We start from the raw sequence: 144,179 nt of genomic DNA on the forward strand, positions 1-144,179 counted from the left end.
GTCTCGAGAGTGTGTGGGGAAGCATGGCTTGATGTCAACTGTTGGTGTCTCGCTACAGGTGAAGACTTGGACGAAATTCCAAACTGCTGGTGATTCCGATCCGGCAGCTGGAAGATTGGCAACAAACATCAAGTGCGATTATTTTTCCACTAGCCTTTCAGAGAAGAAAGAATTTTGGCCCTGAGCGTACAGAGCACAGCAAGTTCACAGGGACAGAACACAGAGTGCTAGAGCTGAGGGTTTACTTAATCACTCCGGCCCACGACCCATTCACAGACAGGAAAAATGAGCACTGTTTCTCTCTCAGTCTATGTTATCTCATTATTTGAACATGTTTTCTCTATTTTGTGCTGTATTTATTATAATGGTGGCCCTCAGCATGTGGTCATGCCTGATACAATCGCCAACCTCATGGAACTATTATAACTGCTGCTGGGGGATAGTGCACGGTGATTTGTTTCTCCTGAGTCAGTTAGCACTGAGCTCCAATGATGGGTAACTGAATAGTTATTTTATAGATATAAAGTATTGGAGACATATTGAATTCTGATTATTTTCCTGCCTCCCTCCAGACTCGATAACCCGAGAGTTATATGTTGTGCTGTCAAGCAACATCGTGTTGTTTTGAGCTGCAATGAGAATGCAGCTCTCTGTGTACCCGGTATGTGGCAGTCTAGAGAGGAAGTACACTAAATGGATGTAAAACAGATATTCCATTTATTTCCCTGTTCTGATACTTCTGTTTAAGGCATTTGGGGAAAAAAACAAATCTTAGAAAATGGAGCTGAAATTAACTTGTAATGATAGTCATCGGTTCTTCAATTATCTTGATGCGTTGTATTGTCGATACAGCAGAGTGTGGTACAGTTTTATTATATACATGAAAATGCGCGAAAAATCCCGTTGTCCTACAATTCTGATTAGACAGTATTTATTCATACTTTTTAAGATAATTTATAGATTTAAGAAACGAATCTAGATGTCTCCACACAAGGTAACATTGTTTTTTTTTTCTCAAAACTTGTTTATGTTGGAAAGGTAAGCATCTTCGAGATGGATGTATTTTATTGAAAACTTAAGGGCGTTCCCTCAGATTTTACACAGCGAGTCACACGCCTGGGGCTTCGCATCCTCGATTTGTCGATGTATTTTACCTGAAAGATGGGTTAAAATAGTATTGCTTTAGAGAGAGTGTTGCAACTATGTCCACCATCATCGAAATGAAGTCCATGCATTCATTTTCTTCTTCAGAATATTTCCAAATCAACTAGATTATTTTTGTTGTTGTTGTTGTTTCTAGAGAAACAAAAAACAGCAAGTTCTCATTGATAATTTCAGCATCATTAAAAGCATCGGAACAACTCCATGTAATGACATGGTAAAAACCAGTGAGTGCTGCATACTCCCCAACTATGCGGAACAAGCTTGAAGCCGCTAATAAAGCATTGGCTTTACCAGTTTAATGTATATGTTGTAAAGTTTGAGCAACACCCTCACTGCTTTCTGGGGCCAGATTGAGCGGGCTTGTGAATGTTTCACAGAGGACATTGTCATTCATATCAGGAATTGGAGGAACCGATAAGGCGTGATCAAAAATAACCTGAGTGTTTTGCATTTAGGATGAACATGTTATTGATTAATAATGGGCTGAGAGCGGGTGCATTTCCGGTGTCTAGTCTGTGTGTGTGTGCGCGCGAGTGAGCATGTGTGTGGGTGTGTGACAGCAGCATGAAGAGGTTAGAATTAATTTATTTATGAATGAAAGAGAAATGGTGTTTATTTTTGCCCGGGCTGTGTTGTGCCGCTGTGAGGCAACAGACGACCTCCTGCAAAGTCCGATGTTTCACGTTGAGCACTCGACGTATTCCCGATTGGGGTCTGAACAAGTGAGAAAATCACAGCGAACAGCATTAATTTTATTAATGACTAAAGCCAACTCGAGCCCAATCAGTCTACTCTCCATCATCAGGAAAATCAGAAGCGTCTCATGCTTAGCAATCTCCTGCTCAGTGACGATCAGTATGGGTTTTATCGGGGTCATTGAGCTTCATTATTATTTTCGGCCTTGGACTAAACATGGACAACAAATCTGAACTGCCAAGGTGAAGGGGCAGTGACTGCCTTTGAAATCAAGGCGTTATGTGACCGAGCGTGGCTTCAAGTAGCCTGAGCAAAACTGGAGTCTTTGGGATCCAAGAGAATGAAAAAAAAATCTCGCCGTTGCTTGGAGTAATATATACCACACAGGAGGATGGCTGTGGTTTTTGGAGACCATGGATCTCAGTTATAGGACACCACTGCAGGAGTTCCTCGGAGTAGTGCCCTCGGCCGAGTCATCTCCAGCTGCTTCATAAATGACCTTCCTTTCATCAGAAGGTGAGAGGATGGGTTGTTCGCTGTAGATTGCACAATGATCATCACCATTCACAACAGCTCAGGTTCTGAAATTGTCCATGACTAAATGCAGCACAATTTAAACAATATCAACTCTTGAGCTGACATGTGACAAGTAGCATTCACTCCACCAAGGTGCCAGACAATTACCATCTCCCACAAGGGAGAATCTAACCAACACCCCTTGACATTTAATGGCATGGTCATCTCTGAATCCCTCGCTATCAAAATCTTGGGGCTTACAATTGACCATTCATTGAACTGGAATAGCCAGGTAAACACTTTGACTACAAGAGCATATCAGATGCTCGGAACGCTGAGGCGAGCAACTCAACTCCTGACTCCACAGAACCTGTACATAATCGACAAGGCACAAGTCAGGAGCCGAATGGAATACTCTCCACTTGACTGGACGAATGCACGACCAACAACACCCAAGAAGTTCGACAACGTACAGAACTAGGAACTCTGCTTGATTGATACCCCTTCCACAAACATTCCCTCCCATCACATCGAAGTTATGCTCCTCTTGAGGTAGCAACAATGTTCTCCACCTGTAGGAGACACTGCAGAATCTCACTAATGCCCCTGTGGCAGTACCTTGTTAGCGCCAGATCAGGGCCATTTAGTAGGATACGGGTATTGCACACATGAGATAACCAACATTTGGAATGTCCCTCCAAGCCACAAGCCTTTCTGACTTGGAATTTATCGCCTTTACTTAAGTGTCGCTGGCTCAGAATCCTGGAAACCTGTGATCAACAGCACTACGCGGGTCCCTACAATAGCGGGGCTACAAAGCTACAAGAATGCAGCTCACCACCACCTTCGAAAAGAGAATTGTGTTCGGGCAATAACTTCTGGCCAAGCCAGCGACGCCCATATCCAATAAATTAATGAAATAAATGGTATCACCTCAAGAGGAGCATACACCAAACAAAGCTTTGTTCCATCGCCAATATGAATGAACTTTAAAAAATATCCAGTTCATTCCGCAAATGTGAGCAGCTAAGGGAAGGAAGAATCAGAAGTAATCATCTACTCCGAAGTCAGTGGCGGGAGGTAGAGGAGGCCGGTTTCTCCCAAGAGGAGGAAAATCAATTTAGGGATGTTTCCAACGCATCCCTGAAGAGACTCAGCTAACTCCGTGACTTATCTGAGAACGCTGTTGGCCGTAATCCAACAAACACAAACGTGCATAAACTAAATCGAGATGATGGATGGAGCGCACAGCCCTTCGAACGACCTGTCTGCCCAACCATTCAAGCATCGCGTATCCCATTAGTCAGAGACTCCGCAGATCATCCAATGTAATATCAGGCATTTCAGAACCGATATCAGCAGAGAGCAAGAAAGTCACCAACAATACAGAGGAAAGGCGGAGAAGATAAATAAATCTATCTCACCCAGAATTCACATATCACCGCCGGCACTTTCCCGTGTGAACAAATCATCATGAACACGGTCCAGCAGCAATTGATCGCCCTTAAAATCATTGTCTGTAGTCTCAGCATCGTCGTAATCGCGGAGAGCTGGGAGGAACAAACGACTTACATTGAGATTAATTGCTAACAATGAACAGTTAGAATATCATTGAGACTTGTCAACAAAACAATCAGAAGAGAGGACAGTGGTTCTATTGCGCTAACAGGGGAGGGAGCGTAAAGTGTGGAGAATTTTTGGAACCATTCGCGTCACAGTATTTTTATTTTATGTTTTGATGTCACGTGTCTCACTGACCCAATGATCTCGACATCCTGCGTGCGTATTTCACATTTCACAGATTACTGGACCTTGTGATGAAACTAATAAAATGATATGTACTCTAAATGAAACTGTTTCACGCCTTTATATTATTGAGTACAATCACATGATCTTGATATGATATTGTATCAGCCTGAAAGTATTTTACAAACGTTTTTATCTAAAGTCACTGTAATAGCTGATATCATCGTCCGTGCAACTTAATGGTGTATTCGTTCTTTTTAATACTTCATATTCGATTGTAGATATTACTGAGTGTGAAGGATGAAAACCAGATGGTCGTAAGTAAAAGTTTACCCACCCTGAATACTGGAGGAGTTCTCGTCAGGATTTTGCGATCCAAGACTTTTGAAATCCAAAACATGGCTGGTGTAATATTCGATATGATTGAGCCAATCAATGGAAGCAGAAACTGTTAAAGAAAGGGAAAAAAATACTTTCGTGCTTGGATCAATTATTTATGTCATTATAGTGCCTTCACGGTACAGAATTATTCAGACCATTGAAGTAGAGGTTAAAATAAGTAACCCCCTCCCCAAAACTCCTCTTAAATTGCATTTTCAGAGACGTTAAATCCGTCCCATTTTACGGAGGAGAAAGGAGAAAGGCAATGGAACCAAAAAGAGACCAACAAGCATTTTTTGATCCTTATTTTCAGCATTTTTGGATTCCTTTTGCTCCTTACACGGTTTCCGTTCTTGTAAAGTGCTTTGAGCCTCATCAACTACTCCTCTATATCTTTAAAAATATGCTGACCAGAAGACTAAATAATAATCCAAATTCCCTCTAACTAATGTTCTATCGAGGTTCAACAGAATAATATTGTTATTTAAGCACATCTATCCAGAAATAAAATACAATGTTAGTTTTGTTTTTTTACAGCCTGATCATTCTCCATCGATTTACTTTCTTTATTCGTTTCCCTGAACTCCTGCATTCCAGGATTTTAATATTTAATTCCGATTCATTGTTATAGATCGAAAATTAATTCTTACTTTATATACTAGATTGAAATTCCCCATAATTGCTATGTAGAGATTCATTTGCTGATTGTATGTTCTTTGCCGCAAATTTAATAATGTCTGTTTTTAAAATGCTTTCACTACCCTCAGCCCACCACAATTTGGTCAATAGTTAAGTTTTGAAAAAAATATCATTTTTATCAAAAGTCTAAATCGTTCAGATTAAGTTAGAACAACAGTAATCCCAGCAGAGACGCGTTTTAAATACCCATTCCCACTTTCCTCCCCCAACATAACTACCTTGTATATCACACTATGTTTCTTGCCTTGCAGGCAGCAGGCTACCCATTCTCATGAGGTGTCACTTGAATCCATGTAAATGAAATGTATAAGAGCAAACAGTGCTTTTCATGATCATCAGATGTCCTAAGCTGTTTGCAGCTAATGGTTACTTGTGATGTATCGTCACTATTGAAATATGGGAAATGCAGCAGACAATTTGTAAACAAAAAAACTTTCCATGGGCAATCACAGCGATGTGCTAATTAGCAGATAATCTGACTTTGTGATTTTTCTCAAGAGATACATATTTGTCAGTATACAGAGAGCAAGTCTAAATTCTCCAGGAAAAGACATTTTGGTCACCACTTAAACAACGACTCTGAAAGAGAACACTGCGAAGACGGCATCAGCCACTCATTTCTGCACCACAGTGTCAGCCTTGATATTTCTGAACAAGTACTGGAGTGGAGCGGGATGCCGGAAGAGATTGCCTCAGAAGCAAGATTGACACCCAAAGAGCAATAGCTGAGATGTAAGCACTTGTCTTATCCATCGGTATATTAAGTGCACAGTTCCAAAAATTATTTATCAAATCCACAGAATGTATGTCCTCCCTGCTAACCTTATCTGTGCTGTTATCTTTTTGAACATTTTGCTGAGGTTGCCAATGTGAGAATTCCCATTATGGAGTATTTGCTGACTGCGCTTTTGGTTGTTTGATGCAAATTTGTACCCTTCTCCTCCTTAGTATCAGTTTAATTAATTTTTCTCCCACCAACGTTCAGACAACGGATATTTCGTCCCTGGACATTTTCCTTCTCCATATTTAATTGTACATTTAATGTTAGTTATCCGCCAGGATTGTGGCACTACCACCGCTTGCAATTAATTGGTTAATTACTGTAACTGTGCCTCTGCTATCTTATAATATTTTTCCATAATGAATGGATGCAAACTTTTCTGACCTGTGCTTTTTTTGGTAAGATTATTTTTAACTTTCTTTTTAAATTGATTTTAAATGTAATTTTCTCACTCCTAACCTAATTTTCCATAGTCATGTCCTCTTACCCCTGGTGAATAATAAAATAATGTTGTTGATTAATATTTCTGATATTTCATAAACGTTGCTTTAATTCTTTCAGTTCCTTTTTGGAACACGGTCATGCCATACTGACCTAGCCTTACTTTGTGCCGTTAAATATTGTACTAACTTGCGAGACGATCCACGATCATTTCATTGATTAATCGTTATTATCACCATAATTACATTGTTCATCTTTCTTCGCTTTCTCCCTTATCCTGCTTTGCCACCAAGCCACTTCCCATCATTGGTATTCTTCCCTATTATCGTTATTTCCTTTTTCCCTTGTGTTCTTTTTCCCAATGGTTTGCCCCAGTGTTTACCATATTCTTATTAGTTATTGAAATATGTTCCCCTGGATTCACTTTGAATGTGTATTTTTTTCATTATAGATATTCATAATGTTGCACAAAATAATTCCCGAATGTGATTCCCGGCCCCTGAGATCAGCGGCCCTGTAGACTATCATAGTTGGGGAGAGTGGATTGCATTTTCTGTTCAATAATCCTCTCTTTGTATAATTTAGTCAGTCAGATCCCTAATGGAGGCAGTGAGCAGTCCCTTGGGAAGTTGGAAACACCGATCTGCTCCCTATTTTCCGCCAAACTGCAAAACACCCTTTGAGCAACACAGAATTTTGGGAAATTTGTGAAGCTCATTACTCTTCTCACATAACAGTAGCACACGGAGATAGGAAACTTTCACATGAGTAAAGTGAGCGGAATGCCTGTCGGGCCCATTCATTGCCCTGACTTTTAAAGGGGGTAAACGGAAATGAAGTTCCCCAGTGCGGATTGGCTTTGCAATGGAAGTTACAAACCTGAACCACGGGTCAGAGCCGGATCCTTGACAGGCGGAATATCTTCAACTTCTTCATAAATTGCTTGGTACAAATCAATTGCTGAATCCCAACTGCCAGTGACATAACCTGATGGAGATAATGCGGAGGGATTAACATTTTGTTGCGTTTTACCTTTGTTTAATGATAAAATGTTTGCAAATAAAAACACAAAACAGACGGCGAACGTGAATGCAGAAAGTCAGTGAGCTGGCTATGTAGGATCTTTTGTTAAGTCTTTTTTTTAAAGAGAGAGTGCGTATCCATACGTGTGTGTGAGAGAGATAGAGAGAGATAGACGTTATGTGTGTGTGGCTGTGTCTGTGTGGGCGTGTGCGTGTGTGGGTAACCGCATGGACACGTGTTCAACTCCACCAGACTATGGAAAATGTAATTAAGGTCGGAAAAGACGAAACTAGGCGTTTTCGGGAGGAATGAATTCCAGCTGAAAACTCTGTTGTGAGACCCAAGGGGATTTTAGCTGAAGAGAAGCTGGGGAAAATGACTGAATTCTGCTGACAGCATCAGGTTGGAAAGACGAGTGAGGAGCTGACGTTTCTTTTATGTATCGCAACAGTATTAAAATTAATTTGCTGTGCGCATGGAACAGGAGTGTTATGGTTTTTCAGATCAGAGTAGTTAGTTATGTCAGGGTACACAATATTCATAAATTGGTGCCAAAAATCCCATCAAAGTCTCACGACTCAAAATTACGGATCGATTCTGGCTATGGAGCTCGAGATTGGTCATCTGGGCAGGGAAACGGAAGGACACTGATTGGATAGACTTCGATTGACGGAAACATCATGACTGGGCACTAAGTCAAAAATGCGTCAAATAACCTTCAGATCGATGGCTACAACAATTGATTGACCTTCAGACACAGTAGCAGTGGAACAATTAGGACTGTGAATGTGGACAGTCAAGTGACTCTTCCGTTCAAATGACACATTTAACTGTTTGACCGTGGACTTTGAACGAGAATACTCGCTAAATCGGTTAAAATTAATTTCCAACATGACAAGTGACATTCAATGGAAAAGGACAATAAAGTGAATTCTCGCCAGCGAATGAGGCATGAAGGCACCTGAAAAAGAAACTGGAGCCAATAGGATTCAGGGGGAAAATCTTCGCTGCTTGAATTCAGAGCGAGCACAAAACAAGGGAGTTGTGGTTGTTGGACCTCAATCATCTTGCAGTACTTGGACATTAATACAGGAGCTCCTCAGCATAGAGTGCTAGGACCAACGATCTTCACCTGTTTCATCAATGACCATCTCTTCATCTGAAGGTCATGAGTGGGGATGTCCGCTGATGATGGCACAATGTTTATTACCAGTCTTGAATCCTCAGCTACTGCAGCAGGCCATGTCCACATGAAGTCAGACATGGACCATATCCAGGCCTGACGTTCAGAGTGGTGAGTAAAATTCGCGCCTCACTAGTGCCAAGAAATTACCATCTACATCAAGGTGCAAATCCACTGTCAGCCTTTAACATTCTGTGGCATCGCCATCACTGATTCACCCGCAGACAACATCCCGGGGGTTTCCATTGACCGAAAACTGAACTGGGCTTGTGATTTGAATGATTTGGTGACAAAAGCAGGTCAGAGGCAAGGAACCCTTCTGAGGAACTCAACTCCAGTCTAGGCAAATCCTTTCAATCATCTACAAGGGACAATCAGGAGTGTTTTTGTATATTCTCCACTTGCCTGTTTGAGTGCAGCTACAACAAAACTCTAGAAGTTTGCCCCCATTCAGAATAATGCTTTTCGCTTTATTGGCACCACATCCACAACCAATTACTCCCTTCACCATCGACTTATAGTGGCAGAAGTGTGTACTGTTTACAAGATGCACTTGAAGAATCCAGCAAGTTTATTTAGACAAGACCATCCAAAACCACATAAACAACCAAGGATAATGACAAGGGAAGCAGAGACATGGGAAAACAACTTCCTGGAAGTCACCCTCCAAGCCTCTCACCATTCCTATTTGGATATTTGTCGGCATTCCGGCATGGTCGCTGGGTCAAATACTTAAACTCCCTCTGTAAAAGCATTGTGGATGTACCTACGCAACATGGACTGCAACGGTTCAAGAAGGCATCTCATCACCACTTTCTCGAGGAGAATTATGTATAGGCCATGAATGCAGGGCTGCCAGCGAGGCTCAAATATCATTCATGAATTGAAATAAAAAATAAAAATATCCGAGATTTAATGTGAAGTCAGTGGTAATATTTGTCCTCACCTTTCCTTGATGATTGTCTCCGCATTACCACAATTAGTGTGATGAACTCACAGATCAACAGGATCCCGATTGTTATACCGATCACAAGAGGGATGGAAGTGATATTGTCTTCATGTTCTTAATGAAATGTTAAAGAAAGATTCAACTGGGACACAGGATGCTATGTATTGTTAAATAGTCCAACATTCTGAAACACTAAGATTAACATCAGAATATTTTAATAAAAACAAGCAAATGTCAATCATATCACATCATTCTGGACATTAGCCTTGACAGGAATACTATTTATTCATAAGACCAACCTGCGGGTGTGGATTGAGAAGCAGCCAACGACAATTCGGGACCTATGGGTTATTATGCAAAAAAAAGATAGAACATTAATTTAGAAAGTCATCTGTTGTTCATCATTTATGAATTCATGGGACATATTGAACGAACAATCACCAACCGCCAATCTCCCGGCTCCAACCCGCCCCGTTCTCCACTACCCTTACCGGAACAAATCACACTGGCGTCTTCCTCGTGATCACAGTCAGGCTGAGCAGACGCTGAAGAAGGACAATCGGAGAGAATGGATTCGCTTCCGGTGCACCTCACCTCATCAAACCACATGTCACCTTCACCCTGGCCAAAAGCGGCCCCTCCTGCGGCAAGTAGAGCAGAGCCACAACCCAGCTGTCTGCAGACAACATTGGCATCGGCCATATCCCAGGAGTCATCACACACCGTGCCCGTGGTGTTTTTGCACTGTATCTCCACTCGTCCGGAGCATCTGCTGTTACCTCCAATCAGGCGCAAACCTACACCCGAATCTGTCAAAGATAATCAATCACTATTATTTCTGCACAAACATACAGGTATACAACTCAGATAATTGATATAATAAATCGGATAGATCACCTGATTGTCGACCACAATCCATTTCACTTTCGGGTTTATCCTTCGTTATCTTTCCTCTTGTTGGGGAAGGAAACGTGCTGACTCATTTGGACATCAATGAATGAAATAACAGTCTCCTATTAGAAGGTTTGTTTTGTTACCTGAACATAAAACCCCTGCATCTCGTCTGTGATCACAGTTGTGTTGTCCCCACGGGTCTGTCCGACACTGCCAAATGGTCGACTCGTGTGAAATACATTCTATCTCATCAAGCCAAATACGTCCTGATCCTTCTCCGAATGACCGAGTGCTATAGTCAACATAATCAAGAGGGTCGCACTGTAGCTGTTTACAAATCACCTCAGCATCATGACTAACCAGAGCGTCCCAGCACACTGTTCCCCAGGTCCCATTGTAGAACACTTCCGCCCTCCCCTGACAGCGATGCTTTCCATTCACCAGCCGCAGCTCCTTGTGTTCTATCAACGAAATAAGAAATCTCCAGATGTTTCGAGTGATAAATGGAATCAAGTCAACAGTGCCCCCAGAACACAAGTTGTGCCAGATGTGTTTACTGAATATAGATAATTATTCCAGAAATGTAACAGTGATGCATGTACAATCCAATTATACAATCAAGGATAATCAACTCAGATTTCAAAAGAGCGAACTATACATCTTCCAATTCATTGAATTACTTGAAGAACTTTCAGAAAGATTATGCAGAGATAATAATGTCTATGTAAATCCACATGGATTTTGAAAGCAATAACTTTCGAAAAGTTTTCAAACATCAGAATTAAGGTTGAGATCAGGGAAAATGAAATTATCAGCACAGTATTAAAAGAAGAGCCAACAAACAACAACGCAGGATTTCACTTAGAATAGCAGAAGATGGAGCGTGCTGTGCACATGGATAAATGCTGGGGGTCACATCTGTTTAAGATTAACATACTACACTTGGTATTTGGAATTGAAGTAAATGTTCAAAATGCACTAGGATTTGCAGTTAATACCAAGACAGACTCCACTAACTGCAGGAAGACGTTCAGAGACGGCAGGATAGGCGTGTCAATGCCGAAATTATTTCAGTGCTGATTAGAATAAAGTCGTGATTTTTTTTGGACGAAGAAATACAAGAGCCAAAAAAATTGCTGCGATTTCAGCTTTTTTTTTCACTCTCTATTACCCAGATGGAAGGAGAATGTGGAACATGGAACATGTACGTTTGGTAGGGCGAATTGTGGTGATGCCTTGAATTTGACGTTTGATAAAGACACGAGAGGAAAATGCAGAGTGGAATTCAGCTCATGCCAGATGAAATGATGTAAGATTATGAGCAGAATAAGCAGCTGTCAGACGCGTTGAGCAGAATAAACCGTTGATGTGCAGTTTCTGCGCTATTCAGTAAAATACCATCTGTGTGAATCTTCTTGTATAAAGGAAATGAGTTCATTTAGGTCACCCGTACCTGAGCACATAATCATCACATCTTCTTTATGAGAACAGTCGTTGGAACCCCAATATGCAGAGGGACATTGCCAGAGATACGATTCCTTCCCTGAGCACTCCAAGCCTTCCAGCCAAACTGGACCTGAGCCTGGTCCACAAGAGGCAGGAAGTGTCACGTCCAATGCCTTTCCGCAATGCAGCTGTTTGCAAACTACGTCAGCGTCTGTCAGATCCCAGGAATCATCACAAACTGAGCCCCAGGTCCCGTTGTAATTACTCTCCACTCGTCCTGCACATGGGCTTCCACCATCTGACAGCCTTAACTGTATGTGTTCTGAACCAAAAAATACAGTATTTATCAAGAGGATTCGATTACGCATTTATGTCATAACCCAATTGAAACTATTGAATATTATTCAGCAAAAGTAATTTAAAAAATATTTGACTTGACTATGACAGGTAACTGTTTCTATAGTTGAAACCATGTATCTCTAATTATTTGAAATTTGTAGTGTGGAATGCACAAATATTTCAAATATTCCCACACCTGACTCCTACGATATTTTGGATTTCAGTTCACATATTGTGTGCTCAATGCTGTGTGCCCTGTTTCAACCTCAATTAAACTTTTTTGTATTCATCGTTGCACCCAAACTACTTATAAACTTCAATTGTACACAGTTTATTTTTCCCTGCACGCATCTCGAACCCTTATTTCACTCGATTTCTGAATATCTCGCTATTTTGTATTGATTATATTGAAAAAAAATGCTGTAACTCCTCAGGAGCTCTGACAGCATCAGTGGAAAAAGAAACCAAATTGACTTTTAAGAAAGACATTTCACAGAAGCTCAGCCTTCTGCTGCTGAAAGGCCTGTAAGTACCTGGGTTTTTCAAGGATGGAATAATCCAGAAATCCCATGAGCGGCCTCTTGCCCTGACCAGTATGTGAACTGCAATTCTATGAAAACGTTGTTTAATTAACACAATTTCGCACCAAGCTGTAAGGCTCCTCCCGACACCACCTCACCTCCGCCTCACAACACCCCCCGACCCGCGCTAACAACACACTCTCCCAACCGTGCAGTCAGAATTACCTGTCTGAGAGATAATTGAGAATTCGGTCGTTAATAAATGCACAGCTAACATGCAAGCGCTGTTTGTTGATCAGTTCTGTCCGTGCCCACTCTCTCCACGTTAGCCCTCCAGTGTTAAGCAGTTAGGTTAAAAGAACTCGAGGAACAAGTGACGTATATTCACACCACACTCCTTATTAGATATTTCTATGTATGTTCCTGTAAAATTGAACTATTTATTCACCTGAACACAGAACTCCGACGCCGACACTCTCATTGAGAGAAGAATTCATTGCAAATGGGCTGCAGTTGCGGAGATGCAATTCGTTTCCTCCACACTGGACATCATTCACCCACACAGGCACTTCACTCTCTCCATAATTTGAAAAGATATAAGCGGCAATTGCGACACCACATCCAAGTTGCCTGCAGACCACGTTAGCATCATTTATTTCCCAGAGGCTGTCCTGTACTCTGCCCCAGCGACCGTTATGGTAAATTTCCACCTGACCATCACAGCGGCTTCCCCCATTTGTCAATTTCAGTGACCAACTTTCATCTACAAGAAGAAAGCCGTTGAGAGCAAGGGTTAACGTTCAAAAAAAAATGCACATTTGATTCAACATAACCGGGGCAATAATTATTCAAGTAAATGTTGTGACCGTGGTGCCAAGGTGAGGCAGATCACTGGGTACCTGCTGAGCCCTCTGATGCGGGAGGGTGAGCAGTGGCATTCGTGCTCCGTTAGTGGAACAATTTCAGAGGTAGGAAGAGGGGTGTAGTCCTGCAGATGATTTTTAAGGATATTGCAAACAATCTAGTAAATTGCCATCAACGGAATAATATCCTGGTAATATTAAAATATCCCAGCACAACGCACGAGCGATAGAACTGATGAACGTCGCCGGATAAACGGTGCATGAGAGCGCTAATCAAGCTCATGTGACTTTGTGATCTGTTCTCATGGACTCATAGACTCAGTTCTGTGAAGAAAGGACCAATGGATGTTTTCATGTGTTACAGATGAAAAAGTTCGAGGGCAATGTCCGTCTGGTTTTTTTGTTGGACAGTTCAGAACTAATTTGGCTGGGAGATGGGAACGGGCAGATAATGTTAGAGAGAAAAACCAAACTGCACAGAAAACTAGAAAAGAAAGATTGCAATAACGGAGGAAATAATGTGGTGTTATTCAGGATAAGCGCAACAGGGGTTGTATAAGGGCCTCAATTATATTTACCATTCAGGTGTGTGAACATACATTGTAATAACTGATTTTCGTGACGTACAGGCTCTTTTGCAGGTGCAAAAATGGATAATTGGCTTAGACACGTGCAGGACGATGCAAAAACTCCAAGGCTCCCTGGCTGATTAAAGAGGTGGGGATTAAGGTGAAGCAGAACAAAATATATGCATAGGATATTGAATTTGGATAATGCAAGTGAGATCCAAGATTAATGTACAATATCCAGACCGTATAAGAGAGTCCCACTAACATAAAACGTGATCTTACAGTCTTATATAGGCACAAAACCGACACCAGGAAGGACATCGGCATATAAAGGCTGATGTTTTGGCTCAGCTGCTGAGTGAGCATTTTGAGTATGTTTTTGCCAAGGAAGAAAACGCTGCTCAATGGTGGACAAAGAATAGGCAGAAGAAAAAAGAAATGCAATGGCTAGATATTTATAAAGATGACGAATTGGCTTAGGCAACGGATTTTGAATTTGACACGACACATGGATTGGATGAGATGTATTCGAGGGGCATGACCTGAACTGAAATCGCCAGATAATGGTCATAATGTTCCCATGCTTCTTCAATGCTGATAACTGATGTTTCCAAATATTATACCCTTGCTCAAGAAAGGGTTTAAGGATAAATGCAGTAAATTCAGACCAGTAAGTTTAATATTGTCTTTGGGAAAGCTTTCTTTCCTTGGAAAATATCCCTTGGGGCAGAAGTAACAGCAAGTTATGCTTGAAAAAATGTGGATTCATTAACAAACTAGGGCGGATTTGGTAAGAGACATCGCATTGCACAGACTTGCTAGAGTAAATAAATGAGGTTACAGAGAGTGTAAATGAGGGTCATGGGGTTGATGTGGTTTTGATGGACTTTCAAATGACCCTTGGAAAAGGGCCACGAATGATGCTTGGCAGAAATGTTAGCGCCTGTGGAATAAAAGGCTAAAATGGCTGCTTGGAGATGGAATTGCTCTTTGAAAGGGACAGGATGTCGTGTTCAAGATTTTTTCTTTTCCAGGCCAGAGGAAAAGAACATTCCACCCGGATAGCAACCCTAATTTTCCAGTAATATATATTATATATATTATTCCAGTAATATATATTATTGGTTGTAAGAGGAACAATTTATTGTTTTTTTTTTCACGGAATTTTTAAGTGTTGTAAAATGTTGAAAGGATAAAATTCAATCGAACACAGACAAGCTGTTAGAACGGGTCGGAAAGTTCCAGATGAAATTTAGCTGAGGGAAGCATTGGTTGGCTCACTTTTGTCGGAAATAAATAAATGTATATTTAAAGTTGATAAGTGTTTTTTTCAAAACTACCGGATGTCTCAACGCAAGTTACAGGCATTTATTTGCATTGTGTAATGTCGTCACTGTTGCAGTTTAAGGAACGCCGCAGCCATAATGGGCGCAGTAAAATCGCACAAACAGTCATGTGATAATGACCAGATGAGTTACATTGTTTGATGTTGATTAAGGGATAACTTTGGAAAGGACACCGGGGAAGACTCTCTCGTTTCCCTCAAAATAGAGCCATGGTTCACATTTTTATTAACGTCCACTGATGCAGAGATGGCATCGATTACCCCTCTTACCTGGAACACGAAATATTATAGAGGGCAGCATTCCCACAGCACTGCACTTCATTCACAGACTTGACTGCTCTGGTAAATAACTTGAGTCATTCTTGTACCTGGCCTTGTGCTTTAGAAGTGAGAGTGTTTTTAAGTGAAATAAGGCTGGCAGACGAAGGACGAGTAGACGGAACAATAAAGAACGGGATCATTTCTAAATGAGTTTCAGCAGCTGATGAATCTCGGGTGCATTTCTACAAACAATTGTACTTCACAGCGCAGGTTGCGAAAAGGCTACTAAAGTTTTGAGTTCTTTGGTGTATAACTAAGGCACTGAGTACACGGCAGGGAAGATGTGATGATTCATGTCGGCCTCATCTGGAGTAATCCTTCCATTTTTGGGCTACAAACTTTAGGGAGGGTCTGAAGGCATTAGAAAAGATGCAGAAATGCTTCATAAGATCATTATGGTGATGATAAACTTACTTTTTCTACATAGTTTTAGGGAGCTACGAATATTCTACTTGGAGAGGGAATGCTCAAAACCTCCGGGATCTGGACAATATGACACAGAAAAATTATTGCCAATGGCGGAAGGATCATGAATGATCAGTACAGATTTATGGTGATGGACAAATTGGAAATTGTGACGTAAGGATGCTAATTTTGCATGGTGCGATTGATCAGGTCCTCCAATGCACTGCCTGTGAATGTGGAGGACGAGGATCTGCAATGCACTGACTGAAATTGTAGTGAATGAGGAAATGCAATGGAATGTCTGAGAAAATGCTGGATTACGATCTGCAATGCACTGTCTTAGATTGTGATGGATGAGGATCTGCAATGCATTGACTGAGAATGTGGGTGATGAGGACCCGGGATGCAATGTACGAGAATGTGGTGGATGACAATCTGCAATACACTGTCTGAGATTGTAGTGGCTGAGGATCTGCAATGCACTGTCTGAGAATGTGGTGGATGATGGTCTACAATGCATTGGCTGAGAATGTGGTACGTGAGGATCTGCTTCACGCTATCTGACAAAGTGGTGGATTAGAATTTGAAATGCACTTTCCAAGAATGTGGGGGGTGAGGATATGAAATGCACGGTTTGAGATTGTGGCCTATGTGGATCTGCAATACATTGCCTGAGATTGTGGGGGAATGGAGATCTGCAATGCACTGTCTAAGAATGTGGGTGTTTGATGTTCTGCAATGTACTGTTCGAGTATGTGGATGATGAGGGTCTGCAATACACTGCCTGAGAAACCGAAGGATGAGGACCTGAAATGCACTCTCTGAAAATGATGATGATGAGGATCTGCAATTCATTGTCGGAAAATATGGTGCTTGAAGATATGAAAAGCACCGTCTAAGGATGTGGCGGCGAGGATCTGAAATGCACTGCCTGAAGATGTGGTGGATGAATATCAATCGGAGATTTTAAAATATATGTGGTCAGATAATTGCATGGAAAATAATACCGGATTATTGTAAATTGCATGGGTGTGTGAGTGGGTGAGATACTTTTGCAGAGAACCTGCACGTACAGAACATGCTGAAAGGCCTCTTTCAGTGCTGCAGGGAGATTTTTTTCAATCCATGATTACATCGACTGAGAGGATCACCCGAACAGATGACACTCGCGTCATTTCCATGTGAACAGTTAAAATTTTCCCCGGATGTAACCGGACAATCTGTCAATCGGGATTCATTCCCGCGGCACCTGTAATTTTCCTTCCACACGGGGCCAGTTCCCTGCCCAAAGTAAGAACCCCTCGGGATTGCCTTTACAGCCCCGCACTGAAGGTGCTCACACACCACACTCGCGTGTTGTAAACTAAAGTGAAAATCACACAGCGTCCCCCACTGCCCTCCGTGCAGCACTTCCACCCGGCCGGAGCACCTGTTCTCACCACCAACCAATCGGGGTCCATGCTTCCCTGTTTTTAATAAAAATGAGGACGAAAACATTTTGTAAATCCACATTTGAATATAGACATGGCGAAAGAAAAAAAGGAAAAGATGAAAATGGATAAGTGCGTGTTACACTGCACTGTTTACACATCTTATTGTTTGAAACTCACCAGACTGCGAAAGCCTTTAAACGAACGTGTCTATTTGCTCAAAGTAGAGAGTTCATCCAACAAAAAGCTAATGGAATTTTGGACTTTGTCACAACAGCTTTGAAATACCAAAGACAGGACGTGACGTTTCAGTCATACCCAGTATTGGCCAGAACCAACCTGTATAACATATGTCAGATTTGGACAGGGCACTCCGGAAGAAAATATTCGTCTTGGAGGTAATAAAACGTAGATATGAAAGATGTATAATGTAATTAAATATTGTATTATGATCCCAGTTTGAACAAAGATGACTTGAACCTATTTAATCTGGAAGAATTAGGGTTGATAAAACTATGTTAAAAATCTTATATTGATTTCAAAGATTTGATAAAGAGTGACGGGTGCAGTAACCCAGAACAAGGCCACTCAAAGGATGAATTTGCTGTTGCCGGGGATAGGAATATATTTGACAAGTTTGCATTTATTACTGGCTCCTACACTCCCCTGCAAAAGCGATTGAAATCCATTTCCTTGAACTGCTGACGTGGGCAGATTGAAAGTAGACTTGCAATGCTGCTACTGAGATAATCCCACTATTTTGAGCGAGAACCCAGAAAGGAAATTTTCTCCTAATTATTTACCTCATTTGGGTCAATTCATTGAAACGCCTCTCTAAAATAACGCAACCACCGTTAATTAATGATTCGCCTACGTTTGTAATTAATGAAGTTTGCCTCAGGTTTGGCAAACGGAACACGACTTGAGAGTTCTTTAGATAATCGGTGTTCCGGCAAATGTGAATGAAGAACCTATGCATGGTGCAAGCATTAATTTAGCAATAATAATGTGCTATTTTCAGATAACGTAGAAGTTACTGACTTACACATAATTGTGTTATTCCAGAATCATTAAAAAGCGACAGTGAATTATAATGAAGGGCTTGGGAATGATCATGAAAGAAGGAAATATCAATGGCTTTTTCTCAGTTTCTGAAAAGTTCACCAGAAAACTTTTTTTGTCATTCGGATTCGTTTTACTCACCGGAACAGCTCACACTGACATCGTTCATGTGGGTGCAGTCGTTTTCATTTACTGGAGAGTTAGGACAGTCTGTCAGGCTTGTCTCATTGCCTTCACATTCAAATTTATCGCTCCGTTGAAGTCCAGTGCCCTTTCCAAAATAAGCCCCTTTTGCCACGGACACAGCGACTCCACACTGAAGCTGATCACAAACCACACTGGCGTCATTCCAATCCCAGTGAAGATCACACACTGTTCCCCAGGTTTTGCCGAACTGTATTTCCAGTCTGCCCGAGCATTGGGAATCCCCGGAAACGAGTCTGGGAAACCTGTGATCTGAGGAAGAACAATTCATGATAGTCGCAATCATTTTCAATTTTGTGCATATCTGTTTAAGCAAATCCTGTCATGATGACTCCTGATAAAATTTTCATTCTGGCATAATCGCGATTAAGCTAAACCCTACATTGCTCCAGAAGTTATTGCTTGCAAAGTGGCCATATTCAACCTTTAACATACGTAGATTTATTGCTACCTCAGTACGGTGTTACAAACACGCACTATATCTACAGAGGGAACTTAGCTAAGCATCTATTGAAAGAGATGTGCACTTTGACGTCAAACAATGTCTACTGTACCCGCAGCCAACTTTCTTCATTCCCACATCGTTCTTATCCCGATTCCCGCCCTGAAACTATGGACCGAAATGCGGCCTATGAAGAACACTGAAATTCTGTCTACACTGAATGACAAAAAGATAATGCTACCCTTTCCCTCCAACCATAGCATCTTTCACCCCAACACACGTGCACACCTTCGAGGTGCAGTCGATAGATCTCATTAATGAAGACCACCCTGAATTCGACTTTTCACAGCTGGTATTACATTGGCACTAATTTGCAAATATAAAGTACATCAAATTGCATCCAGGCACCTCCCCTCCCCAGCCCCATCAATCCCTGCGGGAAAACATCTGATCACCAAAAAAAATCCCTTTCTCTTCCATTCCGTATTTTCTATCGGGTTGTATGTAATAATTTTATTACATATCTATTCTCAAAGTCCCAATTTATCTACTTTTACTACCTCTGGCCCCTCACGTTTCAATCCCTTCTCTTGAAATTATAAGACCGTCTCTTCACAACATCTACATATATGGAAGCGACAGCAGCTTTCTCTTCATAATACTTTCTGGGCGTAACTCTTCCCTGCCACCTATTGCACATACCGTGAAAGGCCAGAAAAGTAGTCGGATAAATCCAGGAACCCTGACTTGTCCTCGAGTGTTTAGAGTCTCCCATTTGATCTGCTGGCGTTTGTCATTTCGTCAATGGAGCACATTGACGAACACAGACACGAAATAACCTCAAACATTAACTGTTTGATTCCACACTACTTTCCTACTGAAAAGTTCCGAACACTGGAAGCGCAAAGCAATGTTAAGAGCCCTTTTGAATCTGTCAGTAAAATGTAACGGTCACATACAAGGGGAAATAAATGGCTCGTGCTATTTTAGCATTTTTAACATATTGACAGCTAGAATCAAAAGGAACCAACTACCGAATAATCATATACAGTTCTGGGAACCAAGCCTTGGTTTGAATACGCTGATCATGTAATGAGTGCATTTAGACCTCCCCAGAATGTTCCTCGTCTTTCCAGTGTAAACTTGAAAGGACAGCTTATGTCGATTGGTTCTTGTTCCCTTACATCACCTTTTGATTCCCGAAGCTTTAGGGAACCTCTTAAGGCTATGATCGACGAGCAAATAAATGGGGAGACAGTGATAGTCCAACAATATTCTCTCTCATCGTCACTCGGCCCTCACATCTAGTTTAATCAGGACAGTGAGAGGCGATGAAGAAGCAAACTCATTGCAACCGAATAGTCTTCACGGGCCTTGGCAATTAATGTCCAGTAACCTTCCATCACGTAGCCTAAATTACATCGTATAATGTAGGGCAGAAGAGATAAAAACAAAAATGACCCTCAATAATTAAGGGTCATTTGATCCAGGACAGCAACTGCACTGCCGGATGCATTCAAACGTTTGGATAACAGAGTATCAGATCGCTGCCTTCTATAATGGTTACCAAGGTTGTTTATGGATTGTTTGTCCATTAACGAATGTCGTCTCTGAATATCGTTTCCACAGTTTTAGTGCCAAAAGCCAACTGGTGTGAAACGTGAACATTGCCTCTCCACAGGAACCTCTTACTCAAATCATTGGGTTTGGCATCTTCTGTTTTTTTTTAATAGTTACATCGTTTCCTTTACATTTAACAGTAGATTTTCTGTACTGTCGTGCAATAGAGAGAAAAAAACAAGCTAATTCCGTGAGAGACGATGTGGAGCTAGCGGACAGCGAGCAGAATTAATTCCAAACTGCATAGCAAACAGAAATCAATGATTAGGGATTGAGGGTAGATATTCAGACCAGCACAAAGGTAGTACATTGTGTTCCAGCAGGACGGATGCCAGAAACAATATTGTTTACCGTTTACAGAAACAGATTATCCACAGGAAACAGTTCAAAATTAGTCTGTGAAGTCAAATTCGAAGCTCAGTTGAAACTCAGGAAATCTGTGAGGAGGTACTTACAGAGACAGAATAAACAGTAAATGCAATAAATTCACAAAATGTGCTCTTAATTTGCAAATGAATGTTATAATAGTTAAGGACAATGCAGTACTTTTGTTAGAATTAATTCAGAGCTCAAGTATTCATTGGAAAATGAAAGTGCAAATTAGGTTGATGCGCCATCGGATGGATCTCAGTCTCGGCCTTCATTTTTGGAGGGAAGAAATCAAAAATCTTGATAGTTTCATTATATTTCGGTCAGCCCACTCTTGCGCTCCCGGCATATTACAGTCCCGCCGAAGTCAATGCACATTTGAATAGCTCACCGCCATTTACACCCACGGCACCGCCGCAACGGGGCAGTCAAATTTCAAGAGACGCGAGAAAAGTTGAAAGTTATTTAATTGGATTTTGACAGTTCTACGAGGAAGGTCGGGGGAAATAAAATTAATTGCTTGTGTACATTTGTTTTCACTAGGGAAGGTAGCCCGAGCACTGAAATAACAAAGATCTTTATGACGATTGAACGAATTGACAGGATAGATGATCGTTAACTGTGGTCTATGGCCAAACCTGCAAACTTAAAAAAACTACTAAAATTCCCAAATGCATTCAAAAGAAATGTTTTTTTTACCAGACAGTTGTTAGAATGTGGAACTCGTGGCCACAGAAGATGAGGTGATTGACATGGATTTATTTATGACTGATGAACAGATGGGGGAGAATGGAACCTCACGTTATATTGATGGAGATAGAAGACGTGGTGTTGATTTGGCGGGAGGCTAAATTGGTTGGGGAGCGGGGGAGGCTCGATTAGATCATTAACCCTGAGATTGACCGGTTGTCCTATGGAGTAAGTTGCTTTATCGTCGAAAATATGCGATTCTGTGTAATGTTTCCAACAGAACTACAGATGTGAACTTCGCTAACACGACCTGTATTAAGTGTCCATCCAATTTTGCTTGAGAAGATTATTTTGTGTTTCATAAAAGAAGCTGCCTTGTGTGTGGTGAACGGGCTACCACATTGCTGTTCGATTGGGAGTTCATGGAATTTGAACCAGCGAGAAGGCTGTTTCTTTGAAAGATGGAGAAGAGAATGTTTTTAGAGGGGCTGCCGTTCCCCCTGCACATAATTAAGAAATCAGTCTTATTAACCCACTGAGGAAGATAATGGTGTTTGATGGCGATGATTAAACACCCAGTCAAAGATAAAACTTCGTCTGGGGATGGGAAGTCTCCTGAACAGTGCCTCAGCAGCGCCTATACAGGTCAAGTGCAGTTTCAACAATGAGCAATCATTCGGGAAATAAGAAACTCTGATGAGACAGTTGAAGACCGAAACTCACAAAACATTCAGCCTCTGTCCCGCTGAAGACGCCACGGCATTGGCATTCGGTATTGCAAATGAAAGTTCAGTCAACGGTGTTCCCGGAGTTTAAGATGGTGATGGACTGTTTGATTGTAAAGCAACTGAATGTTAAGTGGAATCTCTCATTCTTTGCTGTCGTTAGCCGTTTGCAGACACACGTGTGGTGCACTTATTACTTGTCTTTTATCATTTGAGGCATGGATGTTGTGTAGGATTTGCTCTGTGTGGTCCTGGGCTGCTTCCTAATTTGATGAATTGCGAATGGAGCCGAGCACTGAGCAGTCATGACCAAACAACTCGTCTTCAGAACATATAGCGTTAAGAATGACATGACTGAAGCAGTTGAATAAAGTTCGACATCGATCAGTAACTTAGAAAATGCAGTTTCCGTTTAATCTTCATTGAGTTTAGTTTTAAAAGACTGATTCAGTTTTATAATTGCTGCCTTTTGCAACAAAATCCTACAAAGTGTTAAATTGCTAATGAATCTGTTCTGAGGATGGCCAGGTTAGGTCCATGTGCCAGGATTTCTTGGGTGCGTTGATGTGGAACTTTCCCCTTTCTTCCAGCAATGTAACGCTGTTATCATTATTCACTGCAATTGTGCCGTGCACTGCACTTAACATATTTGTTTGAAATGCAGCACTTCTTCCGATCTCAATATCAATTAAATATTGAAACGAATGGACTGTGCAGTTAACATCGGGATTCTGTTTGCAGATTAGACCCGTGATGCCCCATGACTTAGACTCTCCCTACGCACAGAAACCTTCCTCCCCAATTCCCGTTTCACAACCTGTAAAATATCAGCCCAAATATTCCGTACTAGTGACTCTCGGAAACCTAAGGAATGGCAGAGATGAGCATGCGGCCCCTGCGGAAGTATTGGCGCCTTGAACTATGTGTGAACAGCCGGGAAGTTTCAACTTCATCTGGGGAATTCCCCTGCTCTCTGGGAGACTCCTCAATGGAACTGAATGAAAGACACGTGCGCCCTCCGATGTGCTCCCCAGGGTCGTTACACCAGGGAATTTATACAGGGAGGGAGAACATAAATCAATGATCTAACAGCCGGGCAAATGAACAACTGGACTCTGCAATCGCTCTCACTCATTCCCCCAAGAGCATCCCGAACCATCCGGGCGAATGGCGAGGGAGAGGGTAGAGTGCGTGCGGGATTTTCCGGACATTCTTCCCTATCCTCGGATGGTCCGCGTCACCTCACAGCAAGAAGCCAGCAGTGATATAAAGCGGGGTGCAACCTGCCATTCCGGTGTGAGCTTATTTTTTTTTAAATTAACACAATTATTGACATGAATTTATGACACACAATGAATCTGATTGAATATAACATTAACTCCAATTGAAATATCCTGCCCTAAGTCTCATTCTTCAGCAATCGGCTGTCCCAAAATAACATCTCCACCTTTATTCCTGGGGAAAAAATCAGACCCGGCGGGCGATGAGAAGCAGAAGAAATATTTGTACCTGAGCAGATCGCGCTGGCATCATTGTTGTGTAACCAGGAATAGTGATCCCAGGCAACTGATTTACAGTCTCGCAGGGCGGCCTCGTTCCCGCTGCACTCAACATCATACGTCACAATGGGTCCGGAGCCTTCCCCAAAGTGAGCCCCGCCCGGTGCAGAGACTGCGGTCCCGCAGCCCAGTTCCCGACACACAACAGCGGCGTCCTGCAGGTCCCACCTGTAACCATGCACAGTCCCCTACTGTCCCCTGTAGTGAATCTCCAATCTTCCTGCACACCGACTGCCCCCATTCGCCAGTCTCAGTTTCACCGCCTCTGTAAAATACAATAATAAGCGCAGAATTACAACCCATTAAATCCGCGAGACCCAGCTAACCGGTCTCCACTTTCTGCAGGTCAGAGCAGAAGAACCTGGAATATTGGCCTATGCCCAATCTCCCATTGAAACCCGATTTAAAAATAAAACCTGTCAAACACAAGGGTACAATTGTATTCAACCCTTTAAACGAGCCGGTTATAAATGGGAGAGATGCCCCTTCTGGGACAGTTGGTCGATACGTTCAGAATATATTCCAGTCCCCGGAGATCAGGAGATGGACGTGACTATAACAGCGAACTCACTGACTGGCGGAGACTGAGGTCCATTCAGAGTACCAGAGCACAAATGCAATCTCGTTCTCCCAGCCAGCCCTTCCCTCTCCCGCCCACCGGAACTGGAACGTCATGTAACCTCTATCTCTGTCTGGATGTAATTCGAGAATTGGCAGCCCATTTGGGATCGGCAGCAGTATCAGTGGTTATTGACATTCCCCTCTCCGGGACCCAAGTCATGGTCGCTCTGCATTAGGCAGCAATTGTCCCTCAACAGGGTTTAAATATGTTCATTGTCAGAGTGCAGGAAACATCCCATTCCTCCCTGACAGGCACATGGAGAGCGAGTTAATCAATGATCAAATCGGTACCGCAATTTTCTCCGACAGTTAGTTTTAATTCACGTAGATTGGACAGGAAAATATCAGATAATATGAAAATTCAGAGTTATTACCTGATGGATCAGCCTGACTGCTCCCAGTTCTGCCTGAAATGAAATGTTGAGAATTAAAGTTTCATGGGTTAAGAGGACGATGAAACGGCCAGAAACGTTATTTGTTCAAAGCAACTGCGAGAATATTTTGTCATTTTTTGAACATAATGTTTTCAGGAACTTTATGTTAAAAACATTCAACAAACACCCAAGTTTCCATCATTATCTGAAGGTAGATTTCCCGTCGCTTTTCGGAAGAAATAATCCAGCGGTTTGTGATTTCATCTGTTTTCCACTCCTAATGAAGCATCCAGTACAGGCTCAGGAGCAAGTTCATGTTATTAACTGGTCAACGTTTACCCAGGAGTTCCCGAGAATACCACATTGCACAGATCACCTTCTCACCATCTAAAGTCCCTCTAACATACTATCGATGGTATGTTTACCTCACTCACTCTCGGTGCTCGAAGACATGGTGGCCTGCATGTTTATTGGTCACTTTCCATTTGTTGGTTTCACACCATTGACTGTGAGTTAACATTTTCCAAATTTGGCTCGGGTTTTTATTTTAACCACGAGGATATTCTGGTATCCCTATATTCCCTGTTTAACGTGTTATAGAACATCTTACATAAATTCCCACCCTCAGTTGGATTTCTGCAACCCCTTACATGATTTCTGCCAGTCCTGCACAAAGCGTGCACCTACCTAGAAAATATAACTCAGGAGTTTGTTGGAATTGTCTGTGATTGCCTGGGTAATGGAAGTCGCAACAATACTCAACAAGCTGCGCACCAGCAAGTTCATAGCAACCCCCTTGAGCGTCAGCCCAAACATGTCCTCTTTAAGTACCTCATGTACAAGGTGCACAAGATATAAATACGACCTAAAGCCTGATACAAAGCGACATAAAGGAATGCAAGTTTGAGAGTTGAGATCTGATATCTCATTAGCTACAACATGATCTATTATAAAAACATATGAAGCATGTGGAACAGGCTGACAAACATTCAGGTTCACATAAGTAATATACATATAAATGTCTGCCTTAGGAAAGTGATTTAATTAAAACATATTTCAGGCCCCCAAAAAAGAAACACATAATCAAGCATGTTTACAGGTTAATTCCCGGTAAAATGTGAGATCTTATGCTCTCCTCACCTATCAGCGTGCAATTAATACTCATTTTTACCATAATTATCCTATCACAACCAACGTTGATCGATCGCAATTTACAATTTAAATTTGAAAAAAACACAGTCATTGTCCATCATTCCAAAGTTGAAATAGTATTTGAAACCTTTCAGCTCATGAAAGCACACAACAGTCACAAAGCTCTACCACTGATAAACATATGTTTGAAAAATATGTGCGCGGGTTCAGTTGGCAGTAACTGTAACTTTAACAGGGTTGGTACAGTCAGTCATTGACCTTACATCCCAGAATGTGATTCATGCTTCTCCAAGAGTAAATGCGCTCTGCTTCTAGCACTATCGCTTCTCGGCCTTTTGGCTAAGATCAAGTGTTGCAGGGGCGACACCATGGTCCTGCCAAGGCAAGGTCGGGATGGAAGGGCGATAACCAATCGCAATCCAAATCCATACCGTGGGTTACCTATCACCGTCCGAGTCACGGTGATCCACAGCGAAGGAGGATCACCTATGGATCGGGGCTTCTTCACCAGGAGGATCCTGTTGAAGGCGTGCGGCTTCCAAGCTACGGAGATCTTCACCCTGCATGACTCCCGCAAAGGCGGTTATTTTGACGTGACGTTCAAGCGGGTGGCAGACTGCGTCCGGCTCCTGAGGGTGTTCGAGGAGAAGAGAGACCTGCCGGAGATGAAGATCCTGACGGCGGAGCCGCACTTTTCTCTGCCATTGCAACGGGAACGTGAGGTGATGGTGCATGTGTACAACCCCTTCGTCCCTGTCGCCGACGTGGTCACCTTCCTCACCAGGTACTTCGATAAGGTGGGGAGCGGCACCGAGATTCGAGACGACTTGGGGATCTGGACAGGCAAACGCCTGTTTAAGGTCACGCTAAAGACCGATGGTAAGGGAGCCATTTTCCACCCTCCCTCCAGTTTCGCTATCGGGGGAAACCGGGGCTACCTGGTCTACGCTGGGCAACCCAAGCATTGTCGCTCATGCGGCAAGGCTGGTCATGTGGCGGCCAACTGCAGCGCCTCCCTCTGCAAGATCTGCAAACAGGAAGGGCACCAGACAAAAGACTGCAAACAGGCCAAGTGCTGCAACCTGTGTGGCGAGGCAAGTCACCTCTACAGGACCTGCCCCAAACGCTGCCGTACTTACGCACAGGCAGCCAAAGCCGACCAGGGGGAAGCAGAAGAAATGTTTCGTGTCACTCCAACCACCAAGGCCCCCAGGGAGCTCAACGGGACAAAGGAGGACACAGAGAGAGACAAGGTGGAGAAAGAGATTGAGGCAACAGAGAGCCAATCAACAGCACTACCCCCTGTACCTCCCAGTCCTCAGGACAGCGAATCAATGGAGGAGGAGGCAGCAGTGGAAAAGCAGCAGGGGGAGTGGCGGACGGTGAAGAACAAGAAAAGTAAGAGGGAGCGAAGAAGAAGCAAGGGCGTTTCCCAGAGAAGCGGCAAGAGGCGTCTCCCATCCGACACGGATGACAAGGGCAGCAGCTCTTCGGATGATGAAGTGCCAGAGCGGCACCGACAGAAGAGGCGGCAAAGCTCCAGGGCGTTGGAGGACGAGACACCCGAGCTCCAGAAAATTGGAGACAACAAGGAGACCAGCGCACCCCAACTTTGCCTGCAACCTGAGGAGGCCAGTGCACCACAGCCCCTGGAATCTGGGAGCAGTGAGGCAATCATCGCACCCCAGCTCCAGGAAGCCGGGAACAGCAACACCCCAGAGGGGGTGAGTTTTGGAGAAGCTTCTCCAGCAAAGGTCATCTCAAAACCCGCTCTCTACGTGAACCTCCAGATGCCACCGGAGCAGAACACGGCCAAGGAGATCTACCTCAGCCCATCCAAAGTGAAGGAATTTGAGCTCACTACGGGTATGAAGGAGCAGACTAAAGGTCTGGGACTCTCAGAGACAGTGGGTTTGGTAGGAGAATAAATGCTTTAAAATGGGTTTAAAGATTGTATCCATAAATGTGCGTAGCATTAAATCTACTACGCGATGTGTTGCGACCTTGGACTACCTAGCCAAGGTCAAAGCTGACCTGTTGTTTCTGCAGGAGTGTGCGATACCGCACCTCAGCTCCTACAGGCAATGGTCACGATGGTGGTCCCACGGGCCATCGATCTGGTCGGGCGGAAACGACTCTCGTTCCTCCGGCCTGGGTATTCTGCTGCGGGGAGGCAACTTCACCGTCTCCGAGGTCAAGGAGGTGGTGGGCGGGCGACTCCTGGTAGCAGACGTAATGTACAAGAACGCTCCACTCCGGTTAATTAACGTGTATGGCCCGGCACAAGGGGCTGAGCGGCTGGAGGTTTTTCAGCAGCTCCCACTGCTGCTGGCGACCTCCAGGCAGGTCATTCTGGGCGGGGACTTCAACTGCATCATCGATGCGGCTGGACGATCCGGCAGGGCCGGAAGCAGATTGGACGCTACGTCCAGATCCCTGATGGAAACAGTTAAGGATGCCAAGCTGCACGACGTCTTCAGCAACCCTGCAGACGGAGCGCAGCGTAGATACACCTGGTCGCGGCCAGACGGGTCCATTCGTTCCAGGATAGACTTCCTGTTTGTGTCCCGTGCATTCACAGTCAGATCCACCGAGGTCAAGCCGGTGTTCTTCTCTGACCACTGCCTCCTACTGGCGGACTGCCACTTGGAGAAGGACCTGAGGGTGGGCAGGGGGGCATGGAAGCTAAATGTGCAACTGCTGACCCCAGAGAACATTGAGGAGCTCAAGAGGGATTACAAAGGTTGGAGAACCGTGAAACCCCTCTTTGAGTCCCTGACACACTGGTGGGAAGTGATCAAGGGAAGCATCAAGAGGTTTTTCATCCGCAAAGGCACCCAGAAAGCTAGAAAGGAACAGAGGGAAATGTCCCGACTCCAGAAAAAGATGCAGAATCTGCTCCGGCTGCAGTCGATGGGGGTCGATGTCAAGGAGGAGCTCCAAGAGGTGAAGGGCCAGCAAGCCTCGCACTTTGCCTCGGAGGCCTCCAAGATAATCTTCCGTTCCAGGGTCCGCTCCGTGGAGCAGGATGAGACGTGCTCACGTTTCTTCTTCCAAAAGGTACACAGAGAGCGCTCTGTGATCAGCAGCCTGAAGGAAGAAGACGGCTCAGTAAAGTCATCACGGTCCGACATTCTGAGGATCAGCAAATCCTTTTATGCCGGACTGTATGACGTGAAGCCCACGGACAGCACGGCCTCCCAGTCCTTCCTGTCCTCTATCACGGAGGTCTTAGACCACAGTACGCGGGAGAGCCTAGACAAACCGCTAACTCCTGATGAACTGACTAAGGCCCTCGAGTCCTTCGAGAAGAGTAAAACTCCCGGAAGCGATGGCTTGCCGGCGGAGTTGTATTCGGCTCTGTGGGACTTGATCGGCCCAGACCTGCTAGGAGTGTACGAGAGTATGCTCCTGGCCGGTAGTATGTCAGAATCCATGAGGAAAGGCATCATCACCCTCATCTACAAGCACAAGGGGGAAAGGGAGGAAATTAGAAATTGGCGACCCATTTCACTGTTGAATGTGGACTATAAGATTCTGTCCAAGGTCATCGCCAACCGGGTCAAATCCGCTCTGGAATTGGTGATTCACCCTGACCAGACCTGCTCTGTGCCAGGCAGGAAGATCTCTGACAGCCTGGCGCTGCTCAGGGATACGATTGCCTATGTACAGGACAGGGGTGTGGATACCTGCCTCATCAGCTTGGATCAGGAGAAGGCCTTTGACAGAATATCGCACACCTACATGGGGGATGTGCTCTCCAAAATGGGGTTTGGGGAGGGAATTCGAAATTGGATCCAACTGCTCTACACTAACATCAGTAGCGCAGTCTCAATCAATGGGTGGGAAACAGATAGCTTCCCGATCAAATCTGGAGTCAGGCAGGGCTGTCCTCTCTCGCCTGTCCTTTTCGTGTGTTGCATAGAACCCTTTGCCGAGTCCATCAGGAAGGATCCGGGCATAAGAGGAGTGACGATCCCAGGCAGTGGAGGCACTCAGGTAAAAGCCTCCCTGTACATGGACGACGTCGCCGTCTTCTGCTCGGATCCGCTGTCGGTGCGCAGACTGATGCACATCTGCGACCAGTTCGAACTGGCCTCGGGAGCCAAGGTAAATCGTGGGAAGAGCGAGGCCATGTTCTTTGGGAACTGGGCTGACCGATCCTTTGTCCCCTTCACTGTCAGGGCTGACGGCCTGAAGGTGCTGGGGATATGGTTCGGAGGGACCGGGGCATGCGTTAGAAACTGGAAGGAGCGAGTGGCTATGGTGAAAAGGAAACTGGGCATGTGGGAGCGACGCTCCCTCTCCATTGCGGGTAAGAACCTGGTCATCAGGTGTGAGGTACTCTCGCTGTTGCTGTACGTGGCGCAGGTCTGGCCCATTCCAGACTCCTGCGCGACGGCGATCACTCGAGCCATCTTCCGCTTTATCTGGAGGTCGAAAATGGATCGTGTCCGCAGGGACGCGATGTACAAGCCTCTAGATAAAGGGGGAAAAAACGTGCCCAACATCGCCCTCATACTGATGGCCACCTTTGTGTGCGGCTGCATCAAGCGGTGCGTAGACCCTCAGTACGCAAACACCAAGTGTCACTACGTGCTGAGGTTCTACCTGTCCCCGGTGTTGCGAAGGATGGGTCTGGCCACGCTGCCGCGGAACGCTCCAAGTAGTTGGACCGTGCCGTACCACCTGTCCCTGGTGGAGAAATTTATGCAGAAAAACACCTTTGACCACAAGTCCATCAGGCAGTGGTCAGCACGTAACGTCCTAGAGGCCCTGAGGGATAAGGAGAGGGTGGACCCTGTGGGATGGTTCCCCGAGCAGACTGTCAAAGTCATTTGGCAGAATGCCTCATCGCCAGAACTTTCCAACAAGCACCAAGACGTAGCTTGGCTGGTGGTGAGAAAGGCCCTCCCCGTCAGATCCTTCCTACACGCCAGGAAGCTCACCCCCTCTGCACGTTGCCCTCGAGGTGGCTGTGGTGGGGAAGAGACCGTTGTCCACCTCCTTGTGGATTGTGCCTTTGCAAAGAAAGTCTGGAGAGAGATGCAGTGGTTGCTGTCGAGGTTCATCCCGAGCAGTTCTGTGACACAGGACTCTGTGCTCTACGGGCTGTTCCCAGGGACACACACCGAGACAAACATCAACTGCAGCTGGAGGATCATCAACTCGGTGAAAGAGGCGCTTTGGTCTGCCCGAAACTTGTTGGTCTTCCAGCACAAAGAGTTGTCCCCGACCGATTGTTGCGGACTGGCACAATCCAAAGTCCAGGACTACGTGCTGAGGGACGCACTAAAGCTTGGGGCAGCTGCCGCAAAGGCGCAATGGGGAAGGGTCGCTGTCTAAGACCTTTCTACCACAGCGCACCGAGAGACTGGGAACTGTTTAGAGCCCCTCGGGCTGTACAGATCAAAATGAAAGGCTGTAAATGATTGTAATATTGTTTGTACTGATGCACCTGGTGATACATTTTGTAAAAGTTTAACCTGGATTGTACCCTTGTAATGTTGTTTTTGAAATGGTTTTGAATGTGATTGAAGATATTTTATGAATAAAGTATATTTTTACAAAAAAAAAACTCTGCGATTAAAAACATTTGCAATCGAGTCTGCTTTGCCTGTGCAAGAGCCGCAGGGGAGAAATTAAAACTAACTGCCTCGTTTTTGGAGTTGTATTCTGGATTAAATCCAAATGTGATATCTATTTGGTCAGGTATTCAAAGTTTATGTTAAGCAGATGCAAGTTAATATTTAGATGTCACAGTTATTGATAGAATTGGATAAATTAATTTCCCTGTTTGATGTCGAATGAACGGAAAATAATACAGTCCATAATATGCACTCAATGACATTTCCACAATGTAAATAAACAATTTCAAATCTCGCTCAATCTAATCACACGCATTCTAAATTTTAACAACATTGGCCCGCTTTTGTGGATTTAAACCTGATCTGCGCTTGGTTTGTGAAAATGATTCTGGATAATATTAATTTTGTCTTCTGTCTCCTTTCTGCGCTGTGCAGGGAATGTTCGTTAAATTAGCAACACAATTAGAATTTTAGAATTGAAACTTTTTAAAATATTACTTTTTTTAAGAATTAAATTAAATAGCCAATGTAAATATATTTCGGTAAATGAAAAATGTATCTGATAACTATTCTCGAATTTATTCCCTGACAGTAAAACACAATTTATTTTAGTTCTTTTTACTGACAAAGCAGCAAAAAAAAAATAATCCTCGCCCCGATGCAAAGTAATTAAAAAAAAAAATCCAGAGATCCCCTTAACTGTACATAAAAGTTATCGGGAACTTGGAAGGAGGCGGAGAAAACTTGATAATTTTGTGAATCTGTACATAGAAAATGAGCGAAGCAGAAAATACAACTTCATATCAAACAGCCATAATATTGATGAAAGTAAAAGCTAAACAAAATTCTGAGCAAATACGTAAATATAAGAACATTTTTAGCTAATTTATTGTTTGTAGATTGCAGTTAATAATTATACATATGGTAACAGATAATTAAAGCAATGTTGATGCTGACAATGATTAATATTTTATTATACTCTATTCAAAAATTGGGTCCAACACTCTACTGCTGAATAAAGCATTTGCATGTTTCTTATTTCAAAGTATCACAAGTAGGTTTGACCGCATTTCTACTGAGGAAAGTCAGTTACTGGAAATCTGCATTGGTTCATTCACCAGTGTGTGCTGCCCTGACCAGGATTCTGTACTCATTGAGTTAATTTACATTCCAGAATTTGATCCGCTCCTTTCTAACAGCGACGTTTTACGCTCCTTATCCACTAAATTTAAATAACCAGGTTCGAATTGCATGTTCAGTCTGCGGTTTCTGTACAAGAGGGGCAGAGGTCAAGATAAAAGCAAACTGCTGGGAGTATGATCACTTTAGACCTTTTGACACCCAAGTCTCAGTTGCAATTGGAAATAAGTAAAACATGTTAGCCCAGATAACGGCCACCAAAAGCAATGGTCAACATTTGGCCTTTTGAACTTGGCGGATTTAAAATGAAACAAATGAGCAAAGAGTCTACTAGCTCAGAATTCAACACAATTAAATTAACTATTTCATCCCAAATTAATTACCAATTTAAGGAAAAATATTCCAATTTTCGACAAAGAATTTTGTTCATTTCGGGATTTGTGAAAATATTTTCCGGAGCAATATATAATACATGCTTCCAGCAGTTCTTTGATTTAGAAGACATGTTCCTCAAATAAATTACAATGCCTGGAGTTTAGTGTCAGTCATTTATTTCTAAATAATTAGAAACTGATTGAGAGAGCCATGTGCCTTTTACTGTGCACCTGACAAGAATGCAGCGAGGTTTCCCTGTCACTAAGGCAGCATTTCCTATTTCTAATAAGAGATTTAGAATTGTAAATGAAGACACGCACTAGAAGCAGCAACAAATTTCAACCAAGGCATCGACATAAAACTGAACAATAATATCAGGCCGGTGGAAGGAAGTAAAGGCACAAGTCTCGATACCTCATTAAACACCACATGGGACCTTGAAAAACAACGAGAATTCGGAATAAATTTGAGCGAACGAAGTTATCACATAACCCGTGAAAACAAATAGTTCAATGGTAATTTTAAACTTCATACAATGTGGTCATAACTTGGAAGGATGTATTAACAAATTAAGCGAGAACATTGATAAGTACCATTTCCCATGAGTTAAAGAAGTTGCAGTAACTATATATTTGGAGAATGCAATTAATCGCCAAAAGAAAACATTATAATATTAATTGTGCTCCTTCTTCTTAGTTCAATATAAACTATTTATCGAACTTGCAAAACACTCGAAGGCAGAACCAACTGTTATGCATGCTTTAGTGTTTGCCCCTATATCACACAGAATTCAGGCGGAACGTCGACTGAGAAATACCCCTGAGAGTACTATGTGTGGAGGCTCATACGTTAGTAGGTGCAGTTTCATACTCAGTTAATTGACATAAACCAGGACTCCGCTCCATGATATTCTAACAGTGACGGCTTTCGACGTCGTACCAGCTCTGCTGAAATTGTGTGATCAGAGTGTTAATCTTAATTAGCTGTGTGTGAGGAAGAGTAGCAGGGGACTCAATAAATTCAGCTGCTGTGTTATTTCTGTTCTCTTTCGGATTTAAATCGTTCTGACCTAAATATCACATTTAAAACAATCACCAACCAGGTGCAAAACCTTTCAAATATGATTCAAAATGATATATTTTTAAATCAATTGAAATGCCTAAAATATTAACTGGATAAAATTTCGGCAAATAAACTCGACTCATCAATCCTCAGTTCATACGATCTTAATGAAGCGCAGACATAAATGTAAAAAAGTCCGTGTTCAATAAATAAAGCCCAGACTGGACTATTCGCTCTCGGCAAATCCATCTGTTTTAGATTTGTACAACTGTCTCAGTTGGGAATGTTTTCAACTCCAAACTGGCCAGCCGGTTAAGGGAATTCAGGTGAACGCTGATAGAGAACAGGGACCTATGCACACGGGTAAAGCCATAGCAATTTGAGGCTCAGAATTAGAGCCTTCGGTTGAATGGGCCTGCGCGGGTCGAAAAATCGGATACCGCCTAGTCCCACTTCCTAGTTTTGGCCGCTTGTTTTGTGCGCTACCATAATTTAAATGCGCAACCGAACATGTTTTAATTGTGATGAGGGTTCCTGCATTCACCGGCCTTTCAGGCAGCGAGCGTCCTTCGATCTGCGTATTATTATGCAGCAATATCCCATTACACAATAGGCAAACGTGTTAATATTTGAATACAAATCCAAAATTTACCTTACAAAATAGCTCAATGTTTTCTGCAGTAAATATCAATATCTGTATTGATAAGATTCATTGTTGAATAACAGTGGAAGCCGCAATGTAGAACAGGATAATATTATTTTTAAAAACTTACATTTCAGAAGTTGCAGTGCAGTTAGAGTTAGAAAGGACCGCAGCATCTTCCCGGCACTGGGATCCTGCGCTGGGAATTGAGCTTTAACCGAATGCTGTACACAGATGCCTGGCTCTCCTTCGAACACCTTCCGAAAACCCGGCTGAGGCGGCAATTAAGTGTTTGAAAACAGTTTGAACAGAGTTGACTCTTCCTTCCAAATAAAATAGAGATGCTTTCATGTGAGAGCTCTAGAGTGCCGCCTGGTAACAGACCAATGAGAATGCACTTGCCCATTAATGGATAAAACGAACCGAGGGCCCATCCACCGCCTTTTCCTGTTAGAATGGAAAGGAAATGAGTCAACAACACCGTATCAGATCATTCAATCATTGAAACTTACAGCAGGAACTTACAAAGCAGTGGGCTCTTACACCTGCTGTGTCACAACTGCTGTTATCCCGACATACATTTGCAAATGAGTTCTCTTAAAGCACATGTCCAATTGCCTTCTAAAGAATCCTGTGGAATATCATTACACCATTATGTCTTATGGTGCATTCCAGATCTTAGTCAGCCGCTGTGTGATTAAATTTCTGTTCAATAACAATGTTGTCAATTTATTTAATTTCATAACATCCAGTTAATGACACAAAAACTAATTGGAATACTTTTCCCCACTCGCCCTGAGATATATCTCTTTATGTGTGTTTGTGTGTGTGTCTGTGTGAATGTTTGTGTTTCTCTGTATCTGCCTTATTCCTGGCTTACTCTCTCTAACTCAGTCTCTGTCTTTCTAACCACCAGACTCTCTAACTGTCTCTCTGTTTGTTTGCTCCTATTACATGGCTTTCCTGTTTAGTACAAAAAGCGCGAAAAAAATGTGAGGCTGTTGACGTAAAATACAAACTAAACAGAACGCTAGAATGTACAGCCAGTGATGCATCAACTCCGGAAAGAAACGGTTATCGTTTCATGTCTAGATGACCTGTCATTTTAACCAGTTCCCAACCACATGGAAGGTCATTTCAACATGAATCGTTAACTCTCTTCGTTACTGATGGCTTTGGGATGAGATATGAAATTCACTTGAAATTCAACAGGCATTGCAAGAAAAAAATATGATTTTTCTTTCCAGCTAGAAGTCGGGAATAAAAAGGAGAAGAACATTCCTTCAGACTGTAACAAAGAATGTAAGGAACAACAACGTGTTTACGTACTCATTTATCATTATTATTCTAAAATCAGAATCAGAGTGGCCAACTCAGGAGCCTCATGAGAGCTATTCGGTTATAATTTTTAAGGTTCTAATTTTTAAGATTAGTGTGAAGTATTTTTTGCATCCTGATTATAATCTGTGTTTTAGCTGGGGAGCGTGTGGTTTACAGGTTTGAATGTTAGACAGACTGCAGCGTAAATTCTTACATTTATTAAACGTGTTAAACAATTAAATAAATGCTTTTCACACTGGGACACTTTATCGAGAGGCCTTTTCACCATAGGATAGCGTTAGACACAATCAACGCAAACATCTATCTACAAACTCTCTTCCTCAGGTCCATGGCCGAAGGACCCAGTTTAAAAGCTTCGCAGATAAATAATTCTGCGTATATTGATGACACTGTGTGTTTGCACTTGATTATTTTGTGGCTACTACTTATATATTTCAGTGGGTTGTCTGCAGTCCCATAACGAGTTTAATTTGTCAAAGTTGTGGAGGAGAATTTGGCGGAGATTACAAATAGGATGATAGGGAAAACATTAGAAATTCAAGCAGCTAAACTTGGCGATTTAGCTAACTATTGTGAATGAAATAACCTGAGATCTGAAAACCGGCTTCATCTCCATTGACTTCTAATTGATTGGTGCCCATTGTTGTCAAACTTATAGAAAATGTTTCATTTAAAGGGCAGTTGCTTGATTTCCATTATCACCAGTAACAGATGTGTAGAGACCACCATTATTTCTTGGGCGGTTTTCCCAATTTACCCAGTCGGATCTATGCCGCTCCTAAATTTTTCTCTATAAACTGCCGAAATGTACTTGCACCTTCTTTGGGAAATATTTCCAATCATTTGAATAAATGTTTTTCCATTAATCAGCGCTAGTCTTGGGGAGAAGTAGAGCCAACAGGGATATTTGTTGCGACATGAAATGTATTTTTATTTTAAGATGAGTAATTACTACTGAAAATGTTTGTGTGTAATCGCACAGCAGCTCGTAGTGTGCAGATTCACAGAGCACTCGCTGTATGTTTTGTTGTTGTGCAGAACTGACAGGAAACACCTGGCGTTGTGGTGATGTCTGCACCAGCAACTTCGCCGCTGCTCCCTTACAATATTGACATAAGGCTTGTGAACATTGAATATATCCAGGCCAAAGAATCGGGGCTTTATATCTGGGTACCGGCACCAATTCACGGGAAAAACATGACAGAATGTCACCTGCAAATAGTCCAAACCAGTGTCATTAATAGTTGTTCATGGAATAAGATGTCGGTAAACTGTCGAGACAGTCTGGCGTGTGCAATAAACAATACGTCTAGTTTGCCGGCTTTAATCGACTATTGCCATTGCTCAGGCTGTGAAAGTCTACAACCAGCATGTTGGCATTTATCACCGCTCCCACCGCGCCCCCAAATCCCTCCCTAACGTCACCCTCCTCAACAACTCCGCCTTCAAGCTACTGGCGGCCAGCGTTTCTGCTGAATAAAATAAATGATTCGGTGTAGCCAAACTCCCCAGAGCAGTCCAGGGGCAGCACTTTACAGATAGGATATCGATGAGGGCTAAAAATTACCTCGGATAACGAGTATGCCTCTTTTTGTTTGGGTGCTGAATATTTTGAATAGTTTTTGGCCAGTCCGCAGTGTATCACTTTACATTGTAATGGATGGTTTGTTAAAATGAAAAGTGATAAACACTGGAGAATTTCTGAGATGCTAGGTCAGTTTCAGAGCACTTGGTTACCATTTCTACATTGTATTCGTTTATTAGTGAGGGATGAATTGATGGGTCGTGGTAACTTTGTTAAGTGAGGATTCCTAAATCAGTTGCTTGGTAATCAGTAAAATGAATATTTGGAAGTTGAGGTGATTGTTCCATCAGGTGAGGTAAAATTCTTGTAGCAGGTTCTATTTTTTAAACAGTCGTGTGCTTCGAGTCATTTTATTGATGTTGAATCAGCAAGGAATACTTATTTTTATATATTATTTGCAATGTCTCGGTTTATATAAATTATATTTTGCCAACTGTCAATTTACCTCAAAATGTATCACATAGCAAACCCCAATGCAAGATTTAATTTGTTATTTGCTGTCTTGCTTGATCACTGCTTATATACAGTGCTGAATGATTTAATGTTTCACTTCTGATGATGACTGTAATGCCTAAATATGAGAAAGTACCCCTAACACATACACGTTCGAGGCAGTATTGGACTGATGCTTAATGTAAAATCAACAACCATTCAGTATCGCTCCCTGCTTTCCGACCCCCTGTCGGATTTTCGGCCAGTTGATTTTGCTGCTTTGATTAATGCCTGGAGTTTACCTATATCCAATATGTGAATGTGTTTCAAATTCAAGGTCGCCAATTTGTTCTCTCTACCAGTTAGGAAAAATCTACTCTCCAGCACAGACAGATTCAAAGTAGGTGTTTAGTACAAAAATCATGCGCTCTGCCGACAATGGAAATTTTATTTGTTAGTCCCAAATCATCCCGAGCCATTATTTAAAGCCAGTTAATGAATTAAGCTAATGTGCGAACCATTTTCACATTAGTCCCAAGTAATCCTGGGCCTCCATTCGAAGGCCACGCAATGCCTCTGCCTCATGTTCAAACCGGTTTGAATTTGGCCCACCCTCGTCCCCGGCCTTCCAGCGAAGGCCGTGCAACGACCTTGCCTGTGTTCACACAGTTTTCGCCTGTTTTTTGAATTGATAGTTGATGATTCAATTTCCTGATGTCGGGCATTTATACACCCAGCCGATTGATGTGAGTCAATCTACTGAAGTTGAGTAAGGTTTAATCAGGAAGCTGATACAGTTAATGGTTAAGTTCAGGTTAAACCAGTGGTTGAATTACTTCATTATTGATATTTCTTTATGAGCGCTACTTCAATACTCAATGCTACTTCACAATGTTACTGTGCCTGCATTTTCAATAAGCTCAATGTGTCATGTAATTTTACATACGTTTCTAATTAGAGAGTATTCGCTTTATTGGAATAGTTCAGTTAATTGATAGTGCATTGCTGTTCAGTTTTTTTTATATTAAATGAATACACGATTAACTACATAGACAGTGGTACGGGTAGATATTGTTGTTTTTGTGTCGGTCTGCCATTGCTCATAGGTTTATGGCGCTCAGTAAGTTAACAGGCGTAGTATCAGTTCACTGGTGTTCCGTCAGATTACTGGCGAATATTGCAGGGCCCCAACATGGGAGTAGTGTCAGTACAGCTTGTTTTTATCAGTGCTGCTTCATCTTCTGTTTCAACACATCAAACAGAGGCTTTGTTGACTTTTTTGCGTTGTTAGGCCGAGAGTGGTAGGTTTTGGACTGGTCGATGTTTATGTTATTTTATAGGTTGGACGAGGGTTGATTTGTGGGGAGCTTGTCCTTTTGGAGGAGTGAGGGAGTTTATGGGTAGCGAGTTAGATAAATGACAGTTGGGTATATAATATCTCATCGCTAGTTTGGAGGTAATCGAACGGCTTAAGTTCACATGATTTCTTGCTAATCATTGGGGCAGTGTATCTGCAAGGCGACGATTTCTAACTCCTCAAATCCTTTGCAACACGGATAATCTCTTGGTTTTTGTTTGTTTTGCTAAAAGTGAGTAAATATGATATTTTTTGCTCAGGATTGAAGACAATGGGTCACTTTGGGGTGATTACTAATTTTCCATCGTTCTGGCTACTTTATATTCACAATGTCAGTTTATAAGTCATTATGCCAGTTAATGGCCGAGTGTCACTGTAGAGTCATAATGGCAGATAAATTAGCTTTGGCTTTTCAATGAGCTTGGCTCAGAATCACAGTCTTCATCAACATCTAGTTCTGTGTGACTGTGTGTTCAGTCATTGACATTGATACAATGTACAAAAAAGCAACGTTGACAAACTCAATTTGGTGCGCATGTTGTCTGGCACACCGTCCTCTACCTTGCAGAGTCTGTGGACCTAAACTCAGACACTTCTTCTGCACCACATCTGGAACAAAACCTCATCAACAAACATCAAGTTATATTTGCAAGCCTGCAACTGATGTCAACTCCAAAGTAGACCTTCCCTCTAAAGTCTCCAGCCTCATGGTGCCCCAACTCTGCAGCCCACTTGTACCAACTTTATATATATACTCCCAAAAAGGACTTTCCTATTAAACCCATTGTCTCCACCAGTGCCTACCCGGATGGAATTATTTCTTCATATTAGGCTTTATTTTTCCCCCTACTGTGCTTAAACATCCTATCTAACTTTGTGATTATTAAGATCCCCTACATCACCTCAAAATTTTCCAGTTACATTGCCCTGATCGGCACTCTTCACTATGTACATCGAATCCCTCTAAACCTCCCTACTCCACACGGGTGTGTTGAGGGCTCTCGGTTTGTTTAATGAACATAGGCCCGAACATTCCTCATCCACCACCACACACCACAGCTTAGCACAACTCGTTCTCTCATTGAGGAAACAAACATTAACTTGTTTTTATTTTACTTCCGCAAAATAAGAATCACAGAATCAAAGAACGGTAAAGGTGTAGAAGGGTGGCATTAGGCACATGGTGTCTACATCGGCTCCGCGCACATTTTAAATCCGTGTCAATCTCCTGCCTTTTCCCTGAAGCCCTGCACATTTGTTTCAATTTAAATAATCATCCAGTGGCATTTTGAATGCCTCTATTGAACCTGCCTCCACCACGATTCCAGGCATAGCATTCCAAACCCCAACTACTCACTGCGTGAAAAAACTTTATTCTCATGTCACATTTGCAGTCACATCGGTGTGGATATCGCTGCCAGTATGACCCCAGTTACATCTGCCTTTTTTGTGTGTGGTCATGTTCGACATTCCTGAATCTAGTCCGACTTAGGCCCACTCACAGGGTTCATTCTTTTTTATTCTGCAACATCGAAGTCTGTTTTGGTGCAAAATCATGCTTTTGCCTGAATGTCTGGAGACAGATATAATTCAGTAAGTTTTCTTCCAATTATAAACTTTTTTTCACCATCACATGACCCTTCTCCGATACCTCCAATGCGTGACTTTCCTGTCTCAATTGCTGACATTAGGCAGTCCACAAACATTCTTTGCAAACCCACTGATTTCCACAGACTTCTGGGTTATAAATCTTCACATCATTATTTCGGTAAGGAGTCTCTAATATTCCAAAATTTCTTGCCTTCCACAGATCTGATTATGTTACCTTTCACAATTAACATCCGGAGAATCCTCCCTTCTTCCCCAGCCCAGGAAACCCTGCTCTTTGGCCCCTGAACAGTATCCGACACATATCCAGCACTTCTGCACACATCTTTTCTGAAACTAGGACGTGGTTCACCACGAACTCATTCACCACCCCAGCAGCCTACGCCTCTTCCACGAATTGTAGCATGATACCAGCAGCAAACAGATCGCCCCCTCACTAGCCTGTCAAAATTACAATGAAACAGTCCCCTCTGTGACACCTTGGTGCAATCCGCTATCTACCCCAACACTTTATTGCCTTTGCAGGGCACTCTCACTTGCAATCGAATGAGCTGTAACATCTGCACCTTTACCTCATCCCCCTTGGCCTTCAAAGCCTCAAGCAATCCCTCCAGGTCAAGCAGCGATTTACTAGTACTTCAGTCAATGTATTCTACTGTACTCGCTGCTCACGATGCAGTCTCGTTTTCATTGCGGAGACCGAAAGCAGACTTGGTTGTCTCGCGACAGAGCGGGCGTGTTTTTTTCTGCCATTTTCTGCGAACCATTTATTTTGTTTCAGACAGTGCTGACATTTATTGTACTATCGACATCTGGCCCAGACAAAAGTATCAAACTTTAGCAACGTGATTGTCATTCCCTTTGTCCTGTGTTCAATTGCATCTTTCTGATGTAGTCTCTCCATCCCTCCGGCATATCCCTGACCTCTTAATTTGTTGCACTACCCCTTTCTTTTTTTTTGCAACAGCTTTAAGCTCATCGGAATTCCACTTCTCTCCAGTTCCTAAGAAATAATAATTATTGGACTCACAGTTTTGTTTTTTTCTGTTTCCCTGTCCACAGATGCTACCAGGCGAGCAGAGTTGTTTTCAGGCATTTTCAGTTTTTTTTTTAAATTACAATTTTGCATTTTCTTCTTTATTTTCCGAGAAGGCAGGTTATAGGTTGAACTTAAAATGAAGTAACTTAACTAGCTTTCATCTCCGATAACGGTGGTTGAGGTATATTTAGAATGATACTCTGTGAAGTTTCATTGGTTGCATGACAGCAGGAGGAGATATGATTGTAGGTCATATGTAACCCTCGCTCCTCAATAGTGAAGTGATGAAAATTTTATATAGACAAGGGAGCAGAATTTGAGCAGTTGAGAGATCTCGGGCAGTGCTTTTATTTTGGAAATCGAACCCGGTATGAAATAAGGCCAGAGGAAGATAACAGAGAAAGACGTGCACAGGACAGTGAGTAGACAGATGTAGGAGGACACTGCTGTTTTCATCGCTATTTTCCATTCTTGCTGATGCAGCCTTGCTCCACAGAGAGGACTTCTCCCCATTCACGCACATTGGCGCCCCCGCAGACACCATCCATACAGAGAAACATCATAAACACAGAAATCTCTTTCCACAGAGAACTACCACCTCTCGCATTCTCAAACGGAAACTGCAGCAAGCAGACGTTCATCAGCAATAACTTGTTCCCCACACACACTAACTAGGAGCAACAGTAGGTCATTCTGCCATTAGAGCCTGCTCCGCCATTCAATATGATCATGACTGATATTCTTGTGGCCTCAACCCCATATTTAACCTACCCGCGATCAAATTCGACCCCCTTGTTAATCAAGTGTGCTTCTACATTCGCGTTAAAAATGTGCACTGGCCCTGCTGTCACTCCTCTTTGGGCAAGAGACATTCAAAGTTTCAAGATCACCTGAGAAAAAATTCTTCTCACCCGCGACTGAAGTGGGAGGAACATTAGCTTTTAAGCCCTGCGATCCAGTTCTAGACTGTTCCACGAGTCGAAACATCCATTCAGCCGTCACCATGTCAATCTCCATCAGGACCTTTCAAGTGTATAAATAAAATCATCTCTCATTATTCTAAATGGGATCCTCCACAAGTCTGACCAATCTTTCCAGGTACGATAACTCCCAATCCGCCATCACCTCGCGAACCAATTAACATATCAACGTTAATCGCCTGCTTTTACTAGTATGTAGTAATGGCAGATAATTGACTGCAAACACACGATTCCAAAGTTGGCCAATGACACGAAGGTATGAGGTGATTAACTTGGTAAGTACCTGGAGGCGAGAATATAGAAAATACTGAGTAGTTTACATATGTGGTTTCGAGGCAGAGAGGGCTGCTATATTTCCATGAATTACATAATCTGATAGAGTATGATGATAAAGCATACAGGTTTTGTGCTTTATGAAGAGGGACATGGATTTCAAGAGAAAATCATTCATGATAAAATGTAAACAACATTAGTGCACATTAAACTGTAGTGATCTTGGCGTAATAGTACATAGGTAACTGAAAGCAGCATTTCAAGCGGACAAGATTGGATAGAAGCCGTATGAAATGCTCTCCTTGACTGGCAGAGGTATAGAACATAAAAGTAAGGATAAATTGTTGGAATTGTATGAATTGAAAGGCCTCAACTGGAGTATTGTATGCAGTTCTGGTGACTGCATTACAGGAAGGTTGGAATAGCTTTAGAGAGAGTGCAGAGGAGTTTTACAAGATTGTTTCCAGATTTTAAAAAGCGTAGCTACAAGGAGAGTTTGGATAGGTTGGGGTTATTTTGCTTAGAACAAAGAAGGCTGAGAGGTAACTTGATTGAAGTGTACAAAGTTATAAGGGGAATAGATAGAGTGGACTGGATAAAATTGTATCCCTTGACGGAGAATTCTAAAACCAGGGGACATAGATTCAAGACAATTGGCAGAAGGTGTAGGGGTGAAATGGGTAAGATTTTTTTTTACACAGCGTCTAGTGGATGACTGGAATTCGCTGTCCATATCTGTGGTAGAGGCAGAAACTTTAAACGCTTTTAAAAAGCACCTGGATGTGCACCTAAAGTGTTGTAAACTGCAGGGATATGGGCCGGGTGAAGGAAGGTGGGATTAGAATGGGCTCCTTGGTTTCCTCGGGATGGCATGGAAAAGATGGGCTGAATGGTCTCCTTATGTTCTGTAATTGTTCTAGGATTATGTGTTACAAGCGCTGTTGGATTATTTCATAACCTATTCAGCTCCAACAGGGAAAAAAAACAAAACAATTTCACCAATCTCTCCACATAACAACATTCTCCCGCCCACAAGATACTCCGGGAATGGAAGAGGCCATATGCCTCAGCAAGCCTTCTCTGCTGTTCAATATGATCATTGTTGATCTGATTTGAGCCAGAAATCCATGTCTCTGCCACAACCCTTCAAAATAACACAGCTTCTTTGAGGATCAAATGCATTGTCTTTCTCAAACTGACAAAACTTCAATGCCCATCAACCTCCGTGCAAGGAGCTTTCAAAGACTAACATCGTTCTGAAATAAGACATTCCTGCTCATCTGCCACTTGTTTGAGAGATCCTATGTTTTTGAATATCGCTCCCTATTTCTAGGACTTCATGCGAGAAGGACGCCTTCCCAATATCTACATTGTGAGGCCAACCCCAGAATGTTGTTGGTTTATCTTCATGATGTTATTTAGTTGTCATCGTGTCTTCCTAACAACTTTTTCTGTACCTTCTGCAGGACCTTCACATCCTTCCGCCATTACAGTGACTAAAACTGTGCGCCATCTGCCACCTGAATAATAGCAATTAATTTACAAATGTATTAAATGATTCATTAGATTTCAATTTAATACCCATGTTTACCAAACCAGTACAGAGTATGTTTCATTTGCCCCAATCTCCACGCCGCTTTCAAGTAATCATGGGCATGCACATCATCGTAATTGTGTTCATTTCCCCCTTCAAAGTAGTTACATTTATACTTTGATGCCACAAGACGGAATGTTTCCCATGATGCATTGCGTCTCACAAAAGCACAAAAAATTCAAGCAGCCACGCGTCTGGCCACTTTACCACTTTGCCTGTGTCCGTCTTATTTCTGTTGCTAATATGTTCATGATTTTGCAACATTATAAAGTGTTGTAACCAGTTTCTTTCTGTACCCAAACTTATCTTAATATTTTAAACATATGTGTAAAAAAAAGATGAATAGTATTATACTCGATGCCTAAGCGGAACACCCTCTTCCTAGGCGGATGAAAATTCATTTACGACTATTTTCATCCGCCTCCCTTTTCGTCAACCAAACAAGCAAGTTAACAATGTTCTTTCATGCAATGCACTTGGACTGACTGTGAAAATCTGCAAAGAGTTTGTTTGACAAAATTGAAAGCCCACGTCATACATATCGACAGCATGCCCTACCTCAGCAATGTCTGTTAATTCAGCAGATAACTCACAGATTATTCAGACATGACTGGCTTTAACAAATGGTCTGGTTAACATTGTTAATCCATTCGCCAAGTGAGAATTATTTTTTCCTTGATGAGGTCTCTCCAATGTCAAAGATGTTATAAAGATGAGTCCGCTATTCCAAGAGTTGACATCTGCCCCTTCATGTACAACACCATAACATTTGCACTAATTCATTTCTCGAGCAGCAGTTCAATTCCCAAAGAAGATTGAAACATTTTCCTCAAACTTCTGAACTTTATTATGGTTCCTTCGTCATGGAAATATTTTGGCTGGTTACATAACTGTTTCTACTTTGAATGTAGACGATTTATAATCTTCCCTTCATCAACTGCATAAAAAATCACGTAATTATTATTTTGAACCTTGAAATTTTGGTAAAATAATTATTATACACACACACACACACATATATATGCATTATTCCACCGCATTCCATCGTCTGAAACACAGAACATTTTTGCGAATTCTTTCATCAAAACTATATCGAAAATTTGAACCTTCTTCACTGTCCTTCTAACATATTGATTAAGCAGATTCTATTCGAGAAAATTTAGTGATCTTTCGCCCTCTTTGCCTTTTCTTATCATGTTCCCCAGCCTGTACATGGTAAGTGAAAACGCTCGATATTGTTGCCCTTTAATTTCACATGTCACTAAAGTATGCTGATAAATTCAATCGCGAATCTGCTGTGTGTTATTTGATAATCACTAAAAGACGTCGAACCACTTTACATTGCTCTTTCTGTTTATCTGACCAAAATGATTTAGGCTATCAATGCTCTGCTATTCTGCAATCCTGTAGAATTCTCATCTATTTCCTGAACAATATTGCCTCCAACTTCATTTATCTCAACTATATCCGCTCAGTGTTTACTGCAGACAAAGGCGCCCGATTCCCATCATTTCCCAAGTATTCTATTTTATTCTCATTATCATCAACTCATGTAGCACCTTCTGTAGCAAACTTGTCAATCGATTCTGGAAAATTCCTTAACTTGACAGCCAGCTATTCCATAATACCCTACACGCCTTAAATATATTTGTTAAAATGTTGTTACTGATCTTACTTCTCCATTCCTTCTCGTGTTGCTGCTCCTTCACTCATTTGCTGGGTCCTGGTGTCCAATCACACTCATACGTTTTAGACTGTCGCCCACAACAATATTTAAATGCATTGTCGTAGGCCTGATCGGGGGCAAGATCCACAGATTATCAAAATTAATCTTGTCTCTTCCCTCTTGTCGAGATTATCCTAGGCACCTGAAGCTATTTCTCGTCCATCATGTGCGGAACCATGCATTCATCTGTACTATCTTCTTGGTTCAGTATTTCCCAGCATGCAGCTCTGGGATGAATCTACAGATAATGAACTGTGAAGTCCGGTTTTCACAGTTTCTCGTTGATGAAAATTTGTAATAATGAGCTGTGTCAATTCTCTAGCTATGTCATCTGTCCCAAATTGGACCGTGCCTTCTACTCGTCTCGCCTTTCCAGAATTCACTGCACCCATTCAACTGCATTTTTTTCTCTGTTACGAGGAGGGTGTAGGGGGGGGGGGGGGGGGGGGGGGGTTGGTGTGGGTGGGTGGGCGGCTGTGGTTAGGGGGACGGGTGGAGAAATGCAAAATGTGCGAACTTGACAGGAGGAATAACATTCCACTCCGCTTCATATCAAATCCCCAATAACTTCTACACTGATGCACGTTGTCGACCCACGCTGTGCAGCCCATCCCCGAACAGGGTCTAGGAATGGTTCCTGACTGCACTTCAACCTAGTCTCATTGCGCTGAGTTATAGACAACGCTGACCATCAATTTTAAAACGTGAAAATGGAGACAATCGAGGAAGAAGTGATTTAATATCGCATGATATATAATTTTGGATTGTGAAAAGCTCTATTGATCACAACTAATGATCACATTGTCTTAGTTAGAGGTGAAGGGATTGAATCTCATCACATGTTTGTTACACTGCATGAATTTAGTCACGTAAGGAAATGAAATGAACAAGGTTAGAGTGATGAAACAAAGGCTGTCAAATGCATTAAAATCTACTTTATTCCTGACCCAAGGGCGGTGCAGAGAGGAGCGGTGCTTAAATCTTAAACCATTCTCCATTCTGTACTACCACCTGGATTGCTATTCACAAAACAGGATTCTACCGTTTCAGGCAGGCACGAACATTTATGTTCGCACCATGAAGGCAGCTTCTATCGTGTGGTCACGATAGTAACTGCTCCTATCCTGTCCTCACTGAGCAGAGCTTCAGCATTCCACTGTTAATTTTAAAAGTGTCCAAGACTGTTTCATGCACTGGGCTGCACAGCTGCCAAGAGCAGAACTAAAGATAATCACCCTTTACTTTTTGATCAATTTCATTTCAGATGGTTAAAAAGTGGAAGCAAGTAATCTTTACCTAAGTTCCATTCTGCGTCCCGTCGTTACACCTGCTACCTGTTTCCTGGCCTGTAAAATATCTGCAAAGGGAACAACGGGATTGACCAGTATGGAGAAAAAAAAACGACTTTGTCACAACTACAGCCCTCACCCTACCGAGTACTAAAATAAAAGGAGCCCTTAACTCCACTAAACACATCCAATGAATATTGGTTATCATTCCACATTCCGTGCAACTCCATTCAAAGACTTGAAACAAATCAAGGCAAATGAATCCATGCATTATATTAACGTTATCACTTTTCTCGTGGAAATAATTATTTGAAGCTCAGACACGTTGGCAATTTGAGAGACTGTTTTTCACTTATGTCCGAATACAGTAATATACAGTAGTTTAAAGCACGGTCACCTTTTAAATCTCGGTTTCACGTGTTTGTGTTAGGTGAGTTGACATGTGAATTACACTTCTTGGTGTCAGTCACAAACCGCAAGCTCATTAATAGAACATTACACAGACTCATTAATTCACAGATAGAACTTAGCTGAACAATTCCAAACTGAAACCTACACCCTCTGTTTTATAATGAGCAGTTCAAAAGGAGTCCATGCAAACATTTGAGAATGTATTATCGTAATGCATTTGTTCTAGATTTCATCTGCATAATTATTACATAATTCCCTGTACTTACCCCAATCCCAAACACATTCTAGCAATGAAGCATTCGGTAATATGATGATTATCATGGTAAATTTCTCCAGAGGTAATCAATAGATTATAGTTAACATTTCTGCGAGTATAAAAAGTCTATCTGGAGCCTTAGTTAAGAGGGTGAATGTCAGCTGAAATTAAATCTGTTTAAATCTGCTGTTCGCAACAGCCAATTTTTTTGCCCACTGATACTAGCTTTTTGTAGTAAAAACCTTTTGGGAGATTTTGGCAAAATATTTTGGTTCCTACAATTTAATCTATTTGGTTACAGCTGTTAGATTGTGAAGGACAGGTCGGCCGTACAGCCTCACCCCAATGGAACATTTGTTTTTCTCACCTGTGATGGCATGGGATTGTCCCATAGAGAGGAGAGCAGAAATTCAGGGTGTTGGAGGACAGGTTGGAAGTGTCAATTTGAAGTAATGAAAGGGAAGGGGCGGGAACGATTTATCTAGTGTAGATCACTAGAACACGAATAAAATCTTCATGGAACTCAGACACTTGGGGACATAAAGATGCTGGAGGGGGAGAGCAGCTTCCCCATTTCTGTCAAGAATAATATACCCTAAGAATATGATCAACACAGTTACCTGGATTAAATTTTCCACAATCCTCCTCTCTTGAGGATGCTATGCCAAACTCCCAACTTCTCTGTTTCTCTAACTTCCATTTTGGCAATGCAAGCTTCAAAGGTTGCTTCGGATATGATTTATCTTTTCCTCAATTGTGGGCTCACGGACTCAATGGTTGCCGTCCGTCAAAAATGCGTGTTCCATTTCAAAGAGTTCAGGTGACGCTCGTCTCCATTATTGTTTACTCCATGGTGAAACTGCTCCTCGATATTCACTCCAAAAACCTCCAAATTCAGGCCTCAGGCTTTGCCATTTCCGCCACATTCTATGGAAAGCTACCATAAAACCTATCCAAGCTACCTCTCGATTTATTTTATTTAATTACACAGTTACATTGCCTAAAAAGTCCCTGGTCCATTATTGCTTCACCAAGGATACCCACTCTTCTTTTAATGGCACCTTCCCCTATAGTTGGTGGATGTGCAGCAGGTTTCCATTCATGTCCTCTCATTCAATATGAAGAGCCATATTCACTCCTTCCAAAGTGAAAGAGTTGAGTATTCATTACCCCCAATATTTTTCTGCTTACATTCGAGAGACAAAGCAAACATTATGTCATTGTTTTGCTGAAAATTACTGAGAAGTCCTCAAGCGTGACAATCACCTTCAAGTAAGTTTCCAATGTAATGTTTTTCTCCCACCTCAGCCACGCCATTCTCTCTTCAGCCCCTGGAACTATTTCAATGGATTTTAACTGAATTTTCTACAAATGAATCTTATTTCCCTCCTTCACACGTTGCATCTTCCCAACCTCTGAACCGAGTTAAATATAAATCATGTCAAAATTGTTTTTCTATAATACTGCTTACAAAGGGAGCTGGAAAAGATTATACCCTCCGTTTAGGCACCTCGGCCGTTCTCAGTATGATATAGATTTACTTGAGTTCTTTAAACAATTTTCCCCCTTCCCACTTTCAAGGTGCCTGTTCCTACTGGAACTATGACGACACAACATTTACCATTTTTAACAAAAGGACACTTGGCTGAATGATGAAGATTATTTTTCTCCTTACACCTGTTGCTTGGAATTCTAAATATTTCAAGGTTTTTTGGTCATATTTCAGTCTCACAGCATCTATAGCATACTGCCATTAAAAAAGAGATTCTAAGGACACATAAAGATTTCGGGGTGCAATGGACGGGAAATAACATGCTACAGAGAAAGTATTAAACAACTCTAGAAACACTGGCAAATTGTATTAAAATGGATTATCAAAGTCGCCTTCTTGGTTGAAGTCTCGGTCAAATGCAACATTAGAATCATGGTACTTCACGTCCATTACCATTATCAATGCAGCCAGCAAAGAAGGCAACACATTTTAAAATCATAAATTTGCTGCATGTGCCCATTGTAGAGCTTTTAGACATTCTGAACTGTAGACTCAGTATTGCTGCTGCATTGCACACCATATATGTGTTGCGTAGTTGCATAGGGCAACTTTCCAAATAGTTGAGGAAACATGATCACTCGAAGAGACTTCAGGAGAGAATAATAAAAAAATATAAAGAATTACCGAAAACAGGGAACAAAATTAAATTCCACATTTAATGATCTCTACCAGGGGAGACGTAATTGAGTTCCCTCTAAACAGGAAGGGATGTGCTTTATAGAAGGCGAGCTCTTGGAAACGATGGGGGCATTCATGTCCCCCAACGCATTAAACGCAACTCGCAGCCTGCAGAGACTCACAACAGTCACTGCGCGTTTTGCTGTCCTGTGGACTAACAAGAAGCACTTGGCGTTGTGGTGGCTTCTCTGCTCGTGTTATGTTTGCAGTTCACCTCCAATGTGGACATAATGTGCCTGGAATTTTCCCGTCGGATCTTGAATTTGAGCTGTATAAATAAAGACTGTAAAAAGACAACAAGTATTTTTATTGAGCAAGTTGATGTATTCACTGAAACTACAGGACAGTTTAGTGCCTGCAAATATGTTTTCCCTGATCACAAAAGAGATTCACGGTACCAAGTTACCGTAATCTGTGCACACTTTCCCAAATGTATAACACAACAAATCCACAGGTCAGGATCAATGTCTCCGATTCCAAATCAATCAGTAAATTCATGTATAGATGGAACCACAATCCTCCCTGTACCTTTGAAGTGAAATAGAAGAAGTTGGTAAGATTTTAGAGTTCATTAATAAGGATGAGATTTCAGAATACTTGGAAATGCATGGTAAAATTGGGCAAAGTCAGCATGGTTTCATCAAGGTGAGGTCATGCCTGACAAATCTGTTAGAATTTTTTGAGGATTTAACGAGTAGTTTAGACGAAGGAGAGCCAATGGATGTTATCTACTTGGACATCCAGAAGACATTTGACAAGATGCAGCACAGGAGGCTCCTCTGTAAGATACGAGCCCATGGTGTTAGAGGCAAGGTGCTAGCATAGATAGATGATTGGCTGTCTGGCAGGAGGCAGAGAGTGGGGATAATGGAGTCCTTCTCAGGATGGCGGCCCGTGACTAGTAGAGTTCCGCAGGGGTCAGTGTTGGGAAAACAACGTTTCAATTTATGCATTACTGATCAAGATGAAGGAACTGAGGGCATCCTGGCTAACTTTGCAGATGATACAAAGATAAGTGGAGGGACAGGTAGTATTGAGGAAGTGGGCTGGCTACAGAAGGATTTGGACAGGTTAGGAGAATGGGCAAATAAGTGGTGGATGGAATACTACGTTGGGAATTGTGAGGTTGTGCACTTTGGTAGGAAGAATAGAGGCATAGTCTATTTTCTAAATGGGGAGAGAATTCTGAATCCTGGAGTGCAAAGGGACTTAGGAGTCCTAGTCCAGGATTCTCTTAAGGTTAACATGCAAGTTGACGCGGTAGTTTGGAAGGCAAATGCAATGTTGGCATTTATTTCGAGAGGACTAGAATATAAAATCAGGGATGTGCTGCTGAGGCTTTATAAGGTTCTGGTCATACCACATTTAGAATATTGTGAGCAATTTTGGGCCCCATATCTCAAGAAGGATGTGCTGGCCCTGGAGAGAGTCCAGAGGAGGTGCACGAGTATGATCCCAGGAATGAAAGGCTAAACATATGAGGAACGTTTGAGGACTCTTTGTCTTTACTCGATGGAGTTTAGAAGTATGAGGGGGGGATCTAACTGAATCTTAGAGTACTGAAAGACCTGGATAGAGTGGACTTGGGGAAGATGTTTCCATTAGTAGGAGGGACTAGGACCCGAGGACACAGCCTCAGAGTAAAGGGAAGATATTTTAGAACAGAGATGAGGTGAAAATTCTTTAGCCATAGAGTGGTGAATCTATGGAATTCAGAAGGCTGTGGAGGCCAGGTCTTTGAGTGTATTTAAGACCGAGATAGATTGGATCAAAAGTTACGAGGAGAAGGCGGGAAAATGGGGTTGACAAACTTCTCAGCCCTGATTGAATGGCGGAGCAGACACGATGGCCCGAATGGCCTAATTTCTGCTCCTATGTCTTAAGGTCTCAGCCATGGAAAATGAGGCACTATTTCTGCACTAATTTCTAGGCCAGTGTAGCATTAATATTGTTCTTTATCAAAAGCAAACAGATAGATTGAATATGTGTAAATGCAAAACCTTGACTTGCTGTTATCCAGTGACGAGAATGCACCTTGAAAATAAGTCAGATGGTTACTTGCTTCGAATCAACCTAAATAGTCATATTTTACCGTCACCCTGAAATCTCGGGGACTAAAGGTTTATCTGGATAATTATAGGTGTCTGAATATTTAATGAAGATCAATGTCCGAACACAGAAGTGGTGCAGTTATAAAGTTACAGTTTTTATCAAGAGCCATTCATCGGATGGCACATTTACCGGACGCTATTTAGAATGAAAACAATCTCAGCAGACATAGACATTTACAAAGTTATTTCTTTAAATCGATTGTCAACGGTGATGAAAATGAATTGAAACAGAATTTTTCCGTTGAAAACTTTGCCACGCAGTCATCTGTTTCCACTGATGTATCTGGTTCAACATAAATTGATTCACTCTGACAACTTTGCAGACAACAAACATGAGCATGGAACATGAATATAGACAGCAAGAAGGTTCCTCAGCAGCTTTAAATACTCGCACAGAATTGTGGAGCTGGCAGATATTAGAGTTGCTGCCGTGTATCTGAGTGGACTAAGTGACAGTGACATATATCAATATTTTGCACTTACAAACGGACATCCTGGAAATTTGAACAGGATATATTTGGCTACGAATAATCATTTTAGAATCAAGGATTTGAAGCATGGAATCCGTGCTACTCATGTTACAGCTGCTGCATATTCTCATAACCCTCCATGAATGTGAATTCTGGGAATACCCCTGCAAGCATTGTAACTAGCTCGGAACCCCATTATTATTATAAGTAAATAAAGGCCCATTCGGTCCTTCTGTTTCCTTCCACCATTCAAAATAAGCATGGATAATCTGACTGTGGACTCAGCACCACCGCCCTGCCTGCCCATCATAACCCCCGGCCTATAAAAATCAATCTTCCAAATCTGCCTGGAGTGCATTGCGTAACAAATGCTACATTTAACAAATAAATTAAATAATGACTGAATTCTGATCTCCTGAAATCCCTTTGACATTCATAAGGGCTTCTACACTCACTCCAGAACTGCCTTCAAATTTTGTGAAATACGTGAACTAATTGTACATATCGACAAACAAACGAACAGCCCTCCACAAACCAAGAATAGACATATCAACATGTATAGGCTGACAGTTACCCAGGGTATTGTAAAACAATTGTTGAACATTCTCATTCATTGTTATTAGAACAGCGCCCCCAAGGAACCACATGTCCACACGACATGTAACTCAGGGTGTTATGGCTTCATGGAAACGGATGGGGACGCTGCACTGTCAGATCGACGCTCAGTGTCTCATTACAGGGAAAATGGCAGTAACGAGGCGGTATTTCATTAAAAAGTTGACCTTAGAGTACACAATTGGATATCAAGCCTTACCAAGAACACAACCAGCAACCGTTAAGGAAGAAGTCAACTCCCAGACACCCAGATATATCAATTCCTAAAAACGGTGCATGTAATTTGATTGTACGAGTTTATATTCTTCCATAATGATGTTCTGAAATGCTACTCAAACCTCCTCTACACTTCAGGGACCCTGTCAACTAACAGATATAGAGCTGATGTTCTCACGGACAGGGAGAAAGAGTTAAATTGTCACGAAGTTGTCAATAATAACAGATTTAAACAATCTAGAGACACAATCACGATTCAAGGGAACTACAGTAGTTACATCATTTATCAAACAAGTTCAGCAATCCATGGTTGTCCTGACACTTTGTGACCCGTAACTCCTAATATTGTTAACCAGATACATTGTGAACGGAAATTGTAAAAAAAAAATCAAGGTCCAGATTTAAAATTCGCTAACTATTCCAATGGCGAAAACTGCACAAACGAATGATGCAATTAGAGAAACGATGTGCATCATCGCTGAAGGGTGTTGTGGAGTTCAAAGGTATCATGTTGATTGGAATGCAATTTGCATTTGTGAAAACAGTAGTGCGGTGTTCACCTTCACAGAGCAATGATGAACATTGAATAATTTGCGTCATAATGAATACAATAATGGTTCCCTACTGTAGAACACTGCCCGTTGCGCTAGCGAATTTTATGGAGCAATTTCCTCCTTCTCTTTCGATCACTAGAATGTACATTGGTCACATTTATACCATAATGCCCACTTCCACCTTTAGAAATCCTTCATAAGCTAAGCCACCGGTTCCTAGTGGTGCAATATGTACGTTTCTCTGCAAAGGTTCCTGCCAAATGCATTATTTTAGCTGTTTCAAGATCAAGAAAGACATTTAAGCAAAGCTCACATTGTGACTCAAACAATCAATTGGCAGAAAAACAGAAATTGAAAGAGTTTTCAATACTTGACCTTTTGCAAACAGGCTGAAGCCAAACATAAATCAGCACCATCAATAAAATTATGGGCCGGCCCTTGATTGAACAACATGTAAAGATTTATACGTTAAAGCGAGACTATACTATAACATGATAAAATTTCGTGCACTACCGTGCAACCTTGCAAACAGTTTAGGAATCCGTCGTCGGTATGTATGCAGAATTGATTTGCCAGTGTCAATTTCACAGAGTGTTTGTTGCGAAACCAAGTTGAGCTCCTGACCCCAGTGGCCATGCCTTACTTAGATGATATGTCAGTGCAGATTTGAAATGAGTTTTAGCACTGACCAGAGTTGAAATACCTGACACCAGTGACCATTGGCTAATGGGAGGCTCTGTCGGTGTAGACTTGTGCCAATTGAGAGAATGAAGCAGGCTTTATTCTGAAATCGTTAATTTAGCTTACTGATCTCTCCACTCCGTGGAAATGTTCTATATTTAAGACAATTTAAAATGTGTCAATTGGAGTAAGTTTCATGTTTGTTATAAATGTTTAGTGTTAAGTGTATCAAGGTAAATGTATCGTTGACATTGTCCCTTATAGAATTCCTGCAGAGGATGATGCTGCTTATTTAATTACAAGTTTCTGCAACTATCCCGGTATTCCCTTTTTATGATAATTAACATGCGGACATAGTAACGAACAATAACAAAAAGAATGCGAAATTGAGCAGGAGTAGACCACTCTGCCCCTCGTTCTTGCACCATCATTCTTTAAGAACATGGCTGATCTGAAATAACATCTGCCTTCCTATCGTACCTTTCACCCACTTGTTTTAAAACTATTTAACATCCTATGCCTCTGCCTTAAATACATACTCATATGTCACTGATTCCAATGCCTTTTGAGGAAGACGAATTCAATTCTCACTACTCTCTGTGGAAAAAAAAAACATGTTCTCACATCACGATCTATAAGAGGTGGATCCCTAAATTTTAAACAGTGACTCTTAGTTCCAGATGCTCTCTCAAGAGGAAACATACTCTGCAAATCCACCCTGTGGTGACCGCTCAGGATCTTAAGCGTCGCAATCAAGTCATCTCTTGCTCTTCTAAATTCCAATGGATACAAGCAAACACTGTCGAATCGCTCCCCAGAAGACAGCCAGCCCATTTCTGTCATTAGTCTATTAAACCTTCTCTTAACTGTTTCTAAGGCATTTCCATCTTTCTTTAAATAAGGAGGCCGATACTGTACATAATTCCCCAGTTTTGTCTCACTCGTGTCCTGAGGAGGTGAAGCATAAGCTCCCATCATTAGTATCCAGTTCTTCTAACAATAACCGATAACGTTCTGTTCGTTTTCATAATTACTTCCTCTACCACAATGCAGTACATTCGCCTTTTCCACTTATCCACAGCACATGTTACTTCTACAAAATAGTCCAATAATTTGGTTAAACAAGTTTTCCCATGCACAAAAGCATGCTGACTCTGCCTGATTTTCTTGATTTTTCCCAAGTGCCCTGCCATAAAATCTTCAGTAATAGTTTCTAACAGTTTCCCTCTGTTAACTTAACTGCCCAATAGTACTCTGCTTCCTGTACCTTCCGCGACATGACTCTCATTGGTATAAGTAACTTAAATTCGCTGTTTATATATCTACTGAAACCTTCCCGTATGACGGACATGTTGAGCAAATAAAATCAATACACCCATGATGTCACTAGCCACTTATTTAACTGCACTCATGTAAATTACATCAAGACCCGGGCGCTGTCAGACTGCAGCTCTAAAGATTTCGTCAGAGCAACAACCCTGCTCATTGCAATTTTCATGAGTTGCTCCATCCGTCCTATTCTCTGATTTACAGAAACTTCTGGGATGTTACTTGCATCCTCCATAATGAAGGCACATGCCAAATACTTGTGTAGGTCTGCATGGTTTTTGATTATTAGTTTCGGAGACCCACGTTCTATATGAACAAGGCTAACTTAGTTATCTTATTTGAGTATCTACCTAAATTCTTACTACCCGCTTCATATTTCGATATTGGTTTCTCTCATACGTTATCGTTTTTCTCCTTGTTCATCTATTTTGTTATTCATTCATGTTCTTTACATCCTTTCTAATATTCTGACATGTCACCTGCCTTTGCACATTATGTTTGTTTTCCTTAAGTTTGACATTGTCTTTAAATGTTTTCTTTAAATTTATTATTGGTCCACAGATTGAATTTGTTCTTTATTTTTCTTTCTCGTTGGAATGTTTCAATTTTGTGTACTGTGTTATATCCCTTTAAATATCTGCTGCTGCATTTCTATTGCATATTCATGAACCTCCTTTCCCAGTTCCCATTAGCTATTTCTACGTTCGTTCCCTCATAATTGCACTTATTTATATTTAAAATGTTCGCCTTAGACAGCCCTTCTTTCCCCCAATCGGAGTGTATAATTCAATCAAATTATTATCGTAGCTACCTAGAGCGTCTTCACTAAAATATATTTATTTAATCCTCTCTCATTTCCCAGACCCAGGTCGAGCACAGGCTGCAGTATAGATGACCTCGGAACGTACTCTTCTAAGAAACTATACCGAAAGCATTGTAGAAATTCACTACCTAGGCTCCAATTGCCCATCAGATGCGTCCAGCTTATTTGGATTAAAATCGTCCAAAAATTTCACTGGGCCTTTCTGATAAGCTGTCATTGTATATTATTTAGTACTTTGCCCTCCCGTGTGACATTATCTCTCGGCGCATCCTTCATTTACTGACATCTTCTTAGACTGCTTTCTAATTTTCTATCAGTTTTCTGCCTAGAATGTCTTTCAGATTCTGTATTAGTTTAAGTTTTCAATGCATATTCACAAGTAACTCGTTCTGGTTAGTTCCTGCCATTTCATTCAATGTCCACAGATACAGAGGTCAGTCACAGCCAAGGTGCAGGAGAACATGCATGGAAGGGATGCCGGGCGATTTTGAATTAGATCACTGAATGCCCAAAGTCGATCTAGGGGCATTAATGAAAGAGTATGAGATGCAGCAAATGGAGTGATGATTCATTATCTCCCTTTCCTATCAGAATTCAGCTTCCATTCTTAAGTTATTAAAATATTGCGTTTTGAAATGTACAATTTGCTTTCAGTGCAAAGTTTAATTAAGAAAGGGGGTTTTGGGTAGTTGTTGTAATGCATTTGTACATTTTAATAAAAAGTGAAAAAAATGTTACATCCCCAAAATCCTATGGAGATTCCACATGATATATGTTAATGGCTCTGGGAATGATTCACCTCAGAGATTAATGCAGAGGAATTGTCTGCAGCAGAAAGGGGAAGGAAGATTCAAGTTAGAAAAGGCACCTTCCAATTGAACATGTGCAGAAAATATGTTTCATGATACATGCAATTATTGAGCACCAGGGAAGTCACTATCCCCATTGAGTATGTAACTTTTAGTGCAAACTGGGCTCTTCTTTCTTCGCAGCGATTGAAAATGTCACAGGGTCATCCAATGAGCACTATTTCAAAGCCAATATCATTAAGGTTACATTGCTGGTTAAGGAGAATATCACAGCTGTACAAGAGGAGGAGACTTCGGTGGGCTCATGCAGCGAGGCAATATAGGCAGAGCTCCGGGATAGGTGCAGTCACAATGTTGGGTTTAACTATTGGGCTCCCAACTGCCGCCTGGAGATTGAGGACCAGTTTTGCAGACAGATTTGGAAAGATGTAAAAGCAATAGGGTTGTTATGGTGAGTGATTTTAAGTTTCCTTATATTGACTGGCAATCAATTAGTGCTAGAGGTTTGGATGGTGCAGAATTTGTATGGTGCATCCAGGAGGGCTTCCTGAGACAATGTGTAGATTTTCCAACTAGGGAAGGGGCAATACTGGTCCTGGTATTAGGGAATGAACCAGGCCAGGTGGTCGAAGTTACAGTAGGGGAGCATTTCGGGAAAAGTGACCATAATTCAGTAAGTTTAAAGGTGCTGGTGGATGAGGATAATAGGAGTCCACTGTTTAAGGTGCTTAATTGAGGGAAGGCTAATTGTAATAACATTAGATGGGAACTGAGGAATCGAGACTGGAGGCGGATGTTTGAGGGCAAATCAACAATGGCCATGTGGGGGGCTTTCAAACGTCAGTTGATTAGAATTTGGTATCGGCATTTTCCTGCGAGGATGAAGGATACGTATGGCAAGTTTCAGGAACCTTCGATAACGAAGGATATTGTGATATTAGTCAAAACGAAAAGGGTAACATTCGTATGGTCAAGAAGGCTAGGAACAGATGAAGCCCGTGGAGAATATAAAGAAAGTAGGAAGGAATTTATGAAATTGTCTGGAGGGCTAAAAGGGGTCATGAAAAGTTACGGGCAACCAGGATTAAGGAAATCTCAAGTCCCTTTATACATATGTATAGAGCAGGAGCCTGGGAAAGGGTAGGCCCAGTCAGGGACAGAGGTGGGAATTTATGTGTGGAGCCAGAAGAAATGGGAGAGATGCTAAATGAGTACTTCTCATCTGTATTTAACAAAGAGTAGGACTTAGCCGTCGATTTGCCTAGGGAAGAGTGTGTACATAGCGTGGATCATGTTGAGATCAAAAAAGAGTAGCTTTTAGGCGTCTTGAAGAATATTACGGTCGATAATTCCCTTGGATTGGATGGCATCTACCTCAGAGTACTGAAGGAGGCAAGGGAGACGATTTCTGGGGCCTTGACATAAACCTTTGTATCCTCACTGGCTACTTATGAGATCCCAGAGGACTGGAGAAATGCAAATGTTGTTCCATTGTTTAAGAAGTGTAGCAGGGCTAACCGAGCAAATTACAGGCCGGTGAGCCTTACGTCAGTGGCAGGGGAATTATTGGAGAAGATTCTTCGTGAGAGGATTTACTAACATTTGGAAGCAAATGGGCGTATTAGTGAGAGGCAGCATGGGTTTATGAAAGGGAGTTTATGTCTCTCCAAATTGACCTAATTTTTAAAGGAAGAGACAAAGATGATCGAGGATGGAAGGGCAGTGGATGTTATCCACATGGATTTCAGTAAGGCCATTGACAAGGTCCATCAAGGCAGACTGCCACAGAAGGCAATGTCGTACAGGATCAGAGGCGATCTGGCAAGATAGATGCAGGATTGGCTTGGTCATAGAAGACAGAGGGTAGCAGTGGAAGGGTGCTTTTCTGAATGGAGAGCTGTGACTAGTGGAGTTCCGCAGGGATCAGTGCTGGGATCTTTTGCTGTTTGTAGTATATGTAAATGATTTGGAGGAAAATGTAACTGGGTTAATATGTAAGTTTGCAGACGACACAATGGTTGGAGGAGTTGCAGATTGTGAAGAGGATTGTTAAAGGATACAACGGGATAAAGATCGGTTGGAGACTTGGGCGGAGAAATCGCAGGTGGGGTTTTATCGGACAAATGCGAGGTAATAATTTTTGGAAGATCTAATACAGCCAGGAATTATACAGTAAATGGCAGAACTCTTAAGTGCATCGATGGGCAGAGGGAGCTTGGTCTACAGGTCCACAGGTCACTGAAAGTGGCAACCCGGTCGGAAAAGCTAGTCAGGAAGGCATATGGCATTCGTGCCTTCATCGGCAGTGGTATTGAGTATAAAAGCGGGGAAGTCATGCTGCAGCTGTGTAGAACCTTGTTTAGGCCACACTTGGAATATTGCGTGCAATTCTGGTCGCCACATTACCAGAAGGATATGGAGGCGTTGGAGAGGGTGCAGAGGAGGTTTACCAGGATGCTGCCTGGTCTGGAAGTTATTAGGTATGAGGAGAGGTTGGTGAAACTCGGATTGTTCTCACTGGAGCGACGGAGATTGAGGGGCGACTTGATAGAAGTTTACAAAATTATGAGTGGCATAGACCGATTAGATAGTCAGAAGCTTTTTCCCTGAGTGGAAGAGTCAATGACTAGAGGACATCGACTTAAGGTGAGAGGAGAAAATTTTAGAGGAGATGTGCGGAGCAAGTTTTTTGCGCAATGGGTAGTGAATGTCTGGAATTCGGTGCCAGAGGAGTTGGGGAAGCACGTACGATAGTGGTGTTTAAGAGGGAACTTTACAAATACATGAATAGGATGGGAATAGAGGGATACGGACCCCGGAAGTGCAAAGTTTTTATTTGACGGGCAATATGATCGGCGCAGACTTGGCGGGCCGAAGGGCCTGTTCCTGTGCTGTATTTTTCTTTGTTCTTTGTTGTTCTTTGTATATATTTTTTAATTCCACCGAATGTTTTCGTCTGAAACACGAAAAATTTGTGCGACTTCATTACGTAGAACTGCATCGAACATTTGATCATTCCTCAAGCTGCTTCTAACTTATTGATTAAGCAGCTTATATTCAAGAGAATTTAGGAATCCTTCACCCTCCTTTCCTTTGGTTGTGACGTTCCCCACTCTGTACTTGTTAAATTAAAGCGCCCGGTATTGTTTCCGGTTAATGATTCATGTCACTGAAGTTTGATGATAAATTAACTCCATAATATGCTGCGTGTTATCCTGGAATCTATAAAACCGGCCGAACTACTTTATATTGCTATTTCTGCTTATATGACTATATTGACTTAGCCGATCATTGCTCTGCGAAATTGCTCTCCTGTAGAATTGTCATCATACCCCGAACAACATCGCCACCAACTTTATTTTTCTTTTCCCTATCCTTCCAGAGTTCACTGCAGACAGAGACGTCCTTTTCCCTTCACTGCGCACGTATTCTGTTAGATTCAATATATCAAGTCATGTGGCACCCTCTGCAGAAAACTCATCAATCGTTTACGGATGATTCTTTGGATTGACTTGCGTATTCCATTACAACCTTGAAGCCGGTTTTTTTTTTCATTCACTTGCTGCTCTTACGCAATCATTCCACGTAGTGTTACTGTTCCAGAAACTTCCAGAAACCAAGACCTGCCACAGATATCTCAATTCCTAAAACATTGCATGCAATTTCAATGTTCATATTTATATTATTTCATAATGTTGTTCTGAAATGCTTCTGAAATCTCCTGTTCTCTGTAGGGAACCTGTCATCTATCAGGTACAGAGCTGATATTCTCAGGGACATTATAGGAGAGTTAAATTTCCACGAAGTTCTTATTAATAACAGAGATAATCCATCGAGAGACGTAATCACGAATCATGGCGAACGGCAATTGTTACATTATTAATCAAACATGTTCAGCCATGCAGGTTTGCCCGAACACTTTATAATTCTATCACTTAATTTTATTAACTGGACACATTGTCGAGGGAAATTGAAACATTTCAAGGCCCAGATTTTAAGTTCATTAACTATCCCACTGGCGATAAACGGCACAACGGATAGAGGAAGTAATAGAAATTATGTCCATCATTGCCTATGGATATTGTGCGATTCAAGTCTAACATGAAGATGCTACTGTCTGCATGCTTTTGTGAATACAATAGTGCTATGTTCACCTTTATACAACAGTGATGAACATTGAATAATTCGACTCGCAGTTGATACAGGAATGGTTCCCTTCACTGGTGAGTATTGTAGAATACTAGCCCCGTGTACTGTAAACTTTAAATTCCTCCTTCTCATTTGCTCACTGGGATTTACATTGGCCATGTTTATTTGATAGCGCCGACCTGCATACGTAGAATTCACTCCATAAACTAAGTCTACGGCAGCACCTGGTACAATGTTTATATTTCTCTACATGGTCCCTGATAGACCAAAAAATTCCAGCTGTTTCAAGATCAAGCCAAAAAATTCCGCATGGCCCATAGAATGACTCATCAAGTGGCCGAAAACTACAAAGCGAAATAGTTTTCAACAGTTGACGTCTTGCAAAGAGACTGAGAACAGACAGAAATCGGCAGCATCAATAAAATGATGGGACACTCCTTGACTGATCAACACACAGAAGCTTTATAACTTCAAGCAAGACTATATTATAATATAATCAAATTTCGTGCACTGCGCTGGAATTTTACAATCAGTGATAGAATACGTTGTGCATATGTATGTAGTAATTATTTGCCACTGTCAATTTTACTGAGTGTTTGTCACGAAACAGACTTGTGCACCTGACCCCAGTTGCCATGCCTTACTGGGAATATATATCAGTGCAGAGTTGCAATGAGGGCTAGCACTAATCAGATTTTAATACCTTACACCAGCGATCATGAATCAATGGGAGTTTCTGTCCGTTTAGATTTGTGCAAGCTGAAAGAAAGAGGGAGGTTTTTTTCCTGAAATCGTTATTTTAGTATACTGATATTTCTACTCCGTAGAAATTTTCTTTGCTTAAGACATTTTAACATGCAACAACCTGAGGAAGTTTTACGTTTGTTAAAAATGTTTGGTGATAATTGTATAAAGGTAAATGGATCGATCGACATTGTTCCTTGTGGTACCCCTCAAGTGGAAGTTGATTCTGACTATTTACTTACTCGATCTGAAAGTGTATCGTTATTCCATTCCTTCGTTAATTAACAATAACAAACGAGCATGCGTACGAACAATTAGAATAAAAATTAACTGAAATGTAGCAGGAGTTGGCCACTCTGCCCCTCGATCCTTCTCCGACATTCAGTAAGGTCACTGCTGATCTGAATTAACCTCGGGCTTACTGCCGTTAACAGTTCACCCCCAACTTCAGCAAGCATTTATCTAACTCAGCATTAACAACTGTCGAAAATACACTGCTTCCACTCTCTTTTGAGTAAGGGGAGTAAAGGTCTCACTTGCCCTGAGAGAAGATAAAACGTTTTCTTCATCTCTATCTTTACCGAGTGTTCCCTTTAATTTAAACTGTGGCCCCTAGTTCTAGATACTCCAACAAGAGGAATGATCACCTCCACATCCATCCAGTCAACACTGTTCTGGATTTTAAATATTTCAATCAAACCACCTATTACGCATTAAGCTCCAGTGGATGCAGCCAAGTCTGTGAAATGTTGCCTCAGAAGGCAACCTGCCCATTCCTGGCATCAACCTATTTAACCGTCTCTTAACTGCTTCCAGCACATGTACATCCTTCTAAAAATAGGGAGGCCAATAGTGTACAGAATACTGTAGTTGTGGCCTCACCAGCTCCCTGTACAAATGGAGCATACTTACATTAGTATTAAATTCTCACAGTATTAACCGATAACATTCTGTTAGCTTTCATAACTAATTGTTGCACTAAAGTACGGTGCATCCACCGTGCACCTTTATACGCAGCACGTCTTGAAAATAATCCACTGACTTTTGATAAAGAGGATTTCCGATCTACTTAACTATGATGAATCCGTCAGTTTGCATTGTTTATTTGTTAAGTGCGCTGTCATAACATGTTTCCTCTTGTTAATCTAACTGGCCTATATTTCCCTGCTTCCTGCACTGCCTTCCCCCCTCCATAACTCACGCCCCCCGCACCCTATGTAATTAACGAGTTCCAATCCCTATTTTCAAATCGAATGGAAAGTTACATTATCATCGGCATTTTGAACTAAACAAAACCAACGCCTAAATTATCTCCCTCGCCACTTATTGTAGGTCCGCAGGAGATTAAGTTCATCTGGACCTGGCGCTTGTCAGGACACAGCCCCCAACATTTGATCAGAGCCACATCTCTGCCATTCTGCTCCCTGATTTACAGGTATTTCTGGAATGTTGCGTGCATCATCTGTAGTGATGAGCAATACAAATCACTTGTTCAGTTACTTTGCCGGCTCCGTTATTTCCAATTCATAATTTCCCAGGCTTCCTTTACCAACGCTTACTTAGTTAATTATTTTCTTATTGGAAATCTATAGAATTTCTAACCACGCTCTGTTTGTCTCCAGCTTGATTTCCCCCATATTTTAATGGTTCTACCCTTATTCATCTGTTTTGGCATTCTTTCATGTTCTGTACAATCTCTCCAATCTCCGGACATCCCACCAGCATTTGCACCGTTAAGTGTTTTAGTTTTTCATCCCGTTAAGGTTGATATTGTCTTTATTTTTTTTTTATTAGTTAGCCACGTTTGGTGGGCCCACGTCTTGATTTTTTTCTTTTTTCCTTTCTAGTCGGAAAGTAGGTATTCTTTGTATTCTGAAATATCCCTTTAACTGTATTTTGCTGCATTTCTATTGACCTATTCATTAACATCATTTAACAGTTCGCTTTAGCTGCATCTGCACTCATGCCCTCATCATTGTGCTTACCTACGTTTAAAATGCTAGTTTGGTACACCATTTATTCCATCAAACTGAGTGTTAAATTCAGTAATGTTTTGATCAAGTCTACCTAGCGCGCCGTCATAATGAACTATTTAATTAATACTGTCTTATTACAAAGTACCAGGTTGAGCGCTGCACTATAGTTGGATCCCGAACGTCCAATACTGCTATCCGTAAACCATTCTATGAATCCTTCAGCTGCTCCCATTTGTTGATCAGATCGTTACAGTTTATGTAGATGAGTATCCTCCATGAATTACGCTCGGCCTTTCAGATATGAACTCATTATTTGACGATTAGTACTTTGCCCTACCCATTACTGCTCAGATTCTGAACACCACTTCCAAAAGTGATTTCTTCAGCTCATCATTTTCACTTCTTCCCAAACGCGTTCCAAATACTGATTTCCCTCTGTGTTTTGTTATCATCGTCGGCAATCAACAGAGACACTCCTCCATCATATGTCTGTCAAACTCGGTACGTATGGCAGATTTTCTTCCCTGAAGGACATTAATGAACCAAATGTGATTTTGCAACATTGATTACATTTTAATCATCATCATTTCTGAGACTAGTTTTCAATTCCACATTTTATGAACTGAACTTTCCACCAAACCATGCCCTATTCGAACTCGAATCCCCAAATCATTAACATGGGATTCTGGATAACTGGTCCACTAATATTATCACTTGGCCACGGCCTTATTTTAATTCTGTCTTCTGAGATCGTTTTGAGATTTTGTATCAGCTTTTTGCCTATATTATCATTCGGATTCTCCATTAGTTTAAGTTTGGAATGCATAGTCACAAGTAACGCACTTTAGTTAGTTTTTGCCATTTCACTGAAAGTCCCATTTTTAAAAATGATAGCCACAGCACAAGGTGCTGGAAACCATGAATGGGGGAGATGACGGACAATTTCGAATACAATTTTTTGAGTGTGTCGCTATTTTATTCCCCTTTTCAAGTTGTTCACTCCATTTCTCTAACTCCCTCTCCGATTCTGACTTTGGAGGCGTCGACTGGTTGGTGGGATCAAGTCCCTTCCTTCTCTTCGTCTTTGCTGACATCTTTACATTTTCTCCCTTCTGCTATTGTTCTCCACTTTGTTTAAACTGACGTAAGTGTGGTTAAAAAATGAACACTGGAGCCCTTCCGTTCTTGCAAGCTATCATATAACCAATATTTACCACACCTCACTTGATAAGCCTTCTGAAATACTCACATCTCCCAAACCCGGTACTTCCCCGAGAACAACGTTTTATGCCTCAAATGACAAGTCCATACCAGTCAGATTGCAGAAACAGACCGTGACCTTATTCTTTTTGGGGAAATTATCACTTATCTTTCTCCATTATAGAGGATGGTATTGAGGATGGAATTAGATTTACGTTGAACAACATTTTCAAGGCCATTACAGCCTGGGGTTGGAATTGAACCTGGGGCTCACTTGTTCAATGAATGGGGCTTTACCAACTGAGCCACAAGATCGCAAACAAATGCATGAACAATTTGTTATAACTGCCCATCCGTAAGTTGATGTGGTAACATTCAGCCTCACTATGCGATGAGTAAATAGAAGCGAAAGTTTATCAACAAGCGGAAATCTCACAGGTGAGATCGGTATGAATTACACACTTGTGTTTCGAGTTAATGGGTGCCTATACTTTCATAATTTTCAACAGGCTAAAAAACCAAATCATAGAATTGAAGTGTATTAAGAGCACGGAGGCAGGTGGCTGTTCTCATCACGCCGTTTCCAGATGCCCATATCGAGAAATTCCAAGGAAGATGGAAGAAGACCATTGGAAGGGTTTCCGAACACTTCGACTACAGTCGAAAATTTGTTCGTCACAAGCTCCAGATGTCAGCATCCATTTGGTCATTTGTTCACTGGATCGTTGAACAGCTCTGAAATCTCATGTGCTGTTTGCTTGTCAGGTCTATTTTCCCCAGGTATCACATAAAATCTGTTGCTCCTTAATAGGCTACCTTAAAATCAATCCTGATTGTTTCGAATGCCATTAAAGGAAAGCTATGATTTCTGATCCTTAAAGCTTGCAAACTGCAGTCAGGAGTATGAGCACAGATGTCGAGATGTCAAAGGTTATAGAATTAAGAAGCAAGAGAAATAAGACCTAATTGAACAGTTGAAGATTAGATCCCATGAGCAAACAAGCGTTTAATTGTAATGTAAAATTGGAAAGTCTGTGAGTGAGTAATGTCCTAAAAGAGGAGCATTCAAAATGCCTGTCCGAAATCAAAAATTGAATTTTCAAAGAAATATTTAGTGCTCGATTAAAAACAATATCCAGCCAGCATAATTTTCAAATTAAAGATTCCTGTTCTTAGTGACAGAGTTTTCTTCCAAGTGATTTTATCTGGGAAGGATCAAAAAATCATATCGATTGGAGGGGAAAGAAAAAACACAGACAATGATAATTATGGATTGAGCACGCCTAGGGAGCTACTTAGCATTATTTTAGCATCATGGGAAATAGTTTGCTTTAATTTCTTGTTGTTATATTTTAATCTCTAAGAAAGTAAAGCACTCGTGTAAAATTATAAGGTGGATCATTGATAGGTGTGGTCTCATAGGCTGGCACTGACACAACACATGCACATGTACTGAAACTGTCCCGGATGTATTTTGAGATGCAAGGAAACACGTAATTAATGTTTACACGCGTCTGAAAAGGGGGGATACGTTCCACTTTCCACCTTTCATCCAATAGATGCTGTGATTGGCGAGATCGATTCACTGTTCGTTTGTACCAACCAATTTATAATGAGATTGAAAATATTCCACCTGGCGAGGAGCCGACTCAGGCAAATAGATCAAGTATAAATTTTCCTTTCGCACCGAATGTTGACTGGGTAAATGTCGCTTTACTTTCCTTTGTTTTCTTTTTAAGTGACCATGAACTGAATGAACTCGATCAGCATTCCCCTCTTTGTACTCATTTACAGGAATCAGATTCCAGTGGTTGTGCCTTTGTCCTTCTGTGTTGTGAAATGAGACATGAGTTTGGAAAGATTCTCATTACTATTTATCATTCAAATAATGTTTATTTTTGCCCTGTTTTGGCGTAAAGTGCCAGCAGATATCAAGGTTTCTGTTTCCCGCTCGGCTGCAGACTACGAACTTCAGGTATCCGGATGCGCGTAGAGGACCTCATCCGTTGATTGTCTAAAAACAATCAAATCATGCTAACGGTGGCAAACTGCAGCTGAACTAAAAATTGGAGGGAGGTTGAATGATAATCATACAATCATTTCGAGCAATTAGTTAAGTAAACCGTAGATGAACAATCATGGGTAAATGTCAACTACCACGAAATTAAAAAGCTGATGAGTTTGACAACGATGTTGAGGGCACGGATATCAACAAGGCTTACAGTAAAACTTCCAACCTATTATGCAAGAAACGCAATCTATCTGGACTTGATAGAGAGCATAAGTTTGGAAATAAGAGGATTATAATGATCATAGTATATTGGACTTTAAGTTAATAGCAAGAAATGACAAAGATCTTTGCAATAGATTGGGGAGCACAACCAAATTTGAATGAGTGGAATAAAAATTGTTTAAAAATTGCAATATTGGCAAATACTTATGTATGCCAACAATGAGAAAGGTTTATATAATTCTTAAAGAGTCCAGGAAATATATTGATTGACAAAATATATGATCCATTGAAACACAAGTGAGACACTGTGGCTGAAGAAAGGCATAAGGAACAAATGGAACAATGTTTAAATTGAACAGGCACTCCGTCATTTCGCGCTGAAACACCCGTCATAAGTTGGCACTGAAGTGGCCGCCTTACTTCTCATTCGCAATTTAGCTCCATTTCCAATCTTCAATTGTCACTGTCACTGTCAGCGATATATGGCCAGAATTTTAAAGCAAAGTATGTCACTGTGAAAACTGCTACAGTGACCATAACAGCGGTCTCTGTGCTGATCTATTGGGAGAATTTGCCATTTTTATTTGCTCAGGAACACAAATGTTCATTTCTCAGCAACTGAAAAAACTGCAAAAACGGGTGATCAACAAACTGATCATTAACAATCTTCACTCGGGTTCCCGCTCTGACGCGGATTTTTTTCCATCGTCTTCCGGGGTAGCGGAATTTTCGGATGTATTTTATCTCCATTTCTCAATTTTATTTTATATTTTATTATTGAATTGTTTGACAATCAGGCACATGTTAACAGCTACCAGAGACCGCAGGGGACTCCGGGCTCAAAACAGCAAGAATCAGAATGACACAGAGGTGGAAAACAGAATAAAACCCTTTATTTGCCTCTTCACTATAACAGGCAGTTTTATGATGCTGTGGTTGACAGCTGCTGTCTGTTCTGCAACTATCAGCTTAGCCGTTAATTACCGACCCGATTTTACATCCCTGACATACGTCGCCTCTCAAACTAGTTATATGTTGATTTATTTGAGTTCCTGTCCAAAAACTTGCGTCTATGCAGCCACACAAGCTGTTACCATCCTGTCACGCAGATAAACCCCCTCCATATGAATGAAAGCAAACCGCGCTAATGCTCATGAGCTGAAAATCCTGCTTTTCATCCCAAACATTTCAGGTTCTTTGTTAAAATACATTTCAACCAGTTTCCTGAACACCTGTTTTTGCTGTTCGTTCCGTTTCTAGCAAATCTACATTATCTAATTGATCTGCGTAAATTATTTGTGTTTCAAAGTTTCGGGTCAATGGGTTTAATTTAATGCATTCTCAAGTCAGGGAACTGATGGCAGAAGATAATCATTTTAATGATGGGGAGGCTGCGAGCGGTGTTTGAACCTTCCCTCCGAACCGCATACACAACACTCATGCACAACACCTTAACAACTCGGTCACCACAGCAAGACAAATGCAGCCTTTTTCCATGTCGGTACAAAATGTCAGGCATAATGTAATGTACAAAACATCAGACAATTGTCTGGAATCATTCACTCATCACCTTCACCCTCATGAGCCCTTTTCTAATCTCCCAGCTCATGTCGAAATGAAACTCCTGAATCGCGGAATCCTATCTTTCAGAAGGAAGCCTGTCGGCCCATCGAGTCTGTCCATGCTCTTTGATAGATCTGTAAATACTGTTCATCAATCCAGCTTTTCCCCATTACCCTGTAAATTAGTTCCATTGAAATCCCGATTGAATCTGATTTCACCTTCCTTTCAGGTGAAAAACAAAGTCGCGTGAAAACTGGCAATATGAAAATAAACAGAACTGCCAAAGAAAGAAATGCAACATAAGTTTGCGATGCCTCTTTGTGGACAGTGAAGGCGGCTGTGGGATGCATGTGAAACGAAGCCCGGGTCGCGCCTTCGGTAGAGCATCAGACTTTTATCCTGAGTGTCCAGGTTTCCATCGCTGTTTGGGCGTTGCCTTTTTGGCTCATGGTGTTCACTCCCAGCAAAACGGCAACAAAACGAATCATGCAGGTTGAATTCTTCAAGGAGAACTGAAGAAACGGAGAACCTTTTAGTTTGAAGAAAAATACCCACCGTCTCGTAATTGTGGTAGCTTCGATCGATTTTAGAATTGTTTCCGGATTTCCAGCTACTCTAAGTGTGAAAAGTGCTTCCTGATTTTTCCCTTGGTTGGCACGATCGCTGTGGATCAGAGGCAAAAACATGTCAAGATTCAACCCCATTCTTACTGGCGGGAGAAACAGTTTCTCCGTGTTTAACCTAACAAATCACTTTAACAGGTTTAAACCTTCATTCTTCTATACTCAAGGAAATAGAAAAGTTTGGAAGCACTGAAAAGGGTGGGAGTGGGGGTGGGGGGTGGGGGGGGGGCGTGGGGGGGAGGGGAGCGGTTGGGGGGGGGGCGGTGTTATGCAGGGATCAGCAAAAAGGCGAAGGATTGACACTAGGTGAAGTTCTCCTTCTGAAAGCCAGCACAGACAGGATGGGCCAAATGGCCTTCTGTATTGTGCCCATTCTATGATTATGTTCTCTCTGTCAGTGTGTATGCAATGAGTTGAGGTCACAATGAGATTCTCTCAACTGAGACTTGGACACGACCCCAGGTTATGGTTGCCGTGAGGCTTGGAATACATCGACAGCTTTTACTATTTTTCGTTCTTGGGTGAGAGAATTGCTGGCAAGGCCAACATTTATTTGTGGAGCCTTCTTCTCTATTATAGATGTTTAATTCTCCACCATCATTCGCCACTGTACGTGCAAGCTCTGCACATCTTAAATCTGATCCTTTGATTGTGGGATCACATCGAAAGCGATTGTCTATGAGGACAAGAGGCAATAGGCACAAAAACCAAGTGTTGTAATGGGAATGAGGTGCACAGGATTTGTAGAAGGCACTAGTTGAGTCTCAGTTGTTGTATCAGGTCTGGCTCTGGGCGCTGCTCTTTCGGAACGATGTGATGATGTGAAGGATGTTGGAAAGAGGGCAGGAAAAATTCACGAGAATACTCCTGGAATGAGGAACTTCAGTTATGATGGTAGATTGGAGAAGTTAGGACTGTTTTCCTGGGAGAAAAGAAGGCTGAGAGGAGATTTGATAGAAGGATTGAAAATCACGAGGTGCCTGGTCAGAAGAGACAGGGAGGAAGTGTTACCGTTCGTGAAATGTTCAAGACTTCGAGGGTAGAAATTTAAAGTAGTTCGTTAAAAAAAAGCAAAAGTGACACGAGGAAAAACTTTACTTTCCCTGCAAAAAGTGGTTAAGGCCTGGACTGCACTGCCCGAGAGTGTGCTGGCGGCAGGTTCAAAGGAAGCATTAAAAAGAGAGCTACACTGTTGTCTGGCTTTAAATCCGTGCCTGCGGACCTGCGTGCTAGGGTACAATTCATTGGAAATAACTTTCAAAAAAAATTATCAAATTCCTCCTGCAATCATGAGTATGGGTTTCGGTAAAGGGGCTGTCACTCGGTAAAATGTTGGGACTGAGCTGTGGTTTAGTGTCTGGATTTGAAGAGGGTTAGGAAGGAGTTCAAGAAGCAAACAAATTCCAGAGGGGGAAAACTGAAAGATTGGCGAGGAGGAAAAGCGAGGAATATGAATGGCGTTCTCCATCTTTCAAATTTTATTCAATGAAGAACCCAAAGGGAAAAGCATCCCTGTGCCAAGCAGCTGCTGATTAGTGCAGTGAGCGGCAAATAGAACTGAAATTAGCAGAATCCTGGTGTTTACTGAGGGAGGGGAAACGGGGTAAGCAAGGAAACAAAAGATGGAGGATTCTGAATAGCTGCCGTCAAAAAGCAAAGGAAATGAAGGAAAAAAGTAAATTTTAAAAATGAACAAAATGGTGGCAGAGATTAAAGTGTAAGTTACTCTGTCATGTTACGGTCACAGTTTACAAGATGCACGTTTATTGTCAGATTATTAATGAACTCTGCGTGTATATTCATTCGCAAATTGAGCATAGCCCGGCTCCTCTCGGTTTTAAAGTATCTTGTTTCAGCAAACTGTCCTCGATTCAATCTACCAAACCACTAATTTCACAGAAATTCCGATTCAGCCCAATTGAGGTAAAGGAGCCAGTTTCTGTGTTAACGCGCACACGGAAATGTCGCCTGACTGTGTGGGTTCAGGGCCCTTCTTTTCGACGTGCGCTCATATTCCGGGATCTCTGAAAGCAACCGCAGATTCTTGACTCTGTTGATATACAATCTTTATCAGCATCTGTCTCCCATATACCTACCAAATTTAAATTTTGTTTACAATTTCTCGTGCTTTCTCTGTATAAATACCAGAGCTTTCGCCCCTTGGGGGAATTGAACCCCGAACTCCTGCGTAACAAATGGGGGTACTAAACACTATGCTAACGAGTGAACTGAACTGCACGATGTGTACATGCTTAGATCTTCCACGCCTCTGACATGCACACACAAACTCATTTACAGCGCAGCAAAGCAATGATCATTGCGCTGTTGTAGAGGAGGTGCTTTCCGACTGATCTAAACGAGCATAATAATCGTCCTGGGTAAAGCAATCTATCATATATAAAGCCACAAAATGCAGTGGTGAACATGTGGTGTGTGTGTGTGTGTTATGCGGAGGTAATGATAGAGAGGTGGAGAGAGAGGCAGAGAGAGAAAGAGCCAGTGAGGATGCCAGCTGACTTGAGGATTGAGAATGTTATATCCGTGTTGAAGAAAGTAGCGGTTGGAAATCTTCTCATTAGAATTTCTCCCGCATGTGTTTTAGGAACAAAATCTCACTTTAACGGATCAAAAAAATCTCCGGGCTTGGCGTTTCTTATTTGAGAGGTTTAAAATTAACAATAAAAAAAACAAAAAATGCTGGAAAAGCTCAGCAGGTCTGGCAGCGTCTGTGGAGAGAGTAACCAAGTTAACGTTTCGAGTCGGCATGACTTCCTCAAACTGCGATTGGCGGGAATGGAACACGAATCAGCTGCGCGGAAGACAGATTATATCCCCCACTGCACCACTAACGCTGATGACAGGCCCTTCAATGAAGGGGAAAATGCCAAGACACTTACCAAGAGCGTTATCATTAAATATAAAACGGCCGGTTGCTATGCAGCCATTCACAATCTCATCTGGACACATCCTTTGTTTTTTTTACTAGAACCATTACAATTCTGTTCAGCTTTTGTACCATGAAACCTTTTCTCCCCTCCACCCCAACAACCCACCGCCCCAACGAAAACCCTCACTCAGCTCTTTTGTTAACCCTGCGCCCTCCCGCTCTCCACTGGTTTAAACATTGTATTCTTCTAATTTATTTTGTTCTGATGAAAAGCCATCGACCTAAACAGTTCACTGTGTTTGTCTACTCTGATGCTCTGTGACCTCCTAAACATTTTTGGGTCCTTTTTTTGTTTCTGTTTTTTTATTCACTATTCCAGTGACTACACCGTTTCCCTTTTCCATTTGAAAGGTTTGCGAAAAAAAGTTGCGAACAATATTTATATTCCTCGCTCTTGCTCCTTGCTAATCTTCCAGTTGTCTTCCTCCATAGATCTATTTGTCTCGTGAACTCCCTCCTAACGCTCCTCAATTCCTGACACTAAACCACAGCTCAGTCCCTATGCTGAAGCCACTGACTGCCCCAGTAATGAAGTCCCCCTTCCTGATTTCTGCAGTGATTTGACACAAGCTTACCAGATGCTAAGGGAAACAGATGAGTCAGTCGAAGAGCCTATTTCGATTGGCTGGTAATCTCGGAGTGTAAACATTAAAACCAGAGATTCCGGCATGGAAATTAGGAAACAATTCTACACACAAAGCGAGCTAGAACTTCAGGGTCACATTCTGTGAACGGAATCTAATGTTTGATTGATTGTTATATTTTCAATCTGTGATTGATCGAGTTTTGTTAAAGGAGGGTATTAAGGAATCTGAGGCAAAGGCGAGCAGATGGAGTTAGTAACAATTAGACGCAACATCATTGAACATATTCCAGGGGCTAACTCGCCTCAGCAACAGCAAACTTCGAGGGACACAACTCACCTACAGCCTTCTGGACTCAACATTCAGTTTAAGAAATTTACACCATAACATCTGCCTCTATGTTGGTTCTTGCGCCTATTTTTATTTTCCTGGTTTGGTTTTGTCACGATTCTTTCTTTCTAAATCATGTGACATTTAGGTGGTTGCTATGCTGCCACTCAGAACTTCATCTGGACACATTTTTTTATTCTTTACTGTACCCACAGGAATACAGAAATGTTACAGCGCAGCAGAAGGTCACTCAGATCAGCCTGTCTGCAGCAGATCTCCGAGTGAGACATTCCCTGGCTTCTCCCCCTAGCCCTGCACATTGTGCCATGAAAAATGTTGTCTCCTGCCTCACAGGCAATCACTTTCGAAACGACGGCACAACCACTGGATCAGATCGAAGCTCTGCAGTCCTGCCACATCGAGTCATGCATGTTGGTGGACAATTAAACAGCTAACTGGGAGGGGAAGCTGCGTGAATAAATGAAGGCCTGTTCACACAGCATTGTAAATGCGTCCTCCTGACTTGCACATGCCTTGCTTGGTTTGAGTGCATCAACTGTCGTTGTTGCACTTGGAACCTTTAAGCTTCGTTGACCAGTGAAGCTCATTTAACACTTATGTCTATCCTTGAGTATTTCTTTGATGCTATTTATTTTGGGCTTGTCTTGCAAGTCTTGCTGGAATGTGTCTATGTGATTAACAACTGACCAATTCTGCCGACTATTTCCGCACTAGAAAAATCATACGATGGACCCCTTTCTCTGCATCTGCTGATGAAGTTGTCCATGGGTTCGGTCTGTGGTGGAAATGACATGACATGTCGATGATGAATTCTGAAGTTGAACGTGATTCTGAACCGGTCTTCCAATATAACCCATATCTTTGCGCATCCTTTAGCTCTTCTGCTGTTAATTCTGACATGTTCAGCCTGCGTAGACCTTCATTCACAAATTTAGGCGAATTTTAATGGCTTCCTTGTCTGGCTCAGGCACACCTGAATCAAGAAACCATAGCTCTGTTCAAACTTTTTGAATTCGGGTGGTAGTTCAGCTGCATCCGAATTCAATCTGGGGAATTTTGTGGACATTTTGACAAAGTCCCTTTGACCTTCCTTCTTCTGTAGTACCTGGAATGACTGTCACTGTGGCTGCTTTTGCTGACTTTTCCAAAGTTGTGCCAATATAATCGCAGCCTTCTCTGGCCTGATGTTTATGCAGTTCTGTTTATTTATTTTCATTCTTTGACTCTCCCTCGCTCACTATCAATCCGGTCCACGCCCTGGTCAGTCGCCTTTCTTGACTGACCTAATCTGGAGCTGGTCCTTTTGAAACCCTCTCCCACTCACTGAACTCACAGGACATGCACTGCAATCTCACCATGAGGGATCCGTCTGCTTCCCTGCGCTTCATTTGAACACTATCTGACTCTGTTTTACAAGCTTTTCTGTACAGTCAGCGCGCTGTCTTCTTAATGCTTTCCGAACTTCGGCTCTCTTTAGGTCTGCTCAAAACTTCAAGAGTCGCCTCATGCCATGTAGCATAACCTGACACTGTTCACCAATCGGATCTGTAGCTAATCTTAATGCCAGGCTGTCTGGCCACCGCTGAACACTATTTTCTGTTGTTATAATGATGGAGGCGCCAACCACCATTCAAATATATGGCTAATGCTTTGAGATACTTTGCCCCATCAATTGCATGTCGTCAGCTGTGGTGTCCTGGTAGTGAGCATAGCTGCTTTTCAAGCAGTTGATCTGAGTGCTATTCCCAACAATCGCAGTTTGTACATTTTATACTTCTGAGTTCAGGGGCTCCAAGCAGGAGTTGATTCTGATGAGATGCGATTTTGTTCCGAAAACAGACGCGGCTGTAATTCAAGTGAAGCGATTTCCAAGGTCCACTTATATAAGGGAGTAAAATAGTCATGGAGGGATTTGAAATTGAGAATGAGAATTTTATAATGGAGACACTGGCGGGTCAGGAGCGAGTTTTCTAGGTCAGCAATTGCGGGGTGATTGGTGCGGTTTCATATATTTAGATTAGGGACACATAAATACTTGTCCAGAGGTATAACGCTTCAAGACATCACAGCTGTGCTTGTTCTGCTCACAGGCAGCAGTGAAACTAAGACTGGATTTCATGGGCCATTTCCCTTCTAGTAAGTCATGCTGCTATCCCTGAAAGGCAGATTACAAAACCCAAGTACATTTTACCTTAGAATAAGCAGTATTTCAGTCTGATTTCTCAGGATATGACCTACATCACTTCAGATAAAACATAAATACGCAAGGAACTGAGCACAGCCTTGAAATTTTCACAGGAAACATTGAGTTGGGAAAGAGGTGAAATATTGAAAGAACTCATCTCAAAAAATTGAAAAATGCAGGAAAAATTCGGCTGCTCTGATAGTTTCGGTTTAGGGGGTCAATAATTGAAACCTTCGATAGACCTGAAATATTTACTAACCTTCCTCTTTGGGAGCTGATTGTAGCACCTTCTGTTATTATTTCAGATTCCCAGCGTGAGCAGTCTGTCCCTTTCTGAACAATAAAACAATCTCTGTGCTGGAATCGACATTCAAATAAAGAATTAGGAAGCAGCAGAGGGAAAACGTTCAGAGAATTAGTGAATTTTACTGAATCCGAGTAATCCTATCCCAGCACCACACTAAAGTTCAGGGAAAACCTTCATTATCAGCAATGAGGAACAAGCCTGAGTTATGTTTGAAATGGAAGATAAGTGAAGGTTGAAAACCTTTTTATTTGAATTACACCTGCGCGTGATTTCCCTGCAAGATCTCACCGAAACGGATCAAATAAAGATCCGAGTGTGGGGTTTCTGATTTGAGATGTTTAAAAAATCAACAAACTGCGATGTTAGGGAATTGAACCAGAGTCAACTGCTTGAAAAGCAAAGCCACTCACCACTATACCACCATCACCGAACTCGGTACTTTTGCAGCTGCAAAGTCTCCCAAGGCACTTAAGAGGAGCGTTATCGTTAAAAAAACAAGCTGATGCTCAGCCAAGAAAGGAGAAATTAGGTCTGGTGACAAAAGTTTTCTCAGAGAGGTAGACTTTCAGGAGCTTCCTAAAGATGAGAGGGAGCTGGAGAAGAGGAGGGGTTAAGGAGGGAGTCCAGAATTTTAGACCAGGATAGCTGAGTGCACGGTTGTCAATGCTGTAGAGATTAAAACCCGGAATGAACAAGATGGCAGAAGAGCAGGAATCTGGAAGTTTTGTTGGGCTGGAGGAGGTTACGGAGAAATGAAGAGGCGAAGACATGGAGAGATTTTAAAGTAAGGATGAGGGTATTAAAATTGAGGCATTGCCGGGGGAGGAGCCAGTGTCGGTCAACAAACACGGGGGTGATTAGTCAACTGGACTAGATTCAGGTGAAGTTCCAGGCAGCAGAATTTTGGATGAGCACAGGTATGTGTGGGGTGGAAGATGGGAGGCCGGCCAGGGGAACACTGGAATAGTCAAGCAGAGAGTGAACAAAGACATGGATGAGGGTTTCAGCAGCTGATGAGCTGAGGCAGGTTCACAGTTGGCCGATGTTTAGGATGTTCAAGTACTGAGTGTTCATCTGACAACAGCCTGTCAGTCTGTCTAATATCATGTAGTTATATCAGAGATATTAGGGGTAAAATGGATACAGCGTCAGCCATTATTGTTCAATATTAGGATTGTTACTGTGTTTGTATCTCTGAAACATTATGTCGCTGCGGGACTTTTCACATTTCACTGCAATCAGAAGCTGAACAAAATGTCCCAGACTGTGGCCAAGGACTGAGACCCTTTAAAGCTGACATTTGCCCCATTAAGTCGCTCAATTGGGAAAATTCCCTGCAGGATATTTACTGTTCATGAACCATTAATATCAATAATTCCTGTCACTGGGTTCACTGAGAGGGATGGAGAGTCAGTGAACAGACCGGAGTGTCACAGTTGTTCTGTTCCTGACTCTCTCCCTCCCGGTCTTTTAGTGAGGATCCGGTCTCCCAGGGAATGTGTTGTCCCCAATTCCGCCCGATTACCGTCTTTTAACACTGAGTGAACTGACAGTTGTCAGTACCTCCAGTATCGGGATCCTGGTAAGTTCATTGTGGTTCAGTGTTTAGACAACACATTAACAAACAAGGTTCACAGAAAATATCATAACTCAGATTCAGGAGGGGATCAGATACGTGGGCAATCTGCGCTCTCTACCTTCTGATTCAGGTTCCTGAACGTTGCGGAAAAATAAATGATATTTGCTGCATTGTTGATGTTGTGGTCGGAGGGCCCAACAGATGAGGCGTTTTACTTCCCTGTGTCGTGCAAGATTATCAGAAGATTGTAGGTTGGAGTCCTGCAATTTGTCCTATGATCATTTGACGCAGATAAATTGTCGTGTACAGAAGTTCTCGCACACTTTGTGTGTAGAATTCTTTTTTCTAATTCCCTCGGTAAAAACTCTGGCTTTAACTCATTGACGGTGGCACTGGGTCCGAGATTCCCAGTCAGCGGAAATAGTTTTGGGCTGATCTTACATGTTCAAATTTACAAAAAAATGTATCGAATCTCTCCTGCAATCATGAGGAAAGATCTCGGCAAAGGAATAGTCAGTGGGTTAAATGTAGGGACTGAGCTGTGGTTTAGTGTCGGGAATTGAAGAGGGTCAGGAGTGAGTTCAAGAGACAAACAGATTTACAGAGGAAGAAAACTGAAAGATTGGCGAGGAGGAAGAGAGAGGAATATGAATGCCCTTCACCATCTTTCAAATTTTATTCAATGAAAGATCAAAAGAGAAAATAACATCTGTACCAAGGAGATGCTGATAGTGCAGAGACCAGAAAATAGAGCTGGAATTAGGAGAATCATCGTGTTCACTGAGAGAGAGGCGATGGGATAAGAAAAGAAAAGTTGCGAGGGGGCGTGGATGAATGGTTGGATCCTGAATAGCTGCCATCCAAAAGCAATGGAAATAAAGGAAAAAATACATTTAATAAATGAACAAAATGGTGGCAGATGTTATAATGTAAATTACTCTGTCATGTTACACTCACTGTTTACAAGATACTCGTTTACTGTCAGATTATTAATGAATTCTGCCTCGTTAGTCATTAGTAAATCGAGTGTGGCCGGTTCCTCTCGGTTTTAAAATACCTTTTTTCAGCAAACTGTCCTGGGTTCAAGCTACCAATTCACTGATTTCACTTAAATTCCGATTCAGCCCAGTTTAAGTGAAAGAGCCACCGTCGGATGTTCGGACTCATAGGGAACTGTCGGCTGACTGTTGGTGTGAAGGGCCTTTCCTCTCAAGGAACTTTAATATTCCGGGATCTCTGAAAACAACCGCTGTTCCTGAATCTCCCTGTCGCTGAGACCAAATCTTTATCTGCACTCTCTCCTGTTTATAAAACAATGCCCAAGACATTTCGTGTGTTTCCTCTTAATAAAGATAATAGGACTACGATTACTCACCATCGGGGAACTGAACCCCGGTCTCGTGTGTGACAGGCGGGGATACTAAGCACTATACTAACGAGGAACGACTGAACTTTGGCACAGAGAAGAAAAACCTGGGGTTAACTTCACTCAGTAACAAATGAAAATGCTGAAGTGGCAAAATGTGGGACTGGAGGGGGCTTCCAACAGTTGTTTCCGAGACTTCTGATTGAAGTCGCTGTTGTTCAATTGCTGTCAGGAACTTATGATGCTTAATAACCCACAAATTGATAGATTTGTTGAATGAAAGAAATTAAATTGTCCTCCGATCAGCACGTTCATATCGTGAAACATTCCTCTTTTCTGTAGTGTCTCGGTTTATCAATGGGAAAATCTGACCGCCAGTGAGATCCGCGGATGTAATACTCACACCAAACTTCCAGGGAAGTTGCCAATATGGGGAATTGTCAGTGAATACGCGGCACACGCCTATGCTCAATCATGCGCACGACTGAGGAAAAAATGTAAATTCTGCACCTGCAGTGAAAGTCTAGGAGAGTTCGGAGACAATGAAAATGTCATCAATTCAGGTTATCTGTTTTGTGGCAAATCCTGGCAAAATAACACTCCTTCTGACCCCATTTTGGGACTTTTAATAATGATAGGTATTTATTTTTCCTCTTGAAACATTTCCCGACCTGGAACCCAATGAGGGGAAAAAAATACCCAAATGTTAAAATGAAAGGTGAATATATTTATGTTCACCCTGCACTGATGGGGGAATACCCCCCTGCCCCCTGTCATTAATGTGTCCAGCCTCCTGCTGGGCCGCCGTCTTGCATTTGTGCAGCAGCTGTTTATTATTCGGTTCAGCTCTGTCTCTCCCGTCACTGGCTCTCCATCCTGTCGATGGTGCTGTCTCATGAACTCCGAGAAGGTAACGCATTCGCTTATTAAAATCACAAGACAAAGGCTTTTTGAGTGAAACATTTGGACCCAGACCGAGTGTTTAATTCACCACCCAGCAGCTCCTGGGAATCACATGCAATGCATTCAATTGCTTTTTAAATGCCTGGTTACTGGTTGATATATGCCCTCATCCTTGACTGTTTCAATGACATTCAAGTATAAAGGCTTCCTCCCGTCTGCTATAGAAGCTGCGCCCCTGCAGCTTGAGTTGTGCAGGACATCACTAGTGAAGATTGCATGTACCAGGCGACTTATAACCAGGTTTCTCTTTTCTACATTTTTCAGAGTCTCCAATTTTTCTGGTGCTACAAAACACATTTGACGATGTTGCAGTTCCACCTTCTCGTGCCCAGGGTTCTGAAAGTTAGGGAATTAATTTGAGACCCTGATAGTCCGATGGCTGCAAATGTCTGTTGCTGCTAAAAGATGATGGGATGTGAAAACTAGACAATGTGATTTCATTTCCTGAGTGAATTGTACTTGCGTCAAATCTCCTTTCCCACTCCCATACTTCAATCCTGCCTCCAGCAGGTATCCTTTGTGTGAAAATGGATTCTTGAGGGCCCTGTAACTTTGTAATTTCGGCATTCATGTGTGTTTGATTGGCAGTTACCCCCTGAGGTCTGCATAATGCTCGGAATAACTGCTGGTCTGTTTGCAAAATATTTTTTAAAATGTTTCAGTGATGGACATTGAACCATCGTAAAGATCGATTCAAAGCGTGATCTCTGCGATTTCTCATTTAAATTCCCAACCCGGAGACAAGAATAACTCAAAGCTTCGAGTCTGAACTAGGCAGGCCACTATATGCCTTACAGAGCGGTAGAGCAAGGACTTTCTTCATTCTCTCCGATGTAACATCCCTGACAAGGCCGTCATCCCCATCCCTTGAGAAAGGTTAAGAGACAACCACATTTCTGCAGGCCAGACTGGGTAAGGACAGCAGGTTTCCATCCCTAAAGGACATTTATGAACCTGATGGTTTTTTTTACAACAACTGATGATAGTCTAATGTGGGTCAGCATTATTTAAATTAGTTTTATATCGCAGAATTTCTCAACTGATTTGAAATTCGATCAGCTGCCGTAGTTGGATTTGAACCTGCGTCCCCTGAATATTAACCTCCCTGGATTACTAATCCAGTCACATGTCCAGAGAAAAAGGCCAGTCAATTAATGTAGGCCCCAGTCTCTCTGATCCACTGCTTGTGAGCATATTCTCGGGAATGTCGAGGGTGAGGACATGATGTGAACTCTCAGTGTGACCTAAGTTCACATAATGGAGGGAGGGTTCCACAAACACTCATCCACTTTTCATCTTCAGACCTGCTGTCAATTGCCACTGTCCATGCCCTCCAAGGGACCAAAAATGCCCCGCATGAGCTTTTCAGGATTCACAGCTTCAATGGAAAGAGGAAACTCGCAGATTACTTTATCTTGCTCCCCAGACAAATCCAAGGGCTATAAATTCAGAAGCCGTAGAGGGGGCGGGGGAACGGGGGCGGGGTGGGGGGTGGGGGGTTGGGGGGGCGGGGGGGGCGTCGGTTTGCGGGGATGATCCACGTGAATTTCACTACATTCAATGGCAGAATCTCTATTGACACAAATCTGTTTTCAGGCGCCTCAAACAATTCATCATAATGTGCAGGGTCCCGGCAATCACACACTGTAGAGGAAGCTGCTGATCTGTGGAGTGCAGCATGGGACAGAGAATTCTTACCCAGCTTGTCACACAGAGGACATGTTCGTACCTTGGCCCAGCTGTTCAATTGAGCCCGAGGTCTATAGTTCTCTACACACAGGATAACATTCTCCTGTCGCACGGCTTCCATTTCAGCCTGTCACACTCAGTAGCTGAACTCTAGTATGTATGGAGGTGGATAAAGTGATGTTGGATCTGCGATGCTGGACTGCGCATGTGCATTACCCAACCATGTGAGTTCTGCTGTTACCAAGTGAAGTCCAGCAGAATGTGGCTGTGAAAGCAGCTGGTGAGGGGCTCTGTGTCTCATGGGCCTGATGTGGCTGTTTTCATTCTGACCGGGGGCTAAACGTTGAGTCTCAGCCTCCTGCTGCCTTTCCTCCTTCCCTCTGGCTGCCTCACTCGGCACCTTTCCGCTGTCACTGTACAGAGTGTCGGTTTCACCAATGCTGAGCACCGCTCGGTGCCACAGGTGGAGGTTCACACGGTCCTGGTGGTAGATGGTTCCTCCTCCTCCTCATCCTCCAGCTTGGCCATTAAGCCTGCAAACAGCAGTCGGCTAGTCTCCAACCCAGGCCCGGGTGAATGACACTGTTTTCCCTTTCTCTGTGGAGGGCCACTTCCATTGCCATGGTGACCAGCGGCAGGAGGCTGCGCACTGACCTTGGTCTTCACTTTTTCACCTTCTGTGCGCTCGCTCCTGCAGCCCGGTCAGCAGCAGCGTCCAGCTGCAGATCAACAGTGTGCTGGGCGGCCTTCAGCTCCTTCTTTAACTCTGCAAAAGGAATATCTGAATGTCTCCGAAATCAGTCAATTCACACATATAGGATTGAATAAAAGGGTTCTTTGTTTATTGCAGCTATTAGTATCTGCCTCTGTAAATCCACCAGCGGCAAAGCGCCCAGGAAGCAGCTGCCACCAAGGCAGCCCGGAAATGTCCCTCCACTGGCGAAGTGAAGAAATCTCATCGCTACAGGCCGGGTACAGTCGCGCTCCGAGAAATCCACCGATACCAGAATTCTACCGAATTGCTTATCCGCAAACTGTCCTTCCAGCGCCTGGTAGGGAAATTGCCCAGGGCTTCGAATCTGACCTGAGGTTTCAGAGTGCGGCAATTGGAGCATTTCAGGATGCCAGTGAGGCCTACTTGGTTGGCCTGTTTGAGGACTTTAACCTGTGTGCCATCCATGCCAAAAGAGTGACCGTAATGCCCAAAGACACCCAGATTGCACGACGGAACCGGGGGCAGCGTGCTTAAACTCTTTGCTTCATCACATTTCCTCCAGACTATTTTGAAGTCACATTAAAACATTTTCTAAAACATTATTGGACCTTAGGTTTGTCTTCTTGTGGGGGCTGGGCCTTTATTTTGTATTTTTGTTAGTTTTGGGTGTTGATCGTGACTTAATGAGGAAATAGCGAAAGATTTTGTAAACATTCCTTCGAACTCTTGGCTCAGGTTGCAAAATAAACATTAGTATCTTTACAAAAAATGAAATGGTCGAGTTTGACCTATACATGCACGTCTAATCGGAGGTATTGAAGAAATGATTGTGCAGAGTGATTTTTTAAGCAGTTTTCTGGCTAGTATTACACTCTACGTTGTTCGCCATGACCCCAGGCCTATTCAATAACCTCACTTTTCCCTGTCACTGCGGCCTTCTCGATGTTACAGTCGGAGAAAATAAAGAACAAATCTTACCGCTTAATCTCAAAATTTTCCCCAAGACCTTCCCTCACTCCTTCTATTTGACAGTGCGCGCCCCCACCTTCCTCTCGATCTTTCTTGTCGCTCACCGCAGACAGCGGCTCGATCCTGGTCAGCAGCTCCACGATCCAGAAAACCAGACATAACTTTCGGGTCGCTGCGGCTGGATCTGCCGGGGACGCCGAGTGCTCGGCAGCAATAAGGTCACTGATGTCCAGATGGCCGAAAGGGATTGTAATAATAATGGGCAAAGCCTGATAGGAACCTGCTGAGGGAGTGAGAATGGTCAATGGTCAGAATGGCAGCAATGGTCAGAAAAGACTGAAAATTAGTGGCGGGAAGCAATAAGATCTGGGTTGGTGACTATACCAATCTAGAGATTTGTTTGATCTCTGTTGGAATGCAGATGTTTCTAGACCATTTTCATTTGGGTGTAATTATTAAACCTCAAGTGGACATTTTGTCCACTCTAAACTAAGTTGAAGAAAACATCTCCCAATGCGGGGATGTCACTGAGAAAGGGTGGAAACTGAAACAATTCTTGAATAAAGCACGAGCGGCAGATGAAGAGAGTTCCGTGGTTGAGATAAACAAGTAGCGAGGATCATCTCCCGAATGTGCTGGAGGTTTTGCAGGTCCCCTTGTGGTGAGGACTGGCCTGCGGTCATATTTTATTTTCTCTCAATCCCGAAAGCAGGGAGTCCAATTTCTAGCCCAGGGTGCACCATGCGGGCTGACTCAGGGCCGAGTTCTGCATTACTAGCGGCCTCATCATGTGGAGGAGGTTTCAAACTGCAGCAGGAATGTGCCCCGTCTCCCTAAACATCACATTCGGAGGATGAAGCAGAGAATTCTCCCAATGTCACAGCCCTTACACACGGAAAGATTAGGTTAACGGGCCATTTATTTTAAAGAATATCCGAAAAAAATCAGGATAGTTGTTTCAAGCCAGTTCTTCCCCCCTCTCACCCGCCTCCCCCACTAAAAACAACTCCATGCCGGTCATGATTCCCTCCTCCCACCCTCTATCACCATGCCGTCCTGGACCCCCCTCCCCTGTCTCCATGCTGGCCTGACACCCCCTCCCCCGTCTCCATGCTGGCCTGACCCCCCCTCCCCCGTCTCCATGCTGGCCTGACCCCCCCCTCCCCCGTCTCCATGCTGGCCTGACCCCCCCTCCCCCGTCTCCATGCTGGCCTGACCCCCCCCTCCCTCGTCTCCATGCTGGCCTGACTCCCCCTCCCCCGTCTCCGTGTTGGCCTGACCCCCCCTCCCCCATCTCCATGCGGGCCTGACCCCCCCCTCCCCCGTCTCCATGCGGGCCTGACCCCCCCCTCCCCCGTCTCCATGCTGGCCTGACGCCCCCTCCCCCGTCTCCGTGCTGGCCTGATTCCCCCTCCCCCCGTATCCATGCTGGCCTGATTCCCCCTCCCCCGTCTCCATGCTGGCCTGATTCCCCCCTCCCCTTCCCCAATATCACAATAATTGTTTGCATTCGCCACTCCTCCCTCTCTCAGGATCCACCTGGTTCCGGCCTCGCCCTTCACCCGCGCCCAATTTATAACGTTGCGGCCTCTCCCCGCTCGGGCCCAAGGCTCCAAACTCTCGCATTCTCGGTCCTGCTCACTCCTGACCCACATGGAATTTCTTCACTTCCCGATCACAAGTAGAAAAGGGGCACCGGCCAGCACAGGAAGTGGAAATGCCCCTGGGAGCAGCAGGTACTGGGGGAGTGGCCTCTGGACCACACAAAGGATTTTTGAAGTGACCACTTCTGTATGTCTGCGAGGTGCAGAGGCCATTCCTCTAATACTGACCGTCCCAGACACAGGCTGCATTCCCACTTCCTGTCCCGGAGCAAGAGGGGATTATTGATGATTGGAGAATTAACAATGTGCGGGGTTGCGGGGAGAAGGCAGGTGAATTACACCCGGTGAAATGTTCATGTTTTAAAATCCTGTATAAATTGTGGTTCGTTCTGCTGTCGCTTTCAAAAATTATCGGCGGGAATAAAACCCCCTTCACAACAGTCTAAAAGTGACAAATGAGACTTGAACATGCGGCAAGGCTGTAAAGTAAGTACGACACAATTGTAGGTCGGAAAGTAAGTTGTGAAGAGGGCGTAAGCATCTAGATATGTTACGTGATTGGACAAAGACATGGCAAATGGAGTAGAAAGTAGTAAAACGTCAGGTTGTCCATTTTGACAGGATGGACAAAAAAGAGGCACATAATCCAACCGGTGAGAGATTGCAGAGCTCTGAGATGCAAAGGAGTTTGGGTGTCCTAGTGCATGAATCATTTGGTTTCTGTGTGCTGCTAAACTCTCCAATACCATTGAAAATAGGACAGTCCAGAGTCCCAAGCTAGATCCTTCCTGTCTCGGACCAGAATGGTTGCTTTTGCAAACGTCTCATTCGCTGAAAAAGCCTCAGTCTCGACTTAAACCTCTTTTATTGCTGCTGCGATCGCACTCTCTCACCCAATCGCTGACATGTTCTCTACTTTCCTACTGAAATCATAAAATCAACTAAATCTTTCCGTTTAATTCTCACTCCAGAGGTGAGTAAGTATTAACTATTGCACAGTCCCAGCAAACTCGCTAGCCCCCTCACTCGTCCTATGTTTCTGCAGGATTTCTTTGTGAAGATGGGATCGTAAACAGCAAATGACCTGTGGGGAATGATCCCAAATTGAGCTTTCTAAAAGGACAAGTCCGATTTTTCATTGTTCTCTGACCGTTTCCCCATCTCCAGTTTATATGTTTAGATGCTGATCAAAGTGAATTGCAGAAAATGTTGATTTCAGTTACTGATTTGCAGCGGAAGACCACGCATGAGGTATTTAGTCCCAAACCGAACGCTGCTTGTTCGTGAGTCGGAGACGGATAGATACAGAATCAATTCCACACTCACAGCTAGTAACAGAGATTGATATTTACAGAATCAATCCCACACCCACAGCTAGTAACAGAGATTGATATTTACAGAATCAATCCCACACCCACCGATGGTAGAAAAGACTGATGTTCATCGAATCAATTCCACACTCGCAGATAGTGCCAGGGGCTGAAATTGATCGAATCAATCCCACAATTACAGACAGTATCAGAGACTGATATTTACAGAGTCAATCCCATACTCGCAGATAGTGCCAGGGACTGAAATTGATCGAATCAATCCCACAATTACAGACAGTATCAGAGACTGATATTTACAGAATCAATTCCACAATCGCAGACGGTACCAGAGACTTATTTATAGAATCCATCCGCACTCACTGGTATAGGAAAGCATTGCAGGGTTACGGGGAGTGGCATTGGGTGAATTGTTCATTTAGAGGGCCAGCACAGATTAGACTGCCCGAATAGCCTCTTTCAGTGATGTAGCCATTCTATGATTCTAATGGAAAATACTGGGAGAACTGAGTAGCTCCGGCAGTTTCAAAGCTTCGATAACGGGTCTATTCGTTAAATCTTCAATCAAGGTGAAATGTGAAACCCCATATCCTGTCTCCACAGATGCTGCAGGACCTGCTGAGTTTTTCCAGCACCTTCTATTATTATTTCAGATTCCCAGCGTGAGCAGTCTGTCACTTTATGAACAATAAAACAATCCCTGCGCAGCAATCGATATTCAAATAAGAAATTGGAAGCAGCAGAGTGAAAATATTCAGAGATTCGCTGAATTTTACAAATCCGACTAATTCTATCCCGGCTCCACACCGCAGCTCAGGGACAACCTTCATTATCATCAAGAAGGAATACATCTGAGTTACATTTTAAATGGAAGATCAGTGGAGGTGGGAAATAATTATATTTCTATTAAACCCGCCCGTGTGTTCGGAGCAAAATCTCACCGAAACGGATCAAATTCAGCTTCAAGCTTGGGGTTTCTGATTTGGAGGTTTAAAAACCAAGAAACTGCGATGGCCGGGAATCGAAACCGGGTAAACTGCTTGGAAGGCAGCTATGCTCACCACTATAATACCATCGCTAACTGCCAGCATAAGTACATAGCAATAAGTCACAAAACTCTTAACAAGAGGGTTATAATTACAAATGAAGCAAAAATGATGCTGAGCCACAGAAGGAGCTATTAGATCAGATGACAAAAGCTTGGTCAAAGCGGAAGTTTTTAAAGAACATCTTAAAGCTCAGAAGGAGCTGGAGAAGTGGAGTAGTTTAGGGAGGGAATGCAGAATTTTAGACCAGGTCAGCATGAAGCACGGTTGTCAATGTGTAGGGAATAAAATCTCATCCCTAGTTGCCCTTGAGAAAGTGCTGCTGAGCTGCCTCGTCCATTCCACGTGGTGTAGGTACACCCACAGTGCCGTTAGCTGTGGGGGGTGGGGTATTTCTAGGGTATTGATCCAGAGGTAGTGAAGGAACGGCGATATATTTCCAGGTCAGAATGGTGTGAGGGTTGGAGGGGAACTCCCAAGTAGCGGCATTCCTGTGCATCTGCTGCCCTTCTTCTTCAAGATGGCAGTGTTCGTGGGTTTGGAATTTGCTGTCCAAGGAGCCTTGGTGAGTTCCTACAGTGCATCAGCTGGATGAAGAACACTGCTGCTACTGTACTCTTGTGGTGGAGGGATGTTGGGTGGATAGGGTGCCAGTCAAGCGGGTTATCTTCTGCTGGGCGGTGTCAAGCTTCTGGAGGGTTGTTGCTGCACTCATCCAGGCCAGTGCAGAGTATTCAAACACACTCTTGACTTGTGCCATGTAGATGGAGGACAGTCTTTGGGGAGTCATCAGGTGAGTTACTCGCCGCAGGATTCCTCGCCTCTAACCTGTCCTGCTGCCACTGCATTTGTATGGCTAGTTCAGACAGTTTCTGGTCAATGGTATCCCAGGATTTTGATCATGAGAGAATCAGTAATGACAATGCCATTGGACTCAAGGAGCAATGACTAGATCCTCTCTTGTTGGAGGTGGTCATTACCTGGCGCTTGTGTGGCACGAATGTTACTTGCCACTTGTCAAGACAAGCCTGGATATTGTCCTGGTCTTGATGCATTTGGACATGGACTGCTTCAGTGTGTGAGGATTTTCGAATGGTGCTGAACATTGTGCCATCATCAGTGAACATCCGCACTTCTGACCTTATGATGGAGGGAAAGTCATTGATGAAGCAGCTGAAGGTGTTTAGGCCGAGGTGTCTACCCTGAGGAACTCCTGCAGTGATGTCCTGTAACTTAGATGATTGACCTCCAACAACAACGTACCTTTGTGGTGGTTATGACTCCAACCAGCGGAGCGTTTTCTCCCTGCTTCCCATTAACTCCTGTTGTGCTCGGGATCCATGACGTTGCACTCGGACAAAAGCTGCCATGATGTCGAGGTCAGCCACTCTCATCTCACCTGTAAAGGGAAAGTACTGAAGACAGACATAATGAAGAAGGAAAAATAAACTCTGTAAATCAAGGCAATAGGAAAAATTGAATCCCTGAAAAGAAAAGAAAAGTGTGCAGGTATCAGGGAAAAGGCGGGGAAATAATAGTAGAATAATTTCTCCTGCAAAGAGCCAGCACAGACACGATGGGCCAAACAGCCCATTCTATGATTACCCGAATCTAGGATTAGGAAACTTGAACTCCAAATGTAAACTACTGAACTCCGGAATCCCACTGGTGAATCAGCACTGCTTCCACTCCAAGTTCGATATAACCCTGGTGTTTCCTCTGTGTGGTATCTGTAAGAACATGAGAAATAGGAGCAGGTTTATCATGTGTCTCCCGGCTTCTCAAACATTCCAGAACTTCCTGGATGAATATCTGCCTTAATTTCCCTTCCTGAAAATTCTCAATTCTCGCTGCCACCCAGACCCACAGCAGATGAAGATTTCCCAATGTGTTTACAGCAAAATAGTGGAATATGGTTCAAAACATCGCAGCCTGGTGTCGTTTATAACTTTGCGCTGTGGTTTGGTGCGTGATTTCTTGCATCAGTAATGCAGGCAATGCTGAGTTCTAATTTCAATGGCGCTTTTGCTTTTTTTTCAAATTAACCAGGCAAAGAGCTGAGCATTTTTAAGTCAGAGGGATGCATTTAGAATGACATGTGAATATAAAGAAGAACAATAGGATCGAAATTCCCTTTAAAGCGAGCGCGCACAGTTGTGCAGAAGCATCTCTTCCTCTTCAGATCATTCTAATGAACTAACAGGTTTGTCTGGTTAATCGAATGATAAACGTTTCTGGGTTAGAGCAGAAGTTACAGAGGACATCCGATTTTCTTTTGCTCTTTGATCTTGATCCGGCGCACACACCTTCACAAACAGGGATATTACGGATTAATCCACGAATGTCTCAAGGGGTTTGAGAAGTAATTCTGGCAAAAAAACCAAGGCTTTAAAGGCATCTCCATCAACTACAATTTATTTCAATAAAGTTTGTTCCCCTGTTTCATGCCAACTGGAAACTGTCCTTGACATGAATCTGAGTGAAACAGAGGGTGGCCTTGTGGTATCCGTCAAAGTGTCGAAGAAGCGGATTGGGCCACTATGGAACCCTTTCAACAGTGACTGGAATAGGACCCCGGGGTAGGATTGCTGCCATTCCCGGAATACATTGACAGTTTTTTTATTGTTGCTTCATGGATGTGAAAACCGCTGGTAAGGCCATCATTTATTTGTGGAGCTTCCTTGTCCAGTCAGTGTTTAATTGTCCACCACTATTCACAACTGGATGTGGAAGGCCTGCACAGCTTAAGTCTGGTCCGATGTTTATGGGGTCACTTCGAAAGTGATTGTCTGAGAGGGCAGGAGGCAATGGTTTTCACGGCACTAAAACTCAAAGAGTGTTGTAATGGGAATAAGATGAACAAGATTTATAGAAGGTACTGGTTCAGCCTCAGCTGGTGCATCCCGCCAAGTTCTGGGCGCTTCCCTTTTGGAAGGATCTGAAAATGTGAAGGATGTTGGAAGGAAGGCAGAAAATGTTCACGAGAATGTTTCCTAGGATGAGGAGCTTCAGTTGTGAAGATAGATTGGAGAAGTTAGGACTGATTCCCTGGGAGAAAGGAAGGTTGAGAGGAGATTTGTTAGAGGGATTGAAGATCGCGAAAGGTCTGGAAAGGTTGGATGGGAAGCAGGTGTTCCCATCCGTGAAATGATCAAGTTCGAGCTAGCGCAGCTTTAAAGTAGTTGTGTGAAATAAAGCAAAAGAGACACGACGAAAAGAACATATTTTTTTCTCGCAGAAAGTGGTTAAGTTCTGGAATGCACCGCCTGACGCCTGACAATATGGTGAAGGTAGGTTCGAGGGAAGCATTAAGAAGAGAGTGAGATTGTTATCTCGAAAGGAAGACCGTCCATACGGGGAGAAGGCGGGGAATGGCACTAAGTGAATTGCTCATTCAGACACGATGGATCGAATGATCTTCTCCTGCGTTGTAACATTTCCGAGTTTTTGTGGTTGTGGGAGTATAATAAGGAAAGAAAAGGTGTGTCCAGGTGATGGGAGTATAATAAGGAAATAAAAGGTGTGTCCAGGTGATGGGAGTATAATAAGGAAATAAAAGGTGTGTCCAGGTGATGGGAGTATAATAAGGAAATAAAAGGTGTGTCCAGGTGAGGTGGGAGTGGCAGCATTGCAACGGCCCAAATGTAACATGGAAAATAAAGAAAGAAACGTCACAAACCAGACCGGCAATAAGAAAAATAATACAATCTCGAAACAACATTGAGGCAGATATTAGAATCTAAATTTGTTGAACTCAATGTTGAGAGCAGAAGGTTGCAGATTACCCAGTTGGAAGTTGATCTGTTGTCTCTCGAAGTTTGTTGCTGTTGAGGCCATTTAGTCCCTAGAACATGTTCAATGATGTTGTGGCTGATTGGTGACTATCACCATATGCTCGCCTTTGCCCCATAGCCCTTAATATCCTCTAACAAAGATCTTACATTCTTAGATTTAAAATACAACCATCGATCAAGCATTAATTTCCTTGTACTGTAGAGAGTTCTGAAGTTCTGGGAATCTTTACAATTGTTTCCTAATTTCCATGCTGGAATCCCTGCCTTGAATATTTTCACTGTGGACCTTAATCCGTGATTCCCAGGAAACTGAAATAGGTCTTGGAATGATTTTATGTTTACCTTAGCATTCCAAATTTTTACATCAAATCTGTGCAATAATCACGGGGGCGGATTCGTTACAGGGATAGCCAGAGTTTTCAACATAGGGACTGAGCTGTGTTTTAGTGTCCGGAATTGAGGGGCGTTCGGACGAAGCTCAAGAGGCAAACAGAGTTGCGGAGCAAGAAAGCTGAAAGATTGGCGAAGAAGAAAGTGAGAGGAATATGAATGGCGTTCAAGATTTTTTCCAAAATGCCTTCAGATTGAAAAGGAAACTAGTACAGACACTGGAAAACCGAAATTAACAGAAAATTGTGGAAATATTCAGCAGTTCACAAAACATCTGTGGAGAAAATAGGCGAACTGTTCAGGTCGATGATTTTTTTTTTAAAATGGAAGAAAGATGTAAATGTGACAGGGGTTAAACCAGTGGAGTGCGGGAGGAGGTGGGATGTACAAAAGACAATGACAATGAGGGTGGAAAGCAGGGAGAGAGTTTCCATGGTTACAAACAAATTGCAGTGGCTGTCGGAAAGCAATAAAAAAAGAGGTGTCCATCTGAGTTTGTGAATTGCCGCTAAGCAACGGTCCGAATGTAACATGAAGGAGTAAAGAAAGAAACGTGACCGAACATTATTGAGGCAGACGTTCTGATCTAAAATTGTTGAACTCAGTGTTGAGTCCGGAATGCTCTATCATACCCAGTTGCAAGGTCAGGGGCTGTTCCTCGACCTTTACTCTTGTTCAGACCCTTTATTCGCTGGAGCATGTTCTGTTTTTCTGTTTGTTTGGTAACTACCTCCATATTTTCGCATTTCCCTCATATTTCTTTATAACCTCTTTTAAGAAAACTCTTTTAATCTCAGATTTCAAATAAACAACGGGTGAAACATTTATTGCCGAGTAGAGAAATTCCAGCTTCCTTTGTGTGTAGAATTATTTTCTAATTCCCGCTGGGAAATCTCTGGCTTTAATTCATTGACTGTGACCCTGGGTCAGCGGCAATAGTTTATGGACTGATCCTACCCGTTCACAGTTATAAAATAAATGTACCGCATCCCTCCTGCCATCATGAGGAAATACTTCAGTAAAGGGACAGTCAGTGGATTAAATGTAGGGGCTGAGCTGCGGTTTAGTGACAGAAATTGAAGAGGTTTAGGAGAGAGTTCAAGGGGCAAAGTTACAGTGAAAGAAAAGGAAAGATTGGCGAGGAGGAAGAGAGCGGAATATGAATGACATTCACCATCTTTCTGATTTTCACAGAATCACAGTGCAGAAGAGGCCCTTCGGCCCAGCGAGTCTGCACCGACACGCGAGAAGCGCCTGTCCTACCTATCTAACCGCATTTATCAGCACTTGGCACATAGCCTTTTACCAAGGTAACCAAAGTAAAGAAACCGAGGGTTAGCTTCTCGCATTCACAAATGAAACTGAAGATGTGGTTCAATGTGGTACTGTCGGGGTGCCGCCTTCCTTCAGTTACCTCAGAGGCGAGGATGAGATGACACCTTCTGTCAGTGAACTCACTGTGTTGCAATTCCAATCTGGATTTAAAATACTTAATAACCCAAAAATTGACATAATTGTTGACTAATAGAAATTGAGTTGTCCCGTGGTCAGGACAGTTATATCGTGAAGAATTCCTCGTGAGACTAGTGGCTTCATTTCTCAATTAGAAAATGTGCCGATAGTGAAATCTGCGCATTTAATACTCACACTAAACTTGCGGGAAAGCTGCCAGTGTCGGCGATCGCCAGGCTTCCGATTTATTTCTCTATTTCAATTTATTTATTTATTTCAGGATTATTGTTTGTCTGAGCTTCCCCGCCATTGGCGTGAAACAGGCTGGCCGGCAATGGGCAGTTTAACATTTCTCCCATTTTCTTTGAATTTGGATGTAACATTTTCAATCCTCCACTTCTCTGGAAGCAATGGGTGACTCTCTCTCTCTCTCACCAAATATCGATCGTTACCTGCCCTTCTCTCTCACACATTTTCAGAATTGCACTTTGCGGTTTTATATATAATTGATTGTTTTTACAATTATTCTCGTTTAAGTGAGTCAGATTTATGAGAACACTATATACAATATAAATACGATTAATAACTGTATTATAGTTATGTAGATGAATGTTGCTTACAGTATTCCAGATGCGATTAATTTTGAGCTCGATATCTGTGTCAGGAGGGTGCAGAACACATTTGTATGGCGGGCTGTCGGTGAGCTCCAGTCCAATGTTTGTTGCAGAAACTGTTTGTAGGGACTTCATTCTGGTTCGAATTGTTTAGATGACAATTTTCTTTGGATTTATTAGATTACTAATCCAGTTGCATTACAAGAGAGAGATGCCATCCAATTGGCATAAGCCCTGGTCTGTCTGACCCACTGCTTGTGAGCATGTTCACGGGAAAGTCAAGGATGAGGGCATGATGTGACCTCTCAGTGTGACCTAAGTTCACGTAACGGAGAGAGAGTTCCACAAGTACTCAGCCCCTTTTCACCTTCAGGCCTGCTGTCGGACCCAGCATTACTCTTCAAGGGAGAAACAATGTGTCGCATGACCTGCAGCTTTCCAGGATTCACAGCTTCAATGGAAAGAGTAAAGTCACAGATTACACCCTATGTCTACCCAGAGGAATCGAAGGGCTATAAATTCAGCAGTTATGGGGAGAGGATGGTTAAAGTGGGGGCAGGAGGGATACACATTAATTGCATGACATCCAATTGCAAATCTCTACCTGGGTTAGGAGTGGTCAGTTCCAAGTTCACAGAACACCTTTTTCAGGTCCCTCAAACAATACACCATACTGTGCAGCAATCACACACTGTAGTGCTGTGTCCTCATCCAACTGCTCCATTGAGACCGCCGCCTCTCGTTCTCTGTACGCAGGTGACCATTCTCCTGCCTCGGGGCTTCCATTTCACCCAGAGTCTCTCGTAGGGCCAAGTGTGCTTGTCCATCTGCCACACCTCGGAGTCTGACCCCTGGTATGTATGGAGGTGGGTAAAGTGGTGTTGGATCTGCGATGCTGGGCGGTCCTTGTCCATTTCGCACCCATGTACGTTCAGTTGTTAACAAGTGACGCTCAGCCTTTTGTGGCTGTGAATGCAGCTGGTGAGCGGCTCTGTGTCTCATTGACCTGATGTGGCTGTTTTCACTCTGACTGGGGGTAAACGTTGAGCCTCAGTCTCATTCTGCCTTGCCCCCTTCCCTCTGGCTGGCTCACTAGGCTCATTTCCACTGGCACTGTGTGCAGTGCCCGTTATCATCAATGCTGATCATTGCTCGGTTCCTCTGGTGGGGGTTGACACGGTTCTGGCTGTAGGTGGTTCCTCCTCCTCCTCATCCTCCAGCTTGGCCATTATCCCTGCAAACAGCAGTCGGCTAGTCTCCAACCTATTCCCGGGTGAATGACACTGTTTTCCCTTTCCCTGTGGAGGGCCAATCCCATTGCCATGGAGTCCAGCGGCAGGAGGCTGCACACTGCCCTTGGACTTCGCATTCTTCACCTACTGTGCACTCGCTCCTGCAGCCCGGTCAGCAGCAGCGCCCAGCTGCAGGTCAACAGCTCCTTCCTTAACTCTGCAAAATTAATATTGGAATGTCTCAGAAATCAGTCACCTCACAATCAATATGATTGACTAAAAGATTCTTTGTATCACGCTTATCACAGATATTAGTATCTGAATCTGTAACAGTGCAATGGTCACTGCCTTGGGCTGCGCTGTGCAGACAAAACATAAATCATGTGTCTGAGTTCATTACGAAATGATCAACTTTGAGCTGTAGACACTCGGCTAAACGGAAGTATTGAAGAAACAATTGTGCAGACTGAATTTTAAACAATTTTCTGCTCAGTCTAACATTCTAACTTGTTTGGTATGTTCCCAGGCCTATTCATTTGTTTAGTTTCCGCCTGTCAAATGGGCTGAAGTTCACCTTCTATGTGTTACAACAGAAGAAAATAAAAATCCTACCACCTACTTTCAAAGTTTTCCCGATGAACTTCCCTTTTCCCTTCCATTAGTCCGGGCCCGTCCAACCTTCCTCTCGATCACGGCAGACAGCGGCTCAATCCTGGTCAGCAGCTCCGCGATCCAGAAAACCAGACAGAACTTTCGGGTCGCTGCGGCTGGATCTGCCGGGGCGCCGAGTGTTCGGCAGCAATAAGGTCACTGATGTCCGTACAAGAGGTCCTGATATGGCCGAAGCGGGTGATAATAAAAGCGGAGAAGTGTGGTAAGAACCAGCTGATGGAGTGAGAATTGTCAATGACAGAAAGGACTGAAAATTAGTGGCGGGAAACAAAAACACCTGAGAACACTTCATGACAAGAATTGGGGTGACTGTACCGTTTTTTGTGACCTCTGTTGGAACGCAAATGTTTCTAGGCCATTTCTAGCTGGATGTAATGATTAGTCTTCAAGCGGGTGAAAACTGTCTGTCTACTCTTGACTGGGAAAGTCTGTCCACTGTAAACTTTGTTGAAGAAAACATCTCTCTCTGTCCGGGGATAGTACTGAGAAATGTTACAAACTTTTATAATGTTTGAAGAAAGTTCGAGCAACATTTGAAGAGGCCCCTACAGTTGAGACAAAAACATGTAGCGAAGAACATCTCCCGAATGTGCTGGAGGTTTTTCAGGCCCCTTTGTGGTGAGGACTGGCCTGTGGTCATTATTTTTTTCGCTCTGCATCCCGAAAGCAGGGAGTCCAAGTTCTAGCCCAGGATGTACTATGCAGGCTGACTCTGCACAGGGCCGAGTGCTGCATTACCACCGGCCTCATCGTGTGCAGGAGGTTCCAAACTGCAGTAGCCATGTGCCCCGTCTCCCTAAACATCACATTCCAAACTAAAATCAGAGAATTATCTTACCTTGAAGTATCAGGTTAACGGACCATTTATTTCTAAGAAAATCCGAAAAAACCACGATGTTTGCCTCAAGCCTGTTTTTCCCCCCGTCTCACCTCTGACCCCTGCCCCCACAACCCCCTCCCCCTCGCCGCCGGACCCTCTAAACCAACTCCATGCTGGCCTTGCCTCCATTCTCCCACCCCCAATATTCGTGCTGGCCTGGCTCCGCCCTCCCCATTTCCAAGCTGACCTGCCCACCCCTTCCACAGAAGCTCCACTATAGGCTCCAGTCTCCCGCATTCTCGGCCCCACTCACTCCCGATCCACATGGAGCTGCTGCATTTACCGATCACAAGCAGAAATGTGGCCCACACCAGCAGAGGAAATGGGAATGCCCCTGGGAGCAGCAGGTACTGAGGGAGTGGCCTCTGGACCACACAATGGATTTTTAATGTGACCACTTCTGTATGTCTGTGAGGAGCAGAGGCCATTCCTCTAATACTGACTATCCCAGACACAGGCTGCATTCCTACTTCCTCTCCCAGAGCAGGAGGGGGTTAGATGATGGTTGGGAAACCATCAATGCGCAGGGATGCGGGGAGAAGGCAGGAGAATGGACCTTGTTGAAATGTTTATGTTTTAAAATCCTTTATTGATGGTGATTCACTCTGCTATCACTTTCAAACTTTACCGGCAGGAATAACTCCCCATTCACAACAATCCCTGAACAGAAACATTTCTAAAAGCGACAAATAAGACTTGAACAACCGTCAAAGTAGATGGGGAAGTAAGGATCACACAAATGGATGTAAGAAAGTTAGTTGTGAAGGGGACAGAAGGATGTAGATAGGTTACATGATTGGACAAAGAGATGGCAAATGGGGTGTAAAGTAGGAAAATGTGAGTTTGACCATTTTGGCAGGACAAACAAAAAAGGGGCACATATTATAAACGATGAGAGATTGCAGAGCTCGGAGTTACAGAGGGATCTGGGTGTCCTACTGCATGAAAGATTTTCTTCCTTTCTGCTGTTAAACTGTCCAAAGCCATTGAAATTCGGACAGTCCAGACTGACAGAATGGTTGCTCTTGAAAAAGGCCTCATTCACTGAAAAAGCCTTAGTTTTGTTTTAAAACTCTTTCACTTCTGCACTGGTCACACTGTCTCATCCATTCACTGGCTCGTTCTTTTCTTTTCGACTGAAATCTCAAAATCAACTCAATCTTCCCGTTTAATTCTCACTTCAGAGCAGAGTCATCCTATGACAGGGAAATCATTTTTTTTCACACAAGAGGGGCACAGAAATCAGGTGCTGAGAGCGGACACAGAAACACAGGGGGACATTATTTTAACCCGCCAGCCCCTTTCACACACTCTCTCTTGCATAATGTTCACATCTGCACATTCACAGGACAAACTGCCCCCAGATTCACAGTTCCTGGGATAGGCTTCCCACTCCACTCGGCCTCTGCTTTGGATTCTCCGGTGTTATCTGTAGTTTCGCAGCTCTGCTCACAGGGTCTGTTCCCCAGATTCAGGGGCTGAAACGTATCACAGCTCTGGCTGGATTAAGACAGGTATAATTTTACATTATTAGATTATTCACAGCCAGCAATATGTTTAATTAATATAAAAGTACAAATGTTGTGCTCTGGCCCTTCAGTAAGCGAATCCCACATTGTTTTATAGGGCAAGGGAGAAAAGGTAAAAAGGGCGGAGTGAAAGACAAAGTCAGGGTGAGTTCAGGCAGTGAGTCACAGACAGTCAGGCAAAGTATCGGCTGCAGAATACATTGTTCAATCCAGTTTTACGAACAAACAATTGGAAAGGTAGAAGAAGCTGTCTCATTTCTCACTGATATTTTACAGGAGAAAAATACATTATTAATCACACCCTCAGTGTATGTGCCAGAGAGTGATCCAAAGCCTCATATTTAACCTCCTTTTCCCTGTTGTAATCTCTGCAGTCTTGCAGGTCAGGGTTGCTGGGTATTGCTCTCAGTAACGGAGTGTTTCACTTCGATTAAATGAATCTGGGGGTCTCCCTGTCAGATATTAACTATTGCGTGGTCTAGCAAATCACTACCTACCTCATTCCTCCCATGATTCTGCAGGATTGCTTAGTGAAGATGGGCTTGTGAACAACAAATCCCCTGCAGGGAATGATGCCAAATTGGGGTTTGTAAAGGGTCAAGCCCCCACTTTTCAATGTTCTGTGGTCTTTTCCCAATCCCAATCCTTTTGCTCAGATAATGATCTAAGTGAATTGCAGAAAATGTTGATTTTAGTTGCTGATTTACAGCAGACATCTGTGCAGGAGGTATTTAGTGCCACCCGAACGCTGACTGTTCGTGAGTCAGAGATTGACAGATACAGAATCAATCCCACACTCACAGGTAGTGATTGAGACTGATATTTACACAACTAATCGCACAATCACAGATAGTACCAGAGACTGACATTGATAGAATGAATCCCACAATCGCAGGTAGCACCAGAGACTGATATGTACAGAATCAATTCCACACTCACAGATAGTGCCAGAGACTGATATTTACAGAATCAATTCCACACTCACAGATAGTGCCAGAGACTGATATTTACAGAATCAATCAGCACTCAGATGAATAGTGAAACATTGCAGGATTACAGGGAGCAGCATTCGGTGAATTGCACCTTCAGAGGGCCAGCACAGATTGGACAGCCCGAATAGACTCTTTCTGTGTTCCAGCTATTCCATGATTCAAATGGAAAATACTGGAAGAACTTAGTCGCTCTTGCAATTTCGACGCTTCGATTGCAGGTCTATTCGTTAAAACTTCAATCGACCTGAAGTGTGAATCCTCCCTTCCTCTCTCCACAGATGCTGTCGGAGCACAAATGAGTGTTTCAGCAAATACTGTCATTATTTCAGATTCCCAAATTGAACAGTGTCTCGCCTTTTGAACAATAAAACAATCCCTGTGCAGGAATCCATATTCAAATAATAAATGGGAAGCAACAGGGGGGAAAATTCAGATAATTGGCGAATTTTACTAAATCGGAGTAATTCTCTCCCTGCTCAATAATACAGTTCAGGAAAAGCCTTCATTATCAGCAACAAGGAATTCACCTGAGTTACATTTTAAATGGATGAGAAGTGGAGGTTGGAAATATTTTTTATAAAAATTAAACCGGCTCGTATTTTTGGAACAGAGTTTCACCAAAACAGATCAAATTCAGCTGCGAACTTCAAATCTGAGGGGTTTAGAAACTAACAGACTGCGGCGGCCGAGAGTCGAACCCGGGTCAATTACGTAGAAGGGAGCTATGCTCACCACTACATCACCATCACTGGCTGCCAAGGGCGAAATGGACCGGAAAGCTCCAAGCCTCTTAACAAGGGCGTTATCATTAAGAAAACTAAAGCAAAGTTAATGTTGCGCCACAGAAGGAGATATCACATGGATCAGAACAATTGGATCCTCCCCCTCCCATTCCAGGTTCCTCTCCAGCCTTAAAACGGGCATTTTGCGGGCAGCAGGACTTTCAGCTCTTTGCTCATGCTGCAAAGATTAGTATCTATACGCCTAACTATGCTGTCCTCTTCTACAGCTCATTTCAATTCTTTACTTTGCCTACTTGAATGAGACCCTTTAGGACTGCGTTCATCCACGGTGTAGTCACTGCTCTCTATGTAAGCTGCAAGCAATTAATTCCTGTTGGACAAGCGCAAGGACTGAGGCTCGTCCATTGCTACTTGCTGGGTCCAGTTACTTGCCTCACTGGTAGTCACTCCTGTCTTTGACTGCACACCAATTCTGAAGTAGATACGGTTATCATCCTTAATGTTGTAATCCTGTCACATGAAGCGCCTGCTCCAGTTATAAGTGAGAGGTTCTGTTATTAGTTGGGGAAATGGTGGTGCATTATTATTAAGCATATAAAAGAATTGGTTTCCACCCATGTGGATGGAAGGAAAATTAAGTTTGTGCCTGTGTTCTCTGGGTTTTGTGACTAAACCAATGTTAAGAAAGACTGGCTCCATATTCCTCCTTTACTCAGGGAATGAGTATCAAATTGTACCATGGTTCCAGAGAATGAACGTCGAGATGTAGTGGCTGTAAGCTGAATAAGCATTCTTTGTATCTATTTCTGACAGAAGTATTGCTCGAGGAAATCTCTGGTGAAAAATGGTGAAGCCAGAAGCAAATTTTCAACCATTGATTGCAACTGTTTTTTGGGTAATTTGAACCGTAGAAGCAGCGGAAAATGAGGTGGAAATGTGGACTCGAGTTACCTCGTTTTCCAAGAGGAAGAAGGGCACCGCTTTGAATTCGGCAGCACCAGTAAACAATAAGATTAGGAGTCAATTATTTTTGGAGCTGGGTTGGACACTGAGGAGGGACTAACTCCTCTATGGCAATTGGTGGATAGGTTTTATATTGAAGGTGATTTGTTGGAAATCTACGCAGCGTGGTCAACGTTTGAATAATTTGCGATGACAGACCATCAGTCCATGGAAGAGTATATTCTGGAGTTAAATAGGTGTTATAAGAGATTGACAAAGTTTGCCCGAGATGCTTCGAGTCTGTGTTTCTATTTAAGTTACGAGATTGTACCCAAATCTCACATATTTCTAGCACTGACTGAACTATTTAAAAAGAACGAGCAGATTCAATGGATACTGGAGTTTAAGAAGACATTTGAGAATTTGAAAACTGTCTTAACTTCGAGACTAGTTTTGGCAGAACCCAATTATAACAAGAAATTTAATTTGGCTGTTGAGGCAAGTGATATAGGCATTGGGGTTTGATTGTTACAAGAAGATGACACTGAAATTGAAAAATCGATAGGGAATTTTTCACGGAAGTTGAATGCGCAACAGAGAAGATATTCAAAGTGATAAAAACAAAAGGCTAAAAGCTACTGCGGATGCTGGAAATCCAAAACAAAAACAGAATTACCTGGAAAAACTCAGCAGGTCTGGCAGCATCGGTTGAGAAGAAAACAGTTGACGTTTCGCATCCTCACGACCCTTCGGCAGAACTGAAGTATAGTTAGGAGAGAGATGAAATATAAGCTGGTCTAAGGTGGGGGGCGGGGTGAGAGAGAAGTTGAGGGTGGGGTGGATGTGGGGATAAGCAAGCCGTGATAGGATCAGATAATCAAAAGATGTCACAGACAAAAGGATCAAAGAGGTGTTGAAGGTGGTGATATTATCTAAGAAAAGTGCAAATTAAGAATGGATGGCAGGATACTCAAGGTACAGCTCTAGTGGGGCATTTCTTGAAGAGAGGTGGCAGTCAATAAAACATAGAGATAAAAATAAAAGGCTAAAAGAGAGGGCAACTCTCTTCATGAAATGCCCTCCCTGAAGAAGTACTGTTCTGTTCTCTGACAGGATTTCCGCCTGACTCTTCTGCACTGCTCACCTTCATTGCTTTCCATTTCTCTCCTGGTGTTTGACAAGGTGTTTACTAAAACCCGCTTTCACAGCCTTATTTCCTTTCTCAGTGACTGTCTCCGTCTCCGACTCAAACCACATGGATTTCAACTGAAATTCCATCCCTCTTGTTTCGAATCCACCAGGATTACAGGTATCTCCGGGACATAAAACGTTTCTCAGACTGCTGTTCCCATCCCATTCTGAGATCCACACTCAGTGCCATGCGCCGCCATATGAACACACACGACCTCTCCCTCCAGCAGCACCGCCGCACCCTTTTTCAAACTGCGCGTGCCCCCAGTTTCATTTTATTCTTCGCCTCATCCATCGCCTCAACAAGAAACTTTTTCTCTTTCTCTCAAGTGCTAAGGAACACAAGCTCCAACAACTCATCGACACCAACACCCATCTGGGACCATCCACCCCTGCTTGTCCCTCCGTCCCCACTCCATCTTCCAATCCCAGCCCCAGCCGCGTATTCACTATACCCCCTGACCTTCCCCTCTCCGATGCTGAACGTTCAGTGCTCAGCAAAAGACTTAGCTTAATACCCTTAGGCCCTCATCTCAATGAATTTCGGGCTCGGCATGATGCTGAAATCTTCTTCCGCCGTCTTCATCTCCGTGCTCACTTCTTTGGGCAGGAGTACTCTCCCCGTTCAACGGATCCTTTTACCCAACTCCAATATTCTCCCTCCGCCTGGACCCCTCCCTCTGGATTCTTACCTTCTCTTGATCTTTTCATTGAGAACTGTCGGCGTGACATTAGCTGTCTCAATTTCTCTGCTCCTGTCACCCATTCTAATCTGTCTCTCTCTGAACTTACTGCACTCCGTTCTCTCAGGTCCAACCCCAACATTGTCATCAAACCCGCTGACAAGGGTGGTACTGTTGTTGTCTGGTGCACTGACCTCTACCTCGCGGAGGCTGAGCGTCAACTCACAGACACTTCCTCCTACCTCTCCCTGGACCATGACCCCACCACAGAACATCAAGCCATTGTTTCCAGGACTGTCACTGACCTCATCTCCTCTGGATATCTTCCTCCCACATTTCCAACTTGATAGTCGCCCAACCTCGGACGGCCCGCTTCTACCTCCTACCCAAAATCCACAAACAGATCTGTCCTGGCAGACAGATCGTGTCAGCCTGTTCCTGCCCCACGGAACTCATTTCTCGTTATCTTAACTTCCTTCACTCTCCCCTTGTCCAGTCCCTTCCCACATACATCCGTGATTCCTCTGACATCTTACGTCACATCAACAATTTCCAGTTCCCTGGCCCCAACCGCTTCCTCTTCACCATGGATGTCCAATCCCTCTACACCTCCATCCCCCACCAGGATGGTGTGAGGGCCCTTAGCTTCTTCCTTGAACAGAGGCCCGAACAATCCCCATCCACCACTACTCTCCTCCATCTGGCTGAACTTGTTCTCACACTGAACAATTTCTCCTTTAACTCCTCTCACTTCTTCCAAATAAAAGGTGTGGCTATGGGTACCCGCATGGGCCCCAGCTATGCCTATCTCTTTATGGGGAATGTGGAACATTCCTTGTTCCAGTCCTACTCCTGCCCCCTCCCACAACTCTTTCTCCGGTACATCGATGATTACTTCGGTGCTGCTTCATGCTCTCATCGGGACCTGGAAAAATTTATTAATTTTGCTTCTAATCTCCACCCCTCCATCATTTTCACATGGTCCATCTCTGACACTTATCTTCCCTTCCTTGACCTCTCTGTCTCAATTTCTGATGATAGACTGTCCACCAATATCCATTACAAGCCTACCAACTCCCACAGCTACCTCGACTACAGCTCCTCATACCTCGCTTCCTGTAAGGACTCCATCCCATTCTCTCAGTTCCTTCGCCTCCGTCGCATCTGTTCTGATGACGCTACCTTCAAAAACAGGTCCTCTGACATGTCCTCCTTCTTCCTTAACCGAGGTTTTCCACCCACGGTCGTTGACAGGGCCCTCAACCGTGTCTGGCCTATATCCCGCGCATCCGCCCTCACGCCTTCTCCTCCCTCCCAGAAACATGATAGGTCCCCCTTGTCCTCAATTATCACCCCACCAGCCTCCGCATTCAAAAGATCATCCTCCGCCATTTCTGTCAATTCCAGCATGATGCTACCACCAAACGCATCTTCCCTTCACCCCCCCTGGCGGCATTCCGTAGGGATCATTCCCTCCGGGACACCCTGGTCCACTCCTCCATCACCCCCTACTCCTCAACTCCCACCTATGGCACCTCCCCTTGCCCACGCAGAACATGCAACACCTGCCCCTTCACTTCCTCTCTCCTCACCGTCCAAGGGCCCAAACACTCCTTTCAAGTGAAGCAGCATTTCACTTGCATTTCCCCTAACTTAGTCTACTGCATTCGTTGCTCCCAATGTGGTCTCCTCTACATTGGAGAGACCAAACGCAAACTGGGCGACCGCTTTGCAGAACACCTGCGGTCTGTCTGCAAGAAAGACCCAAACCTCCCTGTCGCTTGCCATTTTAACACTCCACCCTGTTCTCTTGCCCACATGTCTGTCCTTGATTGCTGCATTGTTCCAGTGAAGTCCAACGCAAACTGGAGGAACAGCACCTCATCTTCCGATTAGGCACTTTACAGCCTTCCGGGCTGAATATTGAATTCAACAACTTTAGATCTTAAACTCCCCCTCCCCCCATCCCCACCCCGTTTCTTCCCCCTCCCCCTTTTTTTTCAATAATTTATATAGATTCTTCTTTTCCCACCTTTTTCCATTATTTTTAAATCTACAACTAATACTTTGTTAGTCTGTCCACCCCATCCCCACTAGAGCTGTACCTTGAGTGTCCTGCCATCCATTCTTAATTTGCACTTTTCTTAGATAATATCACCACCTTTTGTCTGTGACATATTTTGATTATCTGCTCCTATCACGGCTTGCTTATCCCTACAACCACCCCACCCTCAACTTCTCTCTCCCCCCGCCCCCCACCTTAAACCAGCTTATATTTCACCTCTCTCCTAACTATACTTCAGTTCTGCCGAAGGGTCGTGAGGACTCGAAACGGCAACTGTTTTCTTCTCCACCGATGCTGCCTGACCTGCTGAGTTTTTCCACGTAATTCTGTTTTTGTTTAAGATGTTCAAAGTGTTTATTGCTTGTTGAGTGTGATAATAAAGCATCAGGTTATTCTGCCCTGTTTGGCTGATGCTGTTCATCAGGTTTTCTGAGGGACTGAAGTGACGCCTCCATATATTAGGTGGCGGGTTGTTTCCCATGTCAGGAGGAAGTATAGAACGTGAAGGCATGGAATGAAAACCAGGTGTCAGAAAGCGGCACCTTGAAGGAAGCAAATAAGAATCCTCATATGAGTGTTTCATTAATTCCCGACATGCCGATCTGAATGAAATGCAGCCTGGTGCGATTGGATAGCGGTGACGTGAAGGGTTTTTTGGGCACTTCTGTTGATTCGGCATCTGACTTCCTTTACAGCAGTGCAGTTTAATCGGTTGGTCACCGATCTGAAAGCTTACATCTCCTTCTCTCTTCACAGATGCTGCCTGGCCAACTGAATATTCCCAGCATTCTCTTGATATGAGCTGGATTTTACAATATCAAACTGTGGTAATACATCTCCCCCCACTCTTTTTTTGATGATACTGCAGCAATATAGTGGTATAGAATTCACAACATTGGATTACAATGCTTTCTTGCAGGTTGTCACCGTGCCTTTTTTAGTGAAAACGGCTGTCTTTTAAACCGATGAGTCCAATTCACTCAGCAGTGCCTCTGTTTCTGCAATGTACGGCTTTAAAGTAATACGGTAAAGAAGTGGCCATTTTTCAGGAGGGAAGGAGCAAATCACGTGCGACCATAGGGAAGCACTATTGGATCAAAATTATCTATGAAGCGAATGTGGACCGTTGTGCACACATGTCGCGGCCTCTTGAATGTATCCCAAGGGAATTTGGCAGAGTCCGTGAAAGATAACCGCGTCTACATCTTTATTATCGTTGTCACAAAGTATTTTGATGTAGCCACTTTCAGTTATCTCGCCAGCATCAACTGAAACTAGTCTGGCATGCTGAACCATGTAGGGAGCAGTTGAGGGCCTAGTATTTGAGAACAGTCAATGCGCTATGACACTGTCTGCCCCAGTGCTGATTACCACTGGATGCGCTGTGAATCGGCCTTGGATTCATTTCCTGTGCTGAAGCCATTCACATTCGAACTGCGATAATAATAGGTTCAGTACCACGAATGAAATCATTACTCAATAATGTTCAGTTATTAATACTCTACCCACTTTAAATGGACAGAACCATTCAGATACGTGTTGGAGACGGGCTTACAAGAATGGGTGGTTCATTTTAGCAAATAAGAACGGTCGTAATGTCGCACCGTAACTTAATTAAAAAACGTCATTGAGTGCATTTGGACAAATAAGGATACCGAGCCGGATAATTAAAGCATTAGTGCAACTGAACAGATGTTAGTTTTAATGACGATTTTAAAGGAGGAGAGATGGGTTTTGGGAGAGGATCCCAGAGTGAAGATCCCAGAGACCTGAAGGCAAGTCCAACAATAGTGTAGTGAAGAATTAATGGATGAACATGACGCCAGAATATGAGGAATAGAGAATTCTCAGAACATTGTAGAGAGGGAAGAGATCATAGACGATCGCAGAGGCAAGGCCATGGGTGGATTTGAATGCAGGAATGAAAATTCTAAAATAGAAACGTGTTTAGACTCATACAGAAAGGTATTAATTAACTGGTTTATCTGCACTTTCCTGACATTTATTGGATTTTGAAATTAATATGATTGATATAGTTTGGCGAGTTGTGCCCAGGTGATTTGACATAAGAAGGGTGTGAAGCAGCACACTGCTTCCAAGATCTGAAGGGTCAGGAACCATCGCCCACAGATGAGAGGATATAAGGAATTTAGAACTGAAAGAAGAAGCAATCCCTTTGCTTGGAGAACGAGAGTTGGGTGACATTAATGGGTAATCGCGTTGGGTATGTATTCGGGGTTGGGCAGATAAGTAATCCAGTTGGGTAGGCAGTTGGGCCGTTAGGGGTGTGGTGGTGGGGAAATCGAATTGGTCCGGTTGTCAGATCACGTAGGTGGATAATCAGGTTGGCCCGGCTGTAAGGTCGTGTAGGTGGATACACAGGTTTATTGGGTAGTTGTGTCAACTAGGTGGGTAATTGGGTTCAGTGGGCAGTCCGCTCTCTAGTTGGGCATTCAGGTTGGGTGTGCAGTTGGGTCGCATAGGTGGGTAATCGGGTTGAGCGGGCAGCCGGATTGTGTAGGCAGTCCGATGGGCATTTGTCAGTTTGATTCAGGAGTGACGTTGAGTCAGGTGAGTAGCCAGGTTGGGTCAGTAGACGGGTTAAGGAGTGAAATCGTGTTGGCAGGTAGTCAGTTTTGGAAAGGGCAGTCAGGTCGTGGGGAGGGCTGGGGGGTGGCGGGGAGGGGGTGGACTTGTTGGGAGGGAAGTAGCCGAATTGAAAGGTGTAGTCGGGGCGGAGAGAGGATAGTCAGGTGAGGTGGGCGATCAGTAGGGTGGGCAGTTGGTTCGGTACACAGTTGGGGTTGGGGGAGTAGTCAGGTTTTTCGGGGGGTCGTGGTGGTGGTGGTGAGTTTCAGCACTGGTTGTGGTGAGCAGTTCAGTTATGCTGCTTAGTCTATGAGCTAGATTAAGTTTTTCCCAACGTAACATTCGCAGGGCAAGTATGCAGGCAAGTCCCCTGTATCTGACCCCCAAGTCTCTGACAGTGAGCTCAGCCTGAGAGATATTGACAGCGGATCCAGGTCAATGCAAAACAGCCAATCAGAAATTTAACCTTCCGAGGCAATTTCAGCCCGTGTGCACGTGTAAGGACATCCACAGTATTTGGGATGCGCAATAGCATCTTAAATTAACTACAGAGATAAAAACAAAAAGCTAAAAGCTACTGCGGATGCTGGAAATCCGAAACAAAAACAGAATTACCTGGAAAAACTCAGCAGATCTGGCAGCATCGGTGGAGAAGAACTCAGTTAACGTTTCGAGCCTTCACGGCCCTTCGGCAGACCGTTAACATTGAAAGTTTTGGGTCCCTAGCTGTTATTAAACTTGCACTTCTCATTGAAGTACCGGCCATACAAGGGAGTAAAGGCCAGTTCAGAGAGGTTTTACTCCAATGCAGAAACATGTTAATGGCTGTCCTCTGTGCACCCTGAGTGGCAAGTGCGCCGCTTTAGGAAGAAACAATTATAATCCCCATGGAATATCAGCAGACATAAAACAGGTGACACAAAGTGGATCAGTGTTTTCTGATAACTTTTAAAAAAACAATATATTGTCGTGGAAGCAGAAAGGCCTCCAATCAAAACAGGAACATTGGCTGCAATTTAATTATAGTTAGAACAGGAAGAGTTGATTTCATTTTGCATTTTTAAAAATCTGTACCAGAATTATTGCCCAAGGAGATGTCACAATCTTCCTCAGCTCTTCCCTGAATTTAGTTTGCGTAGCTGCATAAATAAACGCGTTTGTGCAGGAACTCAAATAAGAGAGCATTTGTCTGGTTTGAGTGGCGATTAATGCAGGAGCTGTATAATCCGGTAGTAAATGAATGACCAGACCACTGACTAACGTACAAACGATTGCTGTCAGCCACAATAATATAAAAGTACCCGATACAGTGAACAGTAATATAATCGATTTCCTTCGGTTCTGTACTTCTGGATCACTCTGATTCTCGCTGCTGTGACCCCGGAGCTCCTTACGGGCTCGACTGGCTATTAAAATCTGTCCGACTGTCAAACAATTAAACAGTAATATCAAAGAGAAAGGAATCCAGGGCAATAAAATACTTTGTAGCCAAATGAATATGGCACCAAAAGTAGATGTATAAAATTCCTGGCTTGGTTGGAAACCCCAGTCAACGTTGTTAATTGTTCGCTTCGCTTCAAATGCAAACCAATTTGGAATGTTCTGTAAAAGTGAGAGGACACAGATTGTTGTTAGAACTGTAGCCGCAGTTCTCACTGTGCAATATCTTGTGTTAAACTTGTGGTTAAATATAGACACAAACCTGTCAAATGTGAAGGAGACTGTAAACCACACCGATAAATACAGGTTGGTACTAATTGAGTACATTATGAACTTGCAAATGGGTGTATAGAACATGATTATATGTGGAAAGTGCTTACTCAGGACTTTACGCACGAGAACATTGTTGAGCATGACCAGTAAATCAGCTATTGCCATGGACACCGTATAGAAAGAAATACATTTTGAAAGGCCGCAATTTCCTCTGGAGAGAATCACGATTGTCATCAGGTTCGCTGTGGGAAAATGGAGAGAAAGTAGGTAACATGGACACTCAGGTACTTTCCATAGAATATTATGGGAAATTATGTGCATTTCTAGCCAGCGTTATATACACGTATACGATTAATAATATTGGCCAGTGTTGATGAAATTCGCAAAGTAAATATTGAGATTAAACAGTTTCAAGGGCTTTATTTTTATGACTGCCCCCAGCTGAAGCAGGAACAGGAACGGAAACTGATTGGGAAGTATAACAGGCTGGGAGACTGGATTTCAGTATAAGGTCAGAACAAGCAGGCGTCTGAAAAGTTCAATTCTTTTTCAGCTGAAGGGCCGCAGTCCCCGGGGGATCTCGCTGAAGATGTGTGTGGGAGCAATCTTAGAAAACTATAACTTGAGAAAAGCTATGAGCCACCCAGTCACGCCGAAGAGCTGAGATTTTTTTTTCTTTTACCCAGAGCTGAACATACTTGATACGAGAGGGTTACTGAATGATGGAGTGACAGTGCGTCTGGGAAAACTCCGCCATCAGAACTCTTGTGACCCGAGTGAAAGGGGTTCCAAAGAAGAAGGCCTTATTGATGATAATCATTTTCGTGAAACCGGATTAGGATCCAGTGGGTGATGGAGGCCACCTGAGAAATAGACACTGCGTTAAGGACAGTGGCTGAGCAACGCTGGGGCAAGACGGAATTGTGAGAGACTTTAGGAGCGAACACAGTGCCGACTATGTGCTGAGGGCTAGCTGAGAAATGCGTGAGACTTATCATTGTTATATCAGCTACATCAATTTTAATACATACTATTTTACCCAATACAATTAGCATTTAATTATATATTTGTTGACTTTGGTTTGAATTTTTTTTTAAGATAATGCTATAAAAAGTGAAAACTTAGCCACTATTTTCTTCCACCTGGGACCTTTGGGAAGTTACGTTCTTTCAGGAAATTGATCCTGAAGTGAACAGTAACACTGTCTATATGGACTGGGTCTTTGTCGACCTCCCGGTAAATCTCTGACTGATGTTTTCATAGTGCTGAGAGTAGGGTCACTCGAATTCAGTCTGGAGGATGGTAACGGAGAGCAGCCCCAAACTCCACCCAGTCGCACCGCCCCTATGCATTGATAGCTCAACTGGGACTATTGTTGACTTCGGAAAATTGAGTAAAAACGGCTGAATAGGATCAGCCGTCTGTTGTACATAACACCCGATTTCCTTTGAAAGACCATCGCCCCATCTCTGGATTGAGGCTCAATGGAACTCAACAGTGCAAATCACCACGAGTACCTTGCAGAGACAGGCCAGTTGCCTATATAAGCATCGTGAAGGGAAAATGGGATACTTCCATAACTTGTTCAATTTCAAAGTCAAATAGTAAACAAATGTCCTTAACTACAACATTCCTGTTATCAAGCCATGACCCTTTGATACACCGAGTGAATTTCATAAATTGCCACTGAGGCTCCATCTTTCACTAAAAATTATTTTAAAGTCAGCTCCTTCTGATTAGTTGGAGATGGGAATCTCGGGAAGGGCACCAGGTCCCACCGGTGTTCAATATGAGTCCTAATCCATTGCAGGAAGTAATAAATTCAAATAAAACTTTCATCTGAAGAAAAAAAACTATCCGAAGTAATTAAAAACGTTGCCCTTTGTTTATTTACAGTCGCCCTGAAGGACCCGTTCAGGATATGAGCGGGGGCGGGTAGAACCACAAAGATTCTTTGCGAGGGAGGAATGAGGAGCAAGTCCATAATAATCCAGTTAACTCATCCAGCTCGGCAATAAGCAGTGTTCCCTTCAGCACATACAATTAAATTATAAAGCCCACCCTACCAGATATTCCCTTCAACCGTTCTAGCCCACTTATTTATAATGTTCCCTTCTGAATTTATCATTCGCCATGATTCCTTCTGCAATAATTACCTGGGATAAGGCCCCTGAATTTCCAGTGGTTTTCATGGTTGCCGGGTTAATACTGACTGTAATTGCATTAACTGGCTCAAGATAACCAGGTGATGAACCACTCCCTCCACCCTATTCCCCTTCCACCTCCTCCCAATCCTTTGTCATCGAGTCCCTAGCTGGTAACAGACGACACAAGGACCCTCTGACACCTCATCTCACCCACTGAATGATCGGCCTCGAGGCCAAATCAGGTTGTCGTTTCCCGATGAGTTCTGCCGGCATCTTCACACTGTACTCAAAGAAATCACAGAAAATTTACAGCATAGAAAGGGGCCAATTGGGCCATCGTGTCTGCGCCGGCCGAAAAACGAGCTACCTCGTTCAATGCGACTTTCCAACCCCTCCGTGACGGTGTACCGGTGTGCGGCCACCTCTGGTGGCTCTGGCTTGTCTTAAAATTGGTCGTATAATTCGGGGGAGTTGCAAGTGCAGGGAACTGAAACATGTTTCCGCCTGGTTCTCAGTCAAGGACTTTAGGCGATTAGAGCAAGTTAGGAAAACAGTAAATGACAGAACATATATCAGGCCAACAGCCGTTGTGATTTATGTAATTATCTCAGTAACAGACGTACAGCAAAGCGGCTTCACGGTGGGGAGAGCTCACAGTTATTTTGCCGCTGCTAGGTGGCATCGTAACAAGGTTGTTCGAGAGAAGTTGGAATTTCAACAAGCTATACGGGAAAGCATTGGCTACTCAGCGACCTTGTTTACGCGTCGCTTACAAGTAGCTCAGCAATGAGGTAGACGTTGCTCGGTCCGGTATTTTGTTTCGTTCCGGGCGTATTTCAAAGTAATTTAACAACACATTAGGAGTACGTCGTGCAGTATTTTTTCAAAAAGACATGTGGAAGTAGCAAATGCTTTTTTTGCCTCGCCAGCAGCTGACTGAATGTAAAGGAATTTTCTCATGAATAGGCTTTGCTGAAAAAGGTATTGGAAATAAAATGGGTTCCGGCAGCTGCACAGTCATAAACAGGGCCACAGTAAAATTCAGGGAAAAATCAACTCAAATTTAAGTGTTGAAAAATAGTAAAAATGTTCCTTCTGAGGAATGTGGGCAGTAAAAATGGTTTCCGTCAATTATGGTAAGTCAAAGTTGGAAGCCCGTTTTCTGCTCCTTCAAAATTTGACCTCCAATTCATTTAAAAGTAAATTCATTGCTTAACAGCGCAGTTAAGCGGAACTCCAATTGTCTCAATAAGAGGCGACAGTTACAGTTGAGAATAATTCCACAGATGAAAGGATGCACCAGGAGGTGAATTAATGGAGCAGGTAGGTAGGCAGTCAGGGTATAAAAGGAATAGCTGTAAACCCCCAGGAAGTTTTATCTCTGAATGAAAAGGAAGGTGCTGAAAGGTGAGGTGATTTCATTCTAATGAAGTGGGACACATGAAGGCAGTGTGTTGGAAATTGCAGGAAAAACCTGTTGGAATTATTGGTGGGGTGGGGGGGTGGGGGGTGCAGAAATGTTCTGGAAGTAAACGCACTGTGAATATTGATGTTCAGGCACAGGAGGAAAAAAACCCTGGTTTGTGTACAAGTAAAACCAGGAGAATGAGTGACAGGTAAAGAAGTTGGAATGTGTACAAAATTTACCCAAGAGAATTATGAAGAGCAGTTTGTAAAAATGTTTAAAGATTTTGTGTGTGAAGGGAATGTCTTTCCATGCGTCCATGGTGGAGTAGGTAAGGATGTTAAAATTTCAGGAGAAACAGCGGCTAGTAAATCATTACTGTTGTGGGATAGTGATGTTTGTTTTTCATACAGAGAATTGCAGGAAGAGGTGATATTGAGTGAGGTTCTTGGGGATGCTAAACATATTCCATTGTGGAAGGTAAATTTAAAAAGTAAGTGAAAAACTAGCGAAGTGATTGTTGGGGTGGTGGAAAAAATGCAGAGGTTCAATTTATTTTGGTTAATGAGTCGCTGGATCACCAATGTGGCATTTGAGAAGCGTGTAGAAGCGTTTTAAACAGACGTGTTACAAGAGGAGCATCCTGAATTGTTTCCAGAATAAGTGATAATGAGTTGACAGGCACATAATTTGAAGCAAGAGAAACCAGATGGACAGGTAGTTCAAATGTAGGAAGAGGGTATTGAAATCCAATTAGCAGGCAATGTGTCTGATATTATTGTTCAGAAAGACACAACAGAATATATTTCTGCTGAAACGTTTAACTCAAGGCAGTTAATTGAGATGCAGCAAAAGGTTTTGGGATTAAAACAGTTATATCAGACGGTTTATTCAGAAAGAGAGGCAAATGCATCCAAGAGTGTTATTCCTTTACGGTTGATATTTGAAATGCGAAATTGGAGGCTGGACCATGTCTCAGCAAATGAAAACTGCTGAGAGACACATCACATTGTCATCCCATTAGGATATAGAAATCAGATTCAGAGCATTGTTCATTAAATTTCAATGTGGAGGCATTTCGGAATTAGGAAGACACAGGCAACAATGCAGAAATGTTTTTATTGGCCCGGATTGCATAGGTTTGTCGTCACCTTCTGTAAACTTGTCACAGATGTCAGGTGATAGGGAAACCACAAACTGTGATTAATCGGTACCGTTAATCCTAATACCAACATTTGATTAGCCTTTGATGAGAGCTATGATTGATTGTGTAGCTCCCTTTCATAATATTAAAGTGGAAATCAGGATTTACTGACAATGATGGATGTGTCTACCAGGCTTCCTGAAGCGATATCTTAAAAAAATATATATAACGAAGGAGACTGTGGAAGGGTTGACTATTTTTTTTTTACGAGATATGGTTTATCTCAGGGAAAACAATCAGATCAGGTTTCAAATTTAATGTCACAGCTGTTTAAGGGCGAAAGTAACAGTTTAGGGAAAAAAACAGTTTAAGTCAACAGCTTATCAACAAGGAGCTTTGGAAGGATTGCATCGAACTATTAAAAACTATGATGAGAGCGTTCTGTCACCTCTTCCAAAGAGGTGGGAAGACGACGAAATTAGTTTTTAGCTGTGGTAGATTATGAAGAAGAAGTAGAAATGCAGGACTCTGAAATTGATTTACCTGTATTCAAAATAGATAAAGAGGGAATACTTGAGTACTTAAATGTAATATTGAATTGCCTTCCAAAATCTATCAAAGTGGTTTGGGTAAGCTATTGCAGTCAAAAATGCTTATTTGTGGGAATGCATTGGGGAGGAAAGATTTAGCTGTGCAAGATGCCCCTGTAAGAGTTTCATCTTCGATAAGGCAACATTCTTATGGATTAAATTCAGCAAGTGATCACAAGCACAGAAATAAATTGACTTCATGCTTCAAAATTATATCATTAAGTCTAGTTGCAGCAACTTGATTTCACCTATTGTCCTGGCACCAAAACCAGGTGGAACACAAAGGCTTTGTGTGAACAATCAAAAGGTGAATGCGGTGACAAAATAGGATTCAAATCTAATAGAACGGTTGGAGATTGCATTGAAAAAGTGGGGCAAACAACATTTATCGCAAATATTGACTTGCTAAAAGCATATTGTCAAGTACCATTATCGGAGAGAGCAAAGGAAAAATCGGGTTTTGTGACGACAAATGGACTATAACAGTTTAAAATCATGCCATTTGGTAAGAAGAATGCACTTGTGACACATCACAGGATGACAAACAAAGTAGTTGCAGACCAATGCAATTATGCTGTTTATGTTGATGAACGAATCATTTATAGTCAGGCGTGGGAGGAGAATTTACAGCATCTGGAAGAATTATTTATTCGATTACAAGAAGCTAATTTGACGATGAACTTGTCTAAAAGTGAATTTGCAACAATGCAAGTTATGTATTTAATCCATACAATTGGAGATGGAAAGGTGGCTCCAAGAGGTGTGAAATTCATGGCTATCATGGATTTCCCAGTGCTACAACAAAATGGGAAGTTTTGAGATTTCTGGGCATGAGCTGGTGTTACTGGAAGTTTGTACCAAATTTAAGCCGTGTGCTTGCTTCACTAACTGAAGTAGTAAAAAAGAATGAGAATTTGCAATGGACACTGGAGTTTCAGAAGCCATTTGATAGTTTGAAAACTGTATTAAATGCGACGCCAGATCTGGCAGCACCCAATTACGCCAAGCAATTGAAGTTGGCCGTTGAGGAAGTGATGTATGCATTGACGTTTGACTGTTATAAGAAGATGACATTGAAATTGAGAAATCGAGAAGGTATTTTTTCAGGAAAGTCGAATGCACAACAGAGAAGATTTTCAAGGTGTTTATTTTTTGTTTACTAATAAAGCATCAGGTGGTTCTGCCCAGTCTGACTGAATCTGTTCCTCATGTTTCCTGAGGGACTGAAGTGACACCTCCATAAATTTGGCAGTGTGTTGTTTTCCTGTCAGGAGGAAGTGTAGAACGTGAAGACATACAATGAAAACCAGGCGTCAGAAAGCGTCTCCTAGCAAGAAGCAAATAACAAGCATCATATAAATATTTTATTGATCCCCGTCATGTCCATCTGAATGAAGGTCAATCTGTCGGGATTGGATAGGGCTGAGGTGAAGGTTATTTTGGACACTCCCTCTGATTCGGTATCTGATTTACTTTACAACAGAGCAGTTTATTCGATTGGCCAGCGATCTAAAAGGTTACATCTCCTGCTCTCGTCACCGATGTTGACTGATCTGCTGAGTATTTCCAGCATTCTCTTGATATTACCTGGATGCTTGATTGTTAAAATGAGTTAATACAACTTCCCCTCTCTTTCTTAAGATCATACAGCAGCAATATAGTGATCTACAATTCAAAGCTTTGTATTTCAATGCTTGCTTGCAGGTTGTCACCGCGGCTTATTTAGTGAAAGCGCCGGTCTATTAAAATGAAGATCCCAATTGTGAATCTCAGCAGTGCCTCTGTCTGTTTCTGCAACGTGTGTCTTTAAATTAATCCGGAAAAGAAGCGGGCATTTTCAACGCGGTAAGAAGCAAATCACGTGCGATTATAAGGAACCACAATTGGATCAAAATCATCTATGAAGCAAGCGGGAACCGTTGTGCTAACTTGCCGCGATCTGAGTGTGTCTCAATGGTAATGGCGGGGTCCGGGAATGATAATCGCTTCGACGTTTTTTCTTGTCGTTGTCATAAAACATTTCGCAGTTGCCACTTTCGGTTATCTCTCCAGCATAAGCTGAAACTGGTCTGACATGGTGAACCCTGTAGGGAGCAATTGATGGCCTAGTAGTTGAGAACAGTCACTGCGCTATAACAATCTCTGCCCAAGTGCTGATTACCAGTGAATACCCTGTGAACCGGGCTTAGAAACTATTCCTGTGCTGAAACCGTAAACTGTGATGATCAGAGGTTCAGTGTCACTAATGGAACCAACACTCAATAATATTCAGTAATTTATGCTCCATCCACGTTAAATGGACAGGACCATTCAGGCATGTGTTGGGGACGGACTGGCAAGAATGGATAGTTCATTTTAGCAAATAACAACGTTCATTGATATCACGGTGTTAACTTGATATTATAGTGTCGTTGGGCTTAAAAATATTGTATTTGGATAAATAAGGAGACTGAGACAGACATTTAAAGCACTAGGAAAAGAGGCCAGATGTTAGTTTTAATGACGACTTTAAAGGGGGAGAAATAGATTTTGGGAGAAGATTCCAGAGATTACATCATAGAGATCTGAAAGAAAATCTAACAATTGTCCAGTGTAGGAATTAGGAGATGAGCAAGACGCCGGAATATGAGGAATACATAATTTTCAGAAGGCTGTAGAGAAGGAGATCACAGACGATGGTAGAGACAAGGGTAAGGATGGGATTGATACGAGAATGAACATTTTTAAATGGAGGGGTTGCCCATACCAGAGTAAATGTTCAGCGAGCTCTAGTGTTGTGTGATTGGGGCTCAGTGCCAGTTGCATTCTGGCCATCAGGGCTTTCTCTGATATTGCTTTTCTGGGTAGTGGACGGTAGAAGGCCGGCAGAGTAACAATGCATAAGCCAAGTCTGGAGTGACATCAATTTGGCGGGTGAGCTCAGCAGCAAAAAAGGCGGAGCTGCGCGACATTGTGTAATCGATGCGAACGGGGTGATACGTGGTCAGACGCTCATATCCTGCATGCGTGTGATCTGTGACTTTGACAAGCACCTATTCAGTGTTGTCGCACTGGATTCCAATGTGAAGTTCGACTTTTGAAGGATCTCAACATGAATGAGAACATGGCAGAGTGACGCCCCAAGTAAGCAGCTAATGACAGGCTATTCAAAACCAGTATAATTATATCGCTATTGAAGCATAAATGTTTTAATCAGGTTCAAGAGCATTGGAATGAATGTTTCTCTTATTGAGAACGCACTCCGTGCAATTTTATTTAAAATACATTTAGAGGCAGAAATTGCAGCGGCAGGTAATGATTTTATTTGGCGGTGGAGGCGGGTTGCAGGGCGGCGGGTGCGAACCGTGGGCAGATACAAATCTTGCATTTTTCACTAACTGAAATACTACGACTACATTTTTACACGTTGTTCTCACTCCCTCTATATAACAATTCCTATAAGTTTGCTTTACACAATTCTGTAATTGTTAAATTTCAATTTCATATCGTGAGAATATAATTTGCTTATTCTTATTCAATGTTGATAATTTCCCCTACTGAACAAGATTTTTTTACCAATCAGCCAAAAGTATTAGGCCCTTAACTTGTTTAATAGATAAATTCAATCGAGGTCAACATAATTGAAATTCTAACAATTGTTTATTTATAAACCTTGCTATTCACCTTTATCATTGCTGCCAATTGAGAGGATGATTTATGACAAATGATTATATTTCTAGACGGTATCAAACGAGTAAACGTTTTTGAAGTTTATTAATCAGTGTGCAATAACATATCTTTAAATAACTTCCATAAAACTTCATCCTGAAACTGATGCTTACTGCAGGGTCAGTACTGGCCTGATAGCCTCGTGTTGTTGCAAATTGACATATTCTTCGCTACTTAGTGTATAATGGCTAAAGATAGCAGCTACTACAATATAAAGAGAAAACAAGAGGATACAATGTGGAGAAACTTCATGACAATCTTATCAATTATAATCGAGAAGGTCTTCCAGTCTGCGTCATTTATTAGAAGGCATTCCTGTATTTTCTGCCTATCCAGTCCAGAGGAATGGGCCTGCAGGTCTTTGACTGGAATCTCTCCTGCACGGACCCTGTCATTTGGGCAGCTCCAACCTGTAAAATCCATTCTTCTCCCATCAGTAGATGGAAGGACACAGGCATCTCTCACTGAAACATATTAATTAACTGGTTCAACTGCACTTTGTTGAGATTCACTGGATTTTGAATTTATGTATGGTTGAGGACGAACGTCCACATATTAGAGAATGTAAGGAATTTAGGACTGAGAGAATAAGCAATCCCTTTGCCTAGAGAACTGGAGTTGGGTTTCATAGGTGGGTAATCACGTTAATCACGCCCAATCGGCAGTAGTCGCTTTGGATCAGGTGGGCCATTGAGCCGGGTGAGTAGTCAGGTTGGCTGAGTAGCTGGGTCGAGGAGAGCAGACGTGTTGGCAGGTAGTCAATTCGGGAAAGAGCAGTCAGGTCCTGAGGAGAGGTGGGAGTGGCTGGGGGCTGATTGGGAGGGAAATAGCTAAGTTGGAAGTATTAGTCCGGGTGGAGATAGGTAGTCAGCTGGGCTGGGCAATCATTCGGGTGGCAGTTGGATCAGTGGACCATTGCGTCTCGTGGGAAGTCGGATCGGGTCGGCATGGTTGGGGGGAGGTGGTGGTGAATTGGAGAGTTGAGTGTGGTGTTTCGTTCAGTTCTGTTGGTTAATCCCTGAGATAGATCAAGTTTTAACCAGCGTAACATTCGCAGTGTGAGTATGCAGGCAAGTCCCGTGTATCTGACACCCAAATCTCTGACACTGAGCTCAGTGTGGCAGACAATGACAGCGGGTCCAGGAGAGCGCAAATCAGTCAATCAGGAATTTAAACTTCCGGGGCAATTTCAGAGCGTGTCCACGTGTCAGGACGTCCGCAGTGTTTGGGATGCGCAACAGCAACTTCAATTCACTGCTGTTGGCATTGGAAGTTTTGGGACCTTAGCTGCTTATTAAACTGGCGCTTCTCATGCAGTTCCTGCCGTGGAGGGGAGTTAAGGCCAACACAGAGAGGTTTTACTCCAATGCTGAAACATGTTACTAACTGTTCTCTATGGCCTCTGACTTGCAAGTGCGCCGCTATAACATGAAACAATTATAATCTACGTGGAATATCAGCAGACATAAAACACATGGAACAATGTGGAATAATGATTTCTGATGCCTTAAAAAACACAATACATTGTCGTCGCAACAGAAAGGCCACCATTCAAAACTGGAACATAGTCTACAAGTTAACTATAGTTAGAACAGGAACAGTTGGTTTCGTTTTGCATTTTTTTTAACATTAACAAAATTATTGACCATGGAGAATTCAGTATTTTCTTCAGCTCTTCCCTGAATTTAGTTTGTGTAGCTGCATAAATAAAAGTGTTTGTGCAGGAACTCAAATACATGAGCATGTATCCGGTTTCAGTAGCAATGTATGCAGGAGCTGCATAATCCGGTCGTACATGAATGAGCATACTACTGACTAATGTACGAACGACTGCTGTCAGCCACAACAGTATAAAAGTAGCCGATACAGTGAACAGTAATATAATTGATTTCCTTCGGTTCTGTATTTCCGGATCATTATGATTCTCGCTGCTGTGACCCCGGAGCTCCTTACGGGCTCGACTGGCTATTAAAATCCGTCTGACTGTCAAACAATTAAACAGTAATATCAAAGAGAAAGGAATCCAGGGCAATAAAATGCTTTGTAGCCAAATAAATATTACACCAAAAGGAGATGTATAAAAATCTAGGCTGGGCTGGAAGCCCCAGTGAGAATTGTTAATTGTTCGCAGAGGTTCGAATGCAAACCAGTTTGGAATGTTCTGTAAAAGTGAGAGGACACAGATTGTTGTTAGAACTGTAGCCGCAGTTCTCACTGTGCAATACCTTGTATTAAACTTGTGGCTGCATATAAACACAAACCGGTCAAGTGTGAAGGAGACTGTAAACCACACCGATAAATACAGGTTGGTACTAATTGAGTACATTATGAACTTGCAAATGGGTGTATAGGACAGGATTATATGTGGAAAACGTTTACTCAGGATTTTATGCACGAGAACATTGTTGAGCATGACCAGTAAATCGGCTATTGCCATGGACACCATATAGAAAGAAATACATTTTGAAAGGCCGCAATTTCCTCTGGAGAGAATCACGATTGTCATAAGGTTCGCTGTGGGAAAAAGGGAGAGAAAGTAGGTAACATGGGTACTCAGATACCTTCCACAGAATATTATTGGAAATGTTACTGTGCATTTCTACCCAGCGTTATATACATGTGTACAATTTATAACATTGGCCAGTGTTGATGAAACTCCGAAAATAAATAAACGAATATGCACTCTATTGTGATTAAATAGTTTCGAGGGGAGTATTTTTGAGACTGGCCCCTCGCTGAAACAGAAACCGGAACCAGATTTATGGAGCAGGGATCTCTTCGTTGGACACCGGAATTCTGAGAAATGAATGTGCGCATGTAATTGGTAAGGGAATAGAAACTGGTTGGGAAGTGTAAACAGTTTGGGAGATCGGGTTTCACCATGTGGTCAGAACAAGCAGGTGTCTAAAAAGTTCAATTCCTTTTCAGCAGAAGCCGCCAAGGCTCAGTGGTTCTCGCTGAAGTTGTGTATGGGAGCAATCTTAAAATACTAAAACCTGAGAAAAGCTATGAGCCACAGAGCTAATGATACTGTACACGAGAGCGCTATTGAATGGTGAGTGACAGTGCCTCTGGGAAAACTCCGCTATCAGGACTGTTGTGACCCCAGTGAAACAGGCCACACAGAAGTAGGCCTTGCTGTTGATAATCATATCTGTGGAGCTGGAGTGGATTCAAGTGGTTGTTGGAGGCCACTTGAGAATCAGACCTTACGTTAAGAACAGTGGTTGAGCACTGCTGGAGCAAGATGGAGTTGTGAGAGACATTAGGACTGAACACAGTGCCATATGTGGGCTGTGAGCTAACTGAGATATCCGTGAGACTTATCATTGTTGTATCAGTTACTTCAACAATAATCAATACTTTCTACTGAATACAATTAGAAGCTAATTATATACTTTTTGACTTTGGTTTGATTTTTTACAATAAATGTTTTAAAAAGTTAATTTTTGTCCATTGTCTTCTTCCATCGGGGTCCTTTGGGAAGTTCGGTTCTTTCAGGGAGTTGATCCTCAGTGTAGAGAAACACTGTATCGGGACTGGGTCTCTGCCGTTCTCCCGCTAAATTTCAGTCTGATGTTTTCATGATGCTGAGAGAAGGGTCACTCGAATTCAGCCTGGAACATAGTAACGGAGAGTAGCTCCAAACTCCTCCCACTACCACCGACCCTAATGCATTGATGCCTCAACTGGGGCCAATGGTGACTTCGGACAACAGTGTAAAACTGGCTAAATCGGATCAGCCGTCCGTCATACATATCGCCCGATTCCCTTTCATTGACCATTGTCCCTATCGCTAGATTGAGGCTACATGGAACTGTCCAGCGCAACTCAGCCGTCAGCACCTTGCAGAGGCAGTCCAGTTACCGATATAACTTTCGTAAAGGGAAAGTGGGATATTCTTATATCTTCTTGAATTTCAACAGTCAAATAATATACATATTTCCTTTCAAACAACCTTCCTGTCATCGGGCCGTTACCATGTGATTCACCGAGTGAATTTGATAAATTGCCAATCTGGCTCCATGTTACACTAAAAATAATTTTACAGTCGGTTCTTTCTGATTATTTGGAGATGAGAATCTCGGGAAGAGTATCCGATGCCAGCGGCATTCAATATAATTTACAATCCATTACAGGACGCAATAAATTCAAATAAAACCTTCAGCTGAAGATAAACTATCCAATGTAATTCAAAACGTTGGCCTTTGCTTCTTTATAAGCGGTCTGAAGGATCCGCTCAGAAACTGAACGGTAGGGGGTGGATCCGGAAAGATTCGCTGCCAGGGAGGAATGAGGAATAGCTTCGTATTCCTCAAAATAACTTCCTGCCGACTGCTGGGTGGAGGGCGCTGAAGTACTAGGAATTATCAATGTAATGTAGACAATGGGCAACATTACATATGAGATGATGGCCATTGACACTAAGCAACACATGCTTTAGTTTTGTGGGGGCGGGAAATTAGCCTAATTCTCCTTCACTGTGAGGATCTGCTGAGCATTACCGCGTCTCACAGGCCCTGTGAACGGCTAGGGTTCCCGCTGACATTCAGCAATTTATCCTGGCAGTGAAATGACTCGGCAGTGAGACATTCCTTCAATCAGCTACATAATCACTAACAGTGAAACCAAACAGCTATTAGACAACACTGACTTACCGGGAATACCAAAGGCTGCGAGAATTGGATAGTAAACATCTGTTACTTGTAGAATCGTTGGCCGGGTCATTTTTTTTAGAAGGATGCGAGATTTCACTCAGTTTTCTGCTTGTATTTAAGAACCGTAATTGTTTCCCCCTTTATAGGCCAACCCCTGTTCGACTGATGAAATCAGCTCATTTAATAATTCGTGTTAGTTATAGTCACTTAACAAACAAGCGGCTAATTTACCTCGTCAGAGACCCCGGTCCGCCAATGGGAAGATTGACCAGCTCAGTTCCAGAAACTTCGTCAATTAAAATTAATGATTGGAAAGTAACCCCAGAGGTGATGTGTTCTGCGCATGCCACCTTTGAATGTTGAAAGGGACGTTCCTCCTGAAGAGTGTTGTTCTCTTGGAGCTTCATATTATTCTGGTGCGATCTGGACGCAGGCATTGCAGAATGTAAACCTGTTATAGACTGTAATGTAGAACTTAAACCTATTGTATTCTGTGTGGGTACCTCGTGATGACTCGGCGTTATTATGACTGGCGATGATATTGCTCGAACGTTAACAATACTGGATATGTCCGTGTATTTACGCTTTTGCTGTCAGTCAATAGTACTAGACATTACCTACTATAACAATAATAGTAGGAAAATTTAGAAAATTATCGGTGCTGATTTTAACCTATCATTATTCATGAAAGCTCCACTCAAACATTTGTATGCCCTGCTCCAAATTTTTTTGTCCTGAAATACAAACAGAAAATGCTGGGAATACTCAGGAGATCTCGTAGCATCAGCGTAGAGTGAATCAGAGTTTATTTTTCAGGCAATGGTCAGCATTGACCTTTAAATTTCAGATATCCAGTATCGCAGCATCACTGGGGAAGCCCCTACACGAGCAATAATAGTTGTGTCCGTGCAGAGAATCATTCTAACATTTCTAGCTGTAACACTATAATGTTACTGCGGAGGCCTGTACTCAAAGTAATTCGTGATAACATCCCTGACACATTGCTGGGGGTGATCCAGTGCCTCCAAGAATTTTTTTTTCTTGTTTTGTTTTATTTATTTCCGAGATCCGGTCGCCTGATTATAAGGTAATGTTCTGCATTGCCCGAGTTAATATTTTAATCAGCACTCTGGGTAAAATTGGGAAAGCCCCTATTATATGAAAATGATGTTGCCTACAATCCTCTATTTCACTTTAGGAGCATTGATAATGCTTTGGTCAAGTATCATGGCACAAGTACCCTTGGGCATAATCAAAAAGAAATAAGGAAAATGAAAAGATACTTTTAGGTTGTAACTGCGCTTGGAGAATGAAAGGGTGTCATGACATATCACTGAAAAAAATGCTAATAGGGCAGATAAATCTATTCCTCGCTCAAACTTAATGCAGCAGGAACCATTTTATCCTTGAATATGCACAGTTTATATTGACGTTTACACCTTATAACTGAACACAATGCGGAGTCACAAATTGAAAAGTCAAGCTATGGAGAATATTACTGCTTCCAGTTGGCGATAGATCGATTATGTATCTCCCCAGTTGACAGAGAACAAAACAGTAATAATTCACCTAAGTACAATTGACTTACGAAGGACAATTGTCGCTTTCAAGAGGGGAGCTAAATGTGGTTGTTACACTTGAATGCAGATGCAAGGGGAAGATGCACCAATCTGCCAATAGCAATCAATGTTATCGAAGATATAGCGGGCAGGAGCACAAAACCCACCTGTGTCTCAATCATGACTAATCACTTAAAATGTGGTAAATTTGTTGTAAAGTAGCCACTTTTGGCATTTGACAGCAGTTAATTCAAGGACTCTGCTCTCTTTATCTCGCAACCAGGTGGAAAGACACCTTATGTTTAAGAAGCGAGCGGTCACTAGTTCTTTCATTTAAATCATGTTTCTTCATTCTACCTGCCATAAATCAAAGCCATTGTGAGTGGCGAGTGTCATCCGAATTTAAATTGCGTTTGCAGAAGTTGTTACTGGATTTAGAGCTTCGGAGGTGACGCCTGTAACAATTTCTGCAACAATATAATTTTTATTGTCAACCCTGCAGTGACGCATCGAAGCTCGTAAACGGTGAACTCGTCTTGCACAATTAACATTGCCCGCAAAACTTCCACAGAAACGAAAGATGACTGGTATTTCACACCTACCAGGGTTTGTTCTGTAAAGCGACGAAGAAATGGGAGGGGGATAGGGGGCGGGTGAATCTTCCCTCTCTCTGAACCTTACAGAAAAAGATTGGCCGCAGCTGTCCTTACAGATTTTTGTAATAGAACCAGAGGATGCTGGAAATACTCCGCGGGCCTGACAGCTTCTGTGAACTGAGACAGCAGAGTTAACGTTTTCAGGTTCTTTATATCTTTATATAGGGAATAATTTGCTTTATACCTCCACACAATTTAAGACATGACCATAATTTCTCCACCCGAATCGTCTAACCAATCTCCTCTCAACTTTCTCTTCTCGAAGAAGAACAGCCCCAGCTTCGCCCATTTATCTACATAATTGAAATCTCCCATCCTTGGAATCATTCTCGTAAATCTTTTCTGAACTCTTTCTAAAACCTTCGTTTAAGTTGAACCATAATTTTATGAAGGTTAATTACTTAGTTCCTTTCGTTCTCTATGCCCTGATTTATAAAGCCGAGTGTTCAGGACGAAGGACTGCTGTCTAAAACTGCCCCGCCACCTTCACTGATTTATGCACCTGTACACCCATGTCCCCCTGCTCCTGCATCCAATCAGAATTAGGACCATCATTTTATGTCACCGCTCCTCGTTCACCTGACCACATTGTATCACTTCACACTTCTGTACATTAAATTTCACCTGCCTTGTGTCTTCCCATTCCACAGACCTACCTATACCCTCTTGAAGTATATTATTATCCGCCTCACAGTTCACAATATTTCCAGTCTTGCACCATCCTCAAATTTTGAAATTATGCCCTGCACACCCATGTCTAGGTTATTGATCTCAATCTTGAAAATGCAGTGGTCCCGCTACATACCGGTAGCCCCACCGCACCCCGCAGCCTTACGCCCTCCCTCCAAGCCCCAGTCAGAAGTAAGGAACGTTTCCTGTATGTCATGCTTTAATAGGCTTGAATTCAATTATTAAACTGTGGCACAATAGAATTCCAGCTATGCTAAAGACCAACGATTCAAAACGCCACATGGTTGGAAATAAAATACTTCCGGGAACTAAAAGTTTTAACTACAAAGCATAGGTTTAATAATATTTGCGGAATCAACTGATTAATACAGGGGGAGAGAAGGTTAGAGTAGATTAAGGGATGATCTGACAAACTCATTTGCTTCGAGCTCCTACATCTTCAAATCCCCCACTTCCCCACTGCATTTCCATCAGTCATAGTGTTATTAATAACTACATCAAGTCGCGTTTATATTGTACCTCTAAAATAGTAGATGTGAGGTCTTGTGGACTCAGCCAGGAATCCTGGCTCGAAGTGCCACTCCAGGACTTGATTACCAATAATTAAATTTATTCAGTTACGGGATGTGGGCTTGGCTGGGTAGGCCAGCATTAATTGCCCATCTTTAATTGCCCTTGAGAAGGTGGTGGTGAGCTGCCTTATTGAACCGCCGCAGTCCTTGTGATGTAGGTACACCAACAGTACTTTTAGGAAGGGAGTTCCAGGATTTTGACCCAGTAACAGCGAAGGAACGGTGTTATATTTCTAAGTCAGGATGGTGAGTGATTTGGAGGGAAACTTTCAGCTGTGGGTGTTCTCATGTCGCTGCTGCACATGTCCTCTTAGATGGTCGTGGTGGTTTGTTTGAAAGGAGCTGGCTAAGGAGCCTTGGTGAATTCCTGTTTGCAGGGATAATGGCCAAGCTGGAGGATGAGGGGAGGAGGAACCATCTCCCACCAGGACCGTATCATCCTCCACCAGTGGCACCGAGCAGTGCTCAGCATTAGTGAAAACCGACAGTCTGTACAGTGACAGCGGAAAGGAGCCGAGTGAGGCAGCCAGAGGGAAGGAGGAAAGGCAGCAGGAGGCTGAGACTCAACGTTTAACCCCCAGTCAGAATGAAAACAGCCACATCAGGACAATGAGACACAGAGCCCCTCACCAGCTGTATTCGCAGTCACATTCTGCTGGACTTCACTTGGTAACAGCTGAATTTACATTGGTGTGTAATGCACATGCGCAGTCGAGCATCGCAGATCGAAAACCACTTTACCCAGATCGAGACATTCCAGTGGTGAGACAGCGAGCGTGACAGGCTGAAATGGAAGCCGTGCGACAGGAGAATGTTATCCTGTGTGTAGAGAACTATAGACCTCGGGCTCAATTGAACAGCTGGGCCAAGGTACGAGCATGTCCTCTGTGTGACAAGCTGGGTAAGAATTCTCTGTCCCATGCTGCACTCCACAGATCAGCAGCTTCCTCTACAGTGTGTGATTGCCGGGACCCTGCACATTATGATGAATTGTTTGAGGCGCCTGAAAACAGATTTGTGTCAATAGAGATTCTGCCATTGAATGTAGTGAAATTCACGTGGATCATCCCCGCACCACCCCCCCCCCCCACCCCCAACCCCCCACCCCCCACGCCGCCCCCGTTCCCCGGCCCCCTCCACGGCTTCTGAATTTATAGCCCTTGGATTTGTCTGGGGAGCAAGATAATGTAATCTGCGAGTTTCCTCTTTACATTGAAGCTATGACTCCTGGAAAGCTACATCTCATGCGGGGCATTTTTGGTCCCTTGGAGGGCATGGACAGTGGCAATTGACAGCAGGTCTGAAGATGGAAACTGGGTGAGTGTTTGTGGAACCCTCCCTCCATTATGTGAACTTAGGTCAAACTGAGAGTTCACATCATGTTCTCACCCTTGACTTTCCCGAGAATATGCTCACAAGCAGTGGATCAGAGAGACTGGGGCCTACATTAATTTACTGGCCTTTTTCTCTGGTCATGTGACTGGATTAATAATCCAGGGAGGTTAATACTCAGGGGACGCAGGTTCAAATCCAACTACGGCAACTGATCAAATTTACAATCATTTAATAAATTCTGGGATATAAAACGAATTTAAATAATGCTGACTCACATTAGACTATCATCACTTGTTGTAAAAAAAACCATCAGGTTCATAAATGTCCTTTAGGGATGGAAACCTGCTGTCATTACCCAGTCTGACCTGCAGAAATGTGGTTGACTCTTAACCTTTCTCAAGGGATGGGGATGCCGGCCTTGTCAGGATTGTTACATTGGAGAGAATGAAGAAAGTCCTTGTTCTCCCCGCTCAGTAAGGCATATAGTGGCCTGCCTAGTTCAGCCTCGAAGTTTTGAGGTTGATCGATGCCAACGACTGATTCTTGTCACCAGGTTGTGAATTTAAATGAGAAATCGCAGCGATCAGACTTTGACTCACTCTTTACGATGGTTCAATGTCCATCATTGAAACATTTTTAAAAATATTTTACAAACAGACCAGCAGTTATTCCTAGCATTATGCAGACCTCAGGGGGTAACTGCCAATCAACCACACATGAATGCCGAAATTACAAAGTTGCAGGGCCCTCAAGAATCCATTTTCACGCAAAGGATACCTGCTGGAGGCAGGATTGAGGAATGGGAGTGGGAAAGGAGATTTGAAGCAAGTACAATTCACTCAGGAAATGAAAGCACATTGTCTAGTTTTCACATCCCATCATCTTTTAGCAGCAACACACATTTGCAGCCATCGGACTATCAGGGTCTCAAATTAATTCCCTAACTTTCAGAACCCTGGGCACGAGAATGTGGAACTGCAACATCGTCAAATGTGTTTTGTAGCACCAGAAAAATTGGAGACTCTGAAAAATTTAGAAAAGAGAAACCTGGTTATAAGCCGCCTGGTACATGCACTCTTCACTAGTGATGTCCTGCACAACTCAAGCTGCAGGGGCGCAGCTTCTACAGCAGACGGGAGGAAGCCTTTACCCTTGAAGGTCATTGAGACAGTCAAGGATGAGTGCTTATATCAACCAGTAACCAGGCATTTATAAAGCAAATGAATGCATTGCATGTAATTCCCAGTAGCTGCTGGGTGGTGAACTAAACACTCGGCCTGGGTCCAAATGTTTCACTCAAAGAGCCTCTGTCTTGTGATTTTAATAAGCGAATGCGTTACCTTCTCGGAGTTCATGAGACAGCACCATCGACAGGATGGAGAGCCAGTGACGGGAGAGAGAGAGCTGAACCGAATAATAAACAGCTGCTGCACAAATGCAAGACGGCGGCCCAGCAGGAGGCTGGACACAATAATGACAGGGTGGGGGGAGGATTCCTCCATCACTGCAGGGTGAACATAAATATATTCACCTTTCATTTTAACATTTGTTTTTTTTTCCACCTCATTGGGTTCCTGGTCGGTAAATGTTTCTAGAGGAAAAATAAATCCCTATCATTATTAAAAGTCCCAAAATGGGGTCAGAAGGAGTGTTATTTTGCCAGGATTTGCCACAAAACAGATAACCTGAATTGATGACATTTTCATTGTCTCTGAACTCTCCTAGACTTTCACTGCAGGTGCAGAATATACATTTTTTCCTCAGTCGTGCGCATTATTGAGCATAGGCGTGTGCCGCGTATTCACTGACAACTCCTCATATTGACAACTTCCCTGGAAGTTTGGTGTGAGTATTACATCCGCGGATCTCACTGGCGGTCAGATTTTCCCATTGATAAACCGAGACACTACACAAAAGAGGAATGTTTCACGATATGAATGTGCTGATCGGAGGACAATTTAATTTCTTTCATTCTACAAATCTATCAATTTGTGGGTTATTAAGCATCATATGTTCCTGACAGCAATTGAACAACAGCGACTTCAATCAGAAGTCTCGGAAACAACTGTTGGAAGCCCCCTCCAGTCGCACATTTTGCCACTTCAGCATTTTCATTTGTTACTGATGAAGTTAACCCCAGGTTTTTCTACTATGTGCCAAAGTTCAGCAGTTCCTCGTTAGTATAGTGGTCAGTATCCCCGCCTGTCACGCGGGAGACCGGGGTTCAATTTCCCGACGGTGAGTAGGCGTTGTCCTTCATAAGAGGAAACACACGAATTGGGCATTGTTTTACACACAGGAGAGAGTGCAGATTTCGTCTCAAAAATTCAGGAACAGCGGTAGTTTTTGGAGATCCTGGAATATTAAAGTTTCTTGCGAGGAAAGGCCCTTCACACCAATAGTCAGCCGACAGTTCCCTATGTGTCCGAACACCCGACTCTTTCACTAAAACTGGGCTGAATCGGAATTTCAGTGAAATCAGTGAATTGGTAGCTTGAACCCAGGACAGCTTGCTGAAAAAAGGTATTTTAAAACCGAGAGGAGCCGGCCACATTCGATTTAGTAATGACTAACGAGGCAGAATTCATTAATAATCTGACAGGCAACGAGTATCTTGGAAACAGTGAGTGTAACATGATAGAGTAACTTACATTATAACATCTGCCACCATTTTATTAACTTATTAAACGTATTTTTTCCCTTTATTTCCATTGTTTTTAGACGGCAGCTATTCAGGATCAGCCATTCATCCCCGCCCCCTCGCAACTTTTCTTTTCTTATCCCATCTCCTCTCCCTCAGTGAACATGATGATTCTCCTAATTCCAGCTCTATTTTCTGGTCTCTGCACTATCAGCAGCTCCTTGGCACAGATGTTTTTTTTCTTTTGATCTTTCATTGAATGAGATTTGAAAGATGGTGATGACCGTTCATATTCCTCTTTCTTCCTCGTCGCCAATCATTCAGTTTTCTTCCTCTGTAAATCTGTTTGTCTCTTGAACTCACTCCTAACCCTCTTCAATTCCCGACACCAAACCACAGCTCAGTCCCTACATTTAACGCACTGACTGTCCCTTTACCGAGATCCTTCCCCATGATTGCAGGTGGCATTTGATGCATTTTTTTGTAAATTTGAACAAGTAAGATCAGCCCAAAACTATTCCCGCTGACTGGGAATCTCGGACCCAGTGCCACCGTCAAAGAGTTAAAGTCAGGGTTTTTACCGAGGGAATTAGAAAAAAGAATTCTACACACAAAGTGTGTGAGAACTTCTGTACACGGCAATTTATCTGCGTCAAAAGAACATAGGACAAACTACAGGACTCCAACCTAAAATCTTTTGATAACCTTGCACTACACAGGGAAGTAAAACTCCTCATCTAATAGGCCCTCCGACCACAACATCAACAATGCAGCAAATATCATTTATTTTTCCGCGACGTTCAGGAACCTGAATCAGAAGGTAGAGAGCGCAGATTGCCCCCGTGTCTGATCCCCTCCTGAATCTGAGTTATGATATTTTCTGTGAACCTTGTTTGTTATTGTGTTGTCTAAACACTGAACCACAATGAACTCACCAGTATCCCGATACTGGAGTTACTGACAGCTGTCAGTTCACTCAGTGTTAAAAGACGGGAATCGGGCGGAAATGGAGACAGCACATTCCCTGGGAGACCGGATCCTCACTAAAAGACCGGGAGGGAGAGCGTCAGGAACAGAACAACTGTGACACTCCGGTCTGTTCACTGACTCTCCATCCCTCTCAGTGAACCCAGTGACAGGAATTATTGATATTAATGGTTCATGAACAGCAAATATCCTGCAGGGAATTATCCCAATTGGACGAGCTAAAGGGGCAAATGTCAGCCTTAAAGGGTCTCAGTCCTTGGCCACAGTCTGGGACATTTTGTTCAGCTTCTGATTGCAGTGAAATGGGAAAAGTCCCGCCGTGACATAATGTTCCAGAGATACAGATACAGTAACAATCCTAATATTGAACAATAATGGCTGACGCTGTATCCATTTTACACCTAATATCTCTGATATAACTACATGATATTAGGCAGACTGACAGGCTGTTGTCAGATGAACACTCAGTACTTGAACATCCTAAACATCGGCCAATTGTGAACCTGCCTCAGCTCATCTGCTGCTGAAACCCTCATCCATGTCTATGTTCACTCTCGGCTTGACTATTCCGGTGTTCACCTGGCCGGCCTCCCATCTTCCACCCCACACATACCTGTGCTCATCCAAAATTCTGCTGCCTGGAACTTCACCTGAATACATGGGAAAAGTCCACTACCCCGGAAGACGATGGAAACAAAATCCGCGCCAGGGCGGGAACCCGAGTGAACATCGTTAATGATCAGTTTGTTGATCACCCGTTTTTGCAGTTTGTTCAATTGCTGAGAAATGAACATTTGTGTTCCTGAGCAAAGCAAATTCTCCCAATAGATCAGCACAGAGACCGCTGTTGTGGTCACTGTAGCAGTTTTCACAGTGACATACTTTGCTTTAAAATTCTGGCCATGACAGTGACAATTGAAGATTGGAAATGGAGCTAAATTGCGAATGAGAAGTAAGGCGGCCACTTCAGTGCCAACTTATGACGGGTGCTTCAGCGCGAAATGACGGAGTGCCTGTTCAATTTATAGTTTGGTGCTGCCATAACAATGACAGTGTTGTAGAGGAATGAATGTGTAAAGACTTTGCTGAAAGTTTGATATTCTAATATATGAAGAACATGATCAGTAGATCTGCTGTTTCCAGACACCATATAGACAGATAAATTTGAAAAGGCCGCAGTTTCTTCTGGCGAGAATCATGATTGTCAATAGGTTCGCCGTAAGAAAGAGGGAAACGAGATCAGTGATAGCGAGAGCCAGATAAATATCACAGTATGTAGAGGGAATGTTCAGATGTGTTTCGACTGAGTATTATGCGCCTTGATTCTTCCCTGTCATACGTGCAGTCACTTTTTCAAAGCATGAAAACAATATACGCTCAATATCCTTCCTGTACACTTCTTTGAGACAGTATCAAGGCAGCAGGGGGGCGGGGGTCACTCGGATTCTGTATCTGGAATGGTACCGAAGAACGACCCAAGGACCATCGACACTCAGTCCTTGCTGACTGACCGCGCACCAGCCGGACCATTGGAACTATCGTCTTTGTAAATTGAAAGCTTCAGGTTACCAGGGATTTGGAAGGGAATGAGTTTTCCCCAGAGCTGCCTCATTGTTCCGATGTTCACAAAGCTGATCAGCAACATCAACACTCCCCTTCTGAATGTTCAAAATATTCCGCCGAAAGCAAACCTCAAGCTCAAAACCTTCTCGCCCTCAACAGGCTGATATCTTATCCAACCTCTCTTTTTCTATTTATATCATGAGATATGGATACGCCTCCACGACCAGTATAAGTTGCTCATCCGAAATTGCCTTGAGAAGGATTGCTAACTTTACAAAGTGAAAACACTTCAAACATTGAAGTAAAATTAGTTTTGAGATGTTGCCCTGTCCTCAGGATGATGCAAGTGAAGCTTGGAATTGGAACCTAATTGCGAATGAGAAGTAAAACGATCACAGTTTTTACGAATTATGACCGGTTCCTTAGCGGGAAATGACCGAGTGCCTGTTGGATTTGAAATTTGGTAGTAAAAGCCGGGGAATTTGCAAGTGCAGGAAACTAAAAGATATTTCCACCTGGCTCTCAATCAGGGCTTTAGGCGATTGGAGCAAGTTGCGGAACCAGTAAATGGGAGAACAAATAACAGGCCGACGGCCCTCCGTGATTTACAAATCTATCCCAGTAACTGTCATACAGCAAAGCTACTAAACCGTGGGGAGAGCTCACAGTAATTTTGGGTTGGGTTTGCCCTCTGCTGGGTGTCTTCGTCACTAGAATGTCTGAGAGAGATTGGAATTACGACAAGTTAGACGGGAAAACATTGGCTTCTCAGGGACCTAGTTTATCCGTCGCTTACAAGTCGCTCAGCAATGAAGTAGACTTTGCGCGGTTCAGCATTTTACTTCGTTCCGGGCATGTTTGAGAATAATTAACAACACATTAGGAGTATATTGTGCTGCTTTTTTAAAATATATCTCGAAGCAGCAAATGTTTTTTTGGCCTCGCCAGCAGCTGACTGACTGTTGAGAAATTTGATAATGGATAGACTTTGCTGACAGATGCAGTATTTGCGTGAAATTGTTGTGAAGCGAGTTATTGTTGTCGTGTAGAGAGCTGTTGATAGCTTCAATGCAATCACTTTATGGTAGGCTAGTACGATTGGTTGCACTGACACTTGCAAATTGTCTCGAGGTAATTTGCCTGCAGCATTGCAGTGAACGGCAGGCATGGGCACAGTTAACAGCGATGTCACTGCTCGTCTGCAAGTGTTTCTCTGTACAGGAGAAAATATTTGTTGCCATGATGCTGACCGGTTTATTGCACAGAAGTGTGAAAAAGGACAGATTTGTCAGGACAAGAGGCAGAAATTTTCTAAATGCAAGAAGTGTGGAAGAGAAAAAGGCTCAACCTGCGATGCCGCAGGAGAACACGGTCCGATTCGAAATCCCATTCCGATGTGACAGTATAGGAATTACAACTGAACCTCGAACTATGGAACAGCAGAAGGACTGCAACTGAACTGGAATAGGGACAGAATTACCACACATCTCCCATGTCCCATTGTTCAATGGGGATCGAACCCGTAAGCTTTAATGCTATTAGCATCATCCTCTAACCATTGGAGCTAACTGATCAAAAACAGAAAGTGCTGGAAAAACTCAGCAGGTCTGACAACATCTGTGAAGGGAATGACAGAGTTAACATATCGAGTCCGTATGACTCTGAAGAGGTTTTTCCAGCATTTTTTGTTTCTGTTTCAGATTTCCAGCATCCGCAGCATTTTGCCTTTATCTCGGAGCTAACTGGTCGCCAAGCAGCACGTTTCCTAGTTTGATCAAATGCTTTTCAAATTCAGTCTAGCAGTGAGTGGAGAATTCAGCATTCTTCCTTACCTGACTGATCCCGCACAGGCTGGAACTCTCGTATTTGCCCAGTCAAAGCTTCAGGTTACCAGGGAGCTGTAAGGATATATTTGCCCCAGAGATGCTGAGCAGAGCGTCGTTTGCAAGTGTTCCGTTGTGCAGTAGCAAAGCTTTGTTGTCTCGTCGCCAACAAATTTGTAGCACAGAATTGTTAAAAGAAGGACGGATTTGTCAGAACTAGAGGCAGAAATGTTCCAGAAGGAAGAAGCATGGATGGAAAAAAAACACAGCCTGCAACGCTGCAGAAGAACTTTTCGAAACGCTCTTTCCATGTGACAGCGGAGGAATAACAACTGAACCGGGTCCGGGCTTTAATTACTTCTAACTCGAATAAAATACGTTGGCCCGTACGGGGATCGAACCCGCGATCTTGGCGTTATTAGAACCACGCTCTAACCACCTGAGCTAACCGGCCACCTGTTGAACTCTCCCTAGTATCTGGTTTTCAAACTCAACGGGCAGTGAGTGGAGGATTCCGCAATCTTCCTCGCTGATTGATCGCGCACAGGCTGGAAATCCCGGATTTGCCCAGTTGGAAGTTCAGGTTACCAGCGAGCTGTGAGTGTATGTTTCTCCCAGAGCTGCTGAATGATCCGATCTTCACAAAGCTGTTCAGCTACAGATACCTTCTCCTTCTTGTCAATGATGAAAATAATCTGCTCAAAGCAAACCTTAAACTGCAAAATCTCCCGTCAATAGGCTGGTATCTATGCAATCTCTTTTCTATTTATTTCATGGGGTGTGGGCATGTCGCGCATGACCAGTGCAAGTTGCTCATTCACAATTGCCTTCGGAACGATGCTAAATTATATAAAATATATAAGCACTTCAAACACTGAAGTAAAAATAGTGTGGAAATGTTGCAGTATCTCTAGGATGTAGGAATTGAAGCGTGTGGATTTCATGGCGAATTGGAAGGAAGTTGCTCACAATCGGGCAAACTCACGGCGGGGGCTTCAACGAGAAATTACCGAGTGCCTGTTGAAATTTACATTTGATGCTATCATTCGCGGGAATTGCAATGTCAGGGAACAGAAATATATTTCCGCCTGGCTCTCAGTCGATGACTTGAGGCGATCAGAGCAAGTTGGGAAAGCGGTAAGTAACAGGCCAACTGCCGCTGTGATTGATGTATTTATCTGATTAACAGTCATACAGCAGCGCCGCTTCACAATCCGCAGAACAACAGTTTTGGGGGAGCTCAATCTTGTTTTGCCTCCGGTTTACCCTCTTCTGGCTGTCTTCACAACGAAGCGTTCGGGATTGGTTGGAATTAGACGGGGGCGGCATTGATTTCTGAGCCCAGGAGGTTATGTGTCACCAATCAACGGCGTGTAGTTATAATGCAAAGGTTTCAAATCCGTTGCACTGTTTTGCTGCAAAGATCATTGGTATTTGTTTATCGGGCCGCATGGCAGAGCCAATGGAGAACTTACATTTAAAACTGCGCCCGAGCACCGACGTGAATCCTGAAAACATCAGCGTTAAGGGTATTTGGGAGATGGATTTGTACCAACCAGATTTCTCTCCTGAAAAACAAAAGCCACATGTATATTTAGCCGCGCTTTTCATGGCACATATTAACTATTTGGAAATATATAGGGGGAATCTTCATGAAGTTTTTAGGCAACGAGAAAACTGGCTGTGTTTGATAGTGTGGAGGTTTGATAGCAGGGAGATATCAATTGACTGGTTAGATGGTCAGAAAAATGCCAAATGGAATTCAACCCGGGGGAGAGCGATATAATGCAGCTGGGGAACTCAAACAGGTCGCAGGGAATACACAATTAATGAAGAGAGTATTGGGAGGTTTAGAGGAAGTGATGGACATTGGAGCGAATCTCCACAGATTCCCGAATGTTACATGAAAGGCCGATGAGGTGTTTAAGAAGTCAAGTAGAATCATTTCGTTTATTAGACGAGGCTTAAATATACTTGCAGGGAGGTTATGGTGGAGCTGTATGAATCATTAGTTAGGCCACAATTTGAGTACTGTGTGCAGTCCTGGTCACCTCATGGAAATTACCAAATTACAAATCGATGGTGGAGTTCCGGCATGATGAACGTGGATATTCATTGGTTTCTGCTGCTAAAAATGGGAGCCAACGTTAGATAAAACTCGCCATCCCAGATTCAGCAGTGACCCTCATCAATATTCCATAACCCGAGCTCTGACCGGAGGGATATATAAACTTTGAACGCATCCACACAATTTAATTTTGAAGCCCGCTCAACTGAACAACACAGCAGAATCTTCTATGTATCTATTGCATTTCACAAACTCCCCACCCCTCCCCTTGCCAATTTCCTTGAAAGGAACGTTCTATATCAACATTTAAAACGAAGTTTCACAAGGAGGTATTTAGGAAAATGACGAACTGTCTGGCCAAATGGGTAGATTTGAACGAGTGTTTGAAAGAAGAAGAGAGAGGTAAAGTGGGACAGAGCTTAAGAGAGGGAATTCCAGATGTCGCGAACGTGCAATAATTCTCGTAACATTATTGTGATTTATTGTAAAGGTAGGTAATAGTGGGATTTGATTAGGTTCTCTGAGTGTGTGTGGGATGTAATTGAATTGGAAACAGTTGGTCTGGAGTCTTTGACTCATCAACTGAATCAAGGTTTGAAATGCTAAATGGGAAAACATGGCTGAAGTCTTAGAATGTGAGGTGAGCAGAATTTGCAGTTTTAGGTATATCACAGTAGTTTTCATTTCAAAGAGATGGTTGGATGATGCACCTAGCCGAAGAAGGCAAGCAATCAGCATGTTTATTTTTCCAAATGTTCCTGATAATATTAGCACTATGATTAGCAATATGATTCATATTATGAGAAAGGTAAGTTTCAAAGACATATGGGAACAATGAGGTTTACATTAAAAAAGACAAACATTTATAAAGGAGAACGATGGCAGGGAAGGCATTCTAAGGTCGACGGGAAGTGCAAACAGCCTTCAGCATTTGTGCATTAAGCCTGCTGTCTACACAGACCGAAGCTTGGAATAGCCACTTTGAATACTTCTGCCCAGGGTATTGTGTCGACTTGCTGGGGTCTGTTTAAATATATTTGTTTTTACTGTTTCCTTAACGGGAGTGTAAGTGGAAGCGAGGTTAATTAGGGGTTTTAGGAGTTAATATACTAGTAATTTATAGACTTGTGCTGTGCTTGAAATCCTCTTACATGTATTACATGTTCGGCACACAACATCAGACAATTACCTGTAACCATTCGGTCATCAGCTTCACGTCTTCAGCCATTTTCTAATCTCCCGGTCAACGCAGAAATTAAAGACGTGATTCATCAAATCCTGCAGCTCAGAAGGAGGCCTGTCGGCCCATCTACTCTGTGGCCGTTCTTGGAAAGAACTGTCAATTTTGTTCCACAATCAAGCTTCCCACGTCACCCTGTAAATTAGTTCCCTTTAAATTCAGATTGAATCTGATTCCACCAACCTTTCAGACAGTAAAGCAATGCAGCGTAATTGCTGGGAATATTAAAAAATAATCCTGGGAATACTCAACCGGTCAAGGAGCACCTGTGGAGGCAACAGAGTGAACTGTTCAGGTCGATGACTTTTCATCAGAAGTGAAGAAAGATATAAATATATTAAATGTGAATCCTGTGGAGAGGAAGAAGGGGCGGGATGTACAACGCGAATGTCTGTGAGGGTGGAGGGAAGGAGGGAAAAGGTTTCTTGATGTAAAATCCATAGAGAGTTGTAATGGGCATGATAAAGAAACAAAGGATATGTCCAGATGGGGCTGTGAATGGCTGCATTGCAACCGTCCGAAAGTAACATGAAGGAATAAAGATAGAAACGTGACAAAACTAAATCAGTAAAACCCAGCAAGACATCAACTGGAGGCAGATGTTATGAAGTTTACATCAACGTAACAAAGCCCGAAAAAAGCATTTGGGTTTACGTGCCAATATTAAGAAGCCCGAATGGACCAATATTACCTTTGGAGGTGTTTACTTAAGGAAGCACTTTGATTTATTCCGGGTTTAGCAGAGCAAGGGAAGATGTTGACTGATCTATGTTACCGCACGTTATGCAGGAAAGAGTGGGGAGGGGTGCATGCTGAATCTTTTTAATCAATGCTCTCGGGCTTGCAGATCGATTTAGACACCTACACTTAGTGCTTCACACTATTTAAACGTTACTCCGAATGAGCTGTCTTGATTTCAAGGGGATGGTACTACACTTTCCCACATCAAACACCATTACAAATCATTTACCCACTCGTGAAATCCATCCCTGTGACTTTAGAGCTTCCCCCTTCAATTTCTGCAACTTAATAGCTCCCTGAAATGAATACACTCTTCAAACCTTTGAAGGTCTAATGCACAGACCAGGATAACAACAATCATCACATCACACGCCACTGGTTAGGAGCGAATAGTTGATGCAAGTTGGAAGGTTTGTGAAATGAAGCCAAAGTGACGCTGCCGGTCTGTCTGTGAGGGAAACGCGTTTTAGGGGGTGAAATACAAAGAAGGGAATGGAAAAAATAGACGCTGTAATAACTCTAGTTAGACAGTGAAGGCTGCTATGGGAAACATGCTCAATGGAGGCCGGATAGCCGAGTCGGTACAGCATCAGACATTTAATCTGAAGATCCATGGCTCCAGTCCTTATCCAATTGCATCCTTTTGGGACAAAGGGTACAGTCCCACTGAAATGTCGGGAAAAAAGAGCAAAGTATGCTGAATTATTCAAGAGAACAGAAGAGACGTATAAGTTTCTTCGATTTGCAACAAAAAAAAACTTTCTTCTCGAAATTGTGGCGTTCTCGATGATTTTTAGGAATTATTTGCAGATTTCCAGCTACTCTAAGTGTGAAACGTTCTTCCAGGCTTTTCCCTTGGCTGGCCGAGACACTATCCCTGTGAATCAGTGCCAACAATATGTTCTGATTCAACCCCATTCTTAACGCCGGTGGAAGCAGCTTCTCCCTATTTAATCTCACACTAGATTCTAACAAGATAGAAACCTCGATCAAACCACCCTTCATTCTTCTTTTCTCAAGAGATTAGAAACAGGTAGATGCCCTGCAAACTAAAGAAAGTTGCAGGAAACGTCGAGGGATTGACACTAGGTGATCGTCTCCTTCAGAGAAGCAGCACAGAACGGACAGGCACCTTCTGTGCTTTACCCATCCTATAATTATACAAATCTAGAATTATCAAAACTGAACTTCTAAAGTGACCTACTAAACTCCGGAATCAGCACTGCTTCCACTCCAGGGTCACTGTAATCCTGCTGCTTCCTCTGAGTAGCGTCTGGAGGAACATGAGAAATAGGGACAGGTGTATTATGTATTTCACAACTTCTCAATAATTCACGAACTTTTTGCCTGATCTCCTGCTTCAATTGCACCATCCTGAGAATCCTCAATTCGCACCTTCATGCAGCACCATCACAGATGAAGAATTCCTAATGCGTTTGCGGCCCCAGAATCATGTTCACAGCAAAATAGTGGGATGCAATTCACAATATTGCATTACTAAACTCGCTTGTAGCTTTTATGCCACTCCGTCTGTTACATAGATCTGCGTAGCTGCAGATTTAAGACAGTTGTCTGTCTATCTATTGGAATGAGTGGCACCTCGGATATGACAGCCTGGAAGTCCAGATCTTAAAATGATTGTTTGTGCATGTGCACTGGCGATTAGTGAGCCCTGTACCTGTAGAACGAAATCCTTTTGCTTCTCTACGGTGCCCTGTTTCTCACCACTTAGAAAATACGCCCATTGCTCACTGGATAAGCTCTTTGTGTACTCTCCACATGCTTAATGTCTGTCTCTACATCGACTGTTCAGCTGGAGGCACTAAAATCATTTGCTTCTATGTGCTTTACAAGCGTCGTACAACAGAGTAATAATTTATTGCGAATTACTTTAAACCACGTCCGAATGAAACAAAACACCGATATTGCAAAATGTACGTCATAGCTCAGATATTTGTCGGCGACACATAATTCACTAACTGAGAAACCAACGCTTTCGCCGTATAACGTTTTTGAATTAAATTTAACTCGGTTTCACTTCTTATGAAGGACACTCAGCGCAGCGCAAATACTAGCGGAAAGCAGTGAGAACTCTCCACAGTGTTGTCTTCTCTTCTGTCAAGCGGTGCTGCCACAAGCTGGCACTGAGATCAACGCATAAATGACAACTGCAGTTGGATTATTTTTCTTTCTGGTTAGTTGTTACCTTATTTGCTATAAACACAACAGATCTCTGACTGAAAGCCAGGTAGAAAGATCTTCCAGTTCCCTCTCCTTGCAACTCCGCCGAATGCTGGGGGTGAATTGAAAATTCACCGCACAGTCGGTGACCCACTTGATTTTGCTCTGAATCGCCGGTCAGTAATTTAACTAATTTCCCGACATGTGCTGCCAACTTCAAGACATTTCTCCAGCCCCCTCGGCTCCTGCATCTCATTTAGCATTGACTAGTGTACCTTATATCGCCATTCCTCGCCCTCCCTGAAAAAATGTACAACTTCACTCTTCTCCGCGTTAAATTTCACTTCATGCCATCTGTTCCATCAGCCTGCCTCTGTCCTCTGGAAGTTTATCATTATCCTCCTCTGAATTTTACAACACTTCTGAGTTTTGTGTCATCCACACCTTTTGAAATGGTGCCCTCCACGTTGACGCCTCGGTCCTATGTTGAAGAAAAACAGCATTGATGACACTGCTGATGGCTGGAGAATCCCATTATATAGCAATTCACCACGGCTCTTTGTTTCCTATCATTCAGCTGACTTGGTGCCCATGCTCCACTGACAGTCATCATCCCAAAACAATCAAGTTAACTGAACGCTAACTGCTTTTAACACATCCAGACATGTTTTCCTGAATGAATCTGCACTTATCCATGTGGTAATACATTTTGTCTCTGGATATCGTTTCCAAAATCTCTTCCACCACTTGAGGTTAAACTGGTGCGTGTGTGGTTTACAAAATGATAATTAGCTACATTTTGTGAACAATGGTATACCATTTGCAATTCTACAATCCTCTAGCATCGTCCGTTATAACTAAGCAGGATTGGAAATTTGTGGCCCACTGCCCTCCGCAATTTCCAAACTTACGTTCCTCAACACCCTGCCCCTGAACCAATCCTGGTGAATTATCAACATTTAATTAAAACCAGGTTTATAATGGCTCCTCTATCTACAATTGTCGTCCACCCAATTTCACAACTACCTCGTGTTTCATTCTGCCTTTGGCAGTGTTTTTCTTTCTTGGCAAACACAATATAAGTCCTCTGGCTCCAGGCACGAAATTCCATTTTAGTCCCTATCCGGCCCGTTCCTGTTTTCGCAACCATTAATATTTATATCCATTGAGCCAAAATAAAATCTGCTAGTCTATTTTCCCAGTCTCCCTTTTCTACCTGTATTTATTCTTCACTTCCCCAATGAATTTTCTATTATTTTCCATGGTTCTCACTTGTGGTGTAGTGTCCCCAGGGTAGTGTCCTCGGCCGAACCATCATCAACTGCTTCATCAATGATCTTCCGTCCAAGATATGGTCAGAAGTGGGGATGTTCGCTGATGATTGCAAAATGTTCAGCACCATTCACAACTCCTCGGATACTGAAGCAGTCCATGGCCAAATGCAACAAGACCTGGACAATATCCAGGCTTGGGCTGACAAGTGGCAAGTAACATTTACAGCACACAAGTGACAGGAAATGATAATCTCCATCAAGAGATAATCTAACCATCGCCCTTTGACGTCCGACTGCACTTCACTGAATCCCCACAATCAACATTCTCGGGGTTAACATTGACCAGAAACTGAACTGGACTAGCTACATAAATGCTGTGGCTACAAGAGCAGGTCAGAGGCTGTGGATCCCGCGACGAGTAACTCACTCCCTGACTCCTGAGAGCCTGTCTATAATCTACAAGGCACAAGTCAGGAGTGTGATGGGATACTCCCCACTTGCCTGGATGAGTGCATCTCCCAAAACACT

The 144,179-nt window shown here is 42.9% G+C and overlaps 2 protein-coding genes, 1 non-coding gene and 1 pseudogene across 3 annotated transcripts; 1 reads left to right on the forward strand and 3 right to left on the reverse strand.

Moving 5' to 3' along the window:
• Positions 1-7,295: 7,295 nt before the first annotated feature.
• LOC144673085 (antigen WC1.1-like) lies at positions 7,296-12,287 on the reverse strand. Its single transcript, XM_078535083.1, has 4 exons — positions 11,927-12,287; positions 10,617-10,934; positions 10,071-10,388; positions 7,296-7,411 (listed from the first exon to the last, which is right to left on the reverse strand). Exons 1-4 carry the CDS (start codon positions 12,285-12,287, stop codon positions 7,296-7,298), a joined length of 1,113 nt encoding a protein of 370 aa, XP_078391209.1.
• A 461-nt stretch (positions 12,288-12,748) lies between these two features.
• On the reverse strand, positions 12,749-57,081 carry LOC144673086 (scavenger receptor cysteine-rich type 1 protein M130-like). Its single transcript, XM_078535084.1, has 6 exons — positions 56,811-57,081; positions 48,570-48,630; positions 24,334-24,551; positions 18,916-19,230; positions 17,627-17,748; positions 12,749-12,868 (listed from the first exon to the last, which is right to left on the reverse strand). Exons 1-6 carry the CDS (start codon positions 57,079-57,081, stop codon positions 12,749-12,751), a joined length of 1,107 nt encoding a protein of 368 aa, XP_078391210.1.
• Positions 57,082-59,947: 2,866 nt separating this feature from the next.
• LOC144673088 (histone H3.3A-like) lies at positions 59,948-84,775 on the forward strand (annotated as a pseudogene).
• A 51,752-nt stretch (positions 84,776-136,527) lies between these two features.
• On the reverse strand, positions 136,528-136,601 carry trnai-aau (transfer RNA isoleucine (anticodon AAU)). Its single transcript has one exon. It is a non-coding gene; the product is annotated as a tRNA-Ile (tRNA).
• Positions 136,602-144,179: the final 7,578 nt, after the last annotated feature.

Source organism: Cetorhinus maximus, unplaced genomic scaffold (genome assembly GCF_964194155.1).
Source record: "Cetorhinus maximus unplaced genomic scaffold, sCetMax3.hap1.1 HAP1_SCAFFOLD_254, whole genome shotgun sequence".
Lineage (NCBI taxonomy): Eukaryota > Metazoa > Chordata > Chondrichthyes > Lamniformes > Cetorhinidae > Cetorhinus > Cetorhinus maximus.

Coding starts and splice junctions, on each gene's coding strand:
- LOC144673086 (XM_078535084.1), bottom strand. CDS start 57,081: ATGGGAGCTTATGCTTCACCTCCTCAGGACACGAGTGAGACAAAACTG. Junction 24,552..48,569: donor GGACGCAGAATGGAACTTAG/GTAAAGATTACT, acceptor GCATGGTTACAG/GTGGGACCTGCAGGACGCCG. Junction 17,749..18,915: donor TGTCAGTGTGAGCTGTTCCG/GTGAGTAAAACG, acceptor TATTAAAAACAG/GGAAGCATGGACCCCGATTG.
- LOC144673085 (XM_078535083.1), bottom strand. CDS start 12,287: ATGCGTAATCGAATCCTCTTGATAAATACTGTATTTTTTGGTTCAGAA. Junction 10,389..10,616: donor TGCAGGGGTTTTATGTTCAG/GTAACAAAACAA, acceptor TATCTTTGACAG/ATTCGGGTGTAGGTTTGCGC. Junction 7,412..10,070: donor CGCCAGTGTGATTTGTTCCG/GTAAGGGTAGTG, acceptor TATCTCCATCAG/GTTATGTCACTGGCAGTTGG.